Here is a 143,365-nt window from a genome sequence, read left to right on the forward strand (position 1 = left end):
ATAAACTTGTGTTCTAAGCACCTTTGTTCTGCAACAAACTTGATATAACTTTTTTTTCCTACTTGATGGCTTCTGTTCAAACCTTAAGAAAACCACAAAACTATTTGTTGTGCTTCAGCAAAAGGATTTTTTTTTAGTATTTTCTTCTGTAAGCCAAGCAGCTCTGTCTTCATTGTGTGAAAGCATGCACTGAATTATCTGTAACAATTTAGAAACAGCTTGACATGATCCTTTTTCTCCACTGAAGATTAGCCCGTTCCAAGTGTAACAGCTGTCCTAAGATTTTGAGTTAGGGTCCTAGTACTAGTTCTTGTTGGCACATTTCAGTGGAAAAAAGTTTGTCTAGTTCCTCTTTCAGCAGTTCTTGTTGTTTACACTAGAGCTTCAGGAAACACCACACATTTGGCAGAAATGCAAATATTAATACCACTGAATGATTGATGGAGTAACAAATAAAAAAAAAATTAAAATATGTTAAAATGTCCAAGAACCTCTTTGAAGCTGGGACAGGGTTATTTCACAGCCTTTCTTTCAAATGTTGTCCTAATTTATCTGACTGAACCTACTGGGCATCATAAAAATCTCATCACCTCCATGCAAGGGTAGGATAGCAGTAGTACTCTTGGTACTGAGGGTGACTCCCAGGATGGACAGCAGAGCCCACCCACACCTTCCCTTCCCCTGGCTGCCACAAGCAGACTGGAGTCAAGCCTTGTGCAGGGGGAACTGCAGCACGATGACCTTATGCCAGGAAAATGAAGGGACGCTCAGCCAGTTAAGGAAGCAATCACAATGCCAGACCCCAGGTCAGTCATTTGCCAGGAGGCACAACTCAGTGCATCAGAGAATCCAAGTAATTGCTTATCTCCAGTTTAAACTCTGCAATGATACCATCCATCTCTTGCATTGAATTCAAATGGAAATTTAACTGGAAACTCCTGGCACAGAATGCATCACTGATTTCTAATGGCCACAATACTTTATGCTTACTAATCTTTTTTATTAATGGTTTCAATGTAGTGAAAGTTGTCAGGGCAAAATTACTCCAACAAAAAATTATGCCATAATGTATTCTCTCTACTTCGTACTAACGGCAGAACGGGATTCATCCTCCCAATTTGCGAATGACTAGTTCTTAGATGTGTTCATGCAGAAACAATCTGTGTGTTAAAGTGATTTTCTCACTGTCAGTTCCGTCTTTGTATGTTTGGAGCAGGCATAAGAATGGGGGTGCCTTCACCCTGTTTGACAAGACCCTGGCAGCTCACTGCTGTGGGTTGTTGCTGTGGTAGCAAGCAGTGACACTTTTAATTCAAAATTTCAGGGCTGCCTATCTCAAGTCTTATGATGCCAATCCAAGTTACATGTAACTCAGAATAATAGTCACTCATGTGACAAATTTCACCAGATGTCTGAGTCCTGTTACAGTGTGACTTGTTATTCAGAGTCTCTGACACCATTTCTCCCAATTCATGAGATATTTGAATCAAGAGATTTAAGGCCAGAGGTAGAGGAAGAGCAACTGACCCAAATTGTTCGTGCCAAAGAAGTCCCATTCCTCACACACAGAGTTGCATAGACACTAATGCCCAAGAGTTCAGAGTCAACAAACACAGGTAAAAGTAAATTACTTTATAGGTGTTACATATACACATTACATGGATCATCATTATTTTTATTATCATAATTATTATCATTATTATTGTGTGGCTGCTGTGGCCTTACGGCCTTTTTGCTCTACCCACCACAGTAATTGACCAAGCATGTTTTCCGTGCCACCTGCATCACTTGGTCAATCTGGAGGAAGCAGATGCCATCTCAATCTCATTCTTCTTGCCAGCCATGCTCTTGTGCTGTGCCAAGGTCAGCTCACCCTGGGCTCAGCCCAGTGAAGTCTGTGCAGGGTGGGGACACTGTGCATGAGCCAGCACAGTGTCTATGTAGTCATACAATTGCAGGTGCTCTCCCAAAGGGTGTTTCACCAAGACTCACAGAACAGGTAGCAGCAGTCATTGTGGATCATACCTGAACAGGAACCTCTCAAAAAACACCATCAGGTGCAGAAATTTCAGCAATGACCCCAGTATAGGATGGACCGCATGCCACCTTCGTTATGCCATCAGTGCTGACGACTGGGAACATATTAACCTGTGCATGGCTGCATCTAGCTTCAGAGAGGTGATGTTTACTGTGAACTTGCCAATCCCAAACCTCATCAACCAGTCAGAGATGAAGGAGACAAGGATTATGCTGTGTTTTATTGACAGTATGAGCTCTCAGAAAGTATTGTTCTGGTGTTGCAAGGAAGTTATGCACATAGTGATGTTCATCTTAACTATGTGCTCCTACCTGATCCCACCAGTGAATCTCAGAATCATAGGATCATTAATTTTGGAAAAGACATTTAAGATCACTGAGCCTATCACTGTGTTCTCCACTAAACCATGTCCCCAAGTGCTACATCCACACACCTATTGAACAGTGCCTGGTATGATGAATCCACCACTAACCTCTGCAGCCTATTTCAATGCTTGACCACCCTTTGGGTGAAGAAATGTTTTCTTAACATCCAATCTAAACCTCCTGTGGTACAAACCAAGGCCATTCTTATCCTATTGCGTGCTACTTGGAAGAGGAAGCTGCTCCTCCACCTGGCTACAATTTCCTTTCAGGTATTCATAGAAAGTGATACAGTCTCCCCTGAGCCTCCTTTTCTCCAGGCTAAACACTCTCAGCTCCCTCAGCTGCTTCTAGTAAGTCTGTACCTTAATCCTTTTAACAGGCTGATCCTCAGTGTTCCCTAGTTGCCACTTTCTGATTCTCTGCATTCAAGGATTTTTTTATACCTTAAGGTAGAGATTTTTCTTTCATTTTCTATGCCTGAGTTGCTACTCTTACCATCCTAACAAAATCCTTCTCCCTGTGCTTTTACTTTTCTCGTTTTGCATAGCTTTAGCTTGTGAACTCCCTGAAATTTAAGCAATTTTCTCATTAAAACTGAGTCAAGACCACAGATCTGTGCCATACCAAACCAGGCTTTGGATGCCAGCCAGTTGAACTCTGGGGCCAAGGGCTGTCCTTATTCTCATGCAGCATCCAGATTTTCTCAAGGGTGCCACGGCCCAAATACACCTATTGTGCTGGACATATTTCCCTTCTGACCACTTGGGCCAACTTTAATAAGTCATTTTCTTCATAGCTTGAGTTGTAACACATAGCCACAAAAGGAACATGGCAGGCATGCACAGAGGGGGGTGAGCATGGCATATCAGACTGCGAGAGAAGTTCAGGCAAAAAGGGGATCATAAGCCCTCACTAAAGATACACAGCCATAGTGATCCTGATGGGAATGTGTATTTTACCAGAAAATCGTTACCAAAATCAGGGTAAAGCCATCAGAACCTGGACTAAATATATTACACTATTGAATAAGCAGCATCCATTAATTTTCTAGAACTACAGAAAAAGCAATCACTTTCGTGTTGTTTTGTTCTTTATAATCTCTCCTTAAAGATTGTTTTCTCTTAATACTTTTTCTGCTTGTTTCCCAGGAGAGAATTTCTAGACAGTAATTGCCAATATAATCTCATTTTTCATTCATAGCTGGAAGCTGTTTGAACAGAGAGGGAAACTGTTTCTTAAAGTATGCACAGATTAACAAAATCACAAACCTGGAGGTAAACCAAAGGATTTCTGCTTTGTCGTTCCTCTGATCCCAGTAGTTCTTTCTCTTGCATGTGTTCCTTTCATATATGGGCTTCAGTCTATCTCATGGGTTAACTTAAATTTAAACTTAAGCCATGTGAACAATTGTCTCAGCTAGACATGGTAGAATGGATTGGGTTCTACAAAAATGAAAAACAAGAGTGAAAGAAATCTGGGGTTGGAACAAATTCAGAACAAAACAAATGCCTTGGAAAAAATGGACAGGAAAGCAGACTAAGGCTTTTGAGAATCACACAGATCACATGGCTTTAATATGATTTTTTCCCACTTCAGCGCTTTACTGAAACCAAGAAATACTATTAGGTCCTTGGTGAGTAATCTATTACAGCTTCTACAGTGTTTTTAACATATTTATAGTCATAGATGTTTTTATATGTATGAATTTTTATCTATTTTAAAAATTTTTCTATACTTTTTTTTTTCTATTTGTATGTGTTGATTTCTGTCTTCACAAACTCTCTCTGGAACTCACTAAAATGCTTTTTCAGCTTTTTTTCCACCACCTGGTTAATAGGTATTCACGAGATCTATGCAGTAGTTAACTTCTGTTACTTTTCTATTGAGAAAGAAAATAATGCAAAAAACACCACCCTTAAATCTGTAGGAATCTTTTCACAATATTCTTAAAAATTTATATATTATCTATAGAGAGAAAGACTTACTGGTTGCTGACCTTTTCTCCTGTTTTCACAGCTACAGAGTCCGACAGCTTAAAAGCAGGCTGGATTGAAGTTACACCAGGTCCACTAGGGCAAAAGGCTGAGTAGCCTATGGACTATTCCACTTAAGCTGGTTTTAATTTTAATGTTTTTCCTTACGGTGGTATTTCATAAAATAGTTCACCACATTAATTTTAATTAAAACAGCAGGGATTCCCATTAAAATATCAGTCTTAATCACAATGTCTGAGGAGATAAAATGCACTCTGGGACAGGGCTGAGGTGCAAAGGTCCTGAGCGTGTTGTCAGAGTCACCCCAGGGGGGATTTGTGGCTCAAAGGACCAAGACTCTGGGGAGAACTCAGGTACCTCATGCAAGCATAGACAACCCGCTTCCTTAGACTTTCATAATGCATTTTGAAACCAAATTCTTTAAGATCCAGGCTTGGACAACATCGTGTGGACGCAGCACAAGATCAAAAACCCAGCAGCACAAACTGGAAAGCGGTGTTTCTTCCTGGTGTGCCAGGAGCTCAGACGGCAATTCTGCCTGCACTCACCACCTGGCACGGTCAAAAGGGCTATGAATATTGTACGGCAGGGGAAAATCACTGTGCATGTTCACTGCTGTGGGCGCTGACACAAACATGAATAATCCCTGGACTATTTCACAAAATACAAGGGTCTGTGTGGTGGCAAAATGTGACCAAGTTTAAACACACAGGAGCATCCCTTTCCCAGCAATGCTGGCATTTGTTCTCAGCTGTTTGAAACCCATGGAGCCAGATTTACAGGATTGAAAAACAAGAATCACAAAAAGCACTTTGCAACAAAAATACAGCTTTATTTAATTTGAACATTTATATTACTTCTAAAGAAAATATGCTGTGTTATATTGGGCATCTCTTAAACCAGCAAGCACTTCAAGAAATGGAGTATTCATGTGTGTATCTCCATGGTTCATTATGCTAGTACATAAGATTATTTCTCGAAAGAATATTTGATTGTTATTACTGCCTTGCAACTAGCATAGCAGAAGCAATATTTTTTAAATGGTGCTTTAAATAAGACTGATGCTGTAGATTCCTTCTTAATATAGAAACAGGCTTCAAAATTCAGTTTTAGCTCTTCATCCTAATTTGGGGCTGCAAAAGAAGGATTTTTTGCATGAGCACAATTTGTCAAAAATACAGATTAGTAATAGGCATATCACATACTGAGGTCACCTATTTTTCCTAATTTATACAACCTGATGATCTGGCTAACAAATAGAATTCTTAGTTTCACAGGGAAAAAACCTCCAACCTAAAGATATATTCAGCCACCTCCTTTTTTCTATAGCTGTGGGAGAAGATGAGAGCTGGCAGATCAGATTTATCTTCTGAGAAGCTTGCCCGTCTTTGCAGCAGCCTGAGGCAAACTACTTTTAGAACTTAAATTTTCACAGAGCTGTAACTGTTCAAATTCAAACTAAATCTCTCTCTCTCTGAAATTTAGACCCATTTCTTTTTCTCCTCATAGGAAAGATGGAAAACTGACTAATATTCCTTTATAATAGTCCATTATAGTCTACTGATTTTGCACTAATAGTGAAAAAAAAGGAGTAATTATCTTCATCATATTAAAGGCAGTCCTTCCAACATCTCCCTGAATGCATCACTTCTACTTAGATTCAGTTTTTCCTCCCCTATGGTCCTCAGGTTCTCACCTGCAGTATTACTGTCATTGTTTTTCTGTCTGTACCCTTCAAATTTCTTTGTATTTTTCTTCAATCAATTGTATCATATTTATTTCAAGCCACTCTTGTAATAAAAGTGAATTTTTTGAATTAAAATCCTGGCTTCCATGCTGCTTTCAAGTCCTCCCAAGTGAGCATTATCTGTATATTGGGTAAGCCTACTGTCCATGTCATTGAGAAAGTAATTAATGGCAAAATTTTGTAGTGCTAGAGCTAGAACAGCATTCTGAAACTCTGTGAGATGTTCTCCCACTTAGGCAGCAAATAACTCTTCTCAGACTCCTACTTTCCAATCAAGGATCTATCTATCTTGATAGAAAGGTAAATTTAATTTAGTCCATATCTGCTTTGCTTGCTTAGGGATGTCATGTGAGACGACATTGAAGATACACTGTGTAAAACACATCCTTATATCTGCTCTGCTGTCACAGAAGGAAATGAGATCAACTTGATAGGATTTGTTTCTGATGTGTCCCTGTGCAAATAATCTTATCTTCTTACCATTCTCTAGATGCCCACAAACATGTTGTTTAATGCCTTGTTCCAGTGTCTTAGAAATGCTGTTAGAACTGAATTTTCTGTAATTGTTTAGACTTTCCTTTCCTCTTTTGCTTAGCCAGAACGTTGTGTTTACCTTTCTCAAGTTTTCTGGGAGCTTATTCATCCTGCTAATCACTAGTATTTGAGAAATTGCTTAGGTTCAGTATTTTAAGGGTAAATTTCATTAGGCTGTTGCATCCTGAATACTCCAATTTACCTTAGTATTCCTTCAGGTGTTATTTTCAATTTCTCTCCATGATCTTACTCTCAAATTCTTAATAATAATTGAGATAAACTTTTAGTCATAACTGATCTCTTTTTTTGTGAAGACTCAAACAACAAAAGAGGAAAAAAAAAAAAAGGCATTGAACATTTGAGCCTTTTCAGTATCACCTGTTTGCTGACATCTCTTGCTAAGTACTGCATTAAATCACCTCAGCATAGTACATTATTTTCAAGGTGGTATTATTTAACTCTAGCAAACCATTCATTCAATGGCAGTATGTGGTTATGTGCTTGAATATAAAAAAATTAATCTTATTTCCCTGACATCCTTTCACAATCTAATTCCAGAGTATACCTTAATTTCTTCCAACCATCCCACTTAAAATCCATTCTATTGTGACTTTCTTCTGTCATGCCAAGAATTGGAATTCTGTATTTGTAATTATTCATAGAAAATCATTCACCAAATACAGCCATCTTGTTATCCAAACACTGAATTGTGTACCTAAAGCATCCTATCATCTTATCAAATAAATCGATAAAAATTTGATAAAGTGACACCAAAGTAGTTACATATTCAAATTGTGATTGTAATCAAAATTTTTAAAATAGTAATACTCACCATCATATCTAAACAGAACCTCTTTCATTGGAAACCTATAGAAAAATAAAAATAAAAAAGCAAAAAAAAAGTGAATGGGAGAATAAAAACTGCAATATGTTATACAGGAACATTTGTAAAAACTGGTGGAGAACTTCATACAGCACTTCTCTTTTTTTTTTTTTTTTTTTAATCACTGGTTTGCTGCACTTTTAATTTACAACTCTGCTTACTGAAACAAGAATGATTTTTCATGCATTGACATTCTTGAGGAATTCTTCTGCACACAGCAAATTTCAATAGACAAGCATCACCTTGAATAATTGCAAATCAGAGGACATTTCAGATTTCCATTGGTTTTCCACTTTCTACTTCTTTTTTGAACCTCATCCTGGGAGGACAGAGCACATGGCTGCCCTTGCACTCACATGACATAGGTGTTGCTTGCCTCCCCCTTAGCAAGGATTTTGCCAGTCTCCTATAATAGCCTGGTACCCAAACCAAGGAGTAGGATAGACTACACAGCGGAGCAATAACTATCTGGGACGCTGGTCTAAAAAGAGAGTATTCAGCAGTTCAAAATCTCTGTCCCAGGTGGTATTTCAGAGGATGCTACGGTGGCACCTCCATCAGAGATCTCAAGACCCTATACATCCAGGAAGTCTGTGGATGTTCCCACTTTGGAGGGTGAGAGAGACTGACATGCCAAGGCTATGACTCCCATTCTGGAGGACTTTTCCAGACTGAAAGAATGGGCTAGCAGAAGATTCATGAACAAAGGTAAATATAAAATCCAGCATGGGGCAGGGGGCAAGGAGGGATGGAGGAAATGAATAACCCATGCAATAGCACAGGACAGTGACTGACTGACTGACTGGGAAGCAGCTCTGCTGAGAGCGACGTAAAGTCTAGCTGACACCACACTGAATGCACAGCAGTCCAGCCTTCTTGTGATGGAAGATAACCTCATATACAGCTGCATTAATCAGAGCACAGCCAGCAGGTTGAAGGAAGTTATTCCCCTCTGCTGGGCACTAGCGAGGCTGCATCTGGATCATAGTTTCCATTTCTGAGCCCTCACAATAAAAATAGGTTTTTTGTTTTGTCAAGCAAGCAGAGAAAACCAATGGACAACTATCAGGATGGCTATAAGTGTTTGCTGATTTCTGGGAAAGATGTGTGACAGATAGCACTCGTTAAACCTAAAAAGTAGGTTAAGGGTTATCTATTTTCCCTTTCTAGCCATTTAAGAAAGGTTTAATGACAGCTCAGATTTTCATGGTGAAAGAAAACAAGGCAGCAATTGGGGAAATTTCAATTAGGCATAAGGAAAAATATTTTATGTCATAAGAGTGATCAACACTATAGCGAATTTTAATCTGATTCTATGATTCTAATTACTTATGTGTTACTTAAGTACTGAATAATTAAAAAAACCCAAACTTCTTTAACCTACATCTATGTTCTGACTAGCTATTCACAGCAAGTTCTTTTCCTCTAAAACTATTTCTCAGAACTCCTGATATTCATTGAAGGGGACCAATAACAACAGTTGTTTCTTAATGCCAGGTAGAAATAGATTCAAATGGCATTTTTAATCATATACTGATATTTTAAACTTTCTCTTTATCATTCTTATATTACTACCCTTTCAGACTTTTAAATGTAAACTTATAAAACTAATGTATTTACAGTAATTATTTTTATGCAATCACCCTACAAATAAAATTCTATAAATGCATATAACGCTTTTCCTTGTTACAGCATGGTGATCTAATATACCCTTTTGAGTCAGTAGGCTATAACTGAAAGTTTTTTGACTTAAAACAAGAAGACGTAATTGAAGGTGACTTAAGTAATGCCCAAATACCTGTTGCAATATAAGTTTCCTGTTGAACATATAAAATCTTAAAGAAAAAAACTAAAGCATTACTCAGGTATAAAGTAACTAGAAAATTTGTCTGCTGATATTTTAAGTTTTTATTTGAGAATTTAGAAGTGTGCATTGTTTGGACCTGCCTTTCTATTTATAAGTACCAGAAGGCAACAGTTTACTGTTTCAGTGGCCCATCTAATTTAGAGGTTAAAGAATTTGTCACAGCTAGCACCTGAAAATCTTACTCCTTTATTAAAAGCAGTCATTATTCCTACTTTTAATGTTCATTTTCAGGCTCATTAAATTTTCAGCTAAATTAACTGCTGTAAGTCTATAGAGAGAGCTTAGGGTTGCAGTCCTTGGCTTGGTCAAAAAAAACTAAGGGCGGTGAGACCACTACTCCAGAGAGGAGCAGGCAGCAATATTCTGCCCTACCAGTCTACACCAGCTCTCCACTGTCTGGGGAACAAGGATGCAAACTTGTGCAAGATTGAAAGCAAAAAGTGAATAGTACACCCATGATGTGACACATGAAGAGCCCATGTTTCTGTCTCCTAGGAAAGCACAAGGAGCAACACCATCTTTTTCCCCAACACGTCTGGAAATATCTATCCCAGGGTCAAATGAAAAAGTAGGTGCTTGCATAAAGTTGACCTTTGAGTGGGAGTGTTTCCAGGAGAGTTCCCTCTACTTCTATTAAGTATCTATCTCCTCCCTGTCCTTGCTTTGACAAGTTGGAATCTTTACAAGTTAAAAAGGTATTGAGCAGTATGCAAGAGCTGAATCATTACAGAATAATTCAGGGTCCAGTGAGGAGCGTGTTTAACTGGAAGAATATTACTTTGCCATGATAAAGCCATTTAGGTTGGCGTTTTTGTTTAAAATTTCAACCCTTTACAAAAATTCTTTAGTACAAGGACACTTCCATAGAATGGGTACATTTCCCCCTTATATGTAGAATCTATCAATGATTAATGCTATTGTTGACTTCAGAGCAGAAACACTCCTTAAGTAAATAAAGACTAAGAGCAATGTATAACAGAACTTTGGACCTTATTGACATTTTCATAGAATTTCAAATTTCAGGAACTTTTGTTACTTGCACAAAAGACACTCCGTAAAACCCTGTCACCACTGAAGTCAATAGAATCAGCTTTCTCTCATGGGGTCTTTTTATGAATGTTGACTTTAGAAATGCTATTGATTTCTCAAGCAAATATTGCAGATCTTTCATGAAAAACAAACAGATAAAACTGAGTAATAACTGCAGCAAAAGATTACATGGACCTGAAGTAATTGTATTGGTAACTGTAATTAGTGGTTTATTAGTAATTGTAGACTTAGGATTTTGTAAATCATAAATGAATAAGGGTAATGAGGACATAGTTTTAGCCCCTAAACACAATGCGGTTTTTTCAGATTATACAGGTACATGTGCCCCATGTTCTCTCTAATGGTTCTGACTCAGTAAAATTCTGAGCCAGATAGTAACACCATTCACACATCACAGCCTGGGCAAACACTAGCTTTACTTGAAAGAAAGACAGTAGGTATCAGAAATTATTGACATATTGCTTGGTTACATTTCAAAGAGTATCTTTCAGACCTTCTCCATTTAAAATGCACTGGTTGCAATAGAGGATTTCACAAGAAGGAGAATGTCACATTTATTTTCTTATTTTCACAGAGAAGTCACAGGTCTTGGTATGTGCCATAACAGAATTATGCAAAAATTACACAAATGCTATTCTTCTGAATACAAAGGTACCTCAGTTTCATTTGTTTGTTTGCTGTTTGGTTTTTTTATTATTATTTCCAGTGAATACTTTGCTCTGAGGAAAAGAACACAAATTAGTAAGAAGAAACAAGCAGCACATTTCCCTCCTTTCCTCTCTCACTCCTTCTTAGAGGTGTTTATATTTCACATAGGGTGACTCACTTTCTCATTCTGAGAGAGGAATGTTGCAGGAGAAGTTAATTATGAGCCTATATATAATTTTAGATAAAGAGGGCAGATAATAATTTAGATAACATAGGAGAGTGAACTAAGGGTCTTATGATAGCAGTAAGAATAATATTGGGCTTATGACTTGGCAGATTTTTTTCCTAATCAGTTCATCATCCAAACAGAATCCACTGATTAAAAAAAAAAAAAAAAAAAAAAAAAAAAAAAAGAGAGAGAGAAGAGAGAGAGAAGAGAGAGAGAGACATATTAAATTGTGGAGATTAAATAAGGTGGAAATTTGCTATAAACTGTTCCTAGAGTCAAGTTATGTTCCCAAATAAAAAGGAACAATGCAGGTGCCTGAAAGATGTGATTTTAAAAATCATCAACCAAGACCTACCTTGCTTTTTTTTAATGCGCTGGAAAGGGAAAGCATTTTAACATACAATTCTGAAAACCCAACCCATAAAAGAGAAAATGGTAAAAATGTGTTGTTTTTCAGAGACAGCTCAACAACAACTTATCTCCAAGGAACCACTACCCTCAAGTCGGCTAAGAAGGCTGTTTCAAATAACTTGAGCTGCCCCTAGTTCTGTGTTGTTCTCCTGTCTCCAAGACAGCATAAATGTTGATCTCTTTCTGAGTATCAGTGCTGTATACTTCCATTTCCAGCAGTAGATCTCAGAGGTCTCAAATTGTTCAGTCCTTCTTGAATGAGAATGAGAATGAGAATGAGAATGAGAATGAGAATGAGAATGAGAATGAGAATGAGAAAAGTGGATCATCTCCAGATGCATTTGTGTCTTCTCTGACACCCATGAAACATCCAAAGACATTGCTCAGCCTTCATGTGGCCAGCATGATGTGCCCATGTCACCTCCTCCAGCTAAAAAATTAAAAATTGGGGAAAATATTTGATCATTTGCTATGTACAAGTGTGTTGAACAGTTCTATGAAAAATGTTTTCTTTGATTTGTAATAGAGAAAATAGTAAATGTGTCATCTCTTGATGTTACTTCCCGAGCAGCTTGTGGTGAGCCTGACACAATTCTTACTGATATTTCTACATGGACTGGAGTCCACCTGCACAGTCGTAACTGCAAAATACGCATTAGTGACAGGCCCCAGGGAACCAGCACAAATTGTCAGCTTGCTCAGCTGCACTAAATGGTATCTGACACATTTTTTTCAACTTTAAAGCTGATGATTTGTCTCTAGTTAACGTTATTATAAGTCATCCAATAAGACATTAATCAAAGGAAATAAGAAGTGTACTGATAAGAGCACTTACAAATATTCTTCTTTCTCATCGATTGTCTTTGTTCCTCATAAATGCAACCACAGTTTCTGAAATACAGTTGTTCTACAGGTCATGGTACAAATTCTCCCATTTTTGTAGTACATTTAAGCTTTTATAAAAAATGCAGATAGAAATTCTGTTCAAAGTGCTTACTTAAAATATAAGGGAACTTTTAGAAGACAATTCTAATGTCTTTTACCTGCCTTGGAACAGACCAAGTTGGCCTCTAACCAAAGGAATTTTGCGCTTTTTTTGTCTGACTTTACTATGTCAGTACAAGATCCTTCACTTTCTGAACTGATCTTAATAATGCACCAGTTAAATTATGTGTCCTGTCTCTTAGAGAATTATCATTGAAAATATCTCTTTCCATTAGATTTGCAAAATTCTTCCTCAATGTGAAAATTGTAAAGCAGAAGGATGAGAGACAAGGATCTAGCTGTTTGTTTCCCTGTATTTCCAAATACATGAAAATCATCTGCATCATCAGAAGCTGCAAATATACACACACACACACACTTATACAAATACACATGTATGCATAAATGTGTATATATACATGTTTTAGAGTTTCTGGTGTACTGAAAATCTGCTTAATTTCAAAAATAAATTTATCCGCAGAACTATGTAGTCTCTCTCACTGCCTTCTCACAATAGACCATACTTCAACAATATTTCCAAAACTTTACAGCTGAGATGGAAAAAAACCAACCTCTCTGAGAAGATCAGAAAGGTATTCTTGGTCTAACTTCACTTTGTGAGGGCATTTTGGGTCTTTCTTTGAATAGTTCCATAGCAGACACTGTACAGACCTGCTTTTGAGAGAATCAAGAAGTGGCTCCTGGGACGCAGAGGAACAGGGATTGATGGTGTAAAAACAAGCAGAAATGTCAAAAGCAAGGAACAAAGGAGGAGGTTTGGAGGGCTGTGATGGAGATTCAAACAAAAAGAGATATGAAAGAGCTCCAAGTCCCTGACAGCCTGTACAGAGAGGCCAGGGATGCACATGAGAATAAGAGGCTATGGTCATAGCTATATACTCCTGCTGCAGAACAGAACTGCAGTCTGTTGATCCACCCAACAAGTGAGATATCAACCTCTTTTCATTTTTATCTTTTCTCCCCCCACACCTTTTTTTTTCTCTTTTTTTTTTTTCTTTTTTTTTTTTTTTCTTTTCTTTTTCTTTTTTTCTTTTTTTTCTCCAGTGGAAACTGAGATAAACTGTGAGGATATATTGATATGCTGTCAACAGACTCAGAATTCAGACAAATCCTCCACTTGCAAAATGCAAAGGGCTTGGCCCCAAAACTCCCTCAATATTTTTCAAAACTAAAAGTTACACATTTGGTAGAAATTATTGGCAAACATCCTGTTCATTTATTTAAATTATCATATTGCTGCTTTCAGATAAACTAGACTCTAATTTAAAAAACATAAATTATAAATAAACTGTTTCTAAATATGTAATTATCATTCCTATCTGTATTTTTACATTCATTAAAAATCCAGTGAAATAATTGTGAGAACGCTCTTGGTAAAAGAGATCTCGGTAGTAAAAAATCCATTCTTTCATCATAAATGTTCTCATACTGCTATTATTGGTACTAAGTTATGCCTTCATAGGTGAATTTTTAAAATAGTATTGAAAATGTCCTGTAATGAGTGATGTTCTATTACATTCCAAAGCCAGAGTAAAGAGTGTGATCGTTAATTGAATTAAATATATGGCCGAGGCTATAATTTAACTTCATGCTCATGATCTTGTTGGAAAAAAGGACTTGCCATTGCCAGCTGAACCTTTTAAATTTTCTATATGCCCTGTCTCAAGAGAAAATTGATAATGACTAATAGATTGCTTCTGCTCTCACTGAATGAATTGTCTAGGGTGGTAACCACTATGGTCGTAGAGTTTAGATGTATAAATGTAGTAGGGAATTAGCCACTGAATTTAAACTTCAAGAAAATTTTTATCCTTCTAAAAAAAAAAAAAAAAAAAAAAAAAAACACCACACCTGGCACTGAATTCTGACTAGCAAAACTTGAATTATGTTTTATGTTTTCTTGACTGTCTTTTATTAAATTATCAGTAACTAATTATCCTAGTGCTTCTGGTAGCTGTTGTAGTACCTGGTATTTAAAACAAAAGCTATATCAGTGGCTGAAAACTGTGGAATGTGTTATTTAAATATGGCTGCATGATTTTACAAACAGAATAATTTAACCATTCCCACTTGCTAACATCCCAACCGCACATATCAGGAACCTGAAGCACAAATGTTACTGTTATTTCAAATTCACATAAGCAGCACAGTTGGCAGAACAGCTCTGGATGTTTCTCTTCCTTGATCATTAAGAACAATTAATGTTTATGTAGCCTCTGCCCTGGAAAAAAAGCAGGTTTGAAAGCTCAGCACATTTTTACTTATCAACCTTATATCGACTATGCAAATAAAAGATAAAGCTAGCATCTAAATGCTTAAACCCATTAAATGTCAACTGATTACCTCCTTGGATATGAGCATCTCATTTTCTGGAATAGGCACCATGGAAAGACTGGGCTGCCGAGCCAAGATGTCAGAGGTTGGAGAGAGCATGAGGTTAAACACAGGAGAAAGAAATCCATTATCAGTTCAATTCCTATATAAAACATCACTAAAATTTAAAATGAAAGCAAATACCCTCAGACATACTAAGAATAGTGAGGAAATGAGATATGTGTTCAGCAGACTCTTACTACTCTTTTTCTTTATTAAAATCTATTTCAAGGTATGGCTTGATTTCTATTATATTATATTCCCCTAATTAAAAGGGATGGAAAGGGATAAATCCCTTTTGAATTTGAAAGAGGCATCTCAAGTAAAAATCAGAGCAAAAACGCCTACTTCATGATACATTTAGTAAGAGGTAATGTACATAAAGTTATTTTAAACTGCAACCATATTTCCTTCACTTTGAATATCTGTCTTCTCCAGTCTCCTCCAAAAGAGCTTTCCTTAATCTGAAGTTTCATAGACATAAATTGTACAAACATTTCACTGAAAAATGCTGTATAACAGTAATTAGTATGTGCAGAAAACTGTTTTCAATCTTGGTAACTTTCCAGCGTTTTGATTATCATATATCTTCCATCTGAATAGTGAAGTTTGATGGCTGTGACTGAAGTGAAGAACCATACCAACCTCAATGAGATTTTAATTAGAATGCAGGTAAATAGATCAGCTGGAGTTTATAGAGGCAATGTCAAGATCATAAGCTTGTGACATTTTCCTTTAGAGCGACACAGAGACATCATCTTTAAAAAAAAGGTTGCTGAAAGTTTTGGGATTTGGGTCTTTGAAAATTTTCCAAAAGATTGGAAGCCTGCTATTTCCAGTGTATCAAAGGCATTAATTTGTTTTGCCATTTAGATCAAAGAGTAAATCAGCAAATTACGTGTTGCTTAAAGATATTGCTCTTCTAAGAAAATTGATTTTTACACTGTGCTTTTTGAGAAGCAAAACTGATCTGCTAATCTGGCCCTGTACACAAAGAAATATACTGAAGTGGAATATATTCTAATTTTCTGCAATTACTTTATGGGTGTGTTACATATTTCTCTCTTCCTTTGTAAATTTACCCTGATTCTTTTCCAGAGAAGGAATCTACTTTAGGAACAACAGAAGCTTTGAACCATTTGACTTCTTTTTCTGTGATTACTATTCCCAAAAATGAAAAGGCAATGGAATAACTTTAGGCAACGAGTTTATTTATTTTATAGATTTTTACAACAGAATAAATTTAGGCAAAAGCAGGGTAAGGAAGAGGTAAGGTGCCCAGATCCTCTCAGTGGCAGCATCCCTCCCTCTGACACTCACGTGGCTCCCAATGTCCATCAGGCCAAGGTATCCCCCAGACCTTACACCATCACCTGCTGCAGCACACACAGGCAGTGTTTGATGGTCTGCGTGGAACAGAAGTTCTGCTTCCAAACCCATGATTACCAAGGCTGGACAATCCTTGATGATACACAGGTACAAAGTTCTAGCAATACCTGTGGCATCTTGGCAAGTTATTCCATTGAAAGAAATCCTAGAGTTGAGAAATTCATTGCCTCATCAGAATGGGGCATATCTGTATCCCAGGCAAAGTAAGAAGGGTCAGCCACAAAGAAAAGAAGGAAAGTATTGTTCATATTCTGTTCACTTTCTGATGTATGGCTAAGCCCTCTGAGAAGAATTCTCCACTGCTCACAAGAAAGAAAAGTTCCCTAGTTAGACAGTGATCTGAGAATGCAACAGTTCTTTTTCTCAATTTGCACAGAGAGCAAATCAATGAAAAACACACTTCTATTGTGTTATCTCATCCTGGCCTTTCTTGCTGGTATTCACTGCCTGCCCTGTTAACCTGAAATGGTGCTCTGAGTCATGATTCTGCCTTATCTTTTTTCTTGAATATGAGGTCTCAAGTCTGTCCTTAGACCTGACAAAAATAATTACCTGTTTTTGTCCAAGAAATACATTTGCTTCCCTTATTTTGATAGCATCCTCTTTTCAAGCTAAAGAGCCAAACTGTGTGACAGTCTACATAGAAAGGAAAATTATTTCTATTTTTTGGAGAGACACTCAATATTAATTATTTTGGAGATATTTCATTAAAAGAAGGCAAGGAATTCACAAATTAATAATGAAGAAAATTAGTTAGTCAACAATATAGCCCTGCTTCCACAGGCTTCTCTGACCAAAACCCCTTGAAGCTATCATACAAGAATCTATACATTCTACCAGTCAGGTGGGTCTAGTCTTAAGGAAGTCACATATGGCTCATTTATAAAGAACTTTAAGCAGTACTTTAGTGAATACGGAACACATAAACCAAGTGCCGCACCCTTTTGCTGCTCCCTGAAAGGAAGGTGTTCAGATCTTGCCTGAAATCAGGCAATTCTGCCTCTGCCAGCTGCAAGGGAAACAAATGCCTTGGTCTGGGTGACTTCATCCCAAAGACCCAGAGGCTGATTATCTGTGTTATTTCCATCAAGTGTCAGTGTAAACCAAAATGTGTCTGCCTTGCTATAGAAAATATCCCATACCTGTCCTGAGTTTAACCAAAAGGCTACAGAACGTTGTTCTTTCTTTCCTGATTTTTCCTTAAAATATTTTTTGTGTGTGTGTTCTTGACTGCACATGACACAGTCAAATTTAAAGTACCAGAATACGAGCTAGGCAGAGTGCAGCTGAATTAGTCCTTTCTTACTAGACATTGTCATATACGAATGTACTTGTGTGCACTGGATCTGAGGTGTGAACACAAAGAGGACTTTGTAATTTTTATGGGTGTGTAGTTTCAGTGAGAACTCATCAAACCCTGTCACTGGCATTCTTTCATCTTTAGGTCAAAGCAACTGTCAAGAAGCCCTATCTCCTATGTAAATGTGAAAATATTTTGTCTGCTGATGGTGGGAGATGAATATTGCTTTTATAATTACTACTCTTTTTTTCCTTTGACAGTTAAAAAATTATGCATTACTCTTAAAATGTTAATCAACAATTTTAACTTTTCCAGATGTTACTCAGATTTCTCTTAATGTGGCATTTTTACTTTATTATTTCTAAGAACAGTGAAAAAGCAAACTAGATTAAAGTGCACTTATGGAAGCAAAATTGTACTGAGGAGAGCAGAGTATCTTTACAATATATAAGTACTAGCAGCATGTAACTTCAAAGAGAAATTATACACCTGCCCAAAATAACCTCTTACAGACTAAGACAAGGCTTAGAAAGAGGTGGTTATAAAATATCTTCATTAGAGCTTTGCTCATTTATTTCTGTTATCAGCAAGACATATTTGCCTTTAAAAGGTCAGTTGATCTTTATTGTGCTATGAATCACAGCTGCCTCTGAACTAATATAAAGCTTTCTGAACTGTTCTCAGTGTAAGATTTTTTCATAAATCTAAGTCAATCTCTGGAGGGTCTGCAACATTTGCTAACTGAGGCACTGGCTTAAAACTGGAACCAGTGAGAGATAACATATATAGAATTTAGAATATTTCAACTATAGTAACCAGAGATCATATTTACATTACTCTGTCAAGCTTTAATCCCCTTTGAAAATAAATTATGTATTCTAGACTCTTATTAAACATAGATACATTCCTTCACAGTAGGAAAAATTGCTGATTTCTCAAAGAGTAAAAACATTTATTTAAGCACGTACAACTAGCAAATATTTTATGAAACAGTTTTATGTCTCTCCACTTTATCTGGGTGAAAATGAACATGAAATACTCAGTACAATAAATGGTAAAACAGCCACAGCAGCAGAGCAAGGAATACTTTCAACTAAGGGGAAAGAAAATAATATAATGTAAAGGGGTAATTTATGGTTATAATGTCTCTGGTCTCTTTGAAATGACACAGCATAAAATCTATGTCAAAGATTCAGTCCTTGAGCACCAAATTCTTTTGCATCTTGTACCTCTGTGAAAAGGAAAAGTAAAGTAGAAATAGCCATCACATTGTATAGATTTACAATGTGCCTTCAGACTTATGCAGTAAAACATCCTGACAGACTTGCAAATCATTATCATATGCCATTGTAGCCGTGCATTTTTATTTTGAAGATTTCAAAACTCTTTCCAGGTACTTTCAGTACCTGGAAAAAAGAAACAACTCTCACACAAGCATGATTTCCTGACAGGTTCTTACCAGACACAGGCATGGAGGACACCAGAGTGCAGTGAGACTGAGAGATTTGAATCTAAATAGAATGAATTCCAGAACCATAGAAAGGTTTGGTTTGGAAGGGACCTTAAAAATCACCTAGTTCCAACCTCTTTGGCATGGGCAGAAACATTTTCTACTAGACCAGGTTGATCAAATCCCCATCCAACCTGGCCTTGAACACTTCCAGGTAGGGGACAACCTAATACCAGAGGCTGGAAGAGATACAGGGCTGTGCAGTAAGGATTCCTTATCTGTAAGTGGAGTCTGAGGGAGATGCATGCAAGCCCAGCAGTGCACCAATTTTCCTTGAGCTGCTTTTTCCCAGATGGAATTTAACTGCACATTCAGGGCCAGTCCATGATGGATTTGACTGAGGATTTTTTGCCAAAATTATTTTTCAATGAAAAGTACTGGAGGGAGAGGGAAAAAAGCAAAACAAAACAAAACAAAAAAACCACCAAAAAAAACCCACCAAAAAACAACACCCTTCTGCAGAATATTTTGATTTCTCTTGCAAATTCTTGTTAGTAATTTAGAAAATTAAAATGAAGTATTCATTTGCAAGGAAACCCATCTGTAATTACAATATAGTGTTTTCTGTCTTGGATGTTTCATTTTGGATCTCTTCCATAAAATATTAAGGCACATTTCACTATCCACTTTGGGGCAATCATGTTAAGAGCCTCTATTTTCTGCTGTGGGCTAAAAAAGCATTGCAGTCCCTTGGAGGGCTAATTTCACTATTGGTGATTATGGGAGCTAGTGATCAGCAAGGATTCCAGACCCATGATGAAGGCATGAGAACCACAACCTACACATCCACAGGATAAGGCAGCAGAGACAAACCTCTTCTAATCACATGGATTACAGCTATCTGCTTTGAGTTAGTTCATGTAGCCCAAAGGATGCATATTGGTTTCTGGAGTATTCAAATGTTTTCAAAATTTAGTCTGTATTGGGAAGAAAATGTCAGAATTTCCAACAACACAAGTATTTGAAATTTCCCGCAGCATGTTGACTGTGAAATATTTATGGACTCAAGGAAATAGAGTCTTTTGTTTAGATGCTTCCTGCCCAAGGAAGGGGCTCATTTCTACCTGAATGAAAGCATGTAAAGAACTCTAACTGCTTTCCAGGTGACACTGTGAAATGAATTGGATTTAATTTTCAGGCCTGACTTTCCCCCACATATTTTTTTACTAGATTAGCTGCTAAACTGAAAAATCCCTGTTTTCTGAGCAAGCTATTGATGAAAGAGATTTTTTACCTTTAGCTACTTTAAGTTCTAACCAGAAACTTTGAATGAATCTTCAAGAGTGCACATCTGTAACTGTCACCTATTATATAAATATTTGCATTAAGATCATATTCTGCCCATAATATAATTACTAAAATTATATCTAGTGTTTAACTGAGAAAAAGAATAGGCTAGTTCACAACATCTAAGTCAGTAAATATTGACTTCTTGAATTCAAGATCTGAGTACATCCTTGGAATTTCATGAGAACTAGTTATATTTTCTGCTTTTATCTAACATAACTGAAATTGGAGTGAATTAATACCGTATTTCAGAGTAGACATTTTAGAAATAATTGCAATAAAAATGTCTGTATAGCTCTGGGTGTTTTGGGATAGTTTCCATTAATTATGATTTTCTTTTTCCTTCAGGCCTTGCCTTTTCACTATCTTCAGTAAAAAGTGCACAAGTATAGCTTTTGTTTCTCATACAGGTTTCATACACACCAAATCTGGCTTGGTATTCTTTGCTCAATTACATATTTCTGCTAATGCTGTTAATAACAGCCTTTACCTCGGGGTCGCTTCTGTTCTCAGAAGCGAGTTGTTAGCCAGGGACAGAATTTCTATTATATTTGGGAATGTTTATTGTATAAAAAAATTTCTGACTGAAATTCACTGTGCAGAAGATGAGATGCCATCACCCTAGAAAGCCAGATATAAGGATGAACTCAAATATTTATAATGTAGAGACTTCTAAGAATGAAGACAAAGCATCCTAAAACACTGTTTGGTGTTTAAGACTGATTTAATCTGTCCCAGCAGAGACAGCCTGTATAAAGGAAAAGGCAGAAAGAAACAGAAGCAGCTGTAACTACGTTTCAAGAGGAAACATGAACACTCCTGGGTGTGTCCATTGGGAAGCACATTTCGTTTCTAAGTATAGAAAGTGCCTGCTGGGGCTTGATCCTATTGAGTTGTGTGCATGTTTTCTACATGAACAGAAGCACACCAAGGAAATGCTAGGGTCCTACCATCAGCAGCTTGTCCTACTGGAAACACAACACAAAGATTCTCACCTTTTGGCCCAGGCCAAGAGCAGTGACACATTAATCAATTCCTTTCTCCTTCGTTGGAAGAGCTGTCTCCAGAGAAATGGGTAGCTGAGGTCATTCCAGGCAGTGTCAGACTCAGGACACCTCCATGTTAAGTGCATGCTCCTGGGTCTCCTTTTGAGACTAAGATACCTTCGAGTTCTGTTGCTAATTCAATGGCTTTGAAGGAAGTGATTGGTTATGTTTAGAAAGTTATTATCTTCCGAAAAAGTGCTTCAAGAAAAGTGCCTTTCTTTAAAGATAAGCTGAGCAGAAGCTCTAGATGCATTTTCTGAAGGCATTATCAAACCAGGACAAAAGTGATAGAAATGCCATCTAAATATGATATCATTAAAATAAATCATTAAGCCAAAGAAATGCCATAAAAATAATACACAAAGAAGACACATCAATATTAATCATTAATATTTTCCCAACTAGGAGGTCCAATTTGTGGATCAGCACCAATGAACTGATTTGTTTACCTCTGATAACTTTTTCTACACCAAAGCAATTTTTCTGGGTCACGGACAGTAGATTGATCAACCACAATACACCTACAGAAGTGTAACATTTCAATACCAAAGTTCAAAAGAGAGAAAGAAACTGTCTTCTAGAAAATAAAAGCTTTTGGGATGATGTCTCGGAGAACAGTGTTCTTCCATGCCAACCTTGAAAGGCTGCCATATTCACAGAATGTCAGTTCCCATTATGATACAATTAATCAAACTCAAATGAGTAGGAGATTGGATGATGAAGTAAGCACCAAGATTTCATTTAAAAAATAATAAGATTCCCTTTAAATATTCTGCTTTCTTGTGAGCCTGGTGACCTGAAAGTGATTATGGAAAGTTGACACTTTCATCATGATTATATTTAGTAGTTTCAGGAAAATTCCACTTAGACCATTTAGGAAAAAAATTACATTGGCTTGAGCGCAAAGTTGAAGATTAAAGAGAACTTGTCCTCTGCTACTGTTATAAATGACGCCTGACCAGACAGAAAAGGTAATTTTTTAACATTTCTCACACCGCTTGCAAAAAGGCAGTTCCCTCTAATCCATTTTCAAAGGCTGTGCTGCTACACATTCAACAAGGAGGTTTTCACAGGGGTGTTCATAAATTGCGTATTCAGGCCTTGCTGACAGAAGGAAAAGTTTGAAAGCCACTAGGGACTTAGAGGCTGAGGGAGCTACACCCACTCATTTCTTGCCTTTTTTCTTGGACAGGTCATTCCTTACTCCTTCAAAAAATAGCTGATTTTCTAAAATCTAGTGGTCACTGCCCTGACAGGTATTTACATACATTGTGCCGCCTATAAATCACAGAATCTTAGAACAGCAGAGATTGGAAGGGACCAGCCTTTTGAGGGAAAGAGAGCCTAGGTGAAGTTACCTAGCAGCCTGTTCAAACACATCGAAAACCACCTGTGGTGGGGACTCTACACATCCCTACAGAGGTTGATCCAGTGATTGGTCCCTCTCACAAAAAAAATCTTTTGTATAATGAGATAATCCTCCCCTACTGCTGGTTGTGACATGATCCCCGTTTTAGGTCCTCACCATATCCAGTCTCCCTAATATAAGACATAGGCGTTCATTTTGGTTGACTTCCCATTTGGTTCATTTCCCATTTCTGACGGAACATTTGTTTAAGAAAAATTTTTAACAATTGCTCAGGGGGAGAATAATTTCATTCACTGTGACCTCCTGTCCCTTTTCAATACTGTATTTTTAACATTTTAAGAATGGTTATAAGAATTTATACCAGCAGGTTTAGCCCTCTAGTGGAAGGTGAAGCAAAACACAACATATCATTAAAAACTAACATTTATTGAGTGTCCCTGTGGACACTGACCACGTGTTTACTAGGTGGCTGGTGAGACAGTGACTGGGTCACTGCATGTTATTCCTTATCCTAAAGGATGAGAAGCGGAAAGGGGAAACTCTAGGGAACTAACAGAGAAAATAGTTCAGGCTTAGTAGAGAACAGGAAAGAAACCCCCATGCTGTCAGGATGTTGTTTACAGAATTGGTCTAACTGTTTGAAATTTCAACCCCTTATCCTGTGTCTGCTGTGCTATGTTTTCTGCTACTGCAAGTATTTATGACAATAAATTAAATAACTTATTTTTGAAAACATTAATACCTCAGACTTCAGTTGGGTGGTACAGGAAATAATAGACAAACACTGCCAGGAATTATATCAGCATATATTGATTCAAATGTTAAATATTTATCATGAGAACAAAGTCAAAACTTATCTTCATTTGTTTATCAATGAATGTTAGTATTATAGACCAAAACAGAAGCATTAAAAAATTCAAACTTATGTATATTTGCTTTGGGGTGAAAAAACCTCTGTTTGTATTAAAATAGCCCAGTGTTGACATCTGTTTATTCTGTTTGCCAAAGAACAGCTGACATGACATACCAAAAAAATTACACTATCTTAACTATCTTCAGATACCTTTTTCCTGACTTAACTTTTATATTCAAATTTCTGAGTTTTTAGCATTTTGTTCATTAGCAACAGTAAATACACATTTTCATCATAAAAAATGGTTTTACTAGTCATATGAACTATCTGTTCATGCGAACGCCTTCAATGAACCAGGAAACTTGTCAAAAACATTTGATTATAAAATCTTTTCTGTCTGAGTAAATATGTCAACCCAGTTCAGTATAAATTTAAACAGAACTTCTGTTCTGTTTAAGCCAGTCTCTCAGATGTGAAAAGGTGCTTTTGTTCAGGATGTCTCAAAGACAGAATGGAAGGTTGATTTGAGTTTTAGTTTTAGTTCTGGTTCATCCTCATAAGTGGGTAAAATTGCAAATTCTGTAAATCCCACAGGATGGAGGGGCCAATATCAAACACTGTTGACATTGCCTATTAACCTAAATTATGCTTCTAGCATGGAGAGAGAAAGGCGTTTCCAGGTATTTCTTCAGAGTCTGACAGCTGATCAGCATGTATTCTCTGCAGAGATGACATATTTTTCCGAAGCAGTCTTGGCTCCCTGTCAAATGTGCCTGAAACTAGTGACACATATTTCACCCTGGTACTTCCCCATGGCATAGCCTAAAGAAACAGCACCTAATGCCTACATTTTAACCTCTTGCATCACAAAAAACCTACACTGTACATCTCAGTGGGATAGTCTCTCCTGGAAACAAGGTTTGATCATTTGCAGACAGATTCTATGTTAGAAAAAGAGGAAATAAAGGCTTCCAAAAGGCATTTTTTATGAACTTCCACAACTGATGCTTTTCTAGGGCAGGGGGTCTCTTAAGGTACAGGAAATACCTTGTGTCAGCTGCTAATAAAAAAGACTTCAGTTAAGGCACAGGACACAATTTTCACCTTACAAAGCTCATTAGCCAGTCCTGATACCCACACACCTTGGACTACGGAGATTTTTGTCCAAATCCTTCAGTGCTGTTTCAAAGAAGATAAAAATGTCAGCAATAACATCATTCACTTTGTACTGGCAAGAGAAAACTGCTTGTCAGGATGACAGATAGAGTCACTGGAAAAGTCTGTATTTCTCTCAAATTAGTCTCCCTTCACTCAATCACCAAGAAAAAAAGAAATACCCCATTACTTTAGTGTGGGGAAATGTTAAAGCTAATCTGAGCATGAGGGATGAAATAGATTATTTCTGCTTTAGAGAAGAAATAGTTTGAATGAAGAGTAGAGCCTGTCCTACCTGGTCTAGAGAAAGCCAGACCCAACACAAGCTGTGTTGGGAAAGAAAAGCTGTAATATCACCAGGGAAGCTGAACACACACGCTCATCTTAGATGCATCTCACATAGCTCTTACCAGCACTGAATCCTAATGACTCAGGATTCTGAATTCTGCCCAGAATTAAAAAGATAGCAGCCTACAGTGATCTTGAATCACACTATACTTGATGCTCACCTCATTGTACAAAAGGTTGTGTCTGTAAGGGCTATACGGATTCTCATGAACATCACACGCAATGGAAGAGAAGTGGCTGAAAGGTCCAGGGTTTGGACAGTCAGTGAGGGAGATGGATAGAGGACACAAAGGGGACTTGGAGGGATCGGTTTCATTGGATACAGATGGTGTAGGAGATGAAGAAGGAAAAAAAAAAAAAAAAAAAAAGAAGAAAAAAGTAACAGAAACAAATTAATGGGTGCAAAAGAAGACGTTTGGGCAGAAAGCAAAGTGCTTGTCTTGCATCTTTTTGTGTCTCATAGGTCTTGATGGTTAACAAGAAAAGGCACTGAACTTTCATGCCAATACAATTGATCTACACTAAGCATTTTCATCAGCATGAGAGTACACACACAAAAACCTGCAGTAGATGCCCCAGTTACATTTTGACTGGGGTCCAGTGCATCTCCTCCTCAGCTCAACTGGTGCTCAAGTGACAGAAAAGGAAATCCCTTAAGGATCCTGTGCTAGGATAAAATGATCGTGTTTGGGAGATTTAATGAAACAGGAACAAAACCAATGTAAAAACAGTTTTTGAAAGGTACAAAAGATGGCTGTATCTGTATATGAGCAGGAGCACTCCAGGGTTTTAAGCAAGACTCCAACAAGGCTTTTGAGACATTTAAGTGTTAAACCAGTGGAGGTGCATACACAATATTTTTTGCTGCTCTAGGTTGTCAGTAGTTAATAGTGTTTCTGGTTAAGAAAACCCAATACATATGCTCTTTTTCTGACTAAAGGATAAAATCCTTTTCAAAAAGAGATTTTCAAAAGATTTGGGATAGAGTCAAGGAGACATACCCAGGTTTTGGCATACATCTTGCACTTAGATTTTGTCAAGACTGTTGACACAATACATCCTGGATTCTCACCCAGCTGGCTGGCTGTCTAGACCGGAAACTCCACTGTGCTGTGCCTTTGAGCCAAAGGACCAGAAAATTTGTGACAAGAGCTGTGATTAGTTCCAGCAGAAGCTAATGCATGGCCCATCAAATGAGTGAGCATGAGCAAATAGTGGATCAGAGCCCGGCAGCAGCCCAGCCACTTCATGCCAGCCTTGCCTCCTGCCATGCCTCTTCAAATGCACCAGTCCTGCTTCTGTTAATGATAAACTTTTGCAAACTGGTCACATCAAATGTAGCTAATATCTTTTTAGTTCATGCTTATCTTCTTCTATTGCCCAAAGTAATTTGTTTTTTAAATGACAAAGGGGTCTGTAAACATTCCTGCTAACATCTGCAAGCACATGAATTCTCCAACATCCGTTATGAGTCGTTTTATATAATTATGTAACCAAATGCTTAATCTTCCTCCAAAAATAATTTTGTATCCCCAATTTAAAATTAAAATCTTCATAAAGCTGTCATATCAGTGCTGCTACAGAGTTATATCCAGTTCCAGTGTATTTCATGGTTCTTTTTTGAACAAAGTGGAACATAGAAAATTCCTGGAATGCTACTCAAATGTATGAAGAAGAAAAAAATTCTTTCTCATGACGGGAAAAATACAATCTCCAGCAAAGGCATCTAAAAATGTGAGAAGCTTAATACTGTTGGATTGGAGCCTCAAAAATATTACACTCTGTCTCTAAAGTGTTTAAGGGGTGCATATCTGCTAGGTAATATTAGTACCAGTTTTACAGACCCTCAGGGGAAAAAAAATAAAAGGTGGCAGCATATACTAACATGAAAGGGGGGAAAAAAAAAAAAAAAAGGCCAAAATAAACTGGGGGTTTTCCTTGGTTCATTATATTTTATTGGCACATGAGTGTAAATCTATATACACTGTACCCAGAACACCGATTATGAAAGATACCTGTGAGCTGAACTACATTCCAGATGATCTTTACTAATTTAGATATTTTTTCTCTGTTAGTTTTTCCCTGTTAGTTACTTTGGATTGTCTGCATGAGCTCATCTACCTGTTAAAGGAAAAACTACTACCTATTTTTAAAGAAAATTGACTTTTCCACATAGCAAGATTTCTTAATGAAATGAAAAGCAAACAAGCTACTCTCTGGTGTGCAGAAAACACAGTGTGTTCAACAGAGGGATGTGAAACTGAAGGTCAGCAGTTACAGCTGGCTGCATCATTATGTCTCAAACTGAATGTCACCCACATAGTCACCAGTGCTCAGTGTCACACTGAGAGGTTTGGCAGGGCAGGGAGGTACTGCAGAGGTCTAAGAAATATCAAAAGAGATAAGTTAATAAAGCTGATGCCATCTGGAATCTCATCTCCTCTCTATCCTCCTCAAAGATGCAGTCTGAAAGGGTTTGTCCTTTCAAGATGCGCTAGGTGAAGGAGAGGCAGCAATGTTACCTAGAGAGGTTGTTGTTGGCAACGGTATGAGAAGGAAAGGAAAAGAAAACTCATAGAGAGGGAAAGAATAGAAATGTAAGAGCTGAACCTCCCAGCATGATTGGGAAAATCTTCAAAGCAAAAATAGGGAAAATCTGTAACAGTATGAGCACTTTGGCCCACAGCCATCGTCACTGCCTGCTAAGTTCTTATCTAGGACAGATTAGCATTGGCTCTACCACAGAGAGCAGAATGTCTAGCTCCTAGTCTCCTAGTTTAAATTCCCAGCTCTTATATCCCATGAAAGCAGTAAATTTACCCAATTTGGGGGGGGGGAATATTGGTAGGAAGAACTCCCTGTCTTTGGAAGTCAGCCACTGTACAGGAAAAAATGTTTTTACTGAAAGCAGGTGAAGGGGGAGAATGAGTCATTAGTCTTTACAAGCTAAAAACCCCATGGTTAGAGACAACCAGAGCAATTTTCAAGCTGTTGTCTTGGCATCAAGCCAAGTTTGACAGTCAGTGCTGCAGCCTTCCTACAGGTACTAAAACCCCTCAGGAAAGTTTCACCGGTGCTATAAGATTGTGAACATCCTCACCTGGGCATTTAACTCTCCTCCTATTATATCCCACAAAGGATAAAACATCAGCACCATAATCCTATTCTGGGAGGCAGGAGCTGAAATTAGGAGCATATGCTGTCTTGTTCAGCACTTTAGTGTTTTCCCTAGATTTGCATATTATTAATAATTGTTCTATGAGACCACGATGAGAATCACACAGTCATTTCTCACATAAACAAAACCAGTTTCTCTTAAGTGAATCCATCTGAACACAAGTCACTACTTCTTTTTCCAGAACAAAGATGTCTTAATAAAGATCTTCTAAAATAACAAATATTTTACAGCAACTTGTAACATCACTTAGCTTAGGAAAAAAATACCAATTTATAAGTGCTATAAAGCATACAACATAATTCATTTAAATAAAATAAGCAAAACTGAACCTATTCATTGTGAAATTAACTTTTTCATCTATTGAAGACAGTGCAGTATTGGTTTTGTTCATTTTTATATGTAGTTTTATATAAAATAATTTTGCCTTCTGTTGTAACAACAACAATGTTGGACTTTTTATGCTGTCAGTATTTCATCAATATGAGCCACAAGTCATTTTTAAAGTGTAAGTTGATAGGTTTCCACAGTTAGCTTCAAATGTCATAATGCTTCAAGCTCTGGCAATAACCCCAGGTTTGTATTTATCTAAAAAGATGAAGTTTGGTGATTTCATAATCCTTTCATCAGTAAAACTGTAGCCAGCATAATCAGTGTCCAGCCCTGATGAAAGAAATGTCTGAACTGCCCCTGCCTTTGCAGGAAGGCTCTGCTGAGGTGGCCTAGGGCAAAAGCTCTCTAGCAACAAGTCCAGATATCTCTCCTGCTCTTTCATCCCAGGAAAACAGCAGCACAGTACCTTGGCATCAGAAGGCTTTCAGTAGGTTAAAGCATGAATAACTCACTATTGACTCTCCTGTAGTCACTGAACTCAAATATTCACAGTCAACCTCAAAAGTTCAAATTCAAACTATAAATCACTTCTTAAATTATTTTTTTCTTATATTTTATATAAGCTCTACATTCTATGGAAACCTTTTTATGCCACCCATATATGTTGCTGCAACCCACTCATACCACAATTATTTTCCTCTGTACTCTTGAGGAGTTCTTGGATTTTTCTACATCAAATCAGAGCTATGGAGAGGAAGGGACAAAGCTAAAATTAAATTCTTAATTAAATACTGCTTTAAAAGGAAGAAGAGAAGGCTGCCATTGCTAAAATATCTAATGTGAATAGAGAGGCACAGGAATAAGAGAAATTCAATTAGTAAGGTATTTTATTCATATCATGTCTGACAAGGGGACTATTGGCTTCATTTTACTTCCCTCCAGATGGAAGATTCAGAACATACTGGATAGGTTAATAACAAACTCTTACATTAAAATTGTGTATCATATTTAAGGGGCTTTTTTCCCAATAGCACACACAAACACAAATGCATGAGGAAAGGCTGTCACATCCATTCCAGAGTTTCTCTGAGATAATGCCTCATACAGGTCAGCACAGTTCAAGATGTGTTTTTGCAAAGTGATCCTACACTTTCATGCAGAGGGCTGTGGGAGAAGACAGTATCTTTGCTGCACCACAGGCTGCCCTATCACATGTGTTAAACTGTACCCTCAGTCTGTGGGTTATTCCTTATTTCCTTTGTATCATGTTGGACAGTTACTAAAGTTTTTTGGCTGTTCCTTTGAATTTCTTTTACAATTTGATCAGATCTTCATGTTTCATCAGTTGCTTTACTAGGGTTAGGGTCATCCCAATAAGCACGGGTAACAATTGGTAATAGGTTGTATAAATAGACTTAATCAATTGGTGGGATACCACTGGTGCCATCCCAACAAAATTGCAGATGCAGAAATTAGAATGATTTTTGGCAGGTAAAGATACATTGTCTCTATCTATCTCTATAAATGCACAAGCAGTACATTTAAGCATACACAACCATGGCCGATGTGTATAATTGCAGCCTTTTGGTCAGACCTGGAGGAGCTATGCACTGGAAGTGAAAGAGAAACACACTGGGGCTCCTCTGCAGTCTCCCTTGCAGAGGAAGTTGTGAACCTTGCCCAGTCTTTGCTGTCATTTCTCTTCAGAGAGGATTCAGATCTGGGCCCCAGATGAAGGAAGCGCTTTCCAGTAGATGTGAGCTAGGCTCTGTTTGACAGGGAAGCACAGGACTTCAACCCTCTTTTTTACAATGTTTCTTACAGACTTCATGAAAAGGTAAAGGTCCTCTCCTCAACATATAGCTTTTTACATCACCAGAAAAAAATGGCCCTGTAGAAAGCCCAGCTGCCCATCTCAGCTTGAAGACTTTCCTTTAGGAGCCAGGTACTCTTGGGGAATCGTCTAACTTTGCAAAAAAAAAAAAAAAAAAAAAAAAAAAAAAAAAAAAAAAAAAAGAGAGAGAGAGAGACCAGGGCAAAACAAGGATCTATTTTTATTCCTTCATCTTTAAGGAAACTAGCTCAGCCTACAAAATCCTTCAGAGTGATAACTACTCACCTGCTCACTATTTTGATCACTGATTTCTTCGAGGTACTTTTTAAAAGGATTGGGTTGATAGGGCTCCTCCTTTTGCTGTGCACTCTTTCCTTTCACCAGCACAGGACGAATGACACCAGGTTTTGTCTTGACCCATAGCACACCCAGAAGAAAAGAGATGGAAGAAGAATCACATAGAATACCTTACAGTTTACAGAAAATTTGTTAGACAAGTCAATTCTGGTGGGGCTGTACTGACTATATTTTAAAAAAATTTATTAATGACATATTTCACCACCAAAATTATTCAGGTGTCATGCTGACTGGACTACTTCTAATATGGTGGGCAAAAGTGTCAAGAGCTGCCTTTAGGCACAGAACTTCATCATTGGCATGTGTTTATTAGTGACAAAAAAATAGCTACTGAACTGTCAGACCATGGTTTGTGGGTTTTGCAGGCTGTTTGGGTTTTTTTTTCTGGCTGTTCAGCTGCCGCTTGATAAGTTCAAGTCACACTTTATGCACAGCCACACATCTGCTCTCACACTGGGCTCCTCAAAACAGCAACTGTGAAACAAGGAAGGACAACCTGTGATGGTGTTAACGTACACCCAGGCAGAAGCATGTTAGGAAAAGTCTTACTGGGGCATAATACCAGCGATTGAATGCTGGATTTTATAGAGTCGTAGAGTCACTGAATCACGTAGGTTGGAAAAGACCCTTACAATCATTGAGTCCAACCAAAACCTAATACTGCCAAATTCACAACTAAACCATGTACCTGTGCATTCAATCTACACGTTTCTTAAACACCTGCAGAATATTATGTCCGATGAGTGGAAATTTCAAGACAGAGTACCAAAAGTAGAAACATACTATTGATTTCAGGTACTGTAAATGATAAAAATGAGAATGGAATTGTTTGGATTGGAAAAGGCCTGTAAGATAATAGTCCCACCAATGACCTACCACTGCCAAGTCCACTAGTATTTTTTTTTCCCAATAATGCACACAAACACAAATGCATGAGGAAAGGCTGTCACAGCCATTTATCTGCAGTTTCTCTGTGATAATGCCTCATACAGATGAGCACAGCTCAAGATGTGTTTTTGCAAAGTGAACCTATAGCCTCACACAGAGGGGTGGGGCTCACTAAGAGCCACATCTATGCATCTTTTAAATTCTTCCAGGGATGGTGATTCAACTACTCCCTGTGCAGCCTGAAGAATTTTTTCTTAATGTTCAGTATAAACCTTCCCTGATACGACTTGAGGCCATTTCCTCTTGCTGGCTGCCTGAGAGAAGAGGCTGACTCCAACCTGGTTACACCCTCCTCTCAGGCAGCTGTAGAGAGCGATAAGGTTTCCCCCGAGCCTCCTTTTCTCCAGGCTAAACACCCCCAGCTCTCCCAGCTGCTCCTCACAGGACTTGTGCTCCACACCCTTCCCCAGCTCTGTTGCCCTTCCCTGCACTCACTGCAGCCCCTCAATGTCTTTCTCACAGTGAGGGGCCCAGAACTGGTCCCAGCACTCCAGGTGTGGCCTCAGCAGTGCTGGGTACAGAGGGACAATCCCTGCCCTGGTCCTGCTGGCCACACTATTGCTGCAGTGGCCAGGATGCCACTTGGCCACCTGGGCTTACTCTGGCTCATGTTCAGCTGCTGTTGACCAGCACACCACTGGGCAGCTTTCCAGCCATTCTGTCCCCAGCCTGTAGCTCTGCATGGGGTTGTTGTGACCCAATGGTAGGACCCAGAACTCAGCCTCGTTGAACATCATACAATTGGCCTCAACCCATCCACCCAGCCTGTGAAGATCCCTCTGCACAGAACCCTCCTGCCCAGAAGATCAACACTCAATTGGCAAACTGGCTGAGGGTGCATTAAATCCTCTCATATAGATCATCAGTAAAGATACTAAGTAGAACAGGCTTCAGTACTGAGCCTTGGGGAACACCCCTTGTGACCAGCCACCAGCCAGATTTAACTCTATCCACCACTCTGAGCCTGGCCAGCCAGCCAGTTTTTCTCTCCAGCTCCCTCTGATGCTCCCCTGTCTCGGGACCCCCGCTGTGCACCCCTCCGGAGCGCTCCCTCGCAGATCATGCCGGCACCAGAGCCACTCACCTCGGTGGGAAAAGTACAATTTTAGACAATCTGATCAACATGAATATATGATACCTATCATTTCAGACAAATTGGATTATTTAATTGAGAAAAAATTCCTTGGTTAGGAGCCAGTCAACCAAAAAACTTGACTATTAACTTCTCAATTTAGTATATCTGTGGTTTTTTTTTTTTAATTCTTACAGTAAAAACTGACAAGATGGATTGTGGCATAAACTCTAAATGGAGGCTAAGGGATAATTTTAAAATAGACATGTTCAGTGAGCCAAAAAAAGGAAGAAAAAGTATACTTTCTCGCTTGAATTTTAAAAGTAGTCAAGTCTTCAAAGATCTGTGATTGAGTTTAAACTTTTAAATGAGTCAGTTGTATTCTCCTCTGTTATGACTAACCCACAGAAAATAAGTGGTTTCTGTCACAACTTATGTAGGTAACAGGACTGCTGCTGAGCTCCTTCTGTGGTTGCAGCACAGAGGGGCAGCTTGCCCAGTTGGGACTGAGAAATAAGTGTTGTCACAGCTCACCATCCTCAGTATCCAGCCGGGTATAAAAATGCAAAGAAACTAGATTCACTATTAGATTTATTTATAAAATAAATATGTATACTTAATAACACCATGCTGTCTATTTATACAAGCAATACATTTCATCAGTCAGTCTGGAAAAAGAGATGCTTACTAACAAAGTAAGCTAAAAATGATGCAGCTGAGATTGTTGGATGTAGCGTGTAAATGGAGTCATGGATCTCCTTAAAACAAGATCTGCAGGCATCCAGCAAGAACAAGGTAAGAGGGATGTCCATTGGAAGGGAGGGTGCAGAGGGTGATTTGTGATCTGCCTCTGCCCTGGGAAAGGACAGAGAACAGCCCAGGGTCTGTGGTGAAGGCAGCAGAGGAAGGCAGGAGCCCAACACACCCTGGCAGAGTAAGGCCCAGGGAGCAAATTATCTTCCCTTAGATTTGTGTTTTCTATTCTCCTTCCTCCCCACTGACTGGGGCCCTTTCATTTGTCCCATCAAGTAAGAAAAATATTCAACTGAAAGCAAAAAAAATCAGCCATGCAGTGATATTTTTTTTAAAGAGTAGTAACTGTCAAGCTGCATCAAAAACATTTTCATTACAAAGAGCAACTTTTCAAAGATGTAGTGCTTATTTAATGAATTTATGGTCCATAATTCATGACAATATCTTTGTAGGACTCATCAAAAGATACTTATTTTTCTATCAACATTTCTGAAAAGCATCCGTAAAATGTCTGGATTTCAACATAAAGGTAAATATAATTTAAAAAGAAAGGTACAGTTGTTATCAAGTCATTATGATGCAGACAAAGGACATGTGGCCTTCTGGCACTCCTCCACACCATGTAACCATGCAATTAAAAGCCCTTTGTACCTGAAATCATCAAGGATAAGCTACTGTCCTTTTGTGAGAAACCTCTTCCAAAAGCATGCTGTAGAAAAATGCTTTTAAGGAAGCATTTTCTAAACAACATCATACACTCAAGTGCTGACTGAGTCATATGTTTATGTCTGACTCTACTAAAAGAGTGACAGATATCAGCCAGCAACCAGAATTCTAAACACTTTATTAGAACCCTGACAAGTTACATAAAATCTTTGATCCAAAACTAAGAACTTGAACTATTTCTTTGATGACAAATGTCACAGCCGACATGCTGAGAAACAATCTAAAACTAAGTTTTACAAGGAAACTTCTGGTCTTCCTACAACATCATCAAAAATTGGTAAAGGCTGCCACTGTATGTGTACAGAACTTTCAGCGAGTTACACAGGGCCAAAGCACTAGTTCCAGAGCTGACACAGAATCAGTGATACTGACCCAGTGCCAGGGCATTCTCTGGTAAGGGTTTGGCCCAGGTCAGCAAGCACATGATTAGAAATGAGCCACAGGCTGGGCCAGGGTGCCCCTCTATAGGCAGCATGGACAGGGCCACCCTCCCTCAGGAACAGAAGGCATTTTGAATGAAAATGAGCCTTGCATAATATCTGTCTGAAAAGTCAGAAGACTGAACGCTGGCAGATGTATGGGCACCTCTGATTTTCTGCCCTGTTATCATGACGCTGGTTGCCGCTGAGATCTTGTTGAAACTGGTGGATCAGGTCCAGTTGCAACCCCATTCCATCAGTGACAGAACAAGGGGGATTTGCTGGAAACTGAAAGAGCCCAGGTTCAGATTAAGTATTAGGAAGAAATTATTTACTGGGAGAGTGGTGAGGCACCGGAACAGGTTGCCCAGAGAAGTTGTGGATGCCCCAGCCCTGGTCACGTTGGATGAAGCTCTGAGCAACATGGTCTAGTTAAAGGTGTTCCTGTCCACAGCAGCAGGGCAGAACAAGTCACAGAGATCTGCTTGGGAATCCGGGCTTTGTATTGGGGATGCAGGTCAGATAGAAAATAATGTCTGGTAAGGTGGCAAAGTTTGCTGGTAATACTAATTAGGGGACTAAAAATATTGACACAAAGATTTACAGAGAGGTCTTAAAATACTGAATGAGTGAATGATAAAAGGTAGGTGAAACATAACTGAATTCAGCTTTGAAACATTTCACAGAAAAAAACTAAACTACATCCTAAATTTGCTCATGCTCATGCACCAATGAAGTAATTAGCTGAGAAGCCAGCTCTCACTACTCAGGAAATATCTCCTGACTTTATTGTTTACTGTTCTGTGCAAAAATTGGTTTGCTGCTCAATACAAGTAAGAAGAACTAAATAAAGGAATATAAATTATTAAGAAAGGAATAGAAATTGCAATAAGGGACATTCTCACATCCTTATGTAAATAGAACATTCTGCATTTAGAGATATAAAAGATCAGTTTATGGTTTTAGTCTCCCAATCTCAAAAACAAAAACCTGAAAAAGATACAGAAAAGGGCAAGAGGGATCATCAGTGATATGGGACAGCATCCATACTTTTTAAAGAGTGACCAAGTAATTTTTAGTTTTCTTCATGAAACAGAGATGACTGGCAGTGTTAGGTATAGATATTATTGTTAATACCTAGAAAAAAAATTGATGTTATTTAGAAAATTAAGAAAGAAAAATTATTTGCTATTTTAGTGCAAGAACTGTGGTGAAGTCATAGACTGAAAACAAAGGAAGTCAAAAGTGCTATTTTGCACCATGCATAATTCAAAAGTAAAGCCTATTGCTAGAGAATGTTATAAAGACCAAAATATAACAAAATTCAAAAAGTAAGTGGACAAAATCATGAAAGAAGTTCTAGTCAAAGACTGCTAGGAGAAGAAATTGATTCAGGAGGTCCCTAAGATTCTATTAGTTGGAATATTTTTAAGGGAAAAAATTTTCATCCACATCTCCTTTTTTTCCCTAAGCATTCATTACTGGTCACTGTCACTTGTCCATGATTTCTTTTCTGACTCTTCTTCAGAAATTTTGGCTCCAATAAGATGAAATCGTGATCAGAGCTAAAATTAACATCTGATATATAATCTCCCTTTCTTACTTGATCTTACCCTTGTTTTTTACTCAGTAAAGCAGCTTTGTCGTAAAACAGAGTGTAAGAAGAAAATAGATGATAAAATATTTTTGCATTTAAAAAAAATTGTACAAGTGAAATATTAAAAGAGTCCAAGAACCAGCAGCTGACTCTACTGCTGTCATACACCTCAAAATTCAGCATGACTCAGTAGTTTGGCATTTGGCCCATGGGTTTACAAGTAGTGTCAGGATTTATAGCTACTTAAAACACGTGTGTATTCAGTGCAGAAAAAAACCCAATACAGCTCTGTAGAAGCAACACAGTTTTGTGAAAAGATATTGAATGGAGTTTTTTCCAAAGGACCGAGAAAGCAAATAATTAATAAAATTTTGTGCTGGTGCAAATTTTGAAAAACAGTGTATCACAGCTGTGCTATACATACCAGCTGACTCTCAGTTACTATAGGCACTGACTTGTAAAGGTTGGCCTGCAAAAAAGATGAATATATACAGTATTACATGCAAAACTTTGTGATTATATTGATAACAGAAAAAAATCCAGGTACAGCACTAGGCTTAGCTTAGCTACTGAAGATTTTCCCACTGATGCAGTGGTATGAGAAATACACATAAATTAAGAATGAGAATATAAAACTTTCTCATTTCCAGTTTATTTCCAGATATAATCAAATGCCTGTTAAGATTTTAGGGGTTCTTTTTTCTAAGTGCATCAAGATCTCCCTTTTTCATTTTGATCGAACCTTAAAATTTAAATTTTATTTTTCTAAGCCTGCCATTTTCTGTTAATTTGCAGCATCAATGTTATTAACATTATGAATAGTAGTGGGTTAAGTACCTTCTTGACCTTTCCTCATTTTACAGTAGGAGAACCAGAACAATCCTATTTAAGTATATATGTCAATAATATGGACATTCATTTTTAATATTCAATTTTCCATTTAATCATGAGAAATTCCTATCTAGAGAATCCTTGTATTGTTATTAAAAATCAGTGGTATCATCCCTAAAGAAAACAGAGATGCATTATTATTAAATGGTGAATGGAATTGTATCAAAGACAATACCATTTTAAAAGTTGTTAAATTATAACCGTAGTATTTAGTTGTCAGCTGTTATAAAATGAAGCTAGTTTTCAAACTTTTAATACACTCCCTTGTTGTTTATACAATCATTTACATCCTTAAAAGGTTCTGAAGTTCATAGGAAGATAAAAGGTAGCTGAGGCCAAAGCAAATCTATAACATTTTAATTTTTAAACGGCAGGCTATTTTGACATACTTCTATAATCCACTACTCTATATAACCTATTGAAGTAATTAGCAATACTACCATGTATGCATATATATACCTTTATATGTGGTGGTTATAAATAGTGCTTTAGCATTACTCATAAACAAATTTAAACTCCTCTTTTAACCAAAAATGCCCTCAAAGCAACATTTTGACAAGCATCTCAATATTAGATACTGTAAATACAAAAAGAAGATAACCACTTCTGTGTGCCCTTTCTCTAATGGCCAGAGGACAAACCACAGCCTAGATTATTAACTGGGGCAGAAACAGCCTTTTTATATCCTATAAGGAAGCAGAACAAGAGAGGAAGAAAGAGCTGTGATGCACCTATGCTATTATAGACACCTGATACATCCCTCAGGAGACTCTGCTGCAGAGTACAGCAATGGCAGAGTACAGGTCAGCCTGGACCCATCAAGTTCAGGCACCAAAGCCCAGCCTGTGGACCCCAGTCTGTCTCCTGACACACAAAAAATTCAACACACCTGTACAACTTATAGGAAAGCTTAGCCTTCCAATAAGCTTCTGTGTTATTCCCAAACATATTTTTAAATATTGATTTAAATATTCATTCATCTAGAATGTTCTGGTGGCAATGAAAAAACAAACAAACAAACAAACACATTTTTCAGGGTGATTTTCCTGATTTTCTGTGCCATCCCTAGGCTTCCCTAAGCTGGATGCCTGAATTTATGGTATATGTCCATCTTCCAGTTTTGGGAGCTGGAGATTTGCACTGAAGTGTTATTAAATACACTCTGTTCTCAAAGACTACCTCTGAAGTACACTCTTTTATTTCATTAAAAAGCTCTCCTCTGATATTCTTCCTAATTAGTATGAGCCAGCACAATCTGTCAAGCAAAAATCACAGTATGAAATAAAATATGCACACTGCCACATTCAAGAAGCAAAATTGAATTGATCAGTCAAGCATTGTGCTGGCATAAAACTGGGAGACCTCTGTTGCTTTGCCAGATTTGAGGTTCAATAGAAATGCTGAATGATGAAGAGTAAGCTGAGATTTCTCACCATATGACTAAATGAGCTGCAAGTAAAATATGGAACCTGCAGTAAATGTGTATGCTAGAGAGAGTTAAAATGTTAATTGAGTTTAATGTTTCAGTAACTGAACAAATTACTCAATACAGATATTTTCATCATATGTTGGAATGTGTGTGTGCATGTGACAAAACAGCTTCAATTCATCAAAACTGTGGATTTTCAGCCAGCTCTGTATCTTGGAAAGCAAAGTTTGGATCAATCCCAGATTCTGAATGATGAGCAAGGACTACAGGACTCCTACCAAAGCAACTCCTCTACAGTGCAGGCTGAGTCCAAAGAAATGCACCCTTCAGCACCCATAACAAACTGCCTGTTTACCAAACAGCTGAACTCTTGCCCCAGGCTTGAAGGAAACAACAATAAAGTGTGTGAGGAAATTAATTTTAACGTCATATTCACACTGGTAAAATTATCAACAAACACAGCAGTGAAGAGACTCCAGCCAGGATGGGTTTACTACAGTGGGAAGACACCTCAAGTCTCAAATGCCAGTATATGTGCTTGTCTGTGCTAGCCAACATTTGATATCACAACTAGATGCTTGTTCAGACTCACCCAGGATTGTTTAGGAGCAGACAAAGTAAGCATTTTTGCATGCAAAATATAGAGCAGTTGTAAAAGTACTTACATATCTGGTTTCACGCCCAGCTGCCCTCTGCAGTGTTGTTGATGTCTTGTAAAGAAACAAATAGATACAATACATACATACAATACATACATTGAGTTACTCTGAGCAGTAACTCAAAGAGATTTTCAACATTCTGAGAATTTATTAATCGCTCAAATTCAGGAAAACTTATGTTTTCCAGAAAGATTCACACCATACATGAGACTAACGCATATTTAAGTTTTGCTTGTATGTTTATTATAGAAAATACTGCTTAATTTTACTGCTCAAAAACACTAATCCTGCTCTATTGAGGATGGCATTTACTGTGAGAACTCTCATAACAAAAGGCTTATTATTAGATAGCCATAGGTATCATTACCCAATGAAATTGAAGTTAGATTTGCTCACGAAATACAAAATATTACCTCTCCACTCTTTCATTTGCAAGAATTTTCTTTGACTAATCCATGACAATACTAAGGCATTTACTTATGAGCTCTCTTTTTCTTCCATGTCTGATCTACTTTTACCCTCTGTTAAGCAGTTTTTGACATTATTCTGAGATCCTCACCACTTTTAGTTTGTTCCCTATACTACACCCTGTTAAGGTCACCTTTTGTCCCCCTTCACTTGATTTCATGACTGCTAAAATATGTTTTCCATTCGCAGTTGTCCAAGGGAGTGGTTTTTGGATGCTCTAACTAAGCTTGATAACAGCATTTTCACCACTCCAGACTCTTCAGGCATTGGAAAATACACTTAGTAACACTGTCTGCCCATGCTTCTCCTGCTATCACATTTCTGTCTTTCAGCCTCTTGGAGTCCAAGTCACCACTGCATGCTGATTGACAGAAGTAATTTCAAAAACAAAAATTAAATTTGAATTGTATATTCAATATAGCCACTGAGAAATGCTGGACCTGTGCCCTATTCTTGCATGGTGGACAGGACATTCAGCAGGATATTTTGAATGGATTCACTTTTTGATGTGTTCATCTGCCAGTAATTCCTTTCCTCCCATTTTTCATTGGATTTCTGCCTTTTTTAATTTCCTATAGCTACAACAAGTAACTTAAATTTACCTGGAGCAAACTGAATACAAGACCTTCCCTAGGTTAGCCACCCTTCTGAACCCAGAAGGCACATCAGTATAACTTAATGAAACCAGAAGTTCAGAAATAGAAAATTAACCCTGTCTCTCACTACCTACTTCTTCATTACCCAGGAGAAAGAGATGTCACAGACATCCTCCTTCTGGGAGTGGCGAGACTTAAAATGAAATCAGAACTTCAGAACTTAATTTAATACTCCCATTATTTGAAAATAAATAGTGAACTTGAAGAAAGCCCTGTGTTCTGAAAGATGCTTCCAGCCATCAAGGCTAGAAACATTGGATGCTTTGTAGTTAAGGACACATGGATGGGATGAAGTCTGGGAGAAAGCCAGAGACTCTGCCATATGGCAGGCAAGGTATGAGAGATTTGCAGTCTCTGAAGCCTTAATACACTCTTTCTCTTTCATAATATATTCCCTTCTGACTTCAAGGGAGCGTCCTGCAGCAAAGACTGATTCCAGGGCTAAAGTTCTGTCTTTCCATGCTTTATTTACCACCAAACTCTTCTGATGTTGCATTTCTCAGCTGCAGCTTTGGGTTGCCATTGGTCTTACTGTTGCAGCAGTGTCTGCTGATTTTGCCTGCCTTTATAACTACTTGAAAAGAGCCCTTGCTCTGGAGGTGAGCTTATTCACCTACCTTGCCAACATCTGATTCTGTGCTCATCTGCAGAAAACTTGGAGAAGACTCACACCGGCGCTGGAAAATTATTTTCAACAGAGAATGGACATATTAATGACTAGAGACAAAAGGAGAGGAAGAGAATAAGTTCATGCCACATGGTGATGGGTTACCATAGTCAAGGGGTCCTGCAGGACTTGATCAATGACAGCACACAACTCTTCTGTTTGTTGTCTGAGCTGGGCAGGGGAGCACATCTGAAAAGGGAAGATGGATCACTCATTTAACTTTGCTTTTTGCCTTATGTAGATCTGAAATCTATATATAATCTGAAAGCTAAAAAACATCCCTACCTCTGAATGAGTGTCCAAAGCAGCACCTTCAGTAACACCAGCAGGTTTGGTCGGCTCTTCTAATGCCTGGAATTCAAGAGGTATTGGTGTGACATGGAGTTGAAAATTTTGAAAACCAAGAAAACATACACTTTTTCCAATACTCTGTTTCCAAAGGCGGCACTTTCTCTCTCACCATGGAAAAATGAAAAAAAAAAAAAGAAATTATGGGCCTAGTGGTGTTCTTTAGGTTACCAAAACCTGATTCAGAATGTAGATATTGGGTTTACAGAGAGTATTCAAGCAGGGTGAATCATCTCCACTTCTGAAAAATCAGAAACTACCAGTTCAAATTGCCTTCTCCTTCAACAATGCCCCCTCCTTCACAGTAAATGTGACACAATGAGTGTGCTCTGTGTGCCACGGAGGTGTTGGGGGCTGGCTGCTGTATGCCAACAGAGAGCACAGAGAGCAGGTGGACAAGGCAGGGACCCAAACACACAGAAGGCCTTTTCTTCTCCTTCAGTAGATGTTTCCCGTAAAAAGTGTCTCCTGATTAAAGGGGATAGTGATTTCACCTTGCAACAAAATTAGTGTTTGCCATTCTTGGGTTTTAGCCTGAAATCAGAAATTTATGGAGCAAAATATGTTCTATACTCTATTTGTGAGCTCACACTAATCAGGTATGCAATCTCTCCAAAACAAAACACAAGCTTCTTGTATTTGGCTAGACCACTCACTTTCCTATACCATTACTTGAAGCAGGTTTGAGAACAGTGGAAATCAGTTTGCCAAACCCTTCACTCTATAAGGGTCACAAAACACCCTCAAAAGCCAAAATCCACTGCTCAGTCCCCTTTTCATCTTCATCCAGCATCTGTGAAGCACATTCTCCCTGCCATCTCCCATTTCTGCTTTGAAGTGATTTTCAAACAGACACCGTGCTGAGACCAAAAATTACTCTGGAAGCCTGCTGATGTGTCTGCTGAAGCTGATCTACAGGGAAGAGAACTTCAGGGTTTGTGGAGTTCTTTTGTTTAACACATTATGGTTTTGTAAAGTTTCATTTTGTTAATTTTGTTTGTTTGTTTGCTTGTTTGAGGTTTTTTTAAGTATAAGAGGAAAGAAGAGCATTCCAGAAAAGCCCTTTTTCATGCATGTGTGATTCTGCATTAATGGACTGGTCCCACTGAACTGGGTGTGAGAGATGCCAAATGCAGGAGACATATGTGGACCTGTGATGGAAATGTCAGAATCTTTAAAAAATAAAAAAGAAAAGAAGTGTACTTATTTCTGAGTTTTACTTTGCTGAGTGCATTTGACTTCTTTCCTTGTCCAGCATAAATCTCTGTGCACTAAAGGGAAAAGTTAATGACAGTTTACTTTTAATATTATTACAATACCACCCACAAATTAACTTGCACAAACGCACATTTATGGAACACCATGTCTTCTACTAAAATTAAAAGCAGTTGCTTTCCAAACATTTTTTCCTTCTTCCTTTCCATCTCTTGATAAATGTGTTGGCCTTGGAGTAGTCATAGTTCAAAACATTAAAAGTAAAAGTGATTCACTTTGATATACAAAAATTAATGTAATCTTATCCTAAGACAGACCATGAAAAGATAAATAGTCCTCCTCACCGCTGAAATCTTATCATTGTCACCCAGCTAGAGTTTCAAAAGGATAGACGGTCCTGTTGAAGAGAAGGGCTCAACCAAAGAGAGCTCCCCACTGCACTCAAATACAATGCCTCTGGTTCAATAAGCAATAAAATTAAGTAGAAGAGTCATTTCAGTACCTATTACTGTCAGGATTGACAGGCAGCCTGATGTAGAGGGATGATGAGTTTGAATTTGAGTTTGGAAAAAAGAAAACTTTTAATCAGTCATGGGTTCGGAATATCTAACTTTCTCAAAGCCCCCAAGAAACCAGTAAAATAATAAACATATAAAGGGATTAAGAAAAAGAAAAAACTAGTTAAGAAAAAACTACATAGTTCTGTTTCATATTCACTTCTCCAGAATGGTGGATGAACAAAATCAAGGGTAAGAAACAACTGCCCTGAAGATTTGAGGGAATCTTTCCAGTGGAATTATATCCAGAAGTCTCTGTTCAGAATCAAGACTGGCTAATTTAAGAATCTATAAGTTTCAGAAACTGAGTTCTGAAATATCTTTCCGTTTCAGAGCCTTCAGTAACTAAGGAATTCAGGTGAGCACAGCACCACAGTTCCTCTGAGATACGACCATCACGCACAAGCCACAGCAGAAAAAGCTGCAGTGTTCTCCTTCTCTGTACCTTTGGGAAAAGAAAATTTTAATCTTCAAACAAATTAATCTAATTTCATTCAGTCTTACACCTCTTTAATTCTTCTTTTTTTCTTTCTTTTTTCTTTTTTTTTTAAATTTTTCACTATCCCTATCCCCTCTACAAAGATAAATTATTCTGTTTAGCTTGTTTTTAGTTTTTTTCAAAATATATCTCTTTTTTTATTCCAGCATGCCTTCTTTTAATTTTCACATTTCCACATAGAAAAAATTTGAGATAAAAATGTACAACTACTTTTTTTCAAAATTACTGGTGTTATCATGCAAAAATGTTATGATTAATTTCTATCTACATACTGCTGATTAGCATTATCAACAGTATTCAAGATTCACTTCATATGCTGGTGGTCTAACAATATTAGAAGTGGAACATTCTTACTTAGACATTCAAATTTCTGATTATATATGAAACAACAGTCACACCACAATTTAAAAGAACATTTTAATTTAGATAATGAAAATATAAAGTAATTTAAATTAAATAACCGTTGCTGAACCACTACATTTTCCTTGAAAAGGGCAATTTTGGGGGTGTGATGCATTTGTGGCACTGACATCACTGACGACTACAACCCTTCCCTCCTTTTTCTTCCTTTTTGATAGCTAAAACTGGATCAGAGCTGAAAGGATATTGGTAAATCACCCAAACACATTCTCCAGTTTTTCATTAGAAGACTGACATGTCCAGGCAACATATAAGAAATATAGAACATAATTTCATCCACCAATAGGCCATATCAATGGAAAGAGAAAAAATGAATTTTGTAACCTAGCTCTGACATAGCTTTCTTATTATTATATTGTGAAAACCCTGGACCGAGCATAATTTTCCCATCACTATCTTTTCCTAAGGCCTCAGCACATGCAAAAAAATCCCACTGTATAGTGGAACTTCACATATCATTGTTTCCTTTATCTTCTTTCTTGAAGATTCTAGGGGATTATTCTGAAAATTTTACTGAAACTATACTGACTATTTTCTGTCCTATAAAATAATTAATACTGAAAACTGCAAGGCCTATGAAAAATGAGCTCATAGGCTGTTCCTACATTGACACATTTGATTTTTATTACAGACAAATTAGGTCTTTTATTTAGGTCTTTTATTTAGTCCCACAACTACACAAATTATTTCCTTTCTTTCTTACCGTGCGGTATTTGATTCTAGCCTTGAGAAACACTTTGATGTGAAGTCATAGTCTGGATGTGAGAAATTCACAAAATAAGTGCACACCAGATGTATTTGGGGAAAACTAAAATCTATTTTTATCAAAATATTCTCAACCAAGTCTTGTCAGAAATGCTTTTCAGGTCCAGAAAGTTCTGACAGGCCTGATAATAGCCAGTTGTCCAGCAGTTAGATCAGTCATCTGAGAGTGAGAAAAACTGACTTCCAGGTTCCTGCTGTATGATTTCAAGGAGCAACCTGGCTCTGCATTTGCCATGATCAGTTCCTGTACCAATGGATTTTTGATAATAAAGTAACTAAGAGTTTCTTAAAGGCAAGAACTTTAAGCTGGGTCCTCAATGTATCTGAATGCTGCCATATTTCCTCAGCTGCATTTCTTCCTTTTTGTTTAAAAAACAAAACAAAACAAAAAACAAACAAAACAACCAAACAAACAACAAAAAAAACCCCAACAAAACCCAAAACTCAACATACCCTCTTTTTCCTTCAGCATGCAGAGGAAAATACTTTTTTGTACTTTTTTCTCCCACAAGGAGAATATGCTGCACTGCCTACAGTCTGTTTTTGTAGGCAATGGGATACAGTTACCAAGTCTTTGGAGTTTTCCCATAAGTGTAGCAAAATATGGAAAGACTTTTACTTTTTCTGCATTTACTTAGAATTGAAATTATTATCTGATTGTAATTAGTTGATAAATGCAATCCAGATGAAACAACATTTGCACCTCTTCCATCCATAGCCAGTCATACACAGTGTTTTTCCGGAGACTTGGTAAGAGTGAGATCAGCCTCAGCTGTGAAGCAGGTTTGTCTCATGACATATTCCATCATCGTGGGTTGTAACACGTGTGCCACACTTCATCCCCAGTTCAGGTCAAGGGAAGTCTGAGCAGAATATTTGCAACACCAAGTCAGGATGCCCCATGTTTCTTTTCCACAAAATGATGCTCGGACAAGGGAAAATCACTACAATCAATATGCTGAGGGGATGTGTAGCTGGACAAGTACAGCAAACCCATATTCCCCTGCATAGACCTTGCTGTGAACCAGCTGCTGCATTATTGAAAATATTTTTTTTTGGTTTGTAAATCCAAAGCCTACAACGGTTTTTGGGTTACACCTCAAATTTTAGATAATCCTGAAGATGAAGTTGGACTTGTTTTGAGACTATTTTCAAGGCCCTGGAAAGAAAGAAGGAGATCATAGGCTGCTCCTACATTGGCACATTTGGTTATTATTGCAGACAAACAAGGTCCTTTATCACGCTGCAACTGCACAAATTATTGCCTTTCTTTCTAAACATGAGGTATTTAAAGTTATGAATTTTTCTGTAGCCCCTGGAAATATATTCTTCTTCTATCCATTTTGACTGAAAGATGCTGTAGTAGGTATTTGATACATACAACCACTATATAACAGACACATTACTTTTTAAATAATACCCAATTCAGAAGGGAATTTTGAATTACACTGTGACCACATTGATGTAATTGTAGAACCTACATAAGAGTGAGTGCCTGCAGAAGGGTGACTCACGGTTTCAGTGTTAATAAGGCCAGAAGGAATGACAGTGCTCACCTACTATGACGTCTTTAAACCACAGGACTATCTGGAATATGAGGAGCCAGAGAATCATCCTGTCTTGATATTTCAATTTTTGTGATAAAAAGCCTATTTCAGTCTCCAGCAATTTTTCCTAATGGTTAATTAATTCTTTCTGTCAAATTTTTGCCTTAAGCCTATATTAAGATTGCTCAGCTTCTTCTTCTGGCCAGTGGATCCTATCATCTGCTGGGCTGAAGAGTTCAGTATCGCAGCCTGTGAACCTGCCTCAAAGCTCTGCATTTGTGTGGCTGTGATGGCACTGCTGACTGACCCTAGTTATCACCAACTCATTACCAGCATTTCTGCCATCCTTGCTCAGGCACTGTGGAGCTGTGAGCTTGCTGGAGAGGACATTGTCCTGCCATCCTTGCTGCCATCTCAGCTGTCTGCGGAACAACCTCCTCTTGATGCTCCCTGACAGAGCCTGACCATGCTGAGGGTAAGTTCCTTAAAAACAAGCTTTGCTCCTCTGGCTGTGAAGGAAGTTACAGCCCGATCTTCCTAGAGATATCCCAGATAGTGTGTTTTGTGAGGACAGAACAGGTGATATGAGAAACATCAGGTTCATGCAAACTCAAACAGCTGGGAAGTTTGCCAGTGAGGAGATTTGATGAGGTTAAGCCACTTCCAGGTTTCTCAAAGTATAAACATATATAGCCGATCAGCCTTTTCTTCTCTACTAATGGGCACAAACTCTCTTTGAATAAGAGTACTGGAGGATAAGAGGAACACGCTCTAGAAAAAACATTAAGGCGATGACAGCCTAATGGTTTCATAAACAGAAGTTGAAAAATGCTTTTAAATTAAAGTGTCTGCACAAACAAAAAAGAAAACTTGAGAAAGAAAGCTATTACCAAGAGAAAATTTAGAGATGGACAAATCATTGCACCTTACATGGTACATGAATGGATGTTTTTTGTCATGGGACCTAATTAATATCGCAGATGAACTGTTAATAAGATTACCCACAACATAACTCTGACTAATTTTATTTCTCATGACTACTTAAATTAAGTAATATAATTACTCACACACTGGGACTAAGTTGACTTCTGATAATGTGCATTTCTAATTTAATCACAGAACAAAACACTTTTTTTAGCACCTTAGGCTAAAAAATGTATCTAAAATTATGTTGCATTTCTAATCATATAATAATTATTTTAATGTTAATAAAACATCACTTTTGCAATTAAAATCTTATTGTCCTAAATCTCACTATTTTTAATGCTGTGTATAAAATACTTCGCATAAAATGGAAACAACATAATTGCTGTCATTGAGCTAGAATGCATCATGAGTTCCCAACCCAATACTTTTGAGGAGAATACTTGGACATTAAAGCTTGGTAAAATGGGGGCTGAGTGTGCCATGTGACTACTTCATGCTTTCTCATAGGAGTAATACTCTAAACTCTTATCAGCTACCACAACGGGACTAGTTGGGGAACACTACAATTAGCTGCTGCTGCAGCTAATAGGAGATTGTTATCCATAATTCCCAAGATGGGAGAAAGCAAGCACTCAGGCAATGCTGAAACAAAGTTACTTAATCAAGAGTCTCACCTGAAGGCAAATCCTATGGCAGAGAATTGATTTCTTATTAGTACTACCTGGCAGCTTTCACTACTGAAGGATACACCTAGGCTACGATTTTCCGTAAATCGGTGGATAACCACAGCCTGTCTAAACACAGACTCTTTTGAGTCATTACTTTTTCTACAAATGCTGGCGTTACATTGAATTAGTTTTATGTATTGGGGATAAGTAACATGCAGGTTGAGTCACTGCCTCAGAGAGCACCAGCAAGACCATCAAAAGAAATCCATTTTCTTACGAAAAAGTGCAATCACAATCAGACAGCTGACATAAACCCACTAGTTCACATCAGGAGTGTGATCTTAGAGCGAGTACCCTGCTCAGAGTCACCTACCTGGCTTGGGTTGCGGAGTGGTGCAGTGTCAGAGTGCACAAACAGTGCCTTTAGGTGAAGTCAACAATGAAGTGGTACTTCAGGAGTCCACCAAATTTTTCCCCCGACAGCAGGCTTTCTGCTCAAACAAAACCCTCCCAAAATACATTCTGTAGGGGTGTAGAATCTCCTGCATCAGCTCTTTTCCTTTACAGGGCCGTTTCTCTTGCATCACAGTGCAAGCTAAAGCAAGCATAACCTTCATTAGTGCATTCAAGATTTAAGTAAGGGAAGGATCAGGTTTTATGCAGAAGATTAAAAAATCACTCAAGATTAAAAGAAAATTGGAAAAGAAAGGAATGTTGTGACATTGTGGCACTATGGTGAAATGCCTCTATTTTTCTGAAAAAAAATCTTTTCTATAGCACTTAACTGATAATTACTAGATCACAATCAGTAGTATTTCAAGGAAAAAATTATAATCTTCAAATTCATCAAGTTAAGTTTACCCTAACCAATAACTTCAGGCTTTGTAAACTACTACTGAAATCAACTGAGCTGTATATGTGAATAAATATTCAGATGCATAGTCAGGAATGCTTAAGGAAATTAATCAGAGGCCAAGTTCCTCAACTACATCTTGAAGACAAAGCTTTTTCTGATAAAGCTACAAAATGGATGTTAGCATGATTAAACATGTCTTTAAACATGCAAGACATTTAGCTCATTGATCATCAGAGAAAATTTTTGTTAAACTTAGCTATTCTTTTGAGCAAAAATAACTTGGGAAAAATATTTTAAAAATAAGTATCCATGGGTATTTTGAACCCTTCACAAAAAGCTTTAATTTTCAATTGACTTGTCAAGTTGAATTGGCTGTATAAGACTATACAGCCCAGCCTTCATTGACTGTGACTTTGGTACAAAATCAATGCACTGAAGTCTGGGAAGCTATCTGCCTGTCCCACAGAAAATGACTGTTACTACAAACAACATACTGAGAATGGCCCACTGGGTAGCTCTCACAGCGTTCAGGAAGAACGGAAGTTAACAGCAGTCAGAACAACCGTCAGGATGATTCTCACAGTTTAATAAGACAGCTGGTCAAAATTGCCTATTTTGGGATGTTAAAATTATGGGTATAAGCACAGCTGCCCAATAATCATTAACTGACCAAGATCTACTGATTGTCAAATCCCAGAATAGCAGCGCTTCAGACACTTTCCAGTAACAAAACAGATTTTTGAGATGTTGCCATAAAAGGCAATTCCTTGAGAACACTGGGATTTTTATTTTATTATAGGAAATTGATTTTCAGAAATTCAGATTAGTGAAGTCTTTTATCTTCAGTGAAAGTGGTTGACCCTGAAAAATGGCTGGAATTATATTCCAGAGTAGTTAGTTCCCAGTATTTACATTCTGCAGAAATGTCAGAATTTGTACACGAAGTTGAATGGTCCCAAATATACAACACAATGCCCATGTCTTTGAGCAAACACTAACCTTCTGTTCCATAAGCAATGTGTTTGTAGGGATTGCTGCAAATGCCTTGTAGCTTGTCTTGATCTTGTACTGCTAAAAGGGTAAACCAGAAAGCAGGAAGAGAAGTAAAACAGGGTAGAAGAGAGAGTGAGAGAGAGAGAGGGAAGAGAGGGGAAAGGTACGACAGAATGAAAGACAATTACAATCATCTTGCAGACATGTTGCAACAAAACAATGCTTATGTATTTCCTAGAAAAACGACTTCTTTTAAAAAATCTAGTGTTTCTCTTAAGGTTTTAAAGTCTGGTAATGTACATGTTTTGGTCTTAGGAATGAAGTAGGACAAAGCAAATCCCCTCTACCTTATAGCTTCCAAAGTAAGTTTAACCATTTTCTGCTTCTACTACCCTTTAATGAATATCAGGGGAGACTGTAAGTTTTTTCCAAGTTTTCTTGTGATTTGATATGAAAATGCACAACTACTTCTGTCAGTACATCCACCTCAACAGCTGCTGCTGAGTGGTGTGATCCTGAACCATGAAATCAGAGAGATTTCTGTGATTGGCTCTCATGAGACTGAATATGATCCTTAAATCCTGAATAACCTCTTTGAATGGATAGATCATCTAAATCTTCATGCAGCTTGTATAAATAAATAACTCTACCACCCAAACAAAATAACTATAGGAACTTTCACACTCTAACAAAGCTAACAGAACTGGCTATCTAAACCACACAAAATGTAGGGGTTTGGATATGAAAATTCAATGATCAATCTTAAAAGTTATTATTTTCAAATAATTTATATTTTAGACTCTATTAGTTTGCCCAATTATTTTTAAATATATACAAACCATATTTTTTTACATTTTCTTTGCAAATATAGAGGCTGAATTCAGTAATTTTTAAGAGATTGATGAGATTCTTCTATACTTATAGGAGTTCAAGAGGTAAGATTCTTAATCACATGACTTATAGAATTAGTAGTAGCAGTAGCAGTAGTAGTAGTAGTAGTAGTAGTAGTATTTGCTACATTGTTCCTTTTTAGGCAACACTGACAAAAAGTCATAAATTCACACAACAATAGACTTTTTAGTTAGTGATTGATTATTTTTGTGACAGCCAGAAATAAAGCTATGTGTTAATCAGGTCAGGTTTTTTAATGTACCATTACCTGCAAGAGTAAGTACTGATGATTATGAGATAATAGTCTGAAAGAGCATGTTGCACTTTGGGTCACTGTTTACTTTTTATTTTCTTTATATCTACTAAAGGTCTTGATGACAGCAGAGTAGGCAAAGTTTTAACTCAGATAAGAAATTTATCCACACACCTGTCTTGAAATAGCATATAGCACAACGTTTTGATTCTTTCTATACATAAATATTGTGTGCCTTTGATTTCATTCATTCTTAATTGGAAACTGGAGAATGAGTCATTCAAGAAGCCAGTAATCACAGTAATCATACTGAATGAACAGCTTGACGAAGCAGATGAATTCAAATGCTGGAACTAAACTTTTTTCTAATTTTTGGTGGGTGGAGCTTTAAAGCATGGGATAGTAATTCATATGAGATTAAGTGATTCTAACTTGGATGTCTACTACTCAGTTTCTTCAGTCAACACTAATGTTTTTTATAATTTTTTATAATTATAATTTTTCTACAGAATTAGTCTCTTCCCAAAGTAGGCAAATAGAAAGGTAAAGTAAAATCATCTTCTAAATACACCATATTCTCTCAACTAGCTGTAATAGAATTGACTAAATTGTGCTTGGATATGTAACTTTCAAATGTCAAAAGTCATGTGAGTTGAATCCTGCCCTTTGAACGTTTAGACAGCAACACTGCATAGATCTATAGATATATTTATGCATATACAAAAACTATATGCATAAGTTTAGTTATGCATAACTAAACTTACGTTTAGTTATTTTAAACTAAAAGTAAAATACTAATCACTGAGATGGAAGACCAAATTCCAAATATGAAAATAGGCATATTCACAAAATGTATCCTTGTTTGATTATAATTGATATCCATCTAAAATTGTATAATTGAACATGAGAAATACAACATCTTCACTAGTGCATAGACTTTTATATATGATGAAATGTGCATCCCATATGAAAAGAGAACTATGATCACTTTGAGGTTAGTTGTACTATTATATGAACTAAACAAAGACATAACAGACTGTTAAAATTTAAAGTCTGTATACTGCTTTCGTGTTCTTCATGACTTCCAAATGCTGTAGAACCTGAGAGCAACATGCTTTTTGGCAGGTCTAGATGAGTGGAAAGCCTAATTCAGTTTCTCATCTATATGAATATGTTTCTTTACACATTATTTCATGTTTTGTAAAATTATTTTTTCAATGCCTGAATACACTTACTAATCCACTTCCTAGAAATCTAGCAGCAATTTTAAACAGCCATGGACAGTTAGGTCTGCTGGTCTGCACCACGGCACAGCCAGAAGCAAACCAATTCCAACGTCAGAGCTTGGGCAAATGTCAGTCTGGGGGGTGTGGGGAAAAATGTCTTGTTTTTTTTTGTTCGATGATCACCTAAGACACCCACGGGGCACTGCAAAATGTGCTAGACATGTGCTATAAAGGCTTAAAATCAATGACCAAGCATCATAGCATAGAGCTCCTCATGAATAATCTTTCCTGCTTTATGGCAAGTTTTGTAGCTGTGTTGGAACTTCATGTTGCTAAAGTATGTTTGGGGTAGATCTACATGCATTCCTGAGCTACATGCAAATAGGAAAAGTCAAAGAATACAGAAGAATGACACCCCATGAAACCACTACAAAGTTTTTTCAAACCAGAAAACTAGAAGTTGTTGTTCTAACTACTGTTTCTGCAGATTTTATCTGTCCCTACTCTGTCTCACTGCCCATTTTGCTATATTAGGTCCATGAGGTTACTATTAAAGTATCTACAAAGTCTAGGGAGAGGGCTTTTCTTTCCTCTGGTCACTCAAAGTTGACACTTCACACTGATCTGTAGATTTATGTTTATATTCACTTTGCAAAACATTCCCATTTTTAAATCATTAACAAATATAAACCAAGGGAAAGCACATGCTTATATATACATATACAAGCAGTTAAACAAATTAATAGGTTACCCTTTGATTTGCATTAATTGGTGCATTTTCAAATTCTGGTTTAATAGATGCAGGTTTAATGTGTGTCTTAGTGTTGCTGCAACGACTGTTGAAGTAACATTAAGGCTGAAAAATTACACATGCCAAAATATACACACCAAAGGCAAGCACTTCTAGAGGCTGTCTTTTTCCCCTCGATGTTCACTTAGCACATTCATACAGGAAAAGATTTTGTCATGTGTCAGCTGTTGTCAGATGAAGCAATCTGCTTTTTGTCTAAAGTGGAGCTGATTAGTACTAAAGAGACCTAAATGCTATTTAGGATATTAAACTTGCCTCTCCTCAAAACGTCTCTTTTTTTCCTCCGGAAATATACTGAGATTTGAGGCTGGACTGTCACAGAATAGCCTGCTACCATTAACAGGTCAGCAAAGTTCATTCAGCTATACCATAATCTAGGGATGGAAATAAGTGAGAGCAGGAGAGAGGTTGAATGGACAGTATTATTAATACTAGACAAAGTCTCAGACTCATATTTTAAAGCCATAAGGGACCTTTCCTGCACTGAACACCCAGCTGCATCAGCTATAGATATTTTAGGTCTTCCACAACTCCAGCTGAGTCAGCTTTCTCTACATGATTAAAAATTAGACTGGACTAATAGTCCAAGTCTGTTATACTGTGGACACTCTCCCAGTCTCCATGGGATGGTGGAGCAGTTTCAAAAGTGCCACTATATTGCATGATAAAGCAGAATTAATAGGAAAAGGGACAGTAGGAAAGACAGGAGTATAATAACCTCAGCAAATACAAACCCAGGCAATAGCTCTGTACCAAGCAGAGAATATCCTTACTGCCAGAGACATCACAGTGCTCAATGCACCAGCTAGCAGGAACTGCGACTGTTTTACAGTCTGCAGGCTTGGTCATACGTTACAGTTTGGTCTCATGGGCATTTTTCTTGGAATTTCTACAATTTCATAGAACTTTTTTTTCATTAACCAATACTGACAGGGTGTAACAACACTGTACAGCCCTGCTAGGCACAATGGTTCCTCTTGGCTTGTTTGGATTTTAAAAGAACCATCCATGACAATTGCTACTTTGTGCTGATTTTAACCTCTCATTTCCAATTAACATTCTTAAGTCACCCCTGCCATGGCCAAGCTGCTAGGAGCAAAACTGACACAACTTGATCTGGCAGAGCAGGCTGTAATTTTGTGCTGTGAGCAAATAAATCAATAAACTATGACAGACTTTGTGTCATGGACAGAGGTCAGATACGAATTAGAGGAAGGGAACACAGTACAAGGGAAGCACAGAGTGCAAAGACAAAAGAGGTTGGAAAGCCTCCTGTATTTCTGGTGCCTCCTGCAACTTACTCCTCCTTTTAACATAGCAGTTCCTCTTGTTTTCACCTACCTGCTGCATGTTTTTGGATATCCTTCCCTTCCCTTCCCTTCCCTTCCCTTCCCTTCCCTTCCCTTCCCTTCCCTTCCCTTCCCTTCCCTTCCCTTCCCTTCCCTTCCCTTCCCTTCCCTTCCCTTCCCTTCCCTTCCCTTCCCTTCCCTTCCCTTCCCTTTTAAATCTACAGTGTGACTGGTTCCCGAGCCCTCCTGCAGCAATTGCCATCATTGCTTATTCTCACTCTGCAGTGGCTCTCCCGCCTTTGGGTGGATGACAAACAGCAGGAGCATGGCTGATCTGCCAGGTGTGAGACTTTTGTATTTGCAGTAGTTCGGGCTGTAGGAAGCTCAGCTTTTCTTTCCCCCTTATCCTCTGTTTAGCGCAACAAGATAAGAGGAGTTCAAAAGAAAAGGAAGACGCAGGAGACTGTCCTCGTCTTCCCCTGCTGGCCCTTGGCCACAAGGCCTTTGCTCAGGCTGAGCTCATTGTCACCTCTGGGTTAGTCCCAAGGTGTCTGGTATGAGGTAAGCCTCCTGGAAAGTGAGGACAGGCGGGATGGGGCGCTTAGGAATCACTTATCAATGGAACAGTTAGTTCATATCAATCAGATTAAACTGCTTCTTGCTTAGCCCTGCACACTTCTACAGCTTTCCCTGGGAACACATATGGATTTACTTTAGAATACGGTGAATAGAACATGCTTCATGGTTGATTTTTGACGCAGGCAAGCTTCACAAATAATGCGCACCAAATGTACATCAGAGCCAGTGGACACAAATCCACCTTTTGTATTAAATCATATTACTCAAGAATAAAGTATCTTCTTTTCTATGCTAAAGGATTCCTAAAACACCTTCTCCATAATACAGAACACAGTGCTAGCATTTTGAAAGGTAGGATTTAATTTTCACTGTCTTCACTATTGATACAAAACCTGTTCCTTTTCCATATTTTTTCCATGTCCCATTTATTTTACTAGTATTCTGCAACATGGATGTGATTTTTTTTCTACAGGGACAGAGAACTATTATAAAATAAGCATGCACCAAGAGTACCTTGGGTTTGGAGTTTTCATGGTCAGAAGGCAGGGAAAAAGACTGTGGTGAAGTCAGCTCTCTGGGTCTTGCTGGCAGTGTGCCTGGTGACTTGTCTGAGATGGGAGATCTGCACTTTAACACCGATGAGGTGGGAAAATGCTCAGGTCTTGGAGAGGAGGACTTAGACCTAAAATTTGCTTGCACCAATGAAGAATTAAATTGCAGTGGATGGGAATTAATATTACCAGTTCGTGGAACCAGTGGGGTAGAGTGAGGCCGTGGGAGAGAGCACTGCTTGGAGATGCTAGAGGGGGTAGGAGAGGAGGCACTGATCTCCTGAACAGATGTTTGGGGTGAATCTGATTTAGATCTAGAAGGTGAGTGCAAAAGACTTGGGGAAGGAGATGAGTGTTTTTCTCTGGTGGGAGACAATGCACCACTAAAACTGGTAGAAGAAAGCAAAGGATATGACCGGCAAGTAAAGATGGGCGAGTAAGTGTGTACCCTCTGAGACTTCTGAGGTGCCCAGGACCTGGAGGCAGAATACCCCAGCCCTTCTGGAGAAGGAGAGGAGGGGTATTCAGGAAAGGAAGAGGGAGCTGGGGCCTGAGGAGGAGGCAGTAAAGACTGCAAATCTGGAGAGGCAACTGATCTACAGGAGGAGACAGAGGATGACAAAGAATTTCGGCAGTCTGGAGAAAGTGATTGAACAGGAGGGTGCATTTTAGGAGAAAGGGACCTCACTGGAGGGGTGGGATGAGGCTTGGAAGGTATATGCAGATGCTGAGCCCTTCCTGAAAGCCAATAATCTTCTTTGCTGGGAGAATCTGGCCTTATAGGAGGGCTTGAAACAGATTTCCTGGGGGTTGGGGGAGTTGTTTTAAACTTTTGATCTATTGCAAGTGTTGAGGAACTAAGGGAGCTAGGGGAAAACGTGGGACAAGAAGCAGGAGAAAGTGGTCTCTGCTGAGAGGAGCCTGATCTCAAAATAGCAGTTAAGAGAGTCAGTCTGGTTGGCAGAGCGGATTTGACTCCTGACTTTGCTGAATTTCCTCTGGATAATGTTTGTGTGCAAGGCTCATTTATACTACATATGGTCGAAGAGGACCCGTAAAGAGAGGGTGGAGACAAAGGTTTAGGGCTAGGAGATAATGAATGTGTTATTATATTTACAGGGAGAGGAGACAGAGCATTCAAACTTTTGGAAGAACTGGGGGATGCAGACTGAGTTAAAGATGCTTGAATTTCAGTTGAACATGGAGGATTGGTGGAAAGACTTGGGCTTCTTGCCAGAACAGAGGATGTGGTGAAGCCTCCCATTTTGCAAACACATCCAGGGCTATGGAGACTTGGTGTTTGTCGATTATCAGACAATCGAGGAGCGGCGTACCAACTCTTTGATGCAGAAGAAGATATTTTAGACATTGAGGGAGGTGAACTATGGGAAGCAGACTGAAAGCACAGAGATGATTCTTGCTTAGAAAACCCAGTTGCTGACTGCCAGTTGTTACAGGAATCTTCCAGCGAAGAGACTTGATTCATGTTAACCATGGTACTGCACACTACTTTCTGATTAATTGGAGAAATTAAGTGGACAGCAGGTGGTTTAGAGGAAAGATGATCAGAGGTGGAAAGAGCAGAAATTAACTGGAGGAAAAAAAAAAAAAAAAAAAGAACAGAATTGTTAAAATAGGTGGAACATGTGGAACTGTTAAACACCCCACATTTTAGTCCTGTGGTCATGCGTATAGGGTTTCCATTAGTACTGCTCTGTGGATTAAAAGCATAGGGTTGTTTTAAGCTTGGACATAGAGCCTGATGGATAAGGTCCTCATGAGGAGGTGACTGAGACAGACAAGATATGTGATACTTTGAGTTTATGACATCTCAGTTTTGTTGATATAAACAAGGTTTAAGGCTACAGTATTTTTTCATTTTAGGTAAAACCCAAGACAGTAGAGCCATGAGTGTCTGGAATCATGTGGTGCCATCCACATTTATATAAACACAATGGAAGGTTAGAAAATTGCATTAGTGTACCATCTCACTTTGCCAGTTCAGTGGAAAGCAGCCTTTATGAAAATAGGATTCAAGTCAAGTGCTCTTTTTCTCATTCAGTAAACAACCCCTTCTGCAGCACTGTGATATCAGAATGAGAAATTTGCTTGGAGCTACTTTAAAGCAGACATCCAGTCTGCTTTTCAGTTCTCCTGTCATTCACAGAGCAGAGCATTTGACAGTTTGCAGGCATGTAAGGGTCCTTATCCCCTTCTCCACAGTCTTTTGATACACTAATAAAACAGTAATGAGCTCTTTCATGAGTGTCTTTTTTCTTGGGTCTATTCTAATTAGGATTTGACAAAATTAATTAGAGCATACAAGTATATTATCAACCTGTTATACAGTTTCATGCTTCTAAAGAAAGAAATTCTCCCCAAATCTTCCAAGTTATTATAATGCTGAAATTAAAAACTGAGGTATACACAATATGAATAGAACATATCAGTATGAAATAGTGATTAAAGTCAACTGTAAAATCAAAAGAATACAACACCTAACTTTTGACTGAGCAATTTGAAAACAGAGAAATTTACTTTAATTTCATCAAACAATGTAAATATAGGAACACCTATTTAACTACTGTTAGATAACCTGAAAATATTATTCAGCTCTATAAAAGACAATTGTGCCATTCAGTTTTAACACACGACTTGCTCATGGCTGTGGCTCAGCCTATGATTTTTATTTTTAATACATATGCCATACTCATAACAGAGAGGAATGATGATGATGATGTAATATAATATTGATACACTGCAAAACAAAAATAAGCACAAAACAGCTAATTTTCAAGTGAAAGCACATGCTCAAAGAAGCTGCAAAAGAAAAGTGAGACTTAGAAGCTTTCAAGGGTAAAACTAGGCCTCAATATAGGCTAAACACACACTTCAAAACCCTATTAGCCCTTGTAATTTAAAATCAGTGAGCTTTTCCTGCTAAATGATACCATACAAATAACAAGCCTTTTAAACCAAAGACACTTTCTGCACAGGGTAACTTCAGAAAATCCAGGTCAATGCTTTGATTTATAGGAATAAACACAAAACGTCCGAATGCCTTTACAACACTAACTTCCCCTTGTTTTAGACATGCCTTAAGGGGTCCCATTTCGAAGTGGAAATTCAACAGATGTATACAGGGCAAATATCGGAATATAAAAATTAATGTTGTTTATATCATTGTACCTATATGCTATTGGATTGAGAAATTAGGACTCGATGAAAATGCCACTAATTAAGAAGAAGCAAAAATACTGGAAATTGAGAATAATTTAGCAGTATTTAATCATTATGAAAAAACATTATTAAATATGTCATGAAAGATAAAATTATTTAATGAGTTGAAAAGCAGTGTGGTAATAAATCTGACAATTTGGAGCAGCCTCCTGGATTTAATAATGAATTCCAGAAGTTAATCAACTACCAAAACAGAGCTGGGGTACGAAATATCTATATTTCAAAACAGAATAGATAAATTTCTCTTACAAAGACAACAGATTAAAAGAAAGTGAGGAACAAATATGAAACTTCATAATAAAAGCACAGGATGTGCACTGACTTCTAATTGGTTAAAATTTGATAAGATTTATAAGCAGCTAAAAAATGTTCATGGTAACAGATGAAAAATATGCTCCTGCAAGTAAGATAAAGACATTTTGCAGTATTCTTCCAGTTTAAATACCACTGAATATTTATGTGCTGAGCTAATTGAGCCATTAATCTAGCCTTCAGAAATGATTTTGCTATTGAAACACGGTTCTAATAACCACATCTATAGATGATCAACTTCTTGTTTACAGAATCAGGAAATCATAATCAAAGTGGGTTGGAAGTGATCTCCAGAGGTCATCTAGTCCAGCCTCCTACTAACAGCAGGGCTCTCAGCAGCACCAGTGGCTCAGGTCAGCTGTGGCCGTGTCTCCTCAGTCTCCAGAGCTCTAATGGAGCTCCAGCACCCCCAGGCAGCCTGTGCCAGTGCTGCACCACCTCTCACTGAGGAAGCTGCTGCGGGTGTCCAGATGGGATCTCCCACGCTGTGATTTGCAGCTATCGCTGCCTCACCTGCCCCTGCAGAGAAGAGTTCGGCTCTGTCGTGTTCGTAACTGCCCTGCAAGTGGCTCTGGGCACTTCCCAGGTGCCTCCTTGGCTGTCTCCTGGTGGGAGTCAACAAAGCCAGCTCCTTCAGCCTCAGCTCACATGTGCCCCAGACATATTTACACTTTTGTGCTGGATCCCATTCCCTTCCTCACATCTCTCTTGAATTTGAGGGTTGCTGGCCACCAAACTGAGCATGGCTTTATAGTTGCAGCCTCAACAGTGCCAGGTGAGATATAATAATTTCCCACAATCAGTGGATTTTTTTTTTTTTCTGTTCAGTTTCTCTACTGGTTTTAAGCCCTCCTGTACATGAATGGGATTAGTGCAGAAATGAGTGACCAGAGTAGATTTGTGTTTCTTTAGTCTGTGATTCAACTTCAAGCCTTTTTCTCTTCTCATGAGCACCTCAGATATACATATACAGATATACCCAAAAATATATGAAGAAAGTTGAAATAGGTAGCAAGGTTACATTAGCACAAAGGGATAAAGGCACTTGAAAAATACCTTGACGCTTTGTACTTAATCGTTCCAGAATTATCAAAGTGGACATAATGCTAGTATTGAGTCTTGTCCAGGAGACCTTCAGCACATTTGAAATGGCAGAACTGAGCTGGACATAAGGCAAATGGTCATTCTGGTGAGGTCACATTGTTTTGGAAGGGCACAAAAGATGTGGTTAGTTATACCAGCAAGACCCTGAAAGATGGGCTTGTTAAACAGGTAAAGGGAAAGAGTGAGCAAACTCAGAGCCCAAAAGGCAGAAATCATGTCTGAGTGAATCATGTCTTCAATTTAAACCTGATCCTGGGCCCAGTTAACCATGCTTTGATCTCAATAGAATCTGCTTATAGATAGGACAAAAATAAAAACAAATTACCTACAAAGACTGCAACCTGAGAACCAGAAAGTCAAAAGGTAACACTGAAAACTGCAGAAAACTTGAAAAAATCCCTGAAGACAACACAGTTAATCAGACTGTGAGGTGAGACCTAATTAATATAAATGCCATTTAGAACAGTCCAGTTTCTCGCAACAAGGAAAGTGCATTGTCAAAGCAATGGCAGGAGTTTGCAGGGACTCCTGACTTATTTGTCTGGAAAAGCCAAACCAGGTGGCACTCAATGAACAGACAAATGTCAACTGACTTCAAGTAACTAAAAATCCTTCGAGTTACTGATCCCCCACAGTGAGTCAAGAAATTTGACCCAAGTTGAATCCAAGTCGAACTCATGCCCTGACATTCAGGGAAGCAGACATCCCGCTCAACCCAAAGGGTAAATTCCCAAAGGCAGGAGTCAGTCTGACTCTCTCCCACATGGCTAGACTCTCTTTAACATTAAAAAAAAAAAAAAAAAAAAAAAAAAACCATCCACCATATATAAACATTAAACTGTTACCAAAAACTTCCAAAAGTGACCAGAATAACAGATTATTTTCTTCAGACTTTGAATATAGTGTGGCATTTTCCAACATCAGTCAGGACCTCTATCTCTCACAGAATATAAATTTCCTCTTTTTTTAATGCTTTCCTTTTTTCTTTCTGATTAAACAAAGTTAGAAATGAATGAAGCTGAAAGAGCCCTCTGGGTCAGTTAGAGTGATCTCTTCTGCAGCACAAGGGTTCCCAATACTGGTCCTTGCTTTTTTCACAGCTGACAGGAAACTCACCATGTAATTATGCTTTTAAGTCAACATAATGTTGTATGCAATAACTCTTAAAAGGGACAGGATACTGCCCTTATAATCTGAGAACTGAAAAGGTAGCTCATATATGGAATCCTTTGTAAAAGGGTAATGTACCAACAGAAAAACCATGCATCTCTTTAATCTTTCCGTAATTTTCCCTTCATTTCAGAAGTCATGATCCTTCATTAGATAACAAGTCAGAAAGAGTGATGACTAAGGAAACACCTTAGAACCAGAACAATAGTAAAAGGCAGCTTAGTAAAAACATCTTTTTATGAAGCAATAGAGATGTCCAAAGATATTGAGATAATGAAGACTGAGGAAGTAAAACCTTGAAAACTTGTGACTAAAGAATAATGACAATTATTAAGATACGCAATTACCCACATTACATACTGCCTCTCTTCCTGTTCAGGTGAATAGTTAGCAAAGTTTGGCTTAATTTCTTCTTTTGTGCAATCTTTATCTTCTGTGCCCTCACCAGCCAAACCCCTCTTACTTCTCATGTCACCAGAAGCTTCAGAAAGATCCAACATAGGAACTCTTCTGTATAGTATTTCAAAATTCACCCAATTTCTGTAAAAGCTTTTTTAAAAAATACCCAAGTAAGCCTGAACGTTGCTAAAGTGAATTTGTATTTTCTCAGGATAAGTATTCTGTTACAGGCTGCTTCCTCCATGTATGCTTATCTATGACTTTAACCTTCTATGTGGAAAATTCTCGCTGACTTTACTGGGAGTTTCTCAGAAGAAATGAACATTTCATACTGCTGTTAATCCCAAACCAGAGTGGATTTCTTATTCATAATGTCTTCAATCAAAATTTGACACTGAATTGGATGAAAAATTGAGTGGCAAAAGTATTTCAACACAAGATAGGAAATCCTATTAATTTTCAGAAACTAAATAGCCACATTTAACATCTGTTTTTAAATTATCAATGAAGAATTGCATTTTCAAGTGATCGTAACCCAGTCAAGGTCAAAGGAAATACCTGAATTTATTTCATGTGAGAAGGATGTTGCTATTTTGCTAAAGGTGGAATTTTCCATTGCATATATGCCCTTCAATATATATCAGTGTTCTTTCCAGTAGTTTGGATTGATGCATTTTATAAATGAAACATTTCCAAGACCCTTTCTGGAGATGCCCCAGGGAGAATTGAGAATTTAATAAGTCAATAAATGCACCTATAAAGATCCACATAAAATAGAAATTTCATCTTCATTAGTTCTTTACACCTGTGCAAAGTCAGATGTACCAACCAACAATCAGAATAATAGGATTTTTACAGCCTCTTTCTCTTGCATAAAGAACTGCAAGAGATTCTGAGGAGAAAAAAGAATCCAGCTCTGGGAAGTCTGATGCTAAAAATTCAAATAATCTCGAGGCTCCATCGACTTCAATGACCCTACCCAATTTAGCCTTGCTAGGAACCTAACATCTCCTGATAAACTTGCTGTCGTGATGAGCTTCTCTTAAAGGAAAAAACAGATCTTTGTCATCTGCTCTCCACACACACCAGAATCATATGGAGAGGCAGCAAGTCAGAAGGGCTGGGCCACCTCCTTAAGGTACAAATGTTACAGAAATGGCCAATGAAAATGTTAATTAAAGAAAAGTTTGACCAAGCTGCTGTACAAACTGGCTCCATATCCTGAGAGGTTTAGAAAGCAAAGGTTATCTCTAAAGAGCTGCTTACCTGATGTTTTTGTGGATCAGTAGTGCTGTGGGAAAGTGCAACACCTGGAAGATGCCCATCGCCAGTAGGTTTCCCCGTCCCAGTGCCAGGGGAAACATGGGATGTGGTCAGCAGCTGAGCACTGATGGGACTGTAGCCATTGGAAGGCTGATGAACGTTGTTTGAGGCAGCAGCTACCTCATCTTCATCACCGGAGTCCGTAATCAGGATAAACTCAGCCTTAAAAAGGTCATTCTCCTGCATTTCTCCTTTGCTTGAATTACACCCCAGGGACTGGAAAGCTGTTTGGGTGCTGTCCGTACGGACAGTGGAGGCACAGTCTTGTTTGGCCCCGCTCCTTAAGACCGGCTCATCAGAGACTGCGTCAGGCTGCAAAAGATGCAAGGAAAAAGATCCCAATTAACTGCATTTTATTTGTGCTCCCCAAAATGTGATACAATTTTGGCTTTAGCTAGCGGCTGTCTCTGCACTACCCAAAGTGCAGTAGGCAAATGAAGAATTTAGGCATGAGTGCACAGCAGCAGCCACTTCCCCAGGGAGTCCCAGCTTCCAGGCCTGGGCAGTGCTGTGGGGGGCTGCCTTCCCAGCAGCTCACAGAGCAAGAGGGGGCTCTGAGCACAGCGATGGCCCGAGACACGGCCGGCACGGGAGCCGAGGAGGAGGCTGCAGTCAAGCCAAATGAGCTGTCAGAGCACACTGCACCAGACACGATGGGAAGGCATCCCCACCGCGGGATCCACGGAGCAGACAATGCTCCTCAGAGCAGTCTGACAGACAAATCTGGGACAAAACCTATACATATTAATGAAGAAACAAAGGCCCTTAAGACAAGGCATTCTCCCAAGAGAGCAAACAGACTCAGAGGTCAGAGAGCTTTACTGTATGTTCAAGCTTGGCAGCACAGACCACAATTGTTCTTCCTATTTTCTGCTATTTCCACATCCAGTATGTCACCTCTCAAGCATGCTTCAGATGAAAGCAGGAATAGTGCAGACTGCACATATGACACACATATCATTAAATCATACATTATCAAAACTGCTGTTGTAAATCTTGTTTCCCTCAGAGGAAAAATCAGGTAAATAAATAGAAATATTGTGTAATGCAATAGGAAGCCTCCAGATGGGGCTCATATTTGAATGCTGCTTGAGGAACACAGTAATTACAAATTTCCACTTCACTTGCATCTCCATGAGTCCTGGTGTTCAGTTCTCTGAAAAAAAATTCGGACCACAAAGGGGGATATCACCATTATGAGTCTGACAGTGTTATTTTGATTATCTGATATTGGTTGTTGAAATATTGCTCAAGTTCTAGACCTTCTAGAAGAGGGACTAATCTGTGCTGTGAAGGCCTCACAACTGCATGGATTGCCAGAGAAATTTCCTCTCTCTAAAGAGAAACACTTGGAGACTGATGACAGGAAAACCTGATTCTGCTTTACCCTGGGCACTACTTATAACAGAACCAATACTGAGCAGCTGTAAATGTAACTAATGAGTTAAACCACCTGGAGATAATATTCCAGTGAATATCTTTCAACTTCATCCATCCTTTGCACAGACCTAACCCCTTTCTTGACAGATAGGACACTGAAATGCTGGAACATGTTCAGGTCAGAGGGCTGTGAACTCCTGTGAAGTTTATTACATGGAAGAGCACCCAGAACTGCAGCCCCAGCAATGTCCCAGGGAAGAAGCTATTACATAAAAGCAGAATTGACATAACCATTAATATTAACCTGAGGATTGTGGTAGTCTTTCAAACAGCATGGATTAGAATAAGAGGACATTAAGTGTTATGAGGCAGGAAAGAAATAACAAACAAAGTGTTGACTAAAGGAAGAAGAACCAGGAATGTTGTGCTGCTGGCTTCACCTTTGCAAGAAATCACAGGGACGAGTTTTCAAAAATCAAAAGCTCATTTCCACTTTGATGCATTACTATGCAGATATGAAAGGAATTGGCACTTTTCTGGAAGCCACAGCACTTGCATTTGCAGAAACCAGGATCTAGTGAACAACTCCTGGTTAATTTCCATGTGATAACACTCCTTGCACACCACCCTTGCTGTCATGAAGATCTAGAAGGAATCCCCCTCTTTGCCATTGCATGACTGACAGAGGGACAATTAAAATGATCAAGGGTTTCCTTACAATATAAAGTCTGCCAAAGGCAAGGCAAGCTATTGAGCAGGCATTCACCTTCTCTTGCAAAATGGTTCCACATCTCAGCAATTAAACCAAGCACAAGCCAAGAAATCATTCAAGGGAAAGAGTTTCAGTTCAGCAATGCTCAGAATAAAATTTTCTTTTGAAGAAGTGGAAAAAGTAATGCAAACAAAAATCTACCTTATTTACAATTTTTTGGTTGCTCAGGTCCTTTGGTTCCTCTGGAATTGTCACAAGGAACTTAGAGATATCCACAACCTCAAAATGAGTTGGAAGTTGTCCAATGGATGGTACAAATGTGAAGGTCAATGGTTTGGTTCCAGATTCTTGAGAAGAGACCTACAAAACACAAAATTAGTTCAACTGCTTTATCCAAATAAAGAAGATTTTTATCAGGGTTGATATAATATGAATAACATGAAATAATTAACCTACATAACTTACATGTCTGTTATTAACTCTACTGGACATTGTTTTGGTGGGTTTTTTTAATTGGCTAATTTTATATTAAAGTCTTATTTAACAGACAAAATACTGCCTTGGTTATACTCATCAACATTCTCTATATTCTAGTGGTGTGGCACAGCAGACAGGAAAACTTTTCTTTGATAGCTTGCTATTCTTTCAATTCTCCATAACAAAATCAGAAAACCATATTCAACCCATTTCAAGGCTGTTTTTATCTTTGTTTAACTCCACTTTAGTAGGACAAAAATTCAATTATACCCAGTGTATCTGGGTAAATTATAGCCCCTAGAGTATTTACTTAACAAAAACCAAATTAAAAAAAAAACCTTTGCCTTTCAAAAAAAGGGGCAAAAGATGCTCACATTTTCTAATGCAAATGCAACTAATTCTGAGAAATATCTTAAATATATGTGATTTAAGTATCTTCTCCATTTTCTTTGGGCTTTCTAGCCACATACACCAACTAATATCTTGTCTGTCTGCTTATTTCTCCCTGTCCCTGTTGTCCTCTCAGTAGGTCTGTGTACATAGAGTCTGAATGCACTAAACAAAGGCAATTTCACCTAAGTGTTCAATTTTATCACAGTGCTCTCCGACCACTTGAATCCTCTTCACAGGAATTGGAACAGGAAAAAGAAGTCCATATCATAAAACTCTCAGTTGCTTTGCCAGATATTAGGAAGAGGAGCTGCACAAGCCTTTGCAAGGTAAATAGAGAGAACCACACCCCAAACCACTGAACCTGACATGCTGAATTTCCCACCACGTTTCAGTGTAAAAAATTCTTAATTCTGATGCAAAATTATGGAGTACACGAATTTTCCTTTGTTGCATCATCTGATGTAAACCTTATGCCTGTTAATTGTCTTTTCAATAAACCTTAATATGCAGAGACTTGAACTGTATTGAATCATACAGGAAAACAGTATTATTGCTTCAGCTCTTTTTTTTATTTCCTAGCTTACTTGCTTGCTTGTTTAAAGTGAAACAAATTGAAGAGCTACGACTCTCATTATGCTTCTTTGTAATTTGCATCAATAAGTAAATAGCAATTATGGAACTGAGTGGAATTATGGTTTACATTACTTGATAATCTTGTGGCTGGAACATTAAAATGATGGACAGAGATTTCCAGTTTTAAAAATCTCAAGGCAAACATTAGTTACTTCTACTAACAGCTGCTTCCTAGAGTGCTTGGGCAAAGCAGAGGCAGGTTATTTGTAGAAATGCTGTCAACTGCTCTTTCCTCTACATTTTGGAAGAACTGTGCTCTCTCAGACACATCCAGGTGTGCAAGTACAAGATGCTCTCCTACTTTTACTTCCCCCTCCATTTCACACAAGTGACCGAGCCCTGGAATACACAAAGCATGGCCTGAATCAACAGCGAAACAGTAACAGCTAAATGCTGCGCCACGCCAGGAGCTTGGGTTGTTATTTTATGTGAAGGAGACACAACAGCTCTGTCCTTCTCTCAGGAGCTAAGGTACTTGAGTCTGATCATTGCTTTTCATAAAAGCGAAACAGCGTTTTTAAATATTATTAGCCAGCACATTAAACACTTAGTCCTTGCACCTGATAAAGGCAGCAGAGTACCATCAGTACTCAAGGACGTACTTGCTAGCGAGCAGCCAGGGACACAGGCTCCAGCCGAGCACCTCCAGCTGCACCCAAAGGTGCCTTCAAGGCAGGAGCACCCACCACATTGCCATTTCTGATTTCTGTACAGCTGACACGACTCACTGCAGTCTTACACAGTACCTGGGTCTACACTAAAATCAGGTAGAGGTGGCCTTTGCCTTCTTGAAGACACATAGTTTTGCTTTCATGTTCTCTCTCTAATTAGGAAGTGCTGCTGATGACTGTGGCTGCCTGTCTTTAAAAAGCTTTTCCCCCTCTACCTCACCCTCTAGTCATGCTCTTGTTTTCACACTCAACAGAAGCTGTTCTGTATCACTAGACATTCTTGAGTCAGAGAGCAAAATATTCCTTACAAAAGAAAGAGATGGAGTAAGTGTGCAAATAGCAAGCCCAAACAGATTTATGGCAACTTCCAACATAATGTGGCAGCATTGCTAAACTCCCACTATTTTATCTGCATATTTGTAACGAGGAAATACAAAATTAGGTGATATCAAGATATCTCCATTACTATGTAACAGCCTGGAGCCTCTAGTCTGATTTCTTGTTTGTATGTGTCTTACCCTGCACTTCCAATTTTATTGCTGTAGTGGAAAATTTACAGAATGTACAAAGAAAACCTTGCTATATTTGGCCTGAAGTCATTGTGGAAATAATCACCTGCTTGCAAACTAAAACTATGATTGGAAAATACATAAACCAATTTTTTTATTTTTCATGTCAGAGATGTTATTAAACCATGGCATTATTTATATTCCTCTAGCGTATATTATTTTCTTAAGAGTTTAGAAAGCATACACAAGCAAATAAAATTACTGCATTTCAGACAGTTTTAAGTTGCTAGATACTGCACTAAGCCGTGACAGGACTGTGCTCCTCTTAGTTTCACTCACAGCAATTGAGAAACAGGAACTTCCAGCTGGTAAAACTGGTCATGCAATCTAAGATGCTTCACAGAAACCTAGACAAGCAAATATCACATGACTAGCCAGACAACACTGGAGGAAAACAAAAGAGAAATATTTCTTGCTTTACATGATTTTTAAGTGCTTATTTTCATTTTAAAGATTTTTTAAAAAATAAGTTAAAATACTTCGACATTTTATAATTTAAATTTTAATTGAACAATGTGAAGCAGAAGAAACTGCTACATTCTACTTCCTTTTTTAAGGTAGAAAAAAGATTTTTGCACCTTTTTTCATATATTCATCTGACCATCTGATACTCTCTCTGGCTGATGTTTCTAACCTTGAAAAACTGAAAAGAAATGGACTTCCAGCATTTCATTTCATCTATTAATAGCCATTCTCACATGTAGATGTAAACAATAAAGAAAAAAGTGTAAAATTCAAATATATATTAAAAAATTTGTGAAACTTCTCATTATCTTTTCTCCATAATCAGTAGCAACAGCAGAGGTAATTCAATACCATACATTCACTGATGTTGGAATTAACTTGAATCAATAAAGTTACAGTGGCAGAAAAATACCAAATATGACATCTATTGGATTCAATACTAAGGAATTCTGGTTTATTTTATACAATCAATCTTATGCACATGAAAAAACTCATCATTTGTAATTGCAGCCTTCACATTAATCAGTTATTTGAAGAATACAAATTATGGCGTTTAATATAAATAACCTTTGAATATCAGTTGGTGGCTATTGGCAGCTGCATAATACATTGCCAAAAGAAGCTTCAAAAAAAAAAATTATTGTAGATTACTTCCATGAGCTCCTATGTCATCAATTTACAAACGGGTTTGTTGCATAATTAATACCATCAATTTACAGCTGCCCTAGGGATAGTAACTTAAATTATCCTAATTGTTGTTTTCATTACCACATCTTCTGTAGTCCTTACTTGTAGAGCCTATTTTTATTGTCTTTGTTACCTTACGAACACAAGCGAACACTTCCATTTAATCTCTCATATGCTCTATATGCATTCAGCATACTGCCTATTTTGTAATTTAAATTGAGGTTCCATTGTCAATGATTGCTTCTCAGGACTTCCTTCTGGAATACAGATTGCTAAAGTGAAATTCAATATGCTGGTTCACGTTACTACTTCTTCCACTGATTTGCTAATGTAAGTCATTCTCTTAATAAAACAACACCCTGACAAAACCTCATTCTTGAAACATCTATTTCTTCCTTTGAAGATAATTATTTGTTTAAAGGACAGAAAAGGAAATTATGAGTAAATAATAGCAAAATAACAAGTGTGTACATCGTGAAATAGAAACATGTTGACTGAAGCACTGTTTTGGTCAGAGCACAAATTCACATGCCTGCAATTCCTGAGTGATAAATATAGCTCTGACAGTCAGAGAGAGCACAGCTAACACCATTCACCCAGCCAGGGAGAGGGGCCATCCAAAAACACAACCCGAGTTCTGTAATCTCTCCTTACTCCTTTTCTGTGTTCAGACTAAAGTCAAACCACAAAGAGACATTGTCTCCTCCTCAAGACAGAGAAAAATCGAGTCAGATGGAATTAGCAGTTAATGAGATGTAAGAATCTTCAGCCTGTCTTCATATCCTGACTTATTACAGGCATCACAGTAACCTAATATGGGTTAGCTGTTTATTGTGCAATATGAATTCTTGTTTTTCTAAAACCTTTTACAAACAGCAGCAGATAATCATCTGAACACCAACTTTCTCTCTGTGAAACTTCAGAGGAAAAAGCTAAACCCATTCCAAAAGTCCAAAATGAAATTACAGTCAAGATGAAGTTTGTGCCAAAGTTCCCAAGGACAACAGTGGTCCAGAAGCTTCCCCAAGCTTTATGATGTGCCCATTTTATCACCTTCAGCAAATCATTTGTGCTTCTTTCATTACGTCCACACACACTCAAATGCAGACAAGTATCTTTTGAAAACGAATGTGTAATGTATGTAAAGCACTAGAAAGGGCAAATGAATAATAATAAAAAAAATTAATCTATTATTCAAAATGCAAGTGCTGATTCAGACTAAGTGGGGTTTTTTTCAAACATCATTTTAATTAGCTCTTCAGCCCAGCAGACTTTATACAATTGTAATTGCTCTTTGCTACTGCTCTACACATATGCAGCTAAGTTTGATGAAAAGTAAGTAAAAATACTGTTTAATCTTCTCCTTTTTCTATGAGCAAGTAAAATACTTTGCCTGTTATGCTTACTTGACTTAATTAAATGTGACTAAATGGTCATAGAATATTAGACCCTAAGATGGCCTGGGTCTTTAAATCATATTTATAGTATCACTGACACCCTTAAAACCCTTAATTGCTTCCAATCTCTGAAACTTTCTAAGGAGAAACATCTCCAAGTTAAAACACTGTGTTGTAACATCCCAAGCTGCTCTAGTCCATCACCCATGCACAAAACCACAGCCAGGCAGTCCCATACACAGGCTGCCCCTAACATCTCCCTCAGCAGGCAATCACCACTTCCTTCTGGCTGGCCTGTGTTCATTTTGCTGTGTGGATCAGCCAGAAATCAAGCTGAAATATTGTTGCTGATTTTGCATTTGTGTGGCCACGCTTGCCATCTTGCTTTCCATAGAAGGCAGTCAAGGACTGACAAAAGTAAACTGAAAAGGTTTGAAGGCTGATTGTAAAAGAATTTTTTTTTAAAATCAAAGCAAAACAAAAAGTAGTGCTGTCTGACAGGTACGTGGACTGCTTGTCAAATATTTTTATATTGTTCATTGTCAGAAGACTCCTTTGGAAATGTGAGACTTCAAATCAAATCCAGTGCCTGTAGATAAAGAAAAATATCTGCCTCGAAACCAGAGTCCTAACAAGGTCACAGGACTTATGCCTTCATTCGTAGAACATTCATATAGCACATTAACAGATACATTTAAAAATTGATACATAATATATGCTTATGCAATGTCATGATACCTCTGCCCAACAAAAAAGGCTGCACACTGATTAGTCACATTAGTATAGCAGTGAGGCAAAACAGATCCCAGTTTTCCAGTCCATTTTTGAAAAATTCCATCTTGATTACACAGTGAGAAATTGAAACTTAGAATTTATTCTTTTTCCTTTAAGAGTTTCTTGCAATTATAAGAGAGTCCCAAAAAGCTGCTATCACCTTCAAAGCAACCTTGAAGTACATTCTCTTTAATCTATATAACATCATTCCTCTCACTGTCTTTTCCCAAAAGCTGTCCTTATCAATAAGCAGGTGTAGCTTTCAAATCAAGCACTGGGAGGATAAATAAATCCCTACTTACATCTGTCAGAGCCGAGACATCAGTCCTGTGGGATGATGCCAGCAAGGAACTCCAATTTTACCGCATCACACATCAGCCATTTGCCCTTTGGTGTCACAAAATGTCTGAGGGGTTGAGGGCCAGAGGGATTTCACCCAGAGCAGCTCCCTCCCCACAGAGCTGAGGCTCACACGTGGCGAGGTTCTGCCGCCACACACTGAGCACTGCCAGTCCTGCCCACGACACCAGAGGAGAATCAAGCCCAGTGGTGCCGCCAGCACAGGTGAGCATCTCCTCTGCTCTTTCAAAAACACATTGCAGAGCAAGTTTGGTAACACACCAGTGACATTGCAAGCAATACATTTTGGAAGCAGGCGGTGCCCAGGCTCACAGCTGTGCCTGCACATATCCCTGCATGTGTTGAAAATGCACCCTTTTATTGAGAGAATGACAGAATAGTCTGAGTTGGAAGGGACCCATAAGGATCAATGAGTCCGGCTCTTGAGTGAGTTGCCAGGGATTGAACCCACAACCTTGGCATTCTTAGCATCTGCTTTAACCAATTGAGCTAATCTCCTAGCAGACCATTAGTTTGGTACAATGGATTAACTGCAGAGTGACTGCAGAAAAAGGTTACATATGTGCTAATACGACATGTCATGCTATCATAGCTTGAAGGCTGTTGAAGAAAAACAAGGGATTTTAAAAGATGCTTCCAAAAGTACAAACACAAGATAACAGCAGAAGCCTTGAAAGTGAAAGTGTTGAATAGGAGCCTTAGGGTTACAAGAACAAATCATTAATTCTTACTCACTACAAGAATGCAACCTTGTGCGCTGGTATTAAGGATAACAGAGCAAGCACAGCACCAGTATCTGGCATACATAAAACATAACAAATACCATCAAATTTAGATATAGGATGTGCTGGCCAATGAAGGAGGAACAAGTAAATTGTTAACAAAGACAGCAAAGTTGCTTCAAGTGCGCCCAAAGCTCAGGGTAAGTCAGACCATCAATTTCATCCACCTTCCTGCAAACAACTGGAGATGCTGGCAGCTTCTATAACAATGCATAGAAAATAAAATTTGTACTTGAAGTGTGAGTATGTCTGTACCTAGACTACATCATAATATAAGTCCCACGTATGTGAGAGTTTGTGTGCACTTGGGTGAACAGTACAGTGAGGAGGTGCTAGGAGAAAACAGATTGAAGAGAGCGTAAGTGTGAGAGGGAGCGCACAAAAGTCTTTCCCATATGGATAAACACAGGGAATTAGTGGTCCAGTTGAATACAAAATACATGATAACTTCAGAATAACAGGCATCAGCCCAAGACCACCAGAGCACACTGGAATCAGCATTGAACAAGTTGAACCCCATCCATGACAGCTGTATCTGCTGTACACAGACAAAGACCGCAGGATTACACATACAGGTCACTCTCTTTGAAGCCAAAGGCACAGTAGTAAAGCCTTCTACTTCTGCACAAAGGGCTGTCCTGCCAGCTGGGGCTCCAGCTGGGCATGAGTTAGTGCATGAGGGTTTCAGAAAGCTGCTTGAGTAACCAAACACACCCTGTGAAAAAATATCAGCTTTAATAACAACAGCCTCATTCTCTTAATGAAAATACCTTGAATAGCAAAAGGGTTCATACAAATGTTGTTTTTGAGAAATGCTTCCTTCAACTTGTTCCTGTCAGGGAAAGGGAAATTAACAATATTATAACTCTGTGATTAGACTGCTAATTTTTCAGTTAGAGTAACTACAAATTTTTGCATCTCTATATGTTTTTCTCTGGCTTGCATAAATTGCACAAGGTATCTGGTCTTACCACCCTTGAGGTCTGGTAGTCATTTGGATGCAGCAGATGAGATTGAGAATTTCCCACCTGTGCAAGGTTTCTGCTCAGTTTTGAAGCACTGTCTCAAACTAAGCTGGTTTGCTTAGATGGAACTGAAGGAGGACTGGTAAAGCCTCACTTTAGCAGATGAGTTACACTTCAAACTTCTCCAGGTTAACAGTTGTGTGTGAAATCCCTCATGGACTCTTATGAGGATAGGCTGGATGTCAGGGCTCTCAGTGGTTCAGGGCAAGCCTGCTGTTAGCAAGAGCGCTTCAGCAATATTTTGGCAAACACAACATCATTTGTTTCACAACAGCATTTTCTCTGCGTTTCCCCAAGTATAATTCTATCCAAAACACTTCAACACAGTGTGAACACCCCAGTCATCCAAGAATGACAGGAAGAAATGAACAACCACGGCCGTTTGTACCATGGTCACCTGCTAATTATAGCATTTACTCTAAGAAAATTGTCCTCAAACTACAGCTCCAGGTTCAAATTCATTCTCACTGCCAGCACTTTCAGCAAAGAAAAATCTTTCCAGGAGAGGATGCAAGAGAGTCCCCCACTCAGAGATTGCAGCTACCTCTGTAAGATTTAATGTGCCCATTCCCATGCCCCAGGTTAATAGATCCTGTCATTAACTCCTGCCCTGATACAACCAGCCCGCTCCACCTGCTCTCATCAAAACACCAAAATGCAGTGATATGCTCATACACAACCTGCAGCTTCTACATGTATATCTCCACTGACAGCTGCCTCCTCATTTTCATTTGCTGATTTCCTAAAAGTTTCCTTTTTCTCTAATTTTCCTCTTTTATTACTGCTGTCTGTTCTCAGCTAAACAAAACTTGTTAAAAGTACTTTTAAGTTTTTGATGGCTTTTTCAGCTTAGTTTATTAAAATATTTTCATTTTTTTAATTGTAAAAAATAAGATATTTTGAGAGTTAAAATGTTTTGGACAAGTTTTATTTAATTGGAAAATAAATTTTCATTTAAAAGTAGTGGAACTGCCAGGAGGAAAGGAAAGGCAAATGTGATTTGCCTCTGGCAGCATGGATTCTATAAGTTCTTTTCTGTGTTTGGAGTCTGCTATTACTATTATTTTAAAAGAAGAATTACTTTTTCAATAGAAATCTCCTTTCCTAAACTGCTACAACTTGTGTCTGGGCACTGGTACTGCAAAGGAACTATATTCTTGGAGCAGGGATCCAAAGAATATTAAGAAAGAGTTGTGTTAAATTTTCAAAAGTCCATACAGCTGCCACCCACATGACAATGACAGATAATGGCACATCTTTCATGTTTTGGAGTTATCTCACTAAAGGATCACAACATAGTCTCAAATATGAAAAACAAGAACGTTTTTCAAGATTCAAAAAGCCATCGAGTCTCTGGATTTAACAGTTCATTTTATCAATCAGAAAAGGGTATTTTGAAAAAAAGAAAAGCAATATTGTCATAGATTTCAACACAGTCAAATTACAACCTTAGTCTTTATTTACTCATATACAACCAGACTGAGGTTTTCTAGTTAATCTGCCACCATTGTTTTCCTACTGTCATTCCAGCAGAAAGCAGTGAAAGTCCTGTAACACCAGCTAGCCCATATTGCTCAGCTCCTTTCTGTAAAGAACAGAGATCTCATTGATGGTACGTTAAGGATATACAGAGTACTTTGGAAATATCAGCTGCTAGTTTTTCAGCTTTTAAACAAAGCACACATAAGGGAAGGCAGCTAATATTTTAATCTCTAAGAAATGGATTATTTCATCTTGTATTATCAGCAATAGGCTTCCCATCAGAAGCTGCACTCTTTACAGTCATCTGTGCCAGGCATTTAACAAATAATCAATAGAAGCTCATCTACAAGCATTCTTACCTGTCCCCTACTAATAACACTCAGAGGGCTGATAATTCAGATGCCTCCTGCAGACTGCTGTCTGTAGTATGTAGACCACAGTTGGAAGATAAATAAAAAATTAACATTAAAAAAGCAGCAAAAAAATGTCTGTGATAAAACTGAAGAAGAGGTTATATTTTCCCCTTCTCAGCAAAGATTTTCAGAGGTCCTTTTAATGAGCTATTTTCTGAGTAGGTCTGTGTGGGCCCAGAAGAATGCTGGCTACAAAGAGCAATTATTCTAGCACTCAGCTAGTAGGAAACAATAGGGTAAAGCCAAATGGCTGTTGGCTTCTTCTGCACGTTCACAGGAGGGCACGATAATAAACTTAGAATCTTGTTTTCTTCTGTGCTAATCATTAAAAAGCATCTGTCTTTAAACATTCTGTTTGAGCTTTCCCAGATATCAAGAACATTGCATGTTTAACAGTGGTAGGGTCATTTTCATATGACTTTATCTGTTGGGAAAAATAGCTACACTTGTTCCAATTAAATAACTTTATTTTAACTTATTAAATAATTTTACATTTTATATATACAAACTTGACTTTGTCTTATTTTAAAAAAAAAAAAAAAAAGTTAGTTTTCCACTTTGGCATAATAATTCACTAAATACAGTCATGTACCATTCCTCAGATATTTTAGAGTGTAGGAGAAAGAATGGAAGAACTGTAGGAGAACAGCAGACAGTACATTTTGCACCAAGAACAAGCATAATTTCTTTAGCTAATCTGGGTAGTGAGAAAACACTTCATGACCAAATATGCTCCTCATGTCAGGCTTCTAAAGAAGAGTCTTCAAAATTTAAGCAAAACCCTGTCAGTGCTATAAAGAATACTTTGGAGTTTCAGTTGAAAATGTATAAATAACACTTTTCCCATAGATGCTACAAACGAACTAAGAGTAGCAGAGGATCAAAGCATTATAAAAAAGGGCAGGGGACCTAGTTGAAATGAACAAGAATCTATATGCTGTCTACTGATATTTTCTTCAGAAGTTCCCAATATTAGAATACAGGTGACAATGCAATGGAAAACACCTTCGCATGTAGTAAGAAACAATGTCAATTCAGTACTTAATTCCTATATATTTGTACTGTCATGTTGTATCTTCGTTCTAGGAAATTGGAGGAAGGCGTGAATGTAATAATCATAGTTTTAGATTAAAGAAGCAATGGAATTAATTTACTGACAGAACCACAATATAAGAGATTTTATGAATATTTTTTTCACCCTAAAGTAGTTCAAAGCCTGTATTTCCTATAATACACTCAGTACAATCAAGGTTGAGCCTAGCAGTAATTCCAGTGTCTTTCATACAGATTCTTAAACCATCCCTATCACCAGGGAGAAGTCATTACCCTCAGGTTGTTCATTAAGTGACATCCCTGACATGCATTACATGGGGTGGATTCTCTCTGTCCTCCTGTAAAGGATGTTCAGCATTTTGATGATGTTAGGAGCATTCATAAGTCAAGGTTCTCTTGTGCTGTGTTTTCTAAAGACACATGGCCTCTTCTCCAAACTCTAGGTTTTAGAGTCCAAAATTTTGTAGCCATACAAAGAGACCTCTGCTCCTTTTGCCTTAGTGGGAGATGTATCTGCAGTCTCCTAAAAGCAGAGCTGACAGATTCAGGGAAATCATAGCTTGCTTACTCTAGTGCTCTAAAATACCTGGATTGAAGAGAATTCTGCAAGATTTCAGAACAGCGATTTTTATTTTTTTAATCACTTTGGGCCATTTTTTCTTGAAGTTACTTGAAGTAAATCAAATTTTACCCAAGAATTGAGTGAAAATGAGTGTGATTCTGAGTTTCTGAACTTGGTCTTAGCTTTGAAAAGGGAAGAAATATAACTTGGATGAAGATTGAAATTCAAACTCAAAATAAGTAAAATAGGAGGTTAATATAAAGTTTGAAAAAAAATGAAAGCATTTCAGTTATCAGTTTGTTAGTTTGAGATATCAGTCATAGTTTTAATTTTCAAGATCATTAAATCAGACATCAAATAAGTAACCCTTCATTTAAATTCAACTGAAAAGGCCCTATAACTCATGCATTAGTTTTTCATCCAATGTTTTGACAAGTTAGAAGATTTACAGATAATAAACAGATTTGGACTTAATAAAAGTCCTTGTTCTGCATCAGCAAATGACTCTTGCAAATATTCTTTATCCCAGAGATTATATGTCCTGTGAACAATATTAAGAAATGACAAGCATTTCTAATAAAGCTCTCCTATCTGTCTGCACAAGGCACCATGCAATCTGTGAAAGGTTCATAACCAATGTCTTCTGAACAGCTTAATTAGTTTATATAACACAGAAGCATATCTAGACTCAAATTAAAAAATAAAATTAAAAACCCTAAAACTCCAGGTCATATATCAAGACCATCCTAACAGCAATGTATTGGCAATCCAATAAAATTTTAATTACGGACTCTTTTCACTAGATCTTTGGATTATCTTAAAATATTTTTAACTCAGCTTTTACAAAAAAAGGCACTGCTGTAGTATTTATGTCAAATTCTTTTTCATAGTGTTAGACTTTATGATCCTGTTAACTACAGCTTTTTCTTCAGGAAAAAATTGATCAGTCTTGCCATGACTATCCAAGTGAAGCTTTGATTACAGCAGAGACTACAGGTCAAGGGGAGAGCTCAGGTGCCCAAGAAAAACAAAAGGCAGAAAAACGCACAGGCCCAGTCCTCTTCCCTAAAACAACCAATCTCTGCCTCTTAAAGCAAGTGTAATCAGAGATGTGTTCTCCCAAAAAAGTTGTTCCCTCATGCAGTATTTGTCTCATAGCTCCAGTCTCTGACTTTGCATCTGTCCTGCCTATTAGGTCTTGTTTGTTGACTAGCCAGAAACTGTCATGGTGAAAAGAATTCAAAAATCAAAGAAATTAATGAAGTTATTTTTGGAAGTAACTCAAAAGCCTTCTTGTACCAAGAAATTACTTTTTCTCTGCTTTCCAAGAAAGATTCTTTTAGAAAATTACCAAATATACTAGTAGATGATGAAATTCCATTAATTTTGAAAAAATTAATTAATTTAAAATTCCTTTCATTTCGGTAGAAGTCAGATGCTGAGTTTTGTTGCATGTTGCACAGCTGTTTTGTTGTATGTTGTCTCAACAGACTCTATATTGCCATTGTACATGGGAAATCCCATCTCCTTTGCAGTTCTGCAGTGGACCAGGAAATTTTCATTTAAGTATTTTCTTCTACATTGAAAAAGTTAGTTTGCTTGAACAAAGCCTTTTAACAAAATATATTTGGCTTTATTAATTTTATCTGGATGGTGCCTTGACTCAAGTAGGGAATGATTAGTGGAAGCACCAGAACGGAAAGACAGAATTGCTTTTGAATATGTCTCTCTTTGAATGACAAGAATGAATGACTCAGCTACCAGACTATTTTCAGATGTCTTTCTCAGATGTGTTTTTCAGCATAAGCTTTGAAAGAGGTCTTCAACCATTAGCATCAGAAAACAGATTGCCAAAGGCTGAAACCTTCCTTCTGATAAAGTATTTTCCTAGTCAGAACTGTTAGACACAGTTATACTGGTGTTAGAACCTCCTGGAGAAGGGAAGCATTTGATTCAAAAATCCTGACACTAAGGCTTTGAAAGAGGAATTGAGGAGCAAGAAAGGAGTTTTTGGTTAACTGTGAGGTGACAGGTTTTGTCCTGCAGCACTCACTGGATCCTGCCTTTTGCCTGCAAGCAGCCAAGAGCCACTGCAGCACCCGATGGTCACAAACAAACCAGAAGGTTTCAGGCAAAGGATCTGCACATCTGATCTGTCAGATCCCTTTATTCTTCTTCCAAAACGATGTAGATGCAAAACACACAGATTTGAGGCAATTGGCAGACATTTTTTCCAGCTCCTTACTAATGCTAAATAAACACAATATTTAAGGCTGTACAGACCCACAGCTGTTCTTGGCAAAAATCAACAGCAAAAAAGGTTTACAGAGAGTGATTTGTGCTACAAAAACAAAATAGGTCTGCTCAAGAACTCCTTGTCTGCTACATAGGACACAAACGATTTCTTAGTCATTTCATTTTCACTCCAATTTACTAGAACCTCAAACATTCAATAGAGCATTCAGGATTAAGAGGCTTTGGCATGGTTTCTGTAGAAAGTGCGTGTCTTTGTGTGTGTGTGTGTGTTTGTAAAATGAAGGACAGGAGAATGCTATGTGGGTGGAGGTGAAGTGTCAAGAATTTTGGATTTGCTTTTGCAAATAGCTAGGTCTATATACTTGTCCTATTACAATACACTAGGCCTTGCTCACATGAAAAGAGTTTTTAATGGAATTTCTGTTTAATTAAAAAATTTAGATTTGAGCAAGATTTTATGATGTTTTTGGGATCGCATCAAAATAAAAACTAAAATAGGCTTTCATACATTTGCACGTGCTACTTAAAAATACCTTTCATTCCATGAAGACTAATGGAAGGAACAGTTCCATAAGAATTATGCTATATCACTTCAGAAGACCCAATTCTAAATTATCAATTTGTTTCAACCCTAATTACCCGTGTGGCACACTTCAGAAGTTGTTTTCTCATCCAAACTTAGTTTCTCTCTCTTGGAGCCTGTGCACCTGATTGCAAGACTATTTTTAAAGCTTAGTATCTGTCAGTGGAGGTACAGATAGTGAAACAATCATCTAGGGTCTGCTGGACATCCACAACTGAAAAAAAAAAAAAAAAAAAAAACCACAAAAAACTGTAGTGCAAATGGATTTATTTAAATAGCCTACCATTACTTCTTCCCTGGGTAGCATGAGAATGTGTCTCTGCTAACAGGGGATAACTCATCTGAATATGTTAGTCAAGTATTTGCAGTCATGTGGCCTTTTGTACCTGGTAAAACAAGCCTGAAACATCATGAAAAACTCTTTTGCAGTATTTCTTAGTCAGCAGTATTGAATTCTACATCACTTCTAAGATATTTATCTTCTTTTTTTTTTTTTTTCTTTGCTGTTTGTCACCACTTTAAAGCATCTGGTACACAAATACACACTTAGAAACTATATTCTGGGAAAGAATTCTTATACACTGCATCTATCATTGCAACTGATTGGTAAGGTAAACCCTCTGGTAAAGCTTCATATTTCTTCTCTGTTGAGATTGACTGCACATTTTTCCATGAACTGTAAAAATGCACTCACTAAATCATCAAACACAACTTCTGAGAGCCTAATGAGATCTAGTTCAATGCAAAAGCTTTTTCATTATTATTATTAATATTATAAAATTACAACATAATTATTGAAAAATGAAATCTAAAATAAAATTTAAAAGAGGCATGATATCTTTGAAGAACATGCAAAGAATGTAATTTACTCATGTAGCAGCAAAGGAAAGTGCAAAAAAAGTCACCAAGAATTGGTCTCTGTTAGATTTTTCACACCAAATGTAAGAAATTTTCAGTCAAATAAATTCAGTTCAGAATGCAGAGAACCATTAAAAGCTTCTCAAAATTTTCTCAGGAAAATTGAATCATTGTGGGGGGAGAAAAAAGCCCATAATAAGAATATATAAGGAAAAAAAAAAATACTAGTTTAGTATAAGGTAACAAAGAGGGATTTGTTGAACAAATTCCACAAAAACATCCACATAAATAATTAATATTTAGGGCAATGCAGAAGCAGCTAAGGAATAGCTGTTGATAAGGACATGGGAATGGAAAGGACAATTTAGGTCCCCCGCTCTGGCCCAGTGAATATTCAATTAGTTAAACAACGTGAAAGACTTTCATTAGGAGAAACTCACTGGCATTCTCTGTGCCTAATGATGAAGTATTGTAATTGCCTCGCAAATGGAGAGATGTGAGCTCAGTTCGTAATGCCGGCCCCTTTCTCACACGGCTCTCGAGGCGTCAGCTCTCAGACCCAGCCTGAGTCAGGACACTGCGCAAGCTGGGACGCCGGCTGGTCCAGTGTGGCCGTTTTTATAGTCTCATTCTCGTAAGAAACCGATACCTAGTTTAGAGGCCTAAATTTGGAAAGAGACACAGCTGAGAATGCCGAGCAAGGCGAGCTGCTCCCCCGTGGCTCCGTGTCAGATCCTTACCGCTTTCAAGGGCCGGGCTTGGGCTCTTTTCTACAGTCGGATTTTCCTGATGGCTCCCTGAGGCAGCTTCACGACTCCGGGGTCGTAACTTTCTTGGGTGATCACGACAGATTGATCCAAATTATCCTTTTTTAAGCTCCAGAGCTCGGGAGACCTGAGTCAGGCTGGGTCACCAGCCGTGCAAATACAGGCTAATTGTATAACAGGTCACCTAATTTAATAAGCAAAGCACAGCTCTGTGCTAACCAAATTACTCATCCTCCACACCAAAGTGGCTGCCATCCAGACGGTCACAGAATGGTGGTGCCTCCTTTCCTTTAAATGCGGCCCTCAAGCTTTAGAGGGGATGTGCCTGTGTGGATGGAGAAAACACCACACAGCACCTGCAGATGAGTCCTGCAAAGGCAACACAGGACTAAGAGCCATTGTGGTCCCATCTCTCATGACTCACAGGTTTTTCTCAGTTCTCACAAAAGATCTTTTTTGTCCAAATGTACACTGCTGAGCCCTAGACAAAATCCCACATTTTCTGTACCCTTCCATAGTTCCTACACGGTGAAAATAAGTCTGTGGCCAAATCAACTCCAGTGGGATCTAGAGTGCTAAGTCATCATGAATTTGTGCAAATAAATTCCTCACAGCTCAGGTTCCCACCATCCATTCAGAGTCCATGTCAATTATACCACCCTACAATTCCTGTAACTTTGGAGGGTTATGCAATTTGCAGCATGTTGTTTTTCAGACTACCTCCACTAGATCAGCCTAGTATTTTGATACCAATCATTCACATTCAGAAGTTAGCAACCTCTAATCAAGTTTAAATCGCAATCAAATGATTGGCACATCTTAGAGATGCATCAATCATTACATAAGTAATTGTAAAATTCCATTTTTAACAGAAAAAGTATGTTACACCTGTGTCCTGGGGTGACTGTGTATCCCCAATCGTCTGTTGGGTGCAGGGGGGAGGGAAGCGCCGTTTGTTTTTCCCCAGGAAAACTCTGCTCATTGGAGTGACCTTGAAGCGGGGGAGTTGGAACACGGCAAGACGAAAGAAGCTCTGTTGTTTCTTTTTTCCCCAGCAGTTAGTTAGTTTAGTGCTAGCGTAGTTAGATGCTGTAGAATAGCTGAAGCTTTTTGCCTTTTCTTCCTTTTTTTTTCCTTTTTTTTTTCTTTTTTCTTTTTTCCTTCCTTTTTTTTCTTTTTTGCCCTCTCCTCGGAACTGTTCCAACCTCTCCAGACTAAGGACCTGGGGAAGCACCAGGGACCTCCACAGGGGACCCACCCCACCAAGACCAGCCCTGCACATCTCCTTTTCTCCCAACGTCAGCGGAGACAGAGCGGTGGAGCACAGTGACGATCCTCAAGAGGAGACTTTCTTTAAGTTTGTTATCCCTCCGTAAGCGGCACGAAGCTCTTGTCATCGGGTATTGTGCTGGGAGTGCTTTGCCTGTTTAATAAACAGGTTTTTTCCACTCCTCTCTAAGGAAGTCTTTTCCCGAACCGGTTAGGAGAGGGGAGGGGGGCCCCTTAGGAGGGTTTCTCCCAAAATCTGCCTGAAACCACCACAACCAGACATCTAATTCTGACGGAAATCACAAAAATGGATTTGTATTCTGGAAAAAAAAAAATCTTGGAATTATATTGAATCTGTTCACTACTTGAATTGCTGACAATGAAATTAATTGTATGACAGCCCCCCATATGAAAATGTTACCTATAAGCATTTCAAATCCAAACCAGTAAGTGCTGCATTTGTTGCTGGGGGGAAAAAAGGTACAAAATATCTGCTGCCTTCTGAAGGAGATATTAAGGGTGATGCTAACAAGTAAACTGAAGCAATATATAATAATCTTACTCCTGCCAAGGAATGTCATGACAAAATCAATGTGATATATATGTCAATACATGCCAATGTTATTTTAACATCAAATCAAGAGTCCTAGTCAAGGTTTTGAGCAGCTGGTGATAAAAGTGACACTGGTAATAGCAGTATTACTTCTTATCAAGATGTGTTATGTCAGCTTGCTTCTGTTCCTGTCAACACTGAAAACATATAGTGATAATGCACTACATATGCTACCCACCTCTCTCTGCCAGCATCAACCTAACTTAAGCCAAATCTTTCTAGAAACACTAATCAACATGCCCTGCTACAGAGAGCTGAGATACTGAGGCTGTCTAATTTAAGATGCTGATGAATAAGTAATAAACTTTCGAGCATTGCAAGCAAACTAAGGTTCTGCCAATGCAGATATTATAAAAAGATAACAGGGATTGAAGCTGGGCATTCTAATAGCTTTTATATTGTGAAAATACCTTATTTCTCTAGTATCACATATACCATCTAGTAATACAATAATGGCAGTATAATAGAAATGTTTGATTACCTAGAGAAAACCTTGAAATCATTTTGCCTGAAATCATCAGGTTTCTCCGAGTGAAGATTCCATTAAAGACCATGGCACACACATATATGTGTGTGGAGATATGTTGCATATGCCACTATCAATAATGGAGACAAAAAAACCTTTTGAAGCATTATTTTAGCCTAACTACTGTTTTCCAGCTGTGACAGCCTTCATAAAATAAAAGTACCCTTTGGAAACACTCATATGCACAACAGCAGTTTTTCCGGGCCCAAGTATCACCTTCAGGACAGATTAATCCCTAAGTCTCTAGAAACTTGGAACTAGTCCTTTGTGGCTCATTCTCACTTGCACAGGCTGTGGCGAACACTGCCTGCACTGGTGGTAGCAGGTGCTCAGGTCACAGCCACTGACCAGTGTGTCCATGGCTCACTGAGACCAAAGGGGGACAATGTAGTGATGTATATTCCCAAACCAACTAATGAATGCTGAAGTGGGGAGAGGTGGGATGGAAATTCTGGGACCAGAGGGGCCCCTGAGATTTTCACTGTTGATTTCAGTGAAGAAACACCATCAAATTTTGTCCAGAGTACTTTAATGAAAATGTTTAAGTGAGATCAAATGTGCTGCTCTTACTTTCTCTAATGAGAAAAGAAAGCACAGGATGTATTTGGTTTATACTCTGTCACGGAAATCCAGTCTAATCCTGTGCTAGATCCTCCCAAAAACTTGAGACAGAAGACCACACCATTAACAAGGCTAGATATTATTACTGTGCAAAATTCAGAACTAAATGTAAAACATACATTAAATGTAAAACATACTCCTTATATGAGCCTCAAGAATAACAATCTTTTTTATTATTACTCTTTTTGGCTTGAATATTCATCTCATTAGCAAGACACGTGATAGGGATAAAATATATGAAGAATCACTCACAAATATTACTTCACAAAGTTGATTCTTTAAGGAGTTTAAATGCTATCAACTTGGAAGATATTTCCTCTTTGCTCTTGCTGTTCAGATGCAGGAGCAGTATATCTTGTACGACTGGATGTGCACCATGAATATTATAGATGGTCAGAAGTAATGTATAAGTTTGTTCAATTTTAAAATGGCTTCTAAACAACTAAAAAAACTCTTTTTATTTCTATGAGTAAATTACATCAGTAATCTTTGTAGTAAACACCATCTGAGATAGAAGGGTTTATATTTACAGTGATTAGCATGAGGTTAATCTCCATCAGTCAACTGCAACTGTAATAAAATACACTGAGAGCCCTTGAGCTTACGGTGTGGAATTCCACAAAAGCAATCACATTTCTCTGCCTTTTATGGAAGTGAAGTTTTTTTATGACAGCCGGCCAAGTTCATCTCTAGTGACAGAGAAAACCAATGGTATAAAGACAATAGCCTCAGGGATCTGTCTATCCATTATCTTAAAAGAGAATCAATTTCATGCTTAAATGTAGGTAGATACACCTTGTCAAACCCTAATTCTCTAAAAGCATTTCCAAAAAACATACTTGATCCATGCAGTAAATACTGCAGTGACACACCATTTTAAATTATACTAAATAGATGTAAAATTGACAAGGACTTGACAGTGAGGAAAGGGAAAGCTAATGATATCATATTCTTTAATACAGTCCCCACAACTTGCAGGCAAATCCTAAACTATATCTCAAACGTGACAAAGAAAGTAGCAAATAGCTTTCTAATCACCAAAATCACCATGATATTTGTTCCTTTGGGGTGGAGAATCTCTTGAAAAAACCAAAGCTTTGTTCATCTACACAGGTCTTGGTTAAAGAGATCACCTAGTGATCAACTTCAGACTTTTTACCATCTATACTATCTGTCAATGCATAAATCCACACAAAACACTACATACCGTATTACATCATTCCTGTAGAACACTCTGCTGCAGAGCAGAACTTCAGCAACATGTAAACCATTGCAGGTCTCTTCCTTTAAAGCTATCTAAATATGTTGGTAATAGTAAGCAAACCAAAAAAACCTGACACCACTGTGCCTGTGAGAAAGCATTACAATAATGATGGAGCAAAGTTTATTAAGAGCTAGAATTGTGCAGTAGTAAAGAATGAATCCTGCAGCTTCAGGAAAGCATCAAAAAAATCTGAAGCATCTGAGGAAGAGTTCATTAAAGAGGTTTTAAGGAACTGTGGGTTTCTTCTTCAGGTGATGTCAACTGCCAGCACTCCTTGTGTCTCCCTGTGGCTTCACTGGTTCCACACTACATAACCAGTGGGGAAAAAAACAGAGCAGGAAGATATTTCAGCTGGGGATCAGGAAATGTTTTCCAGTGCCATCTAGCACTCTAAAACAACCCCCCAGGACAATAATGCAAATTCTGTGCCAAACTTCAGCGATCAGGCTTTTAGTAGCACAGGAAAATATGTAAGGCTCAAAAAAGTATTTCCTATATAAAATAATATCTATAATTATCATGAATCTGTAGTAAGCACTATTGTTTAGTTGTTACAATGTTTTCCATTAGCATTTAACCCATTTCTAAATACCTTCCTAAATATTTTTTAGCATCCCATTTGTATCCTCCATAAACTATTTATAAGTTGTTTGATATAATAAGTATTTGAAATGTTCAAACATTCTTTCTATTACACTAGGAAGAGGCTGGCAATATAGACATGGTTACACTACCAAACAAGAGCAGGTGTGCAATACAGAGAGTTGTTTTTCCTTTTCAAACCAGCTTTCTGAATAAAGCCTGCCGAAGAAACTTAGACCCATGTATTTCCCAACCACCAGGCAAGAGGTCATTATTGCAAGAGGTAATGCTCATTCCCTCTTCTATTGCACTGCTTTATATTCAGTAAATAGTCAGTATTTATGGTTGCTTATTTCCCACTAAGAGTTAAGGGATGTTATCAATAGAGGGTGAGATTTGGGGGCTGGGATGCATCTTAATTTTGATTTTAAAAAATTACTAAAAGACGGGGTCTCCAGGATGCTGGAGGCACCCACATTCCCCTGCCTCACTCCAGAAGGATGCCTTTTAAAAGGGACAATGATTTTTCTTTTCCCTTTCCCTTTGTATTAAGCAGAAATGACCACCCTGTGGATCTCTGTTCTGTGAGGGGGGCTCAGATCAAATTCATAGGATCAAAGGACTTATCAAAATTCCTTCTGCTTTCTGCATTTGTGATAGAGGTATGTTTCCAGACCAGCACCAAAATACTCAAAGTACACTGTAAAATTAAGCCACTGAAGCTGAAATGGATGTGCTTGGGAAATTTTCATATAAGAAAACCTTGAAAGCCCATGGCTTGAAGCGAACTAAAAATCTCTTTCCCAGAATTTCAGCTGAGATATTTGAATTATGTCTGAATCTTACTCTGGGTGGGAAAAGCTTTTATTCCCAGGTCCCAGAAAAGGAAACCTCTTCCTTGCCCTGCACTGTAGTAAGGTAGCTGGCAAATATGGTCAGTAAGAGCCATTTAATTTTTTTTTTGTCTTCTATCATCTCCAGCTCAAGAACTGTGGTATAAATCTGGAAAATAAAATAGGAAGAGACCAGATTTGGACTGAAAATAGTCTACATGCCAGAATATTCCACTGCCTCTTGGACTAATATACATGCCGGAATATTGGTCTGCTCTCTCAGTGATATGTTACCTTCTCTCTTAAGATTTACAGTATCTTTAGAACATTGGGCTTGGTGGTGGGAAAGGAGACAAAACTTAAGGTGTCTTTCCAAGACACGGTTCTGGGTGTGTAAATTAGACAAATGTGGACATCTTTTTCAAATGCAGGGTGGGGGCCCACAACAAAAAGAAGGCAGCCAGCTCCATGGTCTCATGAATGTTTGGAGTCAAATGGAGGTACAGAATCTTCTAGACTGACCTTTTTTTTTTTTTTTTTTTTTGGCAGTAAATTCTGATCAAAGCAGACTGAGGTTAACTGTTTTATAAATACTTATTTCCACTTCACAATACTTAACTTCAAGCAATTGCTCAGTTAAGCCAGCTTGATTTGCAGAGTCTGTAATCCAATGAGCAATGACACTGAAGAAAAGAGCAGCACCCTTTCCAGCTCTCCTCCAGCCCAACTCCTTGTCTGCAAGTGATGTTCTTTGCCTCTTTCATTCAACTGTCCAGATTTTTGCTCTACCTTAAGCAATGTAGATTTTTTCCCCTGGAGAATTAAGTTTTCTCTATACAAAACAGCCTAAGAAAAAATAATTTAAAAAACCTGCTTCCAATGACTTCTGATTTCAGTCCAATAAGCACAAGCACAAAGGAAATTAGGTTAATCTGACACCAGGTGCAATGAGTCAGTATCTGGTTCAGTCATACAGGTGCTAAGTGGGTTTAGCTGCTATGGGTAACATGGTCAGTATCTTTGATAAATCTCATGGATTTCATTTCTGAAATGGTGTCACTGTGCGTCTATAGGTACATATGTATATATGTACCCTTCAGATCACTGATGCAAAACCCAGGTTTGATTACTATTTTGTTATTGAGCACATTGCTCTTGGGGATGCAGCACAGCTTGGTTATGTATATTAACAAGGTTTATCTGGTGAGATATAACCCTCTCTTTTCCTAAAAATGTCCTTCTCTATTTGTAGACAGAGTGTCCTTTGTAAAGTTACTCTTGTTTAAATGAGAAAAGCTGTTTTGTCAGTAAAGATTTTGTATTGCAAGGTATTTTTTTTCCTAGAACTGCAATTTTCTGCATTATGATTTTCTAAAAGAAATGGAAGACTAGATGAGAACAATCAACTGGTTCATCTGTTGCTATAATTTCAGTTAATTCTTGCAAGAATTTTTGCAGAGTTCCTGCATAATTTTACTGCTTTAATTCATACTCAGAGTATTTACACTTTAAAATTAAGCAAAATTCAAGCAGCGGAAGTGGGATATTTCCACATATTTCTGTCTTGCACTTTCATAACAGAGGCACAGAAGAGTTCTCTGCAGTCTAAGTGAAGCTTTCATTAATTATTTGAAGGCAGATACATTGATTTCATCTGTGATGATCAGTGAATGCATTCTAGTTTAATAATTTCCATCTCCTTTTGACAAATTAATACCAGGTGAAAAGCATTTATTAAGTATATGTAAATCATCCTATGAGTAGATTTTTTTCCTCCACATTTCCTAATTCTATTTTCCTGAAACACAACAGAGTTGCCAAGGAAAATACAGGTAATAACATCAATCCTACAGCCTTTTTTTTTTTTTTTTTTTCTGCAGGTGTAATTGCCCTCTGTCAGGGCATGTGACGTCCCTTCACCATTTTTTCTTTCCTGACTAGTAACTACTAAATCAGAGACCATACTGAATCCACAAACACAGCAAGGACAGTAAATGTCTGGGGCTATTCTTTCTGACAATTCAGTAAAGGCATCTAGAAGCCTTGTGGATCAATCCCATTGCAGTGGTGATGTCTAAATGGCAACATTCCCTAAGAGGAAGGAGTTATGATTATTACAACCTGGAAACTGCTGTACTTAAACTCACAGAATTAACAGTACAAATTGAATGCTCTTCTGACCATTTGATCCTTTATTGTTCAAGAGAGAAACATGAGCAGAGCCTTGTTAGCTTGCCCAATGCACCAGAAAAATATACAGGATGTAGTAGAATATTAAAAGAGGTTGTGGGGAAAAAAATAGCTTCAGAAAACATGAAGAAAAGATAAGAGTGTGTAAGATAATAAATGCCTGACATACTTAACATGCTGAAAATACTCTTTCAGACTGGAATCCCCTCTGCTATCAATCATAAACAGTGGTTCTTAATATAGCGTAACACTTTCCACAGGAGTAGGAATGTCAACGGCTGTTTCTTGGGACTGTGCCCAAATTTCAGTCTACATTTTCCCTGCATTTCCACTTGTGTATATCTTGAAATTCACATCTAAAGTTTTGGTTTGCCTGCTGATACCTCTGTTCCACATCAAATATAACTCTGAGCAATGAATTAAAAGAATTGACTGACAAAAAAATAGCATTGCAATAATATGAAAAGCCAAAGTTTCTGCAAACTTAGAGGGACATTTCCAGGACACTTAAGGAAACATAAGTATTTACCAAATCTACATGTGAGCTTGTTCAAGGCTCTATTATGGCCAAAGGGAAGAGAATAGACACTTCTTATAGTGAAGATAGGCATCTAAACTGTATCAGAGAACAATGCTTAAGAAGGTCCTACTTCCTTCTGCTGACTGCAACAGGAGCCTGGACAACCTCTCCAGATGTAAAAGCAGCTGTCTAAATTCAGAAGAGATGAATCACAGCCTATCAATTAGCCCTGTTAGCTAAAATAAGAATTTCTGCATTTCTGATTTTAGGGAATGAAAATCAGGTAGTTGAAGCAAGGTAAGACTCTGAATTAGTAGGAGAAAAATAACTGTAACATGGGGTCTATCCACTCTCTTCTCTTCAATTATTTCTGAAGACTAGAAAGTAAAATATTGAAATCTTCTGTAGGTCACCTACAGCCTGCCTTCCACATCCAAAGTTCATAGCATAGGTCTTTGTCCTAGGTTACAGTGTAAGATGTGCCCAAAGTATATATTCTATCACTATCTACATGAGATGTTGAAACGCGGTTGGGCAGTGTTTCCCTTGCCCCCTCCCTCCAGACTATCTTCTGTTAATGGCCCATCAATGCCCTGCTGCATGACTCATAGGTAACTCCCTCCGGGAGCTATCTCTGTTTAATGGACAATCAAGGACCCATTGCAAGACTGATAAAATTATATCAGCCCATTGTGAGATGCTCTGCCCAGGGGGAGGAGCCAAGCATTCCCACCTGGATATAATCTGGGATTTGGGACACCACAGGCAGCCTTACCCACTGGATTCCCAGAGGACAAGAGCTACCAGACCTTTGTGTGGGAACATTGCTTCAACAAGACCGCTTCATCTGGACTGCTACCACCATGGTGTCAGGTTGTATTCTGACTCTGTCAGTGATCTTTTGTACTATTGCATGTGTTTTATTTTATTTTACCTTTTTTTTTTTTTTCCCCCTCTCCTATTAAATTGGTTTTTTCTGACTTGGAGTCTCTTGCTGGTTTTGCCTTCAAGCCAGCACAGTCTTGAATAAACTTAAAATGGTACTCTGATACTTTCTTTACAATTTGTTGAAATATCATGCTGGCACCTAAAGAAACTGAGTAAACAGGATAAGTCAAATGCTAGAAGCACTTCAAGCTTACTTATTGGTTCAGTCAAGGGTTATGTCTTTGAATAATTTTTTCTGCCATATTTTCCTACTGGAAAATGGTTAAAATCAAAATATAATTTCCAATTACCTAATGGAATCAAACTCTATGGATTTGGCATCAGGAAAGACTTGACATCAGGGGGCAACAACAATTGCAAGGCAGCACGTTTGTGCCAATGTTTGGTATGGCAGCAACAGATTCCTCAGCCATCAGGGAGATCAAATTTTTGGAATGGATTTAAGATGGCAAGTTCTCAATTAAAGGCACACCACCAAGGCACTTGCAAGCTGAGGTTCACTATCTCCCAGGTGCAGAGACCAGCTCTCCTCTTACCTTGGCCCTGCGATCATCGCTTATTCCCCAAGCCACTGAACACTGTGTGCTTGAGAGGATAACATTTACCTACCACCTTGCTTTAGTTAAAGGAGCAAAGTGCTTTTTTTCACCTTGCCTCGTTGTTTCATGTGCTCTCCTTTCCTCCCTTTTCCTAGCTGCCAAACAGACACAAGACAGCATTAATCAAAATGTTCTGGGTGACCTTTGAAAAGACACTGTGCTGGGAGCCCTCTTTACAATCTAAATGAAACACTTACATCATCCAAGGAATGGGATCTCTTGAGGTTACAGACAATTTCACCAAAAAATGTGTGGGCACACCATGATGTCAGGCATTAAGAAAAACACCCTGCTTTAAGAGTATTCATTGCATAAAATCTCCTTGCCATTTCCTTCTGTACTGCAAAAGAACCTTAGCTAGTGCCCAAATGGTCTAGCTACCACTTGCCCAAAAGAGTATCTGAGGAAGGACGGCAAGTAAAATGCATTTTACTGGCCTATTATATGGTGAATGTTTTCATAAAGCAGCTTTTTCCCAGCATAATGTATATTTCTTCTTCCTTAGTGAATGACCTGCCCAAATGCAGAGGTGTCCAAAACAGGAATCTGCACCTCATGTTCTCTTTACATGCAATAAAGAGGAGTTGGCACTTCTGAGATGCTGTCCATCCTACTCAAAGATAAATATTTAATATGGGTCAGATTAATCATGGTCTCATTTTTTAACTGATTTTTTTAAAAAAATCAGGTTAGTTTCTCACTCAGCTGTACATTATAGACATCTCAAAGAGGGGATATGATTCCTGTCTAAGCAACATTAGTTGGAGCATTCATACACAAATTTCCCTGTAACTATGAGCCAGTAGGTACCTAGAACAAGACTATGATTACTATAATTTGTATAGAAAATCAGATCTGTATAAAGCTAAGTATCTACTACAGCATCATGGATTCTTGGGATAAGAACAAAATTGCCATGAGGCACCATGTGAATTTATCATACAAACAAAAGTAGCAGTTCATATAACACATAATTATTATGAAACTTGCTGCATCAGGAAATTCCAGATGCCAAAAAGAAAAACAGATCAAAACCCAAGAAAATACATCCCCAGTGTATAGATCCACCTAAACACACTAAGCTCAGGGGGAATAGGAAGACAGAGGAATACTTATCCTTTTCACTATGCTTTTTTTTCCATAAGCATGAACCTCAAGTAACAGTCAAGGACAGGACACTTGAGCTAGGTGGACTGGACCTCAAATTCAGTTATCCATTCTTGTTTTCTGATTTCTTATTGCCAGCAATGTTCTTACAGGAGTGAGCCAAGCAAAGAATATTACAGTCCTCCCTCATACCATTTTTTCCAGGATTAACAAATGCAGGTTAAGCCTCAGTTTTACACCAGGAAGCACCCAAAGCACAAACGAAAAATGCAAGCTATCACCCTACCTGTTTTCACAATATTACCTCAAAACATTTGTGCTTGGTCCAGTTCTCCATTCCTGATACATTATTTCAGTAGAGATATTTACTGGTGAGGAGAGTTAGTGCTGGAGCCAAACACTTCCTTGATATTATCCATTCTGTCATCAACGTGACTCACCAGCAGTGGTCTCATCTTCCATCCTTGTGAGCAAAGTTGAAAAATTGCTAAGAATAGCAGCAGAATTTGACTGCAGAGTGTTTTTCTGGGGAGCTCAAATCTTAGCTTGTGAATAATGCTGCTAATTGAATTTTTACCTCCATCTTTTTCGGGGAGAACACAAACAGTAAGAGATAAGGTTGCTTTTTGTAGTATTTCTTTTTACTACACTGTCCCTTGTCCCTTTTTTCATGGCAGTGAAACACCCAACTATGGCTCAAACCCCTCTTCTTAAATACCTTAACTATTTTCTGAAGAATCAGACACATGGGGTTTTCCCAATATTTTGGACCTCAGCATTGAGTTATCATTGCAACACAAAATAAGCTCTGCCCTGTTTGTGATAAAAAATATTTTACATATGACATTCTTTTTCTTTCTGCCCAATCATCCCATTTTCCTTTTACTTTCAAATTAGCTATCAGGCTAACTACTGTATTTCATCAGTCACTGCTACTGTGCCTTAACAAATATGAACTCTTATGCCAAGCTGAAGGAGACACATATCCCTTATATTAAATACATCTCCTACATGACTGAAAGCATTATGTTAGGGAAGAAAAACTGTCATATTATGCTGTCAGTTTCTTTTGAGCACTTGTAATCCACTGTACAGAAAAAAAATAGTGAAAAATCCAAATAAACCCAGGAATCATAAATATGTTTTGCACTACGTAGCTACCATTCCCTTCATCCCCTTCTACTCCAGAGAAAAATTAATTTCTGTTATCTTCTAGTATAATCAGTTTAAGTTAATTATTTCAAAACTGGGTAGACATACACACACACACACCAGGAATATTAAAATACTGTTAAAACCAGGAAATAGTTACAAGTGTTTTCAAGAAAATCCTTAAAAAAAAAAGAGGTTTGTCTGTGTGTGAGGGGTTTCCCCCAAATTTTACCTATGTTTATTGCAGCCAAGCCTTTATAGAGAGCCCATAATAACAGACAGGAATAGGGACTATATCAGTATGCAAGCCAGCTCTCTGGATAAACCTGCTTTCTGTGGTGGCAAGCTTTAAAAAAATATTTGTAGTGTTTGGGGCCTTATTGCTGTTTTTTTCAATCAAAACAAAATGGTATATAATCAAAACTGGCTTCATTTGTAGAAAAGGAGCCACATGAAGCTGAGCACTAGCAATTAACAGTGCAAGTGCTTTTCCTAAAGGGAAATACAATCAGTGTTTACATTCATCTCAGTATTAGCAGACAGATACACAGTGCTTACAACCCTCATTTTCATGGAGTTATCAAAATTTTCAACTGCAGACTCCAGTCCCTATGGATATTAAATCACAGAAGCTATCCAAACAAAATCAGTGGAGGAGTGCTGCTAATGAAGTGTGTGCACAGATCCACAAAAAGTCCTAGATCGGACTATTTATAAGAGAGGAACAGGAGCCAACCAGATGCCAAAAAAATTAAATAATATGTCAGAAATTAATAGCAGTCAGTCTGTTGTTCCTGTAAGTGACAGAAGACAATGGAAATTAAAAAAAAAAAAAAAAAAAAAAAAGGAACCAAAATACAACTTTGTAAGATCCCACAAACATCAAGGGCAACTACACAATCTAATTTATGTTATCTGATATTACTTCAGGCTTCCTAATGCTGAAAAAATACAAGGTTATCCTTAGACCCAAATAAAAAATCAACCATGAGACTGCAGAGTACTGCAAAGCTGTAAAAGGACAATTCTTGTTTTAATGCCCAAAGCTTCTGCTAGGCTGGAGCATAGCAGCTGCCTCACATGCCTGAAGTGCAGCAAGCAGGAGTGCCACAAATCCTGTAAACACTTCAGAAAATACAGGAGAACAAGAGATCAACCAAAAATGTGACACATTGCCTTGTGCTGTCAAGTGAGAAAGCAACCACTTCACTGAAAGAGTAGCAGCAAAGGAGAATTGTCTGCAATGCTGGAGAGATATTAACCATAGAAATAATAACAATAGCAAAATAAATCAGGCAAAGAGCTGAAGCATTCTCACTTGAAGATGCAATGCAAAGTATCACTCCCAGCTTTCTGAGTAGAAATATATCTTCTAGTTATACAGCAGTCCCAGGATATAAAAGTTTTCTGTATACCTATCTACACCTATTTCTATAGATCAGCACAAAGCAATTGGTTAAGACTGAGTTACAAGTGCAGTCAAGTGCTTTTATATAAAGCGCCAGAGGGAAAGGAGGGAAATCTTGTTTACGGTTCAGCTAGGCTAAGCATGGGAATCAATGGCAAAATGTGTTCGTACAGAAGGAAAAGAGTTTTCCCTAGTATCAGCATCAACCCCCATGGAAAGCTGTGCTGAGGAAGCCAGCAAGAAAACTGCAACAGCAACAAAGTTTTAGTCTCCTTACTGAAATCCCTTATCCTGTAATATTTGAAAAAACACAACTAAGCTTTTTCATGGAAGAGGCTAATAAGAGTCTAGTGGGGAAATAACAGATGTTGGGAAAATCACTTCACCAATGCAAAGGGTTGCTATAAATATATTAGCAGAGGAGTTTTCTGCTGTTGAGCCATATTTAAAAGCTATTTACAGGTGTTCTCCCAAGTAATCTGTGAATTCTACGCAATTATTTACCAAAAGTGTGAGGAAACTTTATAGTAGGTAGAAATGATAGAATTATTACATTGACAAATAAAATACAGCTACTCACACATCAATTATTAAAAGATAAGCTTGATGAAAATTCAGCCCAACACATCCCCTATTTTTCATTCTCCATCCCTATTCCCATATTTCTTGAACTTTTTTAATTCACACATATCTATTTAATTCTCACTCCCACCAACTTGTAGTCTTTTTATACTTCATTTTTCAAAAGTAATTACCTTTTTTCCATTTTCTTTCATTTCTCCCATTTTAGACTCCTATTACTTTTTCTCCATGTTCTTTTATTAATTTTTGTGACTCCCTGCCTCTCCTGCCTTATTATCAGCTTTCTTCTCAAGTCTTGTCTAATGTGTATATTACAACCATGCCTATGGTGTGCAGTACTAAAAAAGTTTGTGGTGCACGCCACATTTTGCCACAGCACCAGTGAGTGCAAAGAGCCCCTCAGATTCACCCCATTTTTTACTTCACCAGTACTTTTCCCTGCAGCACTGATTTAACTGACACATGCAGCAAAGAGTAAAATGATTTTTCTAACTCCCATTGCTTCAGGAAAAAATGTAGTGCTGAAGCTCCCCACCAAAACCAATATAGTAACTCAAAATAGCACTCATGCTTCAAAAGTTCTCCCATGTTCAACTTTTCAACCCCTACTCCTCCTCCATTCAGAGTTATCCCTTTCCCACATCTGTAAACTCATATGTGCCTAAATATGGGGATAAAATGTCCTTAGTAACCCATGCTACCACTGCTGCTTATCCAAAGATGTTACTGCCTTGGTTCAGCTCAACATCCACCTGGATGTTCATCTTACACCCAAATCCAGTCTGGAATTTATTACTCAGGTATCACAGACCACATCTCCTGGCAGGCAGCACACAATGCTCAGGAAAAGCCGCATTATGAAACTAGGCACCAGAGGCGTTTCTGACACTGAAGTGTTGCTGTTCAGCTGGAGAAGGACAGGCAGGGATGACACACCACAGTAAAGGGCCAAAAACGTGAAATTAAGAGGTGATAACATAATAAAACAAAGTCAAAAAGTAACTGGCTGGTGCAAATAAACTTCACTGAGATATAATTCATTGTTCTGTGTTTATTTTAAAAGTTTAAAAGTGGCTTTCAATTTCTTTGTGGGTTAATAGTCCCAAACACCTTGAATACTTTCCATTCCACATAATACCTAGCCAGTCACTTCAGCAGAATTCTAAATAACTGATTTCAGCACAAAGCTAATAGACATAAATGTACTTTCTGATGATTTTTCTGTCAGATATGTTAATTCCTTCAAAATGAAAGCAACAGCACAGAAAACATTTTAAACTTATTATGATTATGGTTTTAAAACTTCATTAAAACTGCTTTAAAACATGCCTCATTTTCCAGCACAGAACCATTGTAAATTATGGAAATAACTTTCTCTTTATGAAATCTACATATTTTAAATTACACACATTTAATTAGAGAACTATTCATTGAATTCAGCAACATAACAGTTTGAGATGTTTATTTGTCTATCAGATGGGAAAAAAATTAGTTGGTCACAGTCTTTTGAAGATTACTTCAAGGTCACTTGAATTCATGCTTTTTCCATATATTCAATAGCAGCTTAAAACAAATGTCTGAACTTGAAAGACATTTACAAAGAATTCATATGAAGAATTTAGCATACATATACAATAGCAAGTGCAGTGTGTTCTGCAGATAAGTAGTCATTGGTTACTCCTAACCTTGAGCTAAAAGGCCCTATGTAGATGATTTGTGAGTGAAATTGCAACATACACCATAGAAAATTATAATATTAATGCTAATGATGATGCAAATATTATTAATACTTATGCAATGATTTCAATCCTCCACTGGTTTCCAAAACAATAATTTGGAATTCAGATTTTATCTGATTGCTTTTATGTTCACTAAGCTAAAGTCTCTCTCACTTCCCAGATAAGAAAAAGAATATTTGGTTGGGATACTTCCCAGAATGGCCTCATTCTCTCAGAAGCAGGCACAGTCACACTCTGAACAAGTCCTGGTCTCTTCTTTTGAGAGCAAAAGCTGGTGCACTGAATTCAGAAGAATCCAATAATGCTAAAAATACCTTTGCATTCTGCTTCAAAAGTGAAAGCTGGTTTTACAAACTCCCTTCACACTTACGCTGCAAATTCTGTCCCGTATCTGCAGGTCCCACACTTGCAAGTACAAAAATACTGTTCATTGTTTGGCGTCTGTTCGACTGTAGGGCAGGGCAGTGTTTCAGACATGCCACACAGCTCACCACTTTACATATATAATATAGTCTGTTTGCAAAAAGACTGGAAAATCATCATTTGCTCACTCAGGCATTGACTGAAAGGGCTATCTGCTTTTGAAGGGACCTAAATATATCTTATGTCATATAAATGACATATAAATCATTTGATAAATTATTGGACTACACATGTAAGCTGCTGGATATTCATTTAGAATGACAGACATCTGCCACAGACATCAAAAACAGTGCAGCTACAATATAAGACAATCTCTGTACCTATAAAGGGAAACAAAAAACTATCAAACCAAATCACTGCCACCCTGAGATAGCTCAGTGAGATAACTACTGTAACTATTTATGTTTTATGCAAAAGCTATTATTTCAAATATAATTCCATTATTGGAACAAATTGTTCTTGTTTAAGGAGTCTTACAGAAGGCAACTATCCCCTGCATTAATGAAGGAACACCTAAACTGTAAGATTTTGTATGAAAAATAGTAATAAAACCAGAAGAACATTAATTAGAACATTATAGTTTACAATATCATAGACAAATAATGTTTTACAAGAAATCTACAATACACAATAAATATAAGAGCATATAAGTAATTCTGTTCTTTATAAAGTTTCCTATCAAGAAACTCCAACATAGAAACAGAAGAGATTCCTTCAGAATACTGGGGTCAGCATTTCAAATAAGATTTGAATTCTGAGGAATACTTAATATTACGACAATAGAGTATATTCTGAAAATCTACATCAGCATGTGTCAAAGCACATCCTAATTCTGCAACGCCAAATCTCACACCCCTCCCAAGCCTTACAATGCCCAGAGCATCATGAAAATTATTTTCATACTTTTACATGACACTCAAATCTTCAGTACTTGAGCACTTCACAGAGGCAATGCTCCTAGAAGTCAAGTGGTCTGATCATTTACACTTCTTAAAAACTATTAATATCTACAAATCTAGCTGCTTTTAAGACACTGGTTTAACTTGTTCTTAGTAATTTGGAGAATGTTACCCACACACTTTCTGTGGGGGCAATTTCTGAGAGCCCTTTTTTCAGTATGCAGAATCATTTCTGGACACATCCCTTTGATTGCCATTATGTGGAAGGGTGAAAATGCCAACTTTCCCGTTCTTTGGCCATCTCAATCATTTGACTTAGATTTTCTGTGTATGTCAAGAAAATGCAAGAAATATTCAACTGGAAACAGAAGGATGAAATATTAGGTTTTATTTAACCACATTTTATTTATGATACCACTGGGGTAACTACTTTTTGTTTCAGATCCCATTGTATCCTGATGTAGTTGGTCATGATGATTCCTAAGAAAAATCACCATTGGAGAACAAAGAAATAGCCTATATTCCTGTTATTGACACTTCTATCCTAACACTTATGAATAAAACAAAGTAAATAAACAAAGTGAAAATAAAATTTGCTCTGATAATCTTATTTCCCAAACTTTAAAGTGCACTAGAGCCTCTGAAAACCCCAAGCAATCCATCACACAATGCAGCACTGTGTCACTACAAGTCATTGGCAAGGTTGGAGGCTCACCGCCCTGACACCTAAGCCTTAGAAACTGGAAAGGAACTGAAAGTCTTTGCAGGAATCATTTATCATTATAATCCTTCAGTACATACACTTTCTTTCTCAGAAAGACACTGTAAACTAGAATATGTTGTTATTAAGAATAAAATGAAATTTTAAAAAAATAAAATATTTCTTGTTAGATTTAGCTACTTCTCTCACTACAAAAAACCAAAAACTAAACAAAAAAAACCCTGACATTTTCTTTGGATTTTTTTTTTTTTAATATGTAAATATCAGTGTCAATTTACCTAAAACATTGTAAATAAGATAGCCATAAGGAAATCTGTTGTATTTTTAACTGAGATCTGTTCATCATGTTAGTGAATACAAGATCTATTCAAGAAAAGCAGAAAGAAAGACAAATCATGTCCTTTCCTCTGATGGAATTTTAAATGTAAATACTTTGTATTTTTTGTTGTTGTTGTCTCAGACTGAAAGAACTGAGTTTTGGCTCGGGAGCTTTGCTAAGAATTACTCTTTGACTATCATTTAACTCAGTTGATATTTCGGGTTTGATCTGGATATATTTCAAAGTGCATTTACTTAAGAAGAATATTAAACCATTTAATTCTTGCTTGAGGCTGAAAAATCTAATGATCTTTTTCAAACATTCTTTTTACATACAATCATCACCAACAACTGTATTTTTAAGAAGCAGTAAAATAGTGATAAATGTACTGTCAGTAACATTTTATGAGATGTATGGAGTTTCTACAAAAACCATTTTAAGTCTACTCAACAGGGGAAAAATTTTGATGGCTCTTCCCTGAATCTTCAGTTTTCAATGTTGAAAGCAAGGCCTATTGGCTCATTTCACATAATTTAAAAACATAACATTTATAAAAGACTGTAATTTTCCCATGTTTGGTTTCCAAATGTTCTTCAAGATTAAGAAACATGATACAGCGAAGAGAGTATGACAGTGATTCGTTTTCTGTCTCACAGAGAAAAATGTGAAATTGCTTTGGGGATTTCTGTCAGTTCTGGGGTATGAACACATTCATTTGTGTACAATTCAAGACATGAAAAGCTTCAACCAGTTACTTTCTACTTTTGAGAATCCTGAACAAATTAAAAGTGCTTGAGCAAAATTAATTTTTCACCTACATTCAGCAAATCTGCTTTTATTCCTTTTTGTCAATTTGTCCTTTTGTTACCAGGAACCAAAATTTCCATCAGAAATTATTTTGCAATATGTACCACAGGTAACGATCAGTTCTTCCAAAAAAGGTATGTTAACTCTCAAAAATGAAGTATTAAATGCAGAAAGGTTTCCTGCATGACCTTCATGTTCAATTAAGAGTTGAAGCTCTGCTCCCTTGATATAAAGAACTTTGGGGTTAGGGTAGTGCTTCCCTCTAAAGGAAAAGCAACTGGAAGGAAACATTTTGTATGGTCCTAGAAACTGAGGACCACCAAGCATTGCTCCATTTTCTATCCTGTTAGGAAGTGGCAGGTATTCACCAGTGCCTCATCATTTGTCTATCCATAAACTCATTCCACACAGTTTGTGTTTCTTCAGCCTGCCTTTGCTAACCTCAGTGCAGCAGACTATATGCTTAAAAAGTGAAATATAAGCTACCCTACTCTCGCTTCTCCTCATCCAGTGGGATCTTCTCAAGGAGAGATGAAAATAAGCAACCACCACTTGAGCGATGCTTGATGCTTCACTTAATGTGACTGGAGAAGCAAGCCATACTGGGGTAGGGCAGCACTTTTTGGGGATAAACCTTGCTCTGGTTCCTGGAGGTAAGCAAACACAACACAGCACAAGTGCAGGAATGAGGTCTAGAAGCAGGAATGGGATGCCAACAAAAGACCAACCCAGTAGAGGGGGATCAAGACTACCAAAGACCCTCAAAGCCCTCCAACTTGTTTCCAGAAGGATCTAGAAGAATGAACTGCATATGACAACTAATTTGTATAGAAACTGTGACACTTGGCTCCTGTACAGGCAAAAATTGTCAATAAAAACATAACCCTGCAAAACCCAGGCACACATAATCCAGGACCCCAGACACCCCATCAGCAGGATTGATGCTGGAGCCAGGATTGGTGATCTTTCTCTCTTTCCTTTTTTCTCCCTCTTTTAACCTCTCCCTCCTCTTTCATCCCACTCCTTACTCAAAATCCACTGCAGTGTGTTTATGCCATAAGTGACTAACACTCCAGTTTCCATGCCATGTGTATAATTTACCAATAAAATTTGGCAAGTTTTTGTAGACCTCCTGACTTTTCAACCACAAGCATCTCTGGCTCTTGAGTGCTCCCTTCCCCTTAAGGGTGGGACGCCACATGCATGTTGCCTTCCAAGTCCAGCTTCATTAACATCTGCCTTTTTTATCTCTTTCATTAACCACTTCTCTTTTTATTCTACGCATTGTCAAGTGGTTTGTCCTGGTTTCAGCTGGGATACAGTTCTTCTCAGTAATGCATTGATGTTTCAGTTTTTCCTAACTCGTGTTTACTCTAAATCACAGACTTTTCATTTTCTCTCACTTTGCCAGGGAGTAGGTACACAAGAAGCTGGGAGTGAGCATGGTCAGGAGAGCTGACCTGAACCAGCCAAAGCTATGAGCCATATCATGGAACATCATGCTCAGTATATGAACTGGGAGGAAGGAGTTGGTCAGGAGAGGCTGATTGCTGTTCAGGTACAGTCTGGGCATTGGTCAGCAGGCAATGAGCAATTGTATTGTGCATCACGTGTCTTTGTTAGCTTTTATTCCTCTGTCTTTCTCTATTTCATTATTGTTATTATAACTACTATTCCTGTTTCAATTTGTTACCACTATTAAACTGTTCTTATCTCAACCCACAAATTTTAATTTTTATTTTTTGATTCTCCTCCACAACGTGGGATGGGGAAGGGGAAAGAATGTGCAAGTGTGTGGTACTTAATTGCTGTCCGGGGTTAAACCACAAAAATCTCTATTTTCAAGAATCCATACAAAAGCAAAAGATTTAATGTTGCCACTATATTATTGCGTGCTTTCAGAATTCAAAGAACAGTGAATTGAAAACATTACGCTTAAAATGTTGGAATGAGGATGCCTTAATGATAAGCACAGTCTCACTGTGTATCCATACTAAATGTGTTAAAGGAGATTTGTAGATGGAAAAAGCTATTACCATGTTTCATGACAAATGATGCAGTATAGGTTCAAAATTAAATTAAAGAAATGTTTGGAAGGGACCTCCAAAATCATCCACTGCACCATATGGATTCAGACTACTGCCAAAGCAAGGCCATGATTTCATATGGTTAAGTCCTGAAAATTTCAGAGTGGATAGTCCACAAATTCCCTGGTTGTTCCAGTGCTGCCCTATACTTCTAATGAAGGAACTTTTCCTAGAATTCATTCTGAATTTCAGTGTGAGCAGCAGCAGTGAACAGTGAACATCTTCACAAGTATCAACCATAATTCACACATTCCTGAGGAGTATCTTTGGAAAAAAATAGGCTTTCTCTAAATAATAGTCTCCATAGCCTAACTTATTTCTGGAAATGGTCTCTCACTCATTATAAATCTCAGGTTATACCTGGGTATCACTCAGGGAAGTCTCAAGCCAATAGCACACAACAGGAAAATCTTTCCATATAACTGACTTATAGTGAGTTTCATGCCTAGAACTGTTTCCCAGAACTGCTTTAATTAATCAACACAGGCTGTCTCTCCATATCAACACTCTTTTTCTTGATACCTCACCTGAAATTCAATCAATTCAATTGAATTGCCCTGCATGACTTTGCGGCAGAAATTGATCCGACTGTTACAGGGGTTCTTACCTTTCCTCAACCCAAAACATTAAAATAGGCAATTGCTACTTGTTCATGAAAAGCCTCTTTTACCACAACATTTGAGACCCTACAGGAATCTGCTGCACTCCTCTTCTGAACCGTTGTGTGCTATTGCATGTTATTGTTTCACATAACCAAAAATGCACAGATGACACTTCTCCAAGATGTCATTTTGTCCCACTGATACAACCAAAGCCTATCTCAAATGTTCCAGCAGTGCCTCTGTAGGACTGGCATTGGCCTAAAGAAAAGGCAGGTCTTGCCTCATTGTATTTATGTTCAGTTGCAGGGTTAGAAAGAAGGGCAGAACAAGATTCAGTGCTTCCCACTTTCTTTTGTCCTGTTTAATGTCACATCGACAGTGCCAAAAATACACTGCTATGTGCAGGCTCCAAGTTTATTTCCTCCTCCTCCTTCTGGGTGATTGCTTGCTGAAGTAATCCATGCCTCCGCACAGCCAGGCAGGAATGCAGTTCTAGGTATGCAAGAGAAAACCGCTGATCTCCTGGCTGGAGCTCTGCCTTGGTCACTTTCCTGTACCTGTACAGCAAGATGCAATTGCCACCATGTTAGGATTTTATTGCCGTAGCAACTACAAAACCTCAGTTCTGATCTACAAAGGTTATTTGAAAGTGGCTCTTCTGAAGCAACCCTTTTTGACAAAGCTGCTGTAATTTGGGACAAAGCAGCAAAATGCCTCAACGGTGTCAAATCACCTACCTGAACGCAGTTACATGACAAAATCTCCCAAAGGAGAAACACACTCTCCACAGTTCCTCTTAGATGAACAGGAGTCTTTTAAATATATACACATATAAAACCTTCTCTGACTCTATACTTTTGTGTTTAATTTCATACATCATGAGATGAGCAGAATACTCAATCTTCAGTACCGAATTATCAAACTGAAGAAAGGATTCAGGCAGGCAATGTGTTTTTAGGACTTTATTTTGTGAGTAGGTGTTCTTACAGGAGACAGAAGTAGAAAAGTCAAGGTGCAAAATAAACCAGTGAAGAAAGCAGGCTTAAACAAAACCTCACTTTACCTCTCACCTTTACTCTCTCACTTGAATGTGAACTGGCAGTCCAGCAGGCACCAGCTCGTCCTTTGCTAGGGGAGAGAAGAGGCAGAGAGAAGAGGCCAGCGTACGTGCCATCGGCTTCCTCACGACGTGTGACCTGCTGAGGCACCTGTACGCTCTGCACTCCGGGCTGTACCGCTGCGCCTCTCCCCCTCGGAAAACCTGCCCTCCTCACACGCCATGATCATCACCTCCTCTCTCCCAGAAGAAAGATATGACCTTAGCAGTGCTGTTCCGTGATTCCACACCACCGTGCTGGCTGAATGCGTATGAGGGTGAACACCCTGAGCTCTGCACGGACACCAGACACCTGATACACAAGGAACCTACAGACCTGCCCCTCTCAGAGACTCCAAGTCCCTTCCCTGAAGCAGCAACTGCTTCCCCCCACCTCGACCTTCCCAGGCTCTCTCCCCCACCAGGAGGAGCGGCTCGGGGGCCCGTGTGCCACACAGGCTCGGCTCATCTCTACGAGCGGACACAGCTATTCTGTTGTTACTCAGCCACGGAGATGTCTGCTGCGCCAAAGATGATCCTGACCCTGTCCAGGCGTTTGACTCCCTGGATCTGCACAAAGAAACACTCGCTCTTCCCTCGGCTCCTCTTCCTTCCTTCCTTGTGGCGACCCACGGAGGCCTCAGCACGCCTCTGTGGCCACAGCCGCCGCCGGGCAGCCAGCAGAACTGCCTGGGGCATTCCCAGAGGGAGCGTGTCAGAGCGCGGGCCGTGCGATCCTGCTCCTGGCAAAGAAGCGACAGCCGAAGCCCAGAAGGAGTGCTGCCATCTCCGACACCAGCCCTCACAGCACAAGAGCAGGGGGGACCGGGCAGAAGAGTTTCCATGGCGGCACGGCCAGCGCTTCCTGCCCTGCCCACTCCCACCAGCCTCCACCCAGCTCTCTTATCTTCTGCTTTTCAAACAACCCTTCCCATCTCATGCTCGCTTCTCACCTGGTTTACACGTCGTTAAATCAACAACAAAACCTGCAAGCAGTACTTTCCATCACCCCATTAGTCACCATCCTTCATTCTGTCTGGGCTCCCTTAGGTGGCAAACTTCAGGAAACAGGCTGCCTTCTTTAAGGAATCTCTACTTCCCACATTTCCCATGGAGAAGGCCTCTGGATATTGACAGGACTCTGGATGTTGCTACCAGAGTACAAAGATTAACCATTGTTTCACTTGGGTGAACTTGATCCAAATTGTCATGCTCCGTATAAGCCGCATCCACATACCGTTTGTGAAAAGCAAATGCTAATTCTCTGAATGAAGTCTGCAACCCTGTCATTCAAAACCTAATCTTAGTACCATTTCAAGGAGTGCATGGCATCCTTCTGATTCATATATCCATTTGGTTGATTTGTTTTCTCTGTAGAGCTGTTCTTTACTGCTACTCCACATAAGAAGAAAGTAAAGAAAAACCCGTAAAATGCAAACTAAAGTATGAAGATTAAATGTTTCCCGTTAAACATACCAATGTAAACATTATTTTAAATGCAATAATTTATGTGCTGCTTGTCATGAGGAGAGAACAGATCAAATAGGAAAGAGACAAGTGTGAAATATAATTAAATTCAAATAAGGCAATATGCATTAAGGGATGAGGACTTCAGAATGCAAACAGACTATTTTGAGGTGAGCCATAATTTCAGTAGGGAAACTTTGGAATTACTGTGTCCTTCTGAGCTATCAAAGCTAGGAAAAGGAAAAGTATGTCCATCTACTTAGTCCAATCTATTTTATAGTGAGTCATTCTATTTTCCCTTCACAAAATGGGCCCTCCATTATCTTCCATTCTCACAGTCAGCTCCACACAAAGACTCTCTTCAGAATTCTGGCTGCTGAGCAGTCTTCCTCCAGGAAGCAAGGACAAGAATTCTTTAATAATAAATTTCTCAAATATTATGTGAAATAGCCTGAAGTGGTAGAGAATTTTATATTATTTATCTCATCCACAGTACACAGTGAATGTAAAGGTACAATGCCACATCATGAAACTGTCTGTGAGGCTGTCTTCTGTGTTAAGACTGAGCATGAACTGGTCTCTATTTGATTTACATGCCATAATCAGAATATTTTCAGGATGACATAGGCTTTGTTCTTTTGAAAATATCTAGAAAATATTTATAGCAAGGCATACAAATCCAAGATTGGTTTTACACACACAAATTCATACAGGTTATAGAATTAAAACATTACAGATATAACAGATGGAGTGGGATAGCTCACATGGCTATAGTGCTGCAAGGGACACAGGCTCCTCAGAAAGGCAGGGAAAAGAAGACAATGTCTGTGTGAAGCAGCAGCTGAAATGTGGAGAACGTTTGTAGAGGCTGAACAGCAGGGCTGGGTGAGCGCTTGTGGGTCAAGCTCAGAGGAGAGGTCAGTGAGGGTGACATCGCAGTGGGACTGGGCTACAGACAGCATGGAAGTGAGGAAGTGGAGGGTGCTCCTCAAAACATTTTCTTTAAACAACTCAAGGAAGTATCTGCACAGCACACCTTGTTTGTTTGGGCTTTTTCACACGAGACTTAAGCTTTTGTGACACCGGCAGAGAACAAAATGGCACAGAACAAGCAGTGCAGACAATTTCTGCGGGGTGTCAAGGACTGCTTCTTGATGCAGGCACAGGATGGGCCAAGCAGTGTCATACACTGCTGGATCTGTCATCCATAAACAAGGAAGAAGTGGCTGTGGATGTTATACTCTGTAGCAGTCTTGGCTATAGTGACTGTGAAACAGTGAGGCCTAAGACCTTGTGGGGAACTGAGGAAGACAAGTACCAAAACACACACCCTGGGCTTTAGGAAAACTGACATCAGCCCATCCAAGAGCTGATAAGTGGGATACTGTAGAAGGCAGCTTGGAAACACACAGGGAACCTGGGAAAGCCATCATGTCCTTGAAAACAACGCATACAAGACTGTTCATGATTCAGGAATATAAGCAGACTAATCAGGACACCAGGGTGGCAAAACAGTTTGCAACTGAGGTGAAGTGCAAAAAGGTGGGAGGTGGAAGCAGAATATGAAATAGTGAATGTATTTGCTCTATTCAAGTTAAATATGTGAACAGACAACAACAGTATGTACAAATAGTATCTGTACCACAGATTGATACTGCTCTCGAACAGTCAGTTGACCTGACCTGCATGTAACAAACAGTAAAGGGCAGAATCAATAAAAATCCAGGAGATACAAAACTAGGGGGAGAAAAAGAGGGCAAAGGGAAATCAATCTGGCAAACAGAAAGAAAGGCATTAAGACTAAACAGGCAGAGACAGTTTGAGATAGGACGTAAAGGAGGCTGGGGCTCATCTGGAACGGGACAGGGAAAGGGCTGAGAGGACCGGCACAGAGCCAGAGGCATTCCTCCACTGTCAACAGAGTGCTGTGAAACCCCCTGAGCCAAAGCGTCTCTATCCCCTTGCTGAGCATCCACAGGAATGGGATGTGCCACTGCTAAGGGACACTCTCAGCTCAACGTGTTGGGAGGATTTACTTTTGAAACTACTGAACAGTGCATGACCTGACATGGGCGTTAGCATGGCTCCCATCAGTGGGATCCCTGTTTGCTCCAGTTTGCTATTCTTAAAATTAGTAAATGATGCAAACAAGAGAAGGTCATCAGCAGATCATTAGTATTCCAAATGAAGCAGTCTGCATTTTGGAAAAGCCTTACTTAAGGTTGGTTGTTCAATTCTTTGTGCATGAGGATATGGTCTGCAATTAGATAACTGTACTGGCTGATTACATCGCTATTTATTTTCTCTATGCATGAGCTAGAGTAAAATTTCAAAGGTTTCCTTTGAAAACTTCCCTGAAGATCAAGTGGATTTTATACTTGTTTTTAATTTTGAAAAGTTTTCCTTATATTTTATATATCAAACACAAACTGAAAATTAGGTCACTGTCTAAAAAATTGATTCATTAATTAATTTTAAAAAAACAATTAAAACAATAAATAATATTCCTGTTAGAACTTAATGCTGAAGCTTTAGCAATGCTCAGATATTACTCTATATAAATACCACCTTTTTTAAGAAAAAGTACTGTAAGGCCAGGTCATTACTTTCAGTTTCAATGCTTTTCTTATTTCCTACCCAATGCACCTTGCCTTGGTGAAGATGTATTGAAGACTTGTTAACTAACACACAAGCTTGCCAAAACTAACTTAACTGAGGCTGGTAAAGGCCAACATTGTGGTTAAACACAAGCAAAAATTGGCCCACTACGAAACCAAATCAGCGCAACACCACCATTTAAGTGCTAAAAAATTCAGTGCTAATTTGTTTCTTAGCAAGAGTGATAACCACTTTTCTTCACAGCTTTGCAAAGCCAAGAATAAACTGCCCTTTTTGTGATAACAAGAAATAAACCTCATTAATGCAAGGCAAATTATAAATTGCATTGCAAGCCTCAGCTAATTAGGAATAAGCTGTGTTTTGATGGTTTTCACTTTCTCTTAATAATTTGTTCTGGTCACACCTCTTTTCAGTAAGTTTCAGACTCATTCCAGACACAAACAATTTCCTCTGCCATTCACTGATCCAAAGTTATGGAATATAATGTGCAAAAGTTATAGTTCCTTAGGAAGAATACAAGAAAATCACTGATATTAGCTATCAGTTTAGGTTATGACGACAAAGCAAAGTTTAACCAGATTTCAGTTTTTGTATTTCACATGCACACAAAATGCTTTCACTAATTTTCATAATTTCCACAGAAATGTACTGTCATAATTAATTTAATATACATGAATGAAGTTTTAATCTTCAAGGTCAGCGGTTAAAGGAAGGCAGGAAATAATCTTATAAAGTACAATAGATTATTTCCTTTTCCTGCTTATAATTACATGAAAAACAAATTAAAATATCAACATTTCTCAACATATCTTCTTACCATTTGCTTTTCCTCTAAAGCTTCTCTTCCTGAGGCATTGCTTTCATGTTTTCCTAACTCCATTTCCCAGGGGAATAAAAATCAACTAATATCCTGAGCAGAAGTGATTCAACCCAACTACATGTTAGATATCCCTGTACTTTTGGAGTCAGCAGAGAAAAGTATCAGGAGCACCGTGGTGATTTCTGGTCAGCGTGTGTTTCCATTTATAGCCATCGAAAATCCACAAATAGAAGTGTGGAGAGAGGGCAGACAGCTGACTCTGATAACAATAAACATTGGTTTGGTATCACAGCAAATTGTTCAGGATGGATTTTGGTTATCAGCCTCATTCACTCTTTTCGTGTTCCCCTCTATCCTGAAAGTTCATACAGAAAAAGTCCATGAAAATTAATAGCTATGTCTCAGTAGCACTAACCTGAGTTCACATATATTATTAAGCAAGCAAAATAACAAATAGAATTCACTGACATCGCATGTGCTATGTCACGATGAAAGCATACAGAAAAACACTTTAAAACAGTGCTTTACCATAAGTATTGCTCTTTCCCTGTTAAGTGTTTGGGACTGAGCTATCCCCATACTCCCTCAAGCAGATAGTACTCTCCTATCCTTATATCAGAATGACACCCTGCACTTAGGAAATGCAGGAAGAATTGCTAAACTTCCAGCAGGCACTGTGAAGAAATGGCCAGTGAACAACTAACATGGAGCTGACAGACATATGAGGGTAGTTGTGGAGTTTGTTAGTTGACTGTTGAAGAATAACCTGACTGGTTCACAGTGATAAAGTCAGGAGGCCAATATTAGAAACTGCAGGACTGGAGGAACCTCTCAGTGGCTCTGCTGAGGATGCCAAAGTTTACAACACACCCTTCTGTTGCCACATCAACTGGGCTCATGTTGTCTAAGGTGTGATTCACATACAGGGCTGGCTCTGCATGTACCAGCAAGGGAGGGGGAAGCATGAAGACACAGAGCAACACAGAAAATGTTTGCCACTGTTAAATAAGAATATGCTCTCTGGTAATCTGTGGTTCATTAGACATGCTGTAAAGCTGGCTGTTTAACCACCTCACAAAATCCCTAGTAAACAGACATCCACTCCACCTCTTCCTGTCAACACATTGGTAAAAGATGACTCTCATAAAATAAATAAATAAGCTGATAGGATAAATGAATAAATAAATATTGAACCTCTTTTCATCTATCATTTTTCAACTCTTTTTTTCAACATTTTTTCAGCTCTAACTAGGCACACTCTTTCTGCACACTGTTTTGATAGATGCTATACTCACGTGATCTTTAGAGCCTTGGATAGGAAGAAAAGATAGCCAGTCATCTCCCAGCAGTCTATATACCTTATATATGAAAAGCTGATAAAAGCTTACACTGTTCCTGTTCTGAAATATTCTTCAGAACAAACGAAAAGTTACTTCAGTGACAACCGTGTTTCTTCAATTTTTTTTTTTTTTTACCTGTGTTTTTAGAAGCGCACAACAGCCATCAGAAGATTAAATATGGCAAGGCAAATGCAAAGAACCAGTCAAATCTGAAAAGGCTGCTGTGGCAGAGGGAATAAATATGAGCTTGATGTCATGAAGTAAAAATACACCCCACTGTGCCTCCTGGAAATGCTGGGACAAAAGGAGCAAGAGTAATTGACATAATGCCCAGAGGAAAGCTGCAGTTCTCCATTCTTCAGTGAGTAGGCAAACAATAATCAGTTCATATCTCCATAACATTTTTTATGAGGCTGAAACTTATCCCTGTGGCAAGGGACTTCATAATGGCTTTGCACCACTTAAAGACCTCAAAGGAGGTCTTCAGTGGGCTCCAAACAGCAGCTTGCACCATGCTGCTGCTTACATTACTGACCATTCCTGTGGCGCAGGTGAAGAACCTGAAGCCCCTCCAGTCTCCTTAATCTGTCCATTTGCAATGGTTTTAAATGACAGACAAGGACAGGAGCACCTCAGGTGGGCACACTCAGCTGCATGGCTCGGTGCCCTCCCAGCCCTGTCCCTCTGGTGGCTGGGGGACCCTGGATGTCTGCAGGCTTCCAAACAGCAGCTCCCAGAGGAGTCACCTCCTCCTCGGGCTGGGGAACAGATATCCATGTCAGTGAAAGCAGGCTCTCTGTGGTGCAAGAAACCAGCAATGCGGGACTCAAGATGTATAAAGCAAGCAATGGCAGATTTTTATCTGGTGTTTATGCTGTGTGTAGCTTAGCACTCATTCTAACTACCCCAAAACTTAATCTTCAATCATGCTTATAGTCTTTACTTGCAGGGTCTAATACTGTTTTCATGTATCAGCTCACCCTTTGATATCAAAACCAATCACTACAGAAAGACGCAAGGAATTGATTATGGAGTGAACTGTACTCAATAATTTTAACACAAGATAGTGATGAGAGTATGTAATTTCACAAGTGGGTTTCTCATTAACATTCCTGTAACAGCATCTAACAGCCTCCACTTGAGAATCTCCACTTCTCATGAATGGAAATTTATATTCTGGATGCATCATGCTGCTGACTGTGCAACTGCAAGACAGTTGGAGATGGGAACATGAAAAAAATCCACTATGAATGCAAGAGAGCATGACACCAAACTTCATGCCATCACACTAAAATCAAGAAGCCCAAGAAACACTGGATGCAGAGCTCTTCTGTAGACTCAATGCTATTATCTGAAGACACTGGAGATAGCATAGAAAAGCTGACATCACCTTATTATCTACCACACCTTGCTCAGCATGGCATTTCATCACCAAACCTGAGGAAAAACTATGATCCTAACCATCTGAGAATTTGGTTTTATATAATCATGACAGTATATTTCTTATTCCTACAGAGAAATAATGGTTATTCTACTCCAAGAACTTTCTGAGATACTGTTAGTAACTGTATATTTCCTGTTTTACTTCGCAAGGGGAAACATAGTAAACAGGTGCTAAGTAAAAAGCATGTTCTAGACATTGCCTAAATTACTGTGCTATTTCCAATTTCTTCTTTTTATTACAGTTACTCATCTCCTAACACCTGCTTCTCAGAGCAGGAGAAGAGAAAAAACAAGAGGCCAAGAGAAGAAGCTGATGGAGGAGAGGGCTCTGGACTTTCTACTAAGATGCAATTGCTGAATATCCCGAATAACAGTATTGTGTAACAAAGGCATTTAAACAGGTGTGTTTTCTGGGCTCATTTGATCTTCTGTTCCTGGAGAAGGAAGCAAGTGAATATCACGATGTTTGTGTGTCACTCTCAGCTGTGTTTTCACTCTTGTGACTCTTGCAATTCTTTATATTTGCACATTTTAATTTTCAGCCTGGCTCAGCAGTAGCTCAGGGCTGCCAGCCAGTGGCTGGAGCACACGTCACATCTGCACAACTGCAATCCCAAACCGGTAGCTTTTATTTGCTCAGTATCAGACACATCATAAGAATTCAACAGAAGTATTAATTCTACCCCTGATCTGGTCAATGAGACTATACTCATTCGAAAACCATCTACTTAATTTACTTAATCACATTTACCAGTTAAAAACCCTAAGACTAATACAGAAATTACTCTCACAGTGATTTTTAAAGCTCTAATGTGGAAAACATTTCTGTCCCACGCTTCAATCCAAAAGTTGAAAAGAATAACAAGCACAAAACTCAGTGGACTGCCTCACTACTTGTAACTGCCAGTCCAGCAGATGGCACAAGCTGAGCTTTCCAGGTTATTTCTGGGGCTCACCCTTCTCTCAGCCCCATTGCAGCCTCCCAGCAAGCATTCCCCATGTTACCCAGGGTCACATGCACCGAGGTCACACACACACGCCTGGAAACGACAGGACGCCAGCAGAATTTCTAGCTGGTATTCCATGGCAGGATCCCTGCAGAAACGAAGAGCATGACAGAGCTACTGAGACAGCACATGAAGCAGGCTTACCTTCCGGGCAGCCAGGAGCCAAGGGTGGGAAGCTGATCCTTAGGAGATGTGGATCCACATTCCTGCCGCAGCACCCGCCAGCTGCTGCTGTCACTCCCTGGTCCACCCCGCTGGCTCTGCAAACACTCACAGAGCAGGAGATAGCAGGCGTGGAAAAAGGAAAGCAGCACAGGCACCACAAGTCTCTGCTTTGCATGTGAGGAAGCAGAGTCCTACATGTCATGTACAGGGAGCAGAAGGCTCCTTGAAAAATATTCTCCAAAGGGAGAAGTTTGTTTAATTGAGGATGAAAACAAAGAAGGTTATTTCAACATTACATAAATTGATTTCAAGAGCTCAGAGCCTTTTCTGACATGGCAGTCCATGGAAGCTGTATGTGCGTTCTTCTCTTTGCAGGTCTTTTAAGTCAATTGCTTTAAAGCGGACAATCCTTGTGCTGGGAAGGTCCAACATCCACTGTCCTCCAGGAGTATAGATAGGAATGGAACAACAGACTTCTTTTCTGTAAGATATCCATTGTTTCAGCTGTATACATGATGTCCCTGAATATTACTGCTATATCCCAACAAACCAAATTATCCTGAGCTGTAAAATATACTTCAATAGATTAGTTACACACACAAAAAATCTTCTCTCCCGTATCGATTGGTAGTGTTTGCCATGCCTTCCTCCACAATGATGGATGTAACAGTGATGAAATGGGGCTAATGAAACACATTAATAAAGCATTATATATCTACATAGCTATATTTTAAATTATGTGGCAGCTGAGAATGAGGAGAAGCCCACTCCCCACAGAAAACAAGTGACTGCTCCATTGCCAGGCAGTAGCTTTTTCTAGTCAGCTCCCAGGTCAGCAGGATATGAGGGCGCAGGATGTGAGCTGTCATTAACAGACCAACTCCCATGGAGCCTCTCCACCTTCTGTCTCTGCCCATTCTTATCAAACAGCCAAACCTCAAAAGAGACATTACTCAGTGCTGATAAGGACACCAGCACCTGACCTTTACCTCTACCCCTCATTCCACAGAGCAAAAGCAAAACATAATCAACTGCCACTGATTTTTTTTTCCTCTTATTCGAAGCTTAAATAAGCATAGGCTTTGATAGATATATTTTGTAGAGCTGCATGTCCATAGAGTGTTACTACCATAAGTTTATATTCAGAGCAAAATTCTCAACACTGGAATATGAAATTTGCCTTGAAAAACAGTGAAAAAAGGACAGATAAAAATCTCAGTGTTTAAAAGTTACTGAATGGTGACAGCAATTGGTTAAAAGCTTGTCATTTTGATAGCAAATGTTTTGATTTCCAAGGTCTAATGAAGAATCTAAAATGAACACTTGTGCATGGGAAGTAAAAAGGAAGAAAATACCAAGTTCTCAACAGAACTCTTCTTTTATTAACTTTCAACTAGAACTTGTTCTGCAATCTAGGGCTGAGTTTTATCAGCTGAGGGCTTGGGTTTTTTTCCGCAGTCTAGTAAGACACAATAAAGTAGTAGTAAATGGTACATTACAAGCTAGTGTGCCAAAGCATTTGTGAGTTCTGAGACTGATACTTTTGCAATATGCATTGATCAAACATGAAGCCATGGTGGAAGAACGCTGTATATTTTGAAGGAAGAAAAGAGATGGGAAACAAATATTTTAAATATAATTTCATTTATCAATATCATTTAAGCCTATGCTTACAAACATTATAGAGTCTTTAATATTACAGTCATAGCAGATTCTAAGATAATGTTCGTTTTGCAAATGAATGAAGTTAGTTTAATATTCCTATTGCTATCATCAATTAAAATGCAGATGTACAAGATAATAAAAAACAAAGTGGATGACATTGACCTGATATCATAGTGTTAGTACAAATATATCTTTTCAAAATAAAATATCCCTTTTGTTAGTATGAGATATTGCTCTCTTTGTGACAGCCAGACCCTCCTGGTAACTTTCTAATTCTGTAAAAGCTAGCTACCAGCATTCATTGAAGCTATATATGAATGATCACCTGAGAAATCTTTCTCAAGAATGTGATTAAAAGATGAGGATTTACCAAGTTACTGGGTTGTGCTATATTACATTTACAGGAAAATAAACTGTATAAACATCATAAAAACCATCAATGCTCACTTCATGTACATGAAAAGAAAGTCATGGCATTCAAGTCTAGCAGTGCCAGACCCCACCTCTGAGTTAAGGCAGCACTGTGGAACCCCAAATAAAGAACAGTCCCAAACAGTTCTTAAACAGCTTAAAATGCATTAGAAATCTGAATAGCAGTGAAGAGAATTAAAGGATTGAAAATTGTTGTACAGGACAATCTGCTCTTAAATGCTTACCTCACACAGACATATATATGTGAAATACAGACATACTGCAGTAAGGCAAATTAAAGTGTTCTGCTTATACGCAAGTCAGGGAAAAAAATAAGTTTCAGACAGTTCCTCATGCATAAGAAATTGCTTCTTGCTTCACTCTCAGGTACATAGTCGCATAAGGTGCCCCCTGCATTTGGATCTAATAAAATACAACTTACAGGTCCTGTTCAAATGTGATATACATTCACATTACTGATATAACCAGATAAATTGTTCTTTATTACAATTGAATGTAATTACAGAATTCCAACACAGAAAACATTTCTCAATGGGTTAAAAAAAAAAAAAAAAAAAAAAAAAAAAAAAAAAAAGCACTATTTAAAGAGAGATTTTTTTTTTTTTTTTTTTTTTTTTTAATTCTTATAGAAAATTACATTAAAAGGGACAAATCAAAGGAACCTGGGGGGGAGATAGAAGGATGAGCTGCATAGACAAAACATGGACACAAGATTTAAAAAATCCCACCCAACTATACAATCGTTTTCAGTTTTTCCAAATGGGTAAAGTATCTTCTGAATAAAAATCACCTGCTTTTCTCTCCATTACATTTAGGTGCTGCAGGGTACCTTTACAAGAGGCTACTGAAACATGTGGTGACATTCACATAACTTGACCCCGTGCATTTAATTTCAGGTTCACAAGTTCTTGCCGAAGGAAAGTTCACGGCCAAGAAATACAAACAGGGTTTTCCTCACAAATCCATCCTCCGTGTAATGGTTTTCACTATAAATAAGGCATAGCGGTTCAAGTACTACATTAAATGTAATTAAACAATGGGAAAGAAAACCACCCATGAAGTCCTGCCAGTAAAGTACTTTATTAGGGAGGATAAAAAGCACTGCTCAGACAGTCTGAATAGGCATGGCCTTCTGCGCTGTCAGTCTCCTCAGGCTCAAAGTCATCAGGGTCTGGGGGCAACTGGTCGGCATCTTCATCAGAAGTGGAAGGGCGTGTGAGGATTATCCGAGGTATCTTCAGCAGGATGTGAAAGATTTCAGAGAAAAGAATCAGATCAAGAGCAAGGAAGTGTTTAATGGGAATAATTTAAAGGGACAGGGGAAACAGGTGATGAGGAAAAATACATGAGAGGTGTAACACCAGAGAATCGTAGAATTGTTTAGGTTGGAAAAGACTTTTAACATCATCAAGTCCAACTACTAACCCAACTCTGCCAAGTCCATCACTAAACCATGTCCCTAAGTGCCACAATTACATGTCTTTTAAATACCTCCAGGGATGGTGACTCAGCCACTTCCCCGGGCAATGTGTTCCAATGCTTGAACACCTTTCTAGAAAGACTGTTTTTCTAATATCCAATATAAACCTACCCTGGCATAACTTCAGACCATTTCCTCTTGCCCTGTCACTTGTTATTTGGGAGAAGAGACCAACGCCCACCTTTTTATAATCTCCTTCAGGCAGTTGTAGACAGTAATGAGGTCTCCCCTGAGCCTCCTTTTCTCCAGGCTAAACACCCCCAGCTCTCCCAGCTGCTCCTCACAGGACTTGTGCTCCAGACCCTTCCCCAGCTCCGTTGCCCTTCCCTGCACTCACTGCAGCCCCTCAATGTCTTTCTCACAGTGAGGGGCCCAGAACTGGTCCCAGCACTCCAGGTGTGGCCTCAGCAGTGCTGGGTACAGAGGGACAATCCCTGCCCTGGTCCTGCTGGCCACACTATTGCTGGGACAGCCAGGATGCCACTGGCCTTCCTGGCCACCTGGGCACACACTGCCTCATGTTCAGCCAGCTGAGGTGTAGCACCCCAGGTCCTTTCCCACTGGGCAGCCTTCCAGCTACTCTGCCCCCAGCCTGTAGCTCTGCATGGGGTTGAAGGGCAGAACCTGACACTTCGCCTTATTGAATCTCATACAAATGGCCTTGGACCATCAATCCAGCCCATCCAAATCCCTCTGCAGAGCCTTCCTACCCTCCAGCAGACCAACACTCCCACCCAGCCTGCTGCCACCAGCAAACCTATTGAGGGTGCACTCAGTCCCCTCATCCAGATCATTGATAAAGATATTAAAGAGGACTGGCCCAGTACTGAGTCCTGGGAAACACCACTAGTGACCAGCCACCAGCTGAATGTAGCACCATTCACCACCATGCTCTGAGCCTGGCCATCCAGCTGGTTTTTCACCCAGCAAAAGTGTCCTTGTCAAAACCATGAGCAGCCAGGTTCTCCAGAAGAATACTCTGGGAAATTAAGTCAAAGGCTTCACTAAATTCTGGGTAGGCAATATCTAAGTGGGTCACTTTGTCATAGAAGATTAGATCAGTCAAGTTGAAGTTTCCTGGATCCTTCTTCCAGCCCCTCTTCTAGCTGGGATTCACATTTGCCAACTTCCAGTCAACTGGGACCTTCCCAGTTAGCCAAGACTGCCAACAGATGATGAAAGGTGCTCAGTGGGCACTTCACCAGCTCTCTCAGTACCCTTGGTCTGGCCCCATAGACCTGTGCGTGTCTGATTTCTGCCGCAGGTGTTGAACATTTCCCCTTGGATTATGGGGGTTTTATTCTATTCCCTATCCTTGTGTTACAGCTTAGGGGACTGGCACCCAGAGAACAACTGGTCTTTCCATTAAAGATGAAGCAAAGAAGGCAGTAAGTACCTCAGACTTTTCCTTATCCTTTGTCTCTCTGTTTCTTACCATATCCAAAAAAGGGATGATTTCCCTTGGCCCTCCTTTATTTTTTTTCAAAAAGCTATTGATAAAGCAAAATTAGGATAAATTGCCCTTTCCTCTCATTAGCTAATCTTTAGAAAAACCTTCTATAGATGAAAAAAAATTAAAATCTTTTTAAAAAATAAAGACAAGTAAATATGAAAAATTAATTTAACTTCATTATTCATTCAGTTCACCCCCCTGAAAGCAATAAAAGATTAATTAAAAGCCAAAAATTGTATCAGTTATTGATGTTTGAAAAATTGCATATTCAGGCTTCTTTATTGACAAAATATATTTAAGGGAAACATTAGGAGAAAATATCAATGTTTAAATTTGTCAGTAAAATATGCATCCATGGATTTGATTCATTTTATTTTTGGACAAGAGCTTTGTATTCTTTGAGAATTATATTGCAACGTTTTAAAATTAGTTTAAATGCTATAACTGAGGGGGAAATAAAATAGTGTCAGGCTCTTTGTGTATAGTCAAATAATGTAACAGTAATTTTTTTTATCAGTGAATGGATTATTACAAATTTCACTCTGATGCACTGCTTTCTGAAAAAAAGGTTTAAAATGTAATGAGACATATAAGGGTGAATCAATACATCTAACAAACACGTAAGATGATAATGTGTAATAAATAAAGTGTCCATCTTATTGGAAATATGAGAATTTTCAGGGAAGTTCTTATTCATCAGCTACTTCTACTTCACAAGAACATTTAATGTTGACACCACACAATTCAATTGTTTATATATTATTTCCTCGCTGAAAATTATTTGATTTAGGAAATGACACAAGCATGTGGATGCTTTGTGGCTGTTGCACTTTTCAGTCAGGAGGTTTCTGCATTGAAGTAAAATGAATTATTTCCCAGGCTCCCCTGACATTAGCTCCGACTCCACCGAGCTCACAGCACACTACACAGACACCAAAGTGCAGGAGTCAGTCCAGAGCTGAATCTCACCCCTGGTAGACGTAAACTAATTTTAAAACCATGTGTAAATTTAGTGCATACTCTGGCATACTGAGTGCCCAATTATATACCTTTTTTTTTTTTTTTTTCTCCCCCTTATTGTCTTCTGCCTTAAACTAAGAAGGACACATTTCTGGAAGCTTTAAATAACCTATATACATCCTAAGCACTGGTCATGCTACAACTCCTGGATGATGTGCTTTTGTCATTCACATATAACATCATTTATAAGCTTTCCTTCCACTGGATGGTTCTGTTCTTTGTTGAAAGATGCTACTTACTTAACAACAGCCAGCAGCCAGCTGCTTTGCACTACAGCAAATGCACATCTATACATACAGGTGGTTTACTGGGTCACATAATGAAATTCTGACACCTCAAGAACTGCAGAGGTCTATGGCCAAAGTTACCTACAGTCATATCCAGGACCAGGCTTTGCATTTTTTTGAGCTGTCTGTTCAATGCTCAGGGAAGACCTTGCTTTGTGTACTGAGCTGCTCAAAAACAGACATGTGCACACCTCCCTCCCCATGACTGCTTTGTATTTCATTAGCAATGCAGAGTCACAAGTACCTATTTCTCCTTTTGAAGAAAATACCTTAGCCATGAATGTCAGTTTTTGAATGTCAGTTTTTTAAGTACTCTTTTTCAGTATGGTTTTCACTCCCCAGTTTCCAAAGAACCAAAACTAATTCTCTAAGAGAGATTTTCTTCAAACATTTCCTGATTGCTTGCATACTATCTTTCATATATTAAGATGGAATTAGGTCTAAATTATAAAGTAAATGTAATTGATGAAAAGTGCCCCTTCAACCTTTCTCTGGTAATTGTGTTAACTGCTCCACAAAATGCATGGTGTTGGGGAAGTCTTAGATGTAATCTTTCATGTTGCTGCAGGTAAAGAGGAACCAGCACTAAATGAACAACCAATTTTCTACAGCAGAGGCTGAACAGTGTCTCAGCCTAGAAGTGCTGCAATGGCTGGAAACCTGCACTCCCAAGAGAAGAGTGGGCTCAGGTCTGATCTACAGCAGCACCTCTGGACCCTCTCCAGGCAGGCGAGAGCTCACACATACGCTGACTTGTGCTGATTTGGAGACATACTCTTGAGTCTTTCTAACAAATCAAAATTTGATAGAAACTTGATCCAAGAGCAAGCTGTATTCTCTGTCCTCTGCCTTCTCCACATCTCCCTCTGAAATCCCACGTGAACCCATGCCACTACTGTCCCTAAACCATCGCTGCTCCTTCCCCTGTGGCCAGTCACCCTCCTCTGTGCCTCTCTCCCTGAAGGGATGCTGAGGAGCTGATTTCCTCAAATCTGAATCACAGGTACCAATGAAAAAGCAACTCTCAGCTGAGGATTGTGCCAGTTATGCAACTGCAAATGCAACTAGGTAATAGAGCAAGCATTTTCTAATTCAGTGAAAAGAGACTTGGGCCTCCAGTCTCTCTCTCTCTAATTACAGCAAAAGTTATAAATTAAGCTCCTCTGTAAACCAAAACCAACACAAAATGGATGTAAGAAACACACATCAAATTTCTAACCACAGTAGCCTAACCATCTTCACCTACCCATCTCCTATCACTGCCTCCACATTAACCCAAGCTCCAGGAACATTACAATATAAGCTTTACCAGCTTCCTTTACCCTTTCAGTTTTGTTTAAAAAAAAAAAAAAAAAAAAGGGTAACAAAACCTCAACAACTCTAAACTTGCATTATATTTTGTTACATCCTTTTCTCAAACCCAGAACTTCTCTTCCCAGAATCCTGGGGGATTTTTACCTTCACTTTCTTATTTCCCTGCTTATCTTCACTGACCTCAGAGTTGTCCTATTAAATAGGCAAGCTTTGCTCTTGGAGCGTTTCTTTACTATTCATATTTGAATGTACATTTCCTGGTGCAGCATGATCAAGGGAAAATAGGAAAACAGATTTCCTATGTGAAAAAATGGCACAGGAAAGAGGAAGCAAATCATTTCCACTGCCCATTACAGACAGGGCAAGACAGAGACCTTTAGGATGGCAATAAAGAAAACCTTTCCAGTACAGGCACCTGTGTTGCTTGTCTAAGGCATGTGGGAAGATGTGAAACTTCTGTCTTCAGTAGATAATTCTGCAAAAAAAATTGATGCCAGTGTAGGAGGACAAATTATCTAGATTCTCTATTATTCCATTGTTTTCCACTGGTTGTTACTCAGCAGTGTTTGAACTTGTTTAAAATACTTACGTTGAAATTGCAAAGTACTCCTACTCACTTTCCATCGTCATGCTTTAAATATCATTATTTAAATAATATTGGAACTACTATTCCATCTCAAATTGTCAAAATATATAGAATACTTTTTCAGAAAAATGCATTATTAATTACTTGAAACAAGTTACTATTTTTCCACTTTCCCCTAAAATTACATTTTCAGTGCCTAAAAAGTAAACTTCAGAATGGACATGTCCTGTGGTAAAACCAGTGGGCTCACTGTGGAGACTTCTTCCATTACCCTGTTTGTGTCACTTTTTTAAACATAACCACTAAGACTTTCTACACTAAAAAAGCTCAGTTTTGTTTGAATCATACGTAACTAAAAATCAGATTATTTCAGACACTCTCATTAAATGGGATTAACAGCCTGCATTGATACTCAGAGTCCTTCAGCTGGAGCACAGATGGAGGGCTGCCTGTGCACTCCTGGTCCTCTACAGGAAGCAGTAAAGCAAAGCCATCTAAACAACTTGGGGCAATTCAGCTACAGTGTTGGCTGCAAAAACTCTTTCATCCTGAAACAGGACAGGAACAAACTCACAACTAGCTATGATGCTCGAAAGCAGTTTTTAAAATAAAATGTGATAAATGAGATATCTTGCCAACAGGTTAACATCCAATAATTTTTAACTTCCAGATGTGCACATATGCTTTTCTTACCTACTTCTAATCAAAATGTCTGTCCAAAACATTGCACAACAGTCCATAAAAGGCAGTTCATTATGTCTTTTTAGAATTTTTTCAAACTAAAACTGAACAAAACAAACCCCACAATAATTTTTTTTCTTTTATAAGCCTTTCCGTTCCCCTGGCCTCTCCCAGCCCACGAGTCTGTACTCCAATATTAGCAAGAGAGGGAAGTTCTCAATGCAGGAGTCACAGCTACAACCCAAGCTTCACATCAAAGGCATAACCAGCAGCGACAGGGCAAATCACAGCTGGTATCAAGGCCAGCTGCTGGGGACAGAGGCTACAAATCAGAAGGTGAAATGACACATGAAAGGCCAAAGTTTGATGGAATAAGAGCAGGAAAAAAGAATTAGGATTGACCTTTTTTAGGAAGAAAACCAGACATACTTTTAACTCTAGTTCAAACAAGTAAATTTTTAAAGAAAATATTCCCCAGCTAGAAAATACCTGTAATAGGAATGCCTGCCTAGCTCAGCTCCATGTATCTAAATAATGCATATTTTTTAAATCTGACTTTACAGTTGATCTTCACTGACTCCAGTGCTAAGGATGGTACCCTTAACTGGGGAAAACAAAATTATCAACACAGTTGAGAGCATGTGCAGGGGTTTACACAAACCTCATGAATAATGTTATGACTTCATACTTAGTTGTACCTGGTTTGTCATCACTGAGGATGGAAATAATTTTTTAGACCTGAACAGGAAATCTAGACTTCTCACTAAACAATGAAAACAGTCCTTTGCTAGATGCAAAAGATCACAATCGATAACGACTGTATTCACAGAAGAAACTGTCTAAATCAAATTTAGTAAGGTAGGGCATTTACTCATGCCACAAAAATATTACACAGCTGGACTTTTAAATAAAAATTTTAAAAAGAGGATGCAAAAATGCATCCAACAGCACAGCAGAGAAGGGGCAGACCTGCTGCTGCACAGCCGTTCACAACGAAGAGGCATCCCATGGCATTCTTAACTGAAGTGATGTCCCTAACAATAGATAAAAGGAAACAAGGAAATACAAGTCAAAGGGAGAGAGAAGATCAAATTAGTTCCTTGTGAGTTCATTACTCACAAGCAACCCCACCTCCAGGCGGGAGCGGGCACAAGAGGCCAGGGCGCAGCCGGGGCAGGGTCGAGGGGCATGGGACAGAAACAAGGTGATGCACAGCTGTGTGTATGAAAACACATGAATCTGGAAACCCCTTCTAGGCATTCAACACAGCTCCCCTTTTATAGCATATCAGGGACTTTTCAACAAGCATGTGTTTCATGGTGCACCCTCAGCTCTTCTGGTCGTGGAAATCCCTGGCTGCATCCCTCTCCCTGGCACTTTACAATGCTTTTTTACTGCTGTGTTTGACCTCTGGCAAAACTTCCGAAATTGTGAAGTCGGATGGAGAGAGAGGTATAAACCTCTTCTGCACACCGGGGAAGATAAATCTCTGGTGAGGAAAGGATGAACCTCATTACACTTGGCTACAGAAGACCTCTGCACAAGGAAATCTGTGCGACCTGTGCTGCTGCCCTCAGGGGACAACCGGCTCACGACACCTTGTGTTGCTTCGGGTTGTGAGAGGGCAGCACATAATTCAGTTCATCCTTGCCCTTGGAACAGCCTCACTACTCTCAAGCACAAATAGAGAAGCTTTGGCACCATGCTTTTGGAAGTGCTGCCTGTTTTGTGTGCAGCAGCCTGGTGAGGGCCCTGAGCAGGGGCTACCCTACCAGCCCATCCCTCTTCCTGTTCCCACACTGTGCACAGTGATTTACTCCAAAATCTAATTCAGTTCAGTATGATTTCCTGGAAGTCAATGAACCAGACAAGTGGTAAAACATTGGAAGAGGTTGCTCAGAGAGGTGTGGATGCCCCATTTCTGGAAATATTCAAGGACAGGTTGGACAGAGCTCTGAGCAACCTCTTCTAGTGGAAGATGTCCCTGGTCACTACAAGTGCGGTATAAGATGACCTTTAAAGGTCCATTCCATTCCAACCCAAACTAATCCGTGATTGTATGGAAATTTCCTCTGTGTGAATTTTCTAGATATTGATATATTTTACAGTTCAGTTTTAAAATTAAGTGTTTTCTTTATTTCTTGGAATAGCAAGAGAACATCTTGTATGTTTCATCTATCTTCCAGCATGCAGTATATATAACATTTGGTCATGTCACATATAGAGCAAAGCTCCTTTCTGTTCTTGCTCTCTGCCAAGTTCCTCCCAAGGGCAGTGCACAAGGCAAGAAAGAGGGAGCTCTGTCAAACTCACAACAAAAATGGAAGATGAACCATCATCGTGTCATATCTGCAATGTTGGCAAGCACAAAAGGCCTTATATGATTCAAATTTTTAATGAAAAATTGTCCTTGCGCCATTTCTTTCATCTTCTATTGTACCACTAGTGGCTTCCCTGACACTGGAACCTGATTTACAGATTTTCATGTAAGTGCTTTCATATAAGCGTGTAATAATTTCTAGCCAGCTGCTATGAAAACATTGAAGAAAATGCATTGCTCTGACCACATCAGGAGACTTAAAAAGCATTGCCCCCATAAGCAGTGCTACCTGTGGTCCAAGTTGCCAACTGTGATTTTTTGAAGAGAACTCATCACCCCTGTGAAAGGCAGTAGCTGTCTGAAAGCCTGCAGGAACTCAGTACAGCCTCTTCCCCTGCAGTACTCCCACAGAGTCCATCAGGATGCCTTTCACAAGGGGAGACATTGCTTATCATTTCTGTAGTTCTTTAAATACTTACCCTCTTTTATTCTCAAATAATATGCTGTGTGCTACAGCACAGTTCAAGGTGCCTTACTTGAGTCTGTTTGTCTTTTGTATGTTTTTGCTTATATTAGTCTGCAGTGCTTATATTGTCTACCATATGATGGCTCACTTGGTTGATTTTCTCTAACTTGGAGGTATTTTAATATGGTAATTAGAAAAGATCAATTAATGTCCTGCCTTTTAAAATTTTTTTTTCCTATTTAGTGCTGTTAATTACAAGCTTTACAAAAATCCAAGAACCTAAAATTTGAAATGAGTCAGTTTTGACTGAGTGCTGTGAGAAAACTACTTAAAAGAAAGAGAGGAAAAAGATATACTGTGCAAACAGAAACATTTGTTGGGAGCAGGAACTTAATTTCAAATTCACAAAATAAGTTCCCTAACCACTACACTATAGAGGAAAAGAGTGTCTACAACACACACCTTTTATCTTCCATCTTTCATTGTGACTCAGAAATACTCAGATGCTTACATAAAAGCAGAAGCAAACTAGGAGATGAAATGGAGGAGACAATCACATGGCACATGGGTGCTCACACTCCACTGAAGCTTACACAATGGTCAAGGTTAGCTAAATCAACAAGGCTCATAGGCTTCTTTGCAAATGTATGTAAATCTGCACAAGATGCAAGGCAGTGGAGAGTTAGATTCCTGACTTCTAAAACTAACTTAGCTTGTCAGAATAGAAAAAAAAAAAATACAACAACCCCTTACCTGATAAGATTAAAAGAGTCATAAAAATGTTCTGGAGAAGGGATAAAGCAGTTCCTCATAAGAAATTTGAACTAGTAGATCTTATGGTGCTACAGGTCAGTCAAAGACTGTATGTGATGTGAGCAAGATCTTTACTGTTTGAAACAAGCTTAAGAAGAAACCTAGCTTTGTTCATGGTAAGGACATTCTGAATCTCACTTTAGTTTTCTCATTTTTTACTGCTTCTCTGACCTGAGTACTCCACCGGCTTTGCTTTTAAAATTGAACAAAGTAAGACAATAACTGAACAAACAAAAGTTGTATTTTATTTTGTATGATTTCAATTTTCTAATATGTTTAGAACATGTTCAGATGAATAAAGAGAGGGTTTGATAATTAGATTTTTGAAGAATTTTAACTAATGCAAGTGGATCAAGGTTTTTTCCTGAGAAGCCTTTATCAGCTGGAAATGAAGAAGGTAGATCTGCTGGGATTCTCATCCATGTAAGATTTCTCATGACTTGCATAAGAACAATATGAGACAAAGGCAGAAGATCAGCAACTGCATACTGTGGGAGATGATGTATCTGCTTATGCACTTTCTGCAGGCACAAGAGGATTTCATTTTGATGCATGTTACAGGTTCTAGTACACTTGTCTGTTTTCTTGGCAGATTTAGGAATGCTTAAGTATCTCTGCATTTTTAGCAGAGCAGCCAAAAAATTTGGCTTTTTTAGCCTGAAGAAGTTCTTCAGATTTTTTCAGTACTGTAAGCTTCATCTTTTACTTATTTATTCATTCACACAATTATTTTTAATTGGTAACCCTTAATTTAAACTTCCTTGAAAATTCCACTATCAGTGGCACATGTACCCCTGGTGACCTATATGAAAAAATATAATTGAGGAAATTCCCAGGGTAAATGCATAAAATTAAATCAAATAATATGCTAAAAATTTAAGTTAAATACTAGATTAAACTATCTTGAAGACTTGATATTAATTACAAAGTATCTAATATCCTCATTACGTTGATAGCCCCAAAAATGAGTCAAAGAAGATGGCATGATGATGCAGGTTATGAAATGATAAAAGATGCTGAAACCTATCAACACTCTCCATTCAGTCAGACAAAATTCTCTGTAAATTTCAGTCAGAGGCTGAACGGAAATATTTATGACAGAGAAAGATTGTGAAGAGTTGGCTCTGTGTTTGAGATGATGGATAGGAAACAATAACAGAACTGGAAATGAAGAATCAGAATCCAAATTAAAGTTCCTTCTGTTAAAGTCAGCATGGGCATGTGTTTATATCCCTGATTTTTTTTTGTTTTGGTTTGGTTTGGGTTTTTTTGTTGGGTTTTTTTTTGGTGGTTTTTTTTTTTTTTTTTTTTTTTTTTTAATTTCAATTAAAATATTTATTTATCTATATATATGAAACCAAGTAAAATATGTTTTCATATTTTTGCAGAGTGATTAGCATAACTGAGGCAAGTCTATAAAATACTGTATGTAAAAACTATCTACTTGTAATTATAGTTCTGAGACCTCTATCTACATGTCAGCAAAATATGCAATCATAATTAAAACCAAGGAAGAGTCTCATTTTTCCTTTGCAAAACAATGAATCACTGTGAAAGAATATTTCGTTTGTCCAATTAATTACTGGTCACTCACACTGTCATGAAATCTTAAAGCTGGCACAAAGGGTTTGAAATTGATTTTGGCAGGCTGAGTTAACAATTAAATGAGTCCTTTAGAAGAAGTTAGAGCAACCAAGCCAGTGGAAAACAGAGAAAACCTGAACCTGGTAGCAGCCTTGCCTCTTGTAATGCCAGAGCAGCAGGCTCAGAGATGGGGTGGGCTGTGGCTAGCTAGAATGAGACAAATATTATCACATGGAGCATATGCAAAGAGGATGTTTTTTAAAATTCAATAAAAATAAACAGATGAAGACAGTATCTGCTGGAAGGCAGGATGATGACATGGAAGAGAGGGAGAAGAAAGATGACACCATCTGGTGCATACTCAGTTTTTGCAGAATAGTAATAGGACTCTGGTTTTTCTGCCATTATGCTTCTATCCTTCCCTCCCTTGATGCAGACGCAACCATCTTCTTTTGAAACCTGATCAGAAACACAAAGGAAATGAACCTTCCTATATTCCTAGCACAGAAGAAGATTCTGCACTAAGGTCCTACTGCCACCTGCTTATCTGAACATGCAAAGCAAGTCCCCCATGAGAAGCCAGGCTCTAAACATTTTTTCAAACAAGATTTCCTTCAGTCACTGAGGGATGAGAGGGACTTCGAAGTGAGAACAGATGAGAACTTGAGCAGTCCCAAGTCAGCAGAATACTCTCCATAAACCCATAATCCACGAAATTGATGAATGCTGCTCCTGGTTACAGGCAATAACATGCGTCATTTGCTACAGCACAAAGATTTTGCTTTCAAAAAAGAAACAAAACTAGAAATACTAATGTTTCTTCACAAAAGAATTTGCACATCAGTTATTTTTGACACTCAGAATACATTCAGCCAGTTGACTCCCTCTGAGTACTCTGCTCTAAGCATCTCAGTCTAATCTGCCTCCTACCCTCACTACTGATGAAGAACTTTAAAGGGAGACATACAACATAAAAATAGAGTAATTTCTTCTTTCTTGGATGAAAATACTAAAAGTCAGATACTACTGCAACAGATCCAGGCCACTGCCAATGTATGAATAAATCATTTCAACAGTGGTTCCTCTAACAGGAAGCCTCATGCTTCCTGCAGTGTTGATAAAGACTGTAAGAAACAGCCACCAGGTAAAACTGGAGAAAAAAAAAATGATGAAAGTGTTCTTAGCTGGAAAATAAAACTGGTCTAAAAGTTTTACAAGATGATGTTGGAGGCCAGAGGCCACAAAATAAGTTTCTTTAAGCAACTAATAGAAGGCAAAACCTTTCTTAGTCTATCTCATGGACAAAAACTGTAGTTCAACATGTCAAACAGTGACTAACAGAGAGAAACAGCTGCATGATCTATTTGCTCACTTTTTCAGTCAACTAACAAATCATGTTGGTTATAAAATGGTTAATAAAAACTGATATGGTCTTTGATTACAGTCATTTATATATTATACATACTTTCATTTTTTGCCATTAGCTGGTTTGTAAATGGTATTCATGGAGAAAAATTTTTTAAAAGACTGAAAGAAGATGAATCAAACAAGCATTCTTCTGGCACTCGCTGTAGGAGATACAGTTGTTGCTTCCTGGTACTTCAAGCTCCATACATGTAAGATGCTTTTTGACCTTAATTATTCAGATATCTTGATCTTATTGTACCTTCCTAGTAAAGCCATCCTTTCAGTTGTGCACATAGATGACCAAGATTAAGGCAGTTCTTCAGAGAGTTGAACTTGCTAGAAAAGTTTAAAAAAATGGATTTCTAAAAGCGACCCTGCAGGCTCAGCTGTTGCCTTCTGTGACATGTACAGTAGACTTTCTCTCAACAGTCACCTAAAATACAGGTGAGCCTTACCCTGTGACACAAGCTCCCCGCTCCAGTCAAAAGATGAAAATGGTCACCTCCAGGTAGCTGTTCACCCTCTCCCTCCTAAAAGAGAGACCCTGAAAATGCTGCTCCTTCCATTAGCTAGAGACAGAGTCCAGACAACAGAATAATGACTCAAGCTGGGGGTGAATGGACACCACCCTAAAGCCCCCAAACCAGAGTGCTTCAAAAGCTCTGCTCCAGGGGTGCTCACCCAGGAGCTGAGCTCCTCCAGAAGCCATGTTCCAGCTGCAGTGACAGCCACGTGAACACTTGGTAGAGTCTCTGATCTTTGATATGTGCTGAATTTGTGCCAGTCTTCACTAGCATTAATGACAGACAGCACAAATTTCTTAGGTAAGAGTGACTTGTTATTTACTGGGGCTGTCCTACTTACTGTTATGACATGGTTTACTGTCGGGAAGGGGCTGCCCTTGGGGGAAGCTTCCGTAGGACCAGCATCAAGGGCAGCAGGTGCTGAAACAAAGGTTGCCTTTAAAAGAAAACACCAGAAACATATTTTTATTCTGAATGCTGTTTAAGAAGAGGAGTTCCCTCCCTCTCAAGTCAGTATACAAACACCTGGCCCTATTGTTACATGTGGTTGTACAATGGAAGCAAATAAAATTGCAATTCTTGCTCTTTCCCATCTTTGGTGAATTTTATATTTGAACTGTTGAAATTATCAGTTCAAGAAGAAGAAGCCGTAACACATAGTGTCAAGAGAAAAATGCTTGTTATTTGTACACAGATTAGTCCTGTGGTCAAAACATTAGTGTTTCTATAGCACACCTCATTGCATTGATTCCTTCTTGTGACAGACACACACAAAAAGCAGAGATCTGTTTTCTATATTCTTTAAACAGATGAATGATTCTGCCATCTTGTGGGAGATGGAGAAATCCCAACTATTTGTACAATAACAACAGGGCAGAACGGGATGGAAACAGAAATATCTTCTCTTTTTCACTTGTTTCACTATTGATTAAGTGAACAGACTTTAACACCTAGTATACTCCAAATAGCCCCCAAAATAACAAATTGATTATAGCCTCATGGAGGAACCTGAACAGTGGGGTTGATTTTTAAGACACTAACTTGATCAGAAACTGCTCAGAAGGTAAAGGTACAGGGACTAAAAATCCTGGTGTCTTTTCCCCAATGATCTGATAATGTGAAATATGTAGAGAATTATTTAAATTCTCTCACATTTGTTAAAATAACTTTGAAAAAGGAAAAAATGTAGAATTATACAGATTTTTATCTATAATTAACCTTTTAAGAGCTGTTAAACTAGCAGAATATTTATATGTTATGGAAGACCACCCTCTATTAAAAATTCTGTAGCATAGTTTTACAAAACTAGTAGAATAATTTATCATTAAATAGTCTTTGGCTGATACAGGCTGTACCATTATTCCTGACAATTTAGCAGACATACACTATAGCTTGTTCTATCCCACCTTAATTCAACATGGAGCATGCTGGAGTAAAAACTACTAATCTAACAAAGTATAAATGACAGTTTAAGAGAACAAGAGCAGAAAGAAATATGGACCATTTTCACCTCAAAGTAATTTCACAGAGGTTCCCTTCCTCCTCCACCGTTCTCAGCAGGTAGAAACCGAACAGTACATCGAAAGTAGGTAACACAAAGCTGTATGAGACCATTTTTTTCCTGTTGTTGGGAAATTCTGAAACTCAAGACTGTGGCTTCTGCTAGGAAAGATGAGGCTTGAGGTGGAACAGCCTGAGAGACACATTTATCCCATGGCACTTGGCGCTGCAAGCCTGCATCAGGGGAGTTATTTTGAGCTGTTCTATTCCCACCAAAAGTTACCTTGGGGAAAGAAGCTCATTTAGTTTATACCTTTGTTGCAACTGTGATGAACTCATCTAGTAAATCTAATACCATGTCACAAGAAAGCATGGATCAAGCACAACTGCATTTATGCTTACATAACTGCTTACTAAGACCATTAGTTTCCTTTATAAATCATTCATTTAAGTGAATAATATTTAGTTAAGCACTTTGAACATAAAGATCTGACAACCAGAACATAATAAGAAGGAATACAACAATTTAATATTATTATAATTTCTTCATAATGGCAGGTATCTAAAAAGCTACTAAGGCAAGCTTAGATCTGGATCTCAAGTTTCCCAACTCTAAAGACAAAAACAAAGGAACACACTCCACAGTGACAAACAACCCATCTACCTCAGCCACTCTGTCTCCTGCTTGTACCCCAGCCAAGTCTGATGGACCATCTTTTGGCAGCCGTGCAATCAGGATTCCCTGGTAACACAAAACATAGGTTTCAGAACTGAGAGTTCCTCCCACTGTTCTTAGATGTAAAAAGCAAATGGGAAGTAATTAATTTTCAAGACTTATTGTTCTGTTGCCTCCATAAAATTAAAAACTAAATGCCTTAGCACATTAGCATGGGGAAAAAAAGAAAAAAAAGCCTCCATGGCTGAGACATACAACAATGAACAGAAGTAAGTAATTGTTTACACTGTGCCATGGGGAACTGACTGGAAAACAAAGATTTATTTAAAAGATAAATCAGTGAGAAGATGTGTGAAATATTTCTCTCAAATCAAGTTAGCTCTTGGGAATGAGCAAATGAGTTCGGAGAGGTGTGTGGATTGCCAAGGGAATGACCCAAAATTGAGGTAGAAAATGAGAATTAGATAACAGCATTTCAGTCATCAGGTTGCCTTTGCAACATCTTCAGTTTACATTTGGGGATCTCTCCCAAATCACCCCTTCTGGAGCTTCCTATCAAAATCTAATGCCAGATCCTACTCTGGGAAATAAGCTACCTATGTTTACCCTTGTTAGCTTTACAAGATGGAAATGTTACATGAAGGACAATCTCAGAAAGCAAACAACAAAACACAATAACTCCAGAAACTATTCATCAGTCTATTCCTAATGATCACTAGATAAATTTTGAATAATGAAATGCACCTCATCACTTTCTTTACATGAAGATGAGCCCTTTCCACCAGCAATGCTAATACCAAGACTCCCCATTTGACTGCACACAGTAATGGTTACCTGGAAAAGAATTATAATGGATAAGTGACCTGATTAATCAAAAATATTTCCCATTAATTATGTGAGCATTGAAAATCTACCTCCCGCTCTGAACAGCAGCAGACATGCCCCTGGAGAGCCCAGCCCGGAGAAAAATGGTGCTACACTTCAACACTGGCACATGCAAGACTTGTCACCACTGCTTTGAAACCATGGACTGAACACAGATTCAGCTCAGTGCCCACCTGCACGTACCTTTGACCTGGCCTCACAATATCAAAGCTGGATATACAAAGTGAGATTCATGGCTACAAGGAAAGTGGGCCTTGTTGGCATTTTTTAATGAGAAATTCTTTTTCCATGTAAGCCATGGGGAGCAATGACAACCCTCAGCTTTCCCTCTTTAAGGTAAGCCTCACGACATCTGCCACGCGATGTGTCCCCTTCTTTGCATCTCTGATAATCTGCCTCACCCAGGAGGAGCTCCCCACAGAGGCAGGGACTGCCCCACACACGTGCAGAGCCCCACACACATGCAGAGCCCCACACACATGCAGAGCCCCACACACATGCAGAGCCCCACACACATGCAGAGCCCCCAGCAGCAAGCCCAGCCTATGCAGCAGTTGCAAACCTTCAGCGGGGGCTGCGGCACATCCAGCACCCGCAGCTCCTCCGCGATCCGGCCGCTCTCGCTGGGGAAGCTGCCTGCTGCTGACACAGGTGGCTGCACCTTGGTGTTAGATCCTGCAAGAGTCTTCCCTTTCATTGCCAACTTGTGCTTTTCTTGAAGCGTTGTTCTGGTATTTCTTTGATCTCGCGTGCTATCTTTGCTATCAAAAAGGCTGCCGGAAAACTTGGAAACCGGTTCCTGAGGGTTAAAGATAAAAAAGGTAAACACAGCCAACAGCACGGAGAATCTGAAACACAGACCTTACCTGTGCTCACATGAATCTGTTCGTCACCCTCGCATTGCTGTATGATAGAATTTATTTCACTGAAGACAAAACTGGAGCTTAACAGCACACAAACAAAGATTTCTTTTACCATTATTTCTCTGGGCATCGACCCTGGGGTTGAAACTGTGGGAACAGGGAGAGGGCTGGGATTCGTATAGCCTTTCATTAGAGTCCCTGGCATGCGCAAGCACATGTAACACACACATACCCATATGTGCATAAATCCTGCAGTGCCCTGTGAAAATGGCAAAGCATGAGAACAAGACTATTTTGGGCAGCCTCTGGCAGCTCTGTAGCGCTGAATCCACTGTACTGCGGGAAGAAACCACACACACAAGGCAAAGGAAAGATATTTCCATATAGAAAATAAAAGCATTTCGTATAGTTTGTCAAACTCATATTTCATTTTTGGGAACATAGGTGTGAGAGGGAAGGCAAGCCCCTACCTTGAATCTACTTATCTAAGACTTTGTTTCAGTCATTGGATTGACTTTGGTTGCAAATGGCAGTGAGTGGAGACCTGCAAACTTCAGTGATTTACGAGTCCTCTGGAAATGGGACCTCAAAGGTGATGTATGCTAAAGCCGACTCTGAAGCCTGGCTCTAGGGTGAACCTAGTCTGAGATGCAGTGAGGAGCTCACAATGTCACCCCATGCTTAGCTAAACCACAAGGGCTTGAAAATAGGAATACACAATTAAAATACATCCACCAAACAATTAAAGCTTCAGACAAATTTGACTGCAAAATGTAGTGATGTTTTCCAGCTATCAGTTATTCCTGACAAAGGGTTAAATTAAATTCAGACATGATGCCCAAATTCTGTTCACATTTTAGGAATGCTTTACTTATATTTAGCTGACTTTTTCTCCTTAATTTTATGGTTTAAGGTCACATCAGACCTTCATATTGCCCAAATCCTTTTATCTTCTATTGGCAGTAAAATGATGCAGCAAACACACATCAACACCTCTGAAAATAAACCCCATAACTGTTTTTCTAAGCTTGGAAGTTTAATACCAAAATAAAAAGCAGTGGCATTACCTTGAACAGCTGTGCTGAACCCCACTGGACACTTTATTTTTCAATCTATATTGAAAAATATAGATTTTCCCACAATCTCTTTTTGTTTGGGATGGAAAGAAGCATTGCTAACCCCAGGGAAAGCATACAAGGCACGATTGCGTCCCATTTTCACTTGAAAGGGAATTTGCTTCGTTTTGTGTCACATAAAACATTCTCTAGCTTTCTTCTCTTGAGAGAGATTTCTCTTTACAGTGCCAGGCTGACTAACCCGGCCACGTCTGCGGTGCTGTGGGGGCCAGGGAAGAAGGCCGTGAGCAAGAGCCAGGACTGGGGCTGGAAGAGAGGGAACGCCAGCAGCACTCACAGGGGCTAGGAAGGAAGCAGAGGCCACGGAAAAGGAGCAGGAGCACCCACTCCTCCCTCATCTCCCAGCAAACATCAGGAAGAATGGTGAGCAAGGCCCTGAGAGGGAAAGGCTGCAAGAGTGCCATCACCACCTTTCCCAGGCTACGACCGAGAGGAGAGGCAGGCTGCAGCACAGGGGACAGACACCAGCGGCAGGCACAGGCTGGAGAAACCACAGCGGCAGGGGCTCACAGACATAAACGTCCTGCAAGAGCACCACCCAGAATTAACGTGCAGTGGAGGAGCACTGCAACCTCACTTTTCTGCCATCCAGGCCTAGGGACGTGCTGAGTCCCAAGTGCTGTCAACAACCTATGTACCAGAAAGAGATGAAGGGAGCTTGGTAACTGGGGACACAAGTAGGAGTAAAGTAAAAAACGTGTCTCATCATTGCTCAGGTTACTCAACCTGCAGGTTGAACTGTACTCCTGAGGGCTGGATGGATGAATTGCAAGCAAAGTGAAGGAATAAAACATTGAACATAGCTCTGTACCCTCTGCACAAGCAGGGATGTGAGAGTATAAGCAATGCAGGTCTCCCAAACCTTAAGTGCTCTGCTGCACAGCAGTGTGAGCAGCTGTAACCTCTTCATAGATACACATTCTCTCTCCAGATTTCAAGACTACTTACATCATCAGGATCCTCGAGTTCCTCTGCTTCTTGTTCAGGACTGATCCTTCCTTCTCTCCATTTTCCACTAACACTACCATGAAAACCTTCCTTTCCTTTCAATGAGGCCCAGCGAGAGCCCTGGGAGCTCCAGTTATGGCCACTGTACAGTTTAGGAGACTTGGGAAGCCACTTAACAGAGTCCTGAGGAAAAGAGGACATTAAAAAAAAAGGCAATGACTCGATTTTAAGAAAGCAGTTGAGGTATGTACATGCAGAAACTGCCTGGCAAGTTCTGCAAGGTATTTTAGATTCTTACAAATACTCTGTTTCCCTTTTTTACCTTTAGAAGTACCTTCCGTTTCACAGAGACACTTCACCAGTTAATGGGCATTACTGGTGATACAAAGAGCAAGCAAAGGTTGCTGAAAATAGTGGAAGCCTTTAAAGACTTAAAAGAGCATGGGACTAAGCCTACCTTCAGCATCATAAAGAAGAATTAATGATCCTCAATAGTCTTCAGTAAAGTGTAAATTGAGAAAACAAACAAGAGTACTCAGACCTTTAGCGACCACCTCATCTCATGACCTGAGTTAAAAAAAACTACTAAGTCACTCCCCTCTTCATTATTCATTAAATAAAATGTTTCATTTGTTGAATGGTACCAATAGAAAGCACAACACTTAATTGATCTTTTAAGGATTGCTGATTTACAAAGTGATTATAGTTCCGTTATTCCAAAATGTCCATTACTTCTTTGCATTAAATATACTCCACCTTTCTCACTCACAAGTTTATACATGACAAGTCGTGCCAAGGTTGCCTACATACCTAAATTTCACTGAATTTTAGAAGTCATTTTTTAAAGTAACCTTTATCTTTCTTTGAAGCTTTCTTTAAATCTCACTCCTGCATTTTCTTAGTGATACAAATCCAGTAGCAAAAAGCAGCCTGATGCCAAACAAATAATATAGATCAATGGAGAAAACAAACTAACAAAAACAATTTTCAACAAGCTTGTGGTGGAGCAATCAGAAGTACATGGTGACTCTCACATTTTAACAGGTATTTCATTCAGATTTAACAATTACGTTTCCATTTTATTTTTTAAATGCAGAATGATTATGTTCACACACACACACACACACAGATATCCAGCTGCTACCAGCAACTCAGATGTCACCATCTCTATTAGATCTAAGGCGGGTAAAGACAAGGAAATGGGACAAGACTGTTCATGCTGGACACACTGATTCATCTTCAGCTCCCAAAGAAAGTCGTCCTCTTGGGATTCTTCCTTTGCTTTCAGTTTTAGGATGGCTGAAAACACTAGGAAATGGAAATGGACAGTATCCCAGCGTCTCATTGGAAAACACTGTAGACCTTTCTGTGAGTCTTGAAAAGATGACAATCCCATCACAGGATTATTTGTATTGTACAAGGAAGGCGCAATTGGCTTTTTCCTGCAGGCAATTTGCTGTTAAACTACATTTTGAACTGCACTGACACTCAGTGATATGACGATTTGCTGATAAATAGCCCATATTTCTCGTAATTCTAAACCACATTGCTCAGGACACTGGAGATGATTGTCAGTTTAGCTGATCAATGGGAAAGCATCACGATCATAACACAGCAGTGGCTCCCTTTCCCCCTGACAATTCAAAATGCAAGGCAGGATATCTCCTTCACACTCATCTCGAATAAGGAAACACAGGGTACCCTTAAACAGAAACTTTGTCTTCTGTTAATATTAACTGGGGGGACAGCAATTCTAATCAGACAGATGAACAATACACTAGGTGAAATTGTTTGCTATTGGCTTGGACTGTTGTATTTCAGAATAATGTGACATCTCAATGTTCAGGGTATTGCAAGACACAGCTTAAATCCTTGTCAACTTTTAAGCTCATTAGGAAGTCATAAAACAATTTCACTCTAAAAATAAACACGGGTACAGGTGAAGCATTTAACTTCTCCCAAGGAAATATCTCATCCTTCTTTGATCCTGATCCTAATCCTAAGCAACAGCTTCTCAAATTCAGCCTCCCAAATTCTGTAAAACCAGTAAAAGGCTATTCTCTCAAAGTAACAGAGATTTCAAATTAAGCTTTATGCTGACACTGCCTTCATCATTTTAGGCATACACTCATCTGCAGTGGCAGCCTCCAGTATGCAAAGGAGCACAGTGATGAACGTCAGTGTATTTTACATGCCTATGCCCCCTGCAGTTCAGCTGGGAACACAGAGCTACGGGACACTCCTGCTCCCTGTCTGCCCTCTCCTAGGGCAGGATGCTTTTCCTCATGCTGACATACAGCTGTAAGGAAAATTCAGTACCTGTTTAACACCTGCAACCCAAGAAATTTTAATATTAATATTCTTTAATATTCTTGATCTACAGTACTACAAAGTAAAATAGAAACAACAGAAAAATTCTGCCAAAGAATTTTCACCAGGTCTACACAGTACTGTGGATAGCATTATCTTTATGAAAGCAGTTCCATGATTTGGTTGTATCAATAGCAAAGATGGAATGGAACAACTATAAAGACCTTTTAGTCTACATTTGCATATACCTGCTATATGCAAAGCACCACATGAATTATACTTCCACAAGGTAAAATGGAGAAACCAAGCCAACGAATGCTACTGCTGTGAGGGCAGGCTACTATTATTTTGCAAACAAATCTTAATCCTAATTGTTTTTTACAACTCGATCCTTTCTGATGAAAGAAAAGGGAGAGGGCTGGAAATAAGACTGTGAACTCAACTTCTCAGTCTGATTTTTTTTACTGGATTTTGTTTTCCCTGCCAAAAATAAAGCCAATTCCTTATTCTGATGTATTAAGATTGCTTTAGATAGACAACAAGCTTTCATCACCCCCCAAGGCTGTTCAGGTAACAGATAGTAAACTTGTACTCCAAAACCAAAGCTCTCTTAAAAAACTTCCAGTAATTTAATTAGCTCATTCTCATTTTATTAAACACTGTAAGACCGTGCTTTGAGACAGGAGGCTACAGGCAACTATCCTAATATGAAGAAACAAAAATCAGTTCTCCTTACAGACTTTTACAGATTATAATTGGTCTTCTTACTACCAGGTAGAGTTTGGAAGTTCTTTCTTGTGTTTCATATGTGGAGAAGCTAAGACCCAAAAAGATTAAAAACATGATTGGTTTCAGTCATTAGCAGCAAACACAAAGTGATATGCACATAGATTTACATTTTCTTCAAAGTAACTGGAATGAAACAAAGAAGGCAAATTCCGTATTTAGGATTTTAAGCTTCATGGGTATGTGGGTGGTATAACACTGCTGTTTTGTAAAACCAGAAGTGTTTGGAGGGGGAAAATATTTATCAGCCTAGCAGTTATTATGTTCCATGGAAACACTTTTTTTTTTTTTTCTTCTCCCTTCGCTGTTAATGTTCATTTTGCTTCAGTATTTCATCAGCAAGTCAAGTGACGCTTTTACCTCCTTTCAACACATTTTTCATCTCTTCAAAGGCAGTTTCTCCATAACATAACTACTGCTCTGTATCATACCCCTGTAGTTAAGAGGACAAATTGTTCTTAAAAAGCACAATGTCCATTCTGTTAAGATCTCACTAACAAATGTCCTAGAGAATGAATTTCCTCTCAGAAACAAGGCGGGGAAATGCTATGTATCGCTATGTATCACCCTAAAACATTCTGGTAAATGAAAGAGATTCCAAAACAGCCTAACAATAAAAGCCAAGTTATGAAAGCCACCCATGTCTCTGAAGCACCACACTGAAATCACTGTGAAATGCCCTGCTTACAGCAACAGCCTGGTCTCCACTGGCAAGTAGAATCCAGTTACCTAAAACATTTCAATGGTCATACACCTGCTACTACAATTCAACTCAAAACCCCAAATAAAAATTCTTACCTATTTCTCTATTTAATAAAAAGATGGTTTGCTTAAATAGCACAATTATGGGAGAGAAAATGGTTTAGAGCTGCATTTCCTAGAACATAAACAGTTTTCTGCTTCAAAGTACAGCTATGCATAAACACATTCTATTAATCAAAAATTATTTCAGACTCATTCCCTTTTTAAAGTACAAAAGACTGTTTCTAAGAAAGCTTTGTGTAATTCACATGAAACAAAAGCTGAATAAAGTACTGCTGAAACAAAGGCATCCTTGAATATGCTTCCCACTGGAGGAGAGGCAGTGTTAAAAGCTGCACGAACTGATTATGGAAGCAAGCCTTATACACTTTGCCAGTAGTAAATACACAATTTCGTTTCAAACTCGGATACTCATCAAGTATTAATTATCCAGATAAGATTTTTTTAATTTCCTGAAAATACGTTTTTTAAAAATTGCTGTAGGTTATCCTGAAAGTATCCACTATGCAAATGCTTTTCAGACTTGAAGTCTTCTCTCCTTCTGAATGAAGTTATCAGTAATATTCAAACAAACCTTTTTGTTAGTTATGTTGGATTTTGGTTTGGTTTTAAGTTGCTTAGTGGAAGTCCAGGATGCCATTAACAAACTGTAAAGATATTCACTCATGTTTATAATCATGTAGTCATGATTATAATGTTAATATGAAATAAGAGACAATCCTATCTCCTGTGAGCAACTTCAGAATGATTCAAAGCAGCCCATTTATTTTTGAATCGAGTAAAAATGGCAAGTTACTTCAGGTGGTCATAGAATCAGACTGTTTCCATCACAAGCATATTCCCACAACTTGCCCGAGTTTGCTTCAGGAGCAAAAAGAGACAGGACTTTGAAGTATTTAATTAGTTTTATGTCCAACTAAAACTTTCTCTGCATTATATTGGGGATGCTTACAAACTGAAATCCAAGCTGCTGATGCTTTAGTGATATTTCCAAGCTCTATGTGCATCTGTGGATCTTGAGGAAACTTATTGCAGCCAGCCCTGGTCTTCCACAGGGAGCCTTGCTAACGTTTGGCTGTTACCACCAGCTGCACATCAGGGATTTCAGCCAAGACAACATTCCCCAGCAAGAGATGAGCACTTCAGAGAAACAGTGTCAAAGGTTACTGTACATCAGGTGTCGACTTCCTGGTTTTAATGCTGAGAAAGGTTTGCTAACACCCTTCTCTGAAACACCACTGAGGAGCCACACAGTCCTCTCCATGAACAACAGTGATGCTGTATTTTCAGGAGAGGTCTTCTCCTAGAAAAAGGTAAGCTACTTGTTAAGATCTCAGAGTTAATGGACTAATAACAACAGTGTTTAGAGGAAAACACCCTGAACAGGTTACAAATTCAAAACCAGACTACCACGAACCCTTGCACCTGAAGTTGGCAGAGAGTCCAGCTACACTCACTGAGATCCTTTCTCCAAGCCCTCTGCTCTGGCAGAACTCGTGACTGACCAGCCCACTGCCACAAGAACTACAGAAGAGGGAATAAAACAGTGTCCCCAATACCCACCAGAAGAGGAGACAGGATGGCTCCTGCAAAGCATCTCATAGAGTTGTCCCCAAATCAGGCATGTGTTACCCACTTTGGGGGAAAAAAAAAAAAAATCACATTCTTCATTCAGCTGGTGGAATGATGATGATAGTCCTGACTTTACAATAAAAGAAGGACGTGGTGTCCCTCTGAAAATTTCACAATTGCTTCAGGAGAAAGGGAACACCCAAAGCAATTACTGATAGTCAAGACCAGCTTTTGTCATATTCCCTGACAGAAACCCAAGCACAGAAACAGATTTGTGTGTTTGTCAAAAACTGAAGATGGGAAACACTTATCAAGTCAATTGAAAAACTAAAGTAATTTTATTTTCTGGAGTCAAGGCAAAGAATGGTGGTGAATTCATTAACAAAAGGTCTAGACATTTCTGGTCAATAGTGTGCTTCTGTCTCAGTGGGAGGCAGACATTTACAGCAAACCTGGATAGCATCAACCAATATACTAAAAAATGCCCTTTTAATAAAAATAAATTCCTGGCATCACTACTCTCTCTTAAAAGCTGAAATTACAAGCTCCAAGTAGTGAAACCTGTTAAGTAGCTAAATCAGCTAAAAGCTGCTCAACCAGTACTATACAGTTTTGTAAAGTATCAGTGCTAGACCAGAAGCAGGCCAAGCAGGACACAAACAAGTCACTTGCTGGAAAGAACAGCGTTATGCAAGTTTCCAGTACACGCTTTCCTACAATACGCTGATTATCAAAAGTATGGAACTTAAGCCAGAAAATTACATGGAAGTTGTGGGAAAAGCCTGGAGCAACAGACAGGGGATAAAAAAATCCATTGCTACACTAACTACAGTAGCACAAGAGTGCCTTTTTTCTTATTATTCTTTTAAGAGTAGGAATTGTGACTTTGAATAAAGAGAACTTGTATGCAGTAACTGGCAGGTTAATATTAAATCCACTCCACCATATGGTCAGTTGATTTTCCCTGGTTACCTGTTTATAGCTAATAAAACAGCATACAAATTTAGTAGTCTCTTTGCTTTAAACCCACCTCTCAAGAGACAAAGTAAGGTAGGAAAAGATTATAGAGAAAAAAGTCATAATCATATTTACTACTCAGGCTCCTCACAGCATCAGGAAGAGAAAAAAAGTAGAAACTGGGAAGAGAGGGCTCGTACTTTCAAGGACAGACATTGCTTCATCAGAACATGTGTCATCAGCTTTTTCTGGCTATAAAACAGTTAAAATTGCCTGGAATGTTATCAACGCTGTTGAGAGAAAGGTACTTCAACCACTCTATAAAATGGCACACACATGGACCACTCCAGAGATAAGGGGTCTAGGCTGACGGGAGGTTTGGTCAAACAAAATGAGATGCAAGTTGCTCTGAACCAGCATTAGGAGGAGAGAGAGGGTAGCCACTTGTCTCTGTTTGCACAGCAAGAATCCAAGCATCTTGTCAGCCCTGAAAAACAACACTTCATCCGCTCTTATTCCATACCACCACCAGCTGTTGCCATGCCCCATGGTGTACCCTGGAAATTACACTTCCTGCCAGACTCAAACACTCCACTACCTTGTATACTCTGCTAACTACCCGTGGCAGAGCAGAATCTCACACTGCCTCACCGAAAAGCATAAACAAGAGACATTAATGAGATACAGTGCTACGCAGTATTACTGTAGAAGACTGAAAAATATACCTCCTCCTTTAACTCTCCCCAGACACTGACTGAAAAAACACAACAAAATCCAGATTTCCACTACACAGGTTAACAAAGTGAAGAGAGATGGCAGTGAAAGGCAAGGAATGCCAACACTCCTTTAGGGATAGTAGCTGGTTGGTCTGATGATGGGCTTCAGCTCCTCATTAAGCAATTGTTGGATTCCAGTCTGCACTCAGTTAGTTTTCCTTTACAACTGAGTGGAGGCAAGCACCTTCAATATGCAATTCATACCACCCATCTTTGGCTGAGATGACCACAAGGAAATTATACCAGCCACCCTTGGGTGCAGCAATGTGAAACCGTCCCAAATGAAGGGACACCCTGAATCACCCACTTATTTATCTGCAGTCAGACAAAACAGAACAAATATTCCTTGCACTATTAAAAAAAAATAAAAATAAAAATCACCAAAGTAGAACATACTGACTGCTGACCAGTTACTTTGTGCCAAAGTGGATGCAGCAAGCTGTGCTTTGCCTTGTGGTGAGTTTGTGGGCTGCAGAAGTCTCCACGAGCCGGCTGGAATGTACGAAATGCAACGGCCGAGCAACACAGCGCATATCACAGAGCTGCAAAGAGATTTACTTCTTCTTCTGACTGCAGCAGGAGGGAGTAAGTGTACAAGGGCAATTAATTATTTTCATCTGGTGGCACGTCAGGCAAGGCCCAAATCCAGGCTTTACATATTCATCTTGCTGATGGAGAAGATGCTAAAAACAAAACAAGCCACAGCCTCCAAACGAAAAACTGGCATCACAGAGTCTTGCTGGCTTTGGCTTTTTTAGGAACCGTCT

At 38.7% G+C, this 143,365-nt stretch overlaps 1 protein-coding gene across 8 annotated transcripts; it reads right to left on the reverse strand.

Moving 5' to 3' along the window:
- Positions 1–5,213: 5,213 nt before the first annotated feature.
- MLIP (muscular LMNA interacting protein) lies at positions 5,214–109,576 on the reverse strand. 8 transcript variants are annotated; one of them, XM_040057891.2, is made up of 15 exons: positions 109,438–109,572; positions 93,004–93,162; positions 65,622–65,780; positions 63,272–63,640; positions 55,743–57,371; positions 50,187–50,258; positions 41,671–41,736; positions 41,491–41,574; positions 41,336–41,395; positions 39,601–39,645; positions 37,040–37,084; positions 31,029–31,154; positions 15,115–15,168; positions 7,511–7,545; positions 5,214–5,530 (listed from the first exon to the last, which is right to left on the reverse strand). In XM_040057891.2, exons 2-14 carry the CDS (start codon positions 93,034–93,036, stop codon positions 7,519–7,521), a joined length of 2,769 nt encoding a protein of 922 aa, XP_039913825.1. In that variant the 5' UTR covers positions 93,037–93,162; positions 109,438–109,572; the 3' UTR covers positions 5,214–5,530; positions 7,511–7,518. The 8 variants fall into 8 exon arrangements, with proteins under 8 accessions (XP_039913825.1, XP_039913823.1, XP_039913829.1 ...); XM_040057889.2 differs by lacking the exon at positions 93,004–93,162 and having other exon boundaries at positions 109,438–109,576; XM_040057895.2 differs by lacking the exons at positions 93,004–93,162; positions 109,438–109,572 and adding an exon at positions 81,301–81,430.
- Positions 109,577–143,365: the final 33,789 nt, after the last annotated feature.

The sequence above is a fragment of the Hirundo rustica genome, chromosome 3, assembly GCF_015227805.2.
Source record: "Hirundo rustica isolate bHirRus1 chromosome 3, bHirRus1.pri.v3, whole genome shotgun sequence".
NCBI classification, from domain to species: Eukaryota; Metazoa; Chordata; class Aves; order Passeriformes; family Hirundinidae; genus Hirundo; species Hirundo rustica.

Excerpts from the sequence above, each read along its gene's own strand:
- MLIP (XM_040057889.2), bottom strand. The coding sequence starts at position 109,500 with ATGGAGTTAGGAAAACATGAAAGCAATGCCTCAGGAAGAGAAGCTTTA. Across the intron at positions 65,781-109,437 it reads CTTTAGAGGAAAAGCAAATG|GTCTCTTCTCAAGAATCTGG; the intron begins GTAAGAAGATAT and ends TGTGTTTTGTAG. Across the intron at positions 7,546-15,114 it reads AGATGCTCATATCCAAGGAG|GTTTCCAATGAAAGAGGTTC; the intron begins GTAATCAGTTGA and ends ATTTTTCTATAG.